We start from the raw sequence: 123,220 nt of genomic DNA on the forward strand, positions 1-123,220 counted from the left end.
GGTCTATGACCTTCTCCCTATAGACTGTCTCATCGTTGTCGGTGATCAGGCCTACCACTGTTGTGTCATCAGCAAACTTAATGATGGCGTTGGAGTCGTGCATGACCAAGTAGTCGTGGGTGAACAGGGAGTACAAGAGGGAACTAAGCACGCACCCCTGAGGGACCCCAGTGTTGAGGATCAGTGTGGCAGTATTGTTGCCTACATTTACCACCTGGGGGCGGCCCTTAAGGAAGTCCAGGATCCAGTTGCAGAGGGATGTGTTTAGTCCCAGGATCCCTAGCTTAGTGATGAGCTTTGAGGGCACTAAGGTGTTGAACGCTGGGCTGTAGTTAATGAACAGCATTCTCACATCGGTGTTCCTTTTGTCCAGGGGGGAAAGGGCAGTGGGGAGTGAGATTGAGATTGCATRATCTGTGGATCTGTTGGGGCGGTATGCGAATTGGAGTGGGTCTAGGGTTTCTGGCATGATGGTGTTGATGTGAGTCATGACCAGCCTTCTAAGCACTTCTTGGCTAGCGATGTGAGTGCCACGGGGCCGGTAATCATTTATGCAGGTTACCTTCACTATCTTGGGCACAGTGACTATGGTGGTCTGTTTGAAACATGTAGGTATTACAGACTCGGCCAGGGAGAGGTTGAAAATGTCACTGAAGACACTTGCCAGTTGGTCCGTGCATGCTTCAAGTACATGTCCTGGTAATCCATCTGGCCCCGCAGCTTTGTGAATGTTGACCTGATTAAAGGTCTTTCTCACATCGGCTACGGCTAGCGTGATCACACAGTCGTCCGGAACAGCTGGTGCTCTCATGCATGCTTCAGTGTTGCTTGCCTCAAAGCGAGCAAAAATGGCATTTCGCTCGTCTGGTAGGCTCGTGTCACTGGGCAGCTCGCGGCTGGGTTTCCCTTTGTAGTCCATAATTGTTTGCAAGCCCTGTCACATCCGACGAGCGTCAGAGCCGGTGTAGTAGGATTCAATCTAGTCCTGTATTGACGCTTTGCCTGTTTGATGGTTTGTCTGAGGGCGTAGCGGGATTTTTTTAGAAGCGTCTGGATTAGTGTCCCGCTCCATGAAAGCGGAAAATCTAGCGTTTAGCTCGGTGCGAATATTGCCTGTAATCCATGGCTTCTGGTTGGGAAATGTACGTACGGTCACTGTTGGAACGATGTTGTCGATGCACTTATTGATGAAGCCGGTGAATATGACTTATAAATGCCTCATGAGATTAGTTAAACTGTCACACTCCATGAGAACCCAAAATATAAGCTTGTTTTTCTTCAATTTTTGTAAACATTTATTTAACTAAGCAAGTCAGTTAAGAGCAAATTCTTATATACAATGACGGCCTACACCAGCCAAATCCGGATGCCGCTGGGCCAATTGTGCACCGCCCTATGGGACTCTCAATCACGGCCGGTTGTGATACAGCCTGGATTTGAACCAGGGTGTCTGTAGTGACGCCTCTAGTACTCCTGAGGTGCTGACTTGCTGCAACGTCGACAACTACTGTGATTATTATTATTTGACCATGCTGGTCATTTATGAACATTTGAACATCTTGGCCATGTTCTGTTATAATCTCCACCCGGCACAGCCAGAAGAGGACTGGCCACCCCTCATAGCCTGGTTCCTCTCTAGGTTTCTTCCTAGGTTTTGCCCTTCTAGGAGTTTTCCCTAGCCACCGTGCTTCTACACCTGCATTGCTTGCTGTTTGGGGTTTTAGGCTGGGTTTCTGTACAGCACTTTGAGATATCAGCTGATGTAAGAAGGGCTATATAAATACATTTGATTTGATTTGATTTAGTACTGAGATGCAGTGCCTTAGACCGCTGTGCCACTTGGGAGGCAATATATGCTGTATACAATAAATGCACTGATCTACCAGGCACTGTTGTACAGTAACCACTGCCATTATCATTCATTACAAATCAGTCTCAGCAAAGTCAACTCCGTGCTATTGGAATTCCACTTGAAAAAGACATTCCATATCTCCCTAGGGTCCCCAACAAACACAGTGAGGCAACAGCCAGCAATAGCCTCGAAATTCCCTTGAACAAACTTGGCTAAACTGCTCTGTTTTACCCCCCCGCAGTTATTTTCTAAAGTAAAAACAAAACTGCTCCCCGATGGCGCTCTCCTAACAGCATTGTTAACTCTAATAACAGATTACAGAGTTATTTGCCTGGATCATTATAGAATTAGAGTCAGATTTATATGGATAAAGTGTTTGGCGCGTAAATTAACATTTGTTTGTGTTGGGCAGCCTTGGAAACGAAACATGCATACATTGTGTGGTACAATTGTATTCTCATGGAGGAGAGACCACATACACTCATGCATTTTACCACTTTCACATAAACAAGGCTACTGGTATTTCACTGGTGATTGTAGTCCATGTCAATGGATAAAAGTTGTTCACTGACAGTGCAGAGAGATTCTCTCATTTGTCTCCATGCCATTTGAAACAGGCCACTGTACTGTATATCTAAAGTACCCGTCAAAAGTTTGGACACACCTACTCATTCAAGGGTTTTTCTTTATTTTTACTATTTTCTACATTGTATAATAATAGTGAAGACATAAAAACTATGAAATAACACATATGGAACCACGCAGTAAGAAAAAGTGTTAAACAAACAAAAAATTTATATTTGAGATTCTTCGAAGTAGCCACCCTTTGCCTTGATGACAGCTTTGCACACTCTTGGCATTCTCTCAACCAGTTTCATGAGGTAGTCAAGTGCAGCTGCAAAAACCATCAAGCACTATGATGAAACTGGCTCTCGTGAGGACCGCCACAGGAAAGGAAGACTCAAAGTTACCTTTGCTGCAGAGGATAAGTTCATTAGAGTTAAAGTAACAGGCACATCTCAACATCAACTGTTCAGAGGAGACTGTGTGAATCAGGCCTTCGTGGTCTAATTGCTGCAAAGAAACCACTACTAAAGGACACCAGTAATAAGAAGAGACTTGCTTGGGCCAAGAAACATGGACATTAGACCGMTGTCCTTTTTTAGATTTTTGGTTCCAACCGTCGTGTCTTTGTGAGACGCAGAGTAGGTGATCTCCGCATGTGTGGTTCCCACCGTGAAGCATGGAGGAGGAGGTGTGATGGTGTGGGGTGCTTTGCTGGTGACACTGTCTGTGATTTATTTAGAATTCAAGGCACACTTAACCAGCATGGCTACCACAGCATTCTGCAGCGATACACCATCCCATCTGGTTTGAGCTTAGTGGAAGTATCATTTGTTTTTCAACAGGACAATGACCCAACACACCTCCAGGCTGTGTAAGGGCTATTCGACCAAAAAGGAGGGTGATGGAGCGTTGCATCAGATGACCTGGCCTCCACAATCACCTGACCAATTGAGATGGTTTGGGATGAGTTTTACTGCAGAGTGAAGGAAAAGCAGCCAACGAGTGCTCATCATATGTGGGAACTCCTTCAAGACTGTTGGAAAAGCCTTCAAGGTGAAGCTGGTTGAGAGAATGCCAAAGGTGTGCAAAGCCGTCATCAAGGCAAAGGGTGGCTACTTTGAAGAATCTAAAATATACATTTGTTTAACACTTTTTTGGTTGCTACATGATTCCATATGTGTAATTACATAGTTTTGATGTCTTCACTATTATTCTACAATGTAGAAAATAGCAAAAATAATGAAAAACCCTTGAATGAGTAGGTGTGTCCAAACTTTTGACTGGTACTGTATGTTGATAGGCATGGTTTTGTTGGTAGCAGCCAGGGGAATAAATTCAGTGACTGTTTGTTGTTTGTTTCTAGACTTCAATACACTCCCCAACCTGTTTCACCTGACCTTGGGGGGGGGGGGGGGGGGACCAGGACGCAAGAGATGGAGAAAGACAGAAGTCAAACCATTTCAAGCTGCTGAAGGTAAAGATGTGTAGCTACTACATTTTAAATGTAAGTCATTTAGCAGACACTGTTATTCAGAGCCACTTACTATTAGTGCATTCATCTTAAAGATAGCTGGGGTTGGTCGTCGGAGGCGCCGTAACAGTTCTTTCTTACGCAATTTAGACGCTTACAAATGAGCCTTCTTGTTTTTCTTCAATGTATGATCTCAAATAAGAATAAGAAGAAAATAGGTATTTTCTGTCACATGGCTTTACTAACAGCTTTACTAACAGCCAACCTTAGTGTTGCTATGACTCTTACCACCACCGGGCCCACCTTAAAAGTGAAAACATTKGTTTTCAAAGTCTCCTCCATGGAGAACAATACTCTGGAAAGGTAATGGCGCCACTGGAACAGGTTGCGGTACACAGTATTTCCCATATTTTGTCCGTGCGAGTGGTGGAAATTTATGGTGAGTTAAGACACTGAAGGAGAGAGAGGTTCTTGCACAGAGAGAGTAGGGCTTCAAAGCTTTGCCCACTGGCTGTGTCTTGTGATATTTATTTATTGAGATGATTTTGCCAGAAACCCACTGGCCTCCCCATGCCCTTCCACTCTTTGATATGCTGCTTCATTCTTAGCTCAGTGTCCTCCGAGAAAGAGGGGTCAGGGGTCGCCAAAGAGATCTCCTGAGTAAAACATGGCTCACACACTTACACACAGGGATACACACACACACAGCCCAGACGATGCACCGGGAGAGAGCAGGACGAGGGGAAATCAGGAATTGATTGATGTTTAAGGGCCAATGATATGTTTCCTCTACCATGTTGAGGCCTGCACCTCACACCTAAATAACAGATTAGCGCCTTGAAACCATTACCATACATACTCAATTAGGTCAGGACTGTGTGTGTCATACTGGAACTAACTCAGTGCTAAAACCCCTAGTCTCTGGATGGGGTCTATTCCATAGTGAAGCTCAGTTTAACTTTGTGTGGAGAGGGGGACTCTCTGGATGGGGTCTATCCCATAGTGAAGCTCAGTTTAACTTTGTGTGGCGAGGGGGACTCTCTGGATGGGGTCTATCCCATAGTGAAGCTCAGTTTAACTTTGTGTGGAGAGGGGGACTCTCTGGATGGGGTCTATCCCCATAGTGAAGCTCAGTTTAACTTTGTGTGGCGAGGGGGACTCTCTGGATGGGGCCTATCCCATAGTGAAGCTCAGTTTAACTTTGTGTGGCGAGGGGGGCTCTCTGGATGGGGCCTATCCCATAGTGAAGCTCAGTTTAACTTTGTGTGGCGAGGGGGGCTCTCTGGACGGGGCCTATCCCATAGTGAAGCTCAGTTTAACTTTGTGTGGTGAGGGGGACAAAAACACCCACAGGCCTGATTCGTCACATTAAAACCTCCAAACATAAAAACGTTTGACACCTAAATATCGAGGTGTCATGACACACACGCACACGCACACTCACATGCAAACACACACACAAGTCCTAATCAAAGACAATGGCCAGTGAGTTGATGATATCACCCAGCTCGGGCCCACCCGGCACCTGGCTGATCGTCACAAAGTGCTGAACATGACACAATCAAATCAAAGTTCATTGGTCGCGGACACTGTTTTGCAGATGTTATAGGGGGTTTAGCCTCAATTCGTTGGGGCATGGACTCTACAAGATGTCGAAAGCATTCCACAGGGATCCTGGCCCATGTTGACTCCAAAGCTTCCCACAGTTGTGTCAAGTTGGCTAGATGTCCTTTAGGTGGTGGACCATTCCTGATACACACGGGAAACTGTTGAGAGTGAAAAACCCAGCAGCGTTGCAGTTCTTGACACACAAACTGGTGCGCCTGGCACCAACTACCATACCCCGTTCAAATACACTTAAATATTTTGTCTTGCCCATTCACCCTCTGAATGGCACACATACACAATCCATGRCTCAGTTGTTTCAAGGCTTAAAAATCCTTCTTTAACCTGTCTCCTCGCCTCCATCTACACTGACATCCATAAGGGATTATAGCTTTTACCTGCATTCACCTGGTCAGTTTATTTCATGGAAAGAGCGGGTGTTCCTAATGTTTTGTACACTCAGTGTACATATGAAGTGGGTAAAACAGTATGTAAACATTATTCAAGTGACCAGTGTTCAATGACTATATACATAGGGCAGCAGTCTCTAAGGTGCACGGTAGAGTACCTGATGGTAACATGCTAATGACAGTGGCTGAGGTTCTGGCTTGGAGATAGAAGCTGATGAGTTCACTATGAATATATTCCCACATCCCATCCCAAATCGACCCCAAATCAACCCCAGGGGCTGGGGCCTTCTGGTTCCCATTAGGTAACATCATGACTTTATTAGGGGGTTCAGTGTAACACAGCCAGTCTAGGGCCAGGGATGGACCAGGTGTGTTGTGTTTATAGGCACTATAACTTCCTAGTGTACTGACCTTTTCATAGAAACCACAATATGTAGAGTGGGGTATTTTAAACCATGTCTTCCCTTGGCAACTATTTAAGTAGCCTATACTACACTAAACAACAATATAAACACAACATGTAAAGTGTTGGTCCCATGTTTCATGAGCTGAAGTAAAAGATCCCAGAAATGTTCCATATGAACAAAAAGCGTATTTCTCAGAAATGTTTGTTAGTGAGCATTTCTCGTTTGCCAAGATAATCTTTGGAATTGTTACATGTTGCGTTTATATTTTTGTTAAGTATATATTATGCACGTGGTATATTGTACGGGATCAGGTAAGATCGAACCCTGTCACATATTTTATTCAGACAAAGCATCCCCTTCTAGTTATAAAGTAAATTTTTATGCATCATTTTCATTATTTACCTCACATCCCTATGGGCACAGACGTCAATTTAACGTTTATTCCACATTGATTCAACGCAATTTAATTGAAATGATGTGGAAACAACGTTGATTCAACCAGTGGGATATTTGATGTTTTCTTCTCATAAAAAGTAATTTTACAATAAAATGTCAAGGCTGAATGGAGACTTTCATAACTACATTTGACATTTCCAGGCAATTTGAGTTGTTCTGTATTGGAGCTCTGTGCAAATTGGGGACCACTTCAGTTCATGCTCATTAATGAGAGCTAATATAAGTGGCCTCATATCCTCAAACAAACCTCTACAGTCTAGACTCTGTGGTAAAAAAAATAAAAAATACATRGAAGTCCATGCATGCTGATTAAATGTCCTTTTTGGCAGTTGCTAACTCTGAGAAAGTGGTCTCCACCAATGGGACCCATGTCGGAATAGTCCACAGAGGATTGGATGGGGGGAGGGTCGGGTCGGGAAAGGGGTGTTACTCACTGCACCACAAACCATCATTTGAACCACACGGGACCCCTCGCTCATCATTTTTTTGCGTGACAGATCTCCAACATAATGCATTGTCAAATCCTTCTTTATATGGCGAGTGTGACACAACGGACACACACTCTCCATATTCAGATTTTCTCTGCCTCATAAACCAACACGGCGCTACATTCTGCTCGCCCATCAATCAACTCGTCGCCCCCTCCTCACCTGTCAATCCATTTGAATATAAGGTGGCGCTCGGGTGGCTTCTGCAAATAAGCCGGGGGGAGAATGAGGTCTCACCAACCATTTACATGTGTTAGGGGCTTTAATTTTGATTGAGGAATATGCATACCTCCTGCACCAAAGTATGGGACAGCTTTTTTTCTCCCCTCACCCGGAACTCGTTCAGAGTGACCACAGAAAATAGGAAGTGAGATGAATTTGAGACATTTCCTTGAAAATTGWTTTTTTCCTAAGCTTCGAAGCCATCTGTTCCATTTGCAGTGTGTGTCCTTGTAAAAATGTCTGTGAAGAAAAGTTTGAGAACCTTCAGAGAAATTTCCAAAGAAATGTCTAATGACACCACCATACACACCCCATAAGCAATTCATTTATCTGTGCTTCTGTATTAAATTAGCTCTCTTAGTAAAATCTATAATCTATACCGCAAACTCAAGARATAGAACCAATTTAACAGACACCTAACGGCCTGCCACTTTGTCTGTCATGGCCAGCGCCCCCCAGATAATGATGAATAGTGAGGACGGGGGGAGGATGGCCAGAAGAGAGCCGTGCCGTGTGGTCTACCATATGCATTAAATTCAAAAGGAGACTGGTGCACCAAAAACAAACTCCCACTGATCAATTGTAAGCAAAAAGGAGGGAGGGAGGGAAGAACGTCAGGGTCTGTTTGGCATATGTGATCAGCACATTGGCCAAATGATGTCATCCATCAGAACGGACATCGCAATTTGCCCGCTATTTCCTCATCAATCAAACTTGAGGGTTTGTACGGAGGGTAGGGAGGTGTGTGTGTGTGAGAGAGAGGGAACGGGAGAGAGACAAATGGACGGAGAGACACCAATAAGCTCCAAACTTCGGGAACATCAGCGTGGCCTAAGAAGCATAGCGCAGCAATGCGCTCAGTTAAAGGAGGCCTGTATACCTTGGGCTTTGGAGTCAGTTTGGTACCTAGTATCCTCACTTACCAGGTCTATAGTTTTCAGCGTTGGTACTGTCGATTGGTGTGTGTTTGGTACATATTTTGATTTTTTTGTTGAATTCTGTTTTACTATGTTTGACATGGAATTTTGGAAAAAATCTGTTGCAAAGTATACATAATCTTTGACATTAGCATGTGGTTTTGACTTTTGCCAGGTCATACTGTCAAATAGAATGGGTTCTTGATAACTTAACTAATGTGAAATTCATTGGAGTTGGTTAAAAGGGTTTATTAGTGTATAGAGCAACTAAGTACAGGCTATACTCATTTTATAGTCCGAGTGTGACGTGCATTTGTCTGTTTGCAGAGTGGTTGATGTAAAACCCATTTAGACTCATCTAGGCTGAGTGAGTGGCTGGGTGGTCATATCCATAAGAACGATTTATCTGTATATTGGATAAGGATTTTAGGGGGCTGTGGGTTAACAAACAACTCTCTTGTTTTGTGCAAAGATGTCCCACTGAGCATTTACACACCTTAAATGCACAGTCAATCATCTCTATACAAAAAAAGACGTACAAATGTAATGCATTGATAAAGGACAGTCATAAAGAAATGCTTTTCATTTAGTGTACTACAGTACTTTACTCATGATGCTTGTTTTGGCAGTATTTAAAGGGATACATTTGGACATACTACAGTTAGATTTACTTCAAGGTTTTTTTTTGGGCCTGATTTTCATATAGGAAGGTGTTTGACATTTATGAAGAATAAAAGGAGAGATAGCTGAAGTGAGGAGAGTCAAACAGGATGGGAGGATGAGAGCGAGGATAAGGGAAGCAAGTGAAATGTAAAAGGAATTGTGAAATGAAAGGTTAAGGGAGTAACAAGCAGACACACACACACACACATTGTCATTCAACCTCAGCTATAGTGAGTCCTGGCATCCACTCGGGCTGGGAGCGGTTCTAAGAAGGGTTCTGTGTGCCAGTTCTACCACAACACCCCAGTGGGTCTGCGTTCCATCTCCCATCTGCTTCCCTGCTCATAATCTAGCTCCGAGGCAGCCACCTTCCCCAACATGACTCACACACAGAAACACAGTTTCATCTATGTGCTGATGACGCAGTTCTAGACTTGTGTGAAGCCCACACACACAGTGGGGTTTATAGCTTTACCTTCCTTTTTTTGACTGATAGAGAGGAGGTAAGAGAAGCGCTGTCCTCTGGAGAGAGAGGCGCCTTAAATCAGTGGTACAACTTTGCACTTTTGTGTATGTGCTTCTGTTTTTCAACGCCAAACCCACCACTGGTGTGCGTGGCCAAAGAGCTCTATTTTCATGTCATCTGACCGTAGCATCGGTTCCAATCCAAGTGCCAACGGCGTTTATCAAACTCCAGGGAGTGCTATGGTCAGATGACATGAAAATAGAGCTCTTTGGCCACGCACACCAGTGCTGGGTTTGGCGTTGAAAAACAGAAAAGTACCTCAATACCTACGGTAAATTATAGTGGTGGATCTTTGATGTTATGGAGCTATTTTGCTTCCACTGGTGCTGGGGCTCTTACTAAGGTCAACAGCATCATGAACTTTACCCAGAACCAGGACATTTTAGCCAAAAACCGGGTTGCCTCTGCCAGGAGGCTGACACTTGGCCGCAAGTGGATCCTCCAGCAAGACAATAACCCCAAGCACACATCAAAATCCACAATCCATCTCAGTCTCCGGACATGAACCCCATTGAAAACCTGTGGTTTGAATTGAAGAGGGCAGTTCATAAGAGCAGACGAAGGATATCAAGGATCTGGAAGGATTCTGTATGGAGGAATGGTCTCAGATCCCTCCCAACGTGTTCTCCAATCTCATAAAACATGTTAGAAAAATGCTCAGTGTCGTTATCCTTGCAAGGGGAGGGRCCTAGAGTACTGAAAATAATAATTCACCCCTATCTTTGAGAGTTTTTTTTATTACTTGTTAAATGAAATCTCTTTCTCTGACCAATTGTGTTATTATTTTGAGCATACAACATAGCTCAGTATTTTTATTGTTAATTTTATACAGTCTTTTTTGCTCATCTTTATCAAAGGTGCCAATACTTATGGACCAGTCTGTAGATCCTTCTCAAGGAACATCAGAGGAACGTCAACACTTAAAAGGCATACAAACAGGGGGGAGTGAAGAGTGAAGAAAAAGAAGAGGCAGATAGATATACGTCTCTCCTGTCAAAGAGCAGACGTGGTGATGAAAATGCTGCTATGCTTGCTGCCACAGCCTCCCGGTGACACAAAAAGAGACAATTGAGTTGTCTGCTCCATGAGGTCAGAGGTCAAACTCATCCTGTCAGGATGACATAGGCGGCGAGCGGCGGGGTGGAGTCAGGGGGTGAGACCTGTTGTTTCGCCGAGCTATGATGGAGTGTGACGCTCGCCGTTGAGCTATGAGGGAAATCAGTGGTGACACGAGGAGACTCGGGGTGGCCGCGTAATTCTGTCACCAGCTGACAACCCGACAGACGCACAGCCCTGAGCGAAAGAGGGAAAGAGAGTGAAGACGGGGAAGGGATAGTGAGAGTTTAAGATGGTGGAAGTAGGTACAAGACAATAGAGCAAGCTGGTGGGAGGATGAGTGTGTGAATAGCTGAGTGGCGTGTGGTCAAAAAGAGTCTCGCTGTATCCAAGGATTCAAGACGCTGAGAATGTTTGTAAATTCAAATCAAATCAAATGTTATTAGTCACATGTGTCCCAATACAACAGGTGTAAACCTTACAGTAAAATGCTTACTTACAAACCCCTAACCAACAATGCAATACAAATGAGAATAAGAAACAAAAGTAACAAGTAATTAAAGAGCAGCAGTAAAATAACAATAGCGAGACTATATACAGGGGGGTACCGGTACAGAGTCAATGTGCGGGGACACCGGTTAGTTGAGGTAATATGTACATGAGTTATTAAAGTGACTATGCATAGTTGATAGCAATAGAGAGTACCAGCGGTGTAAAAAAGGTTGGGAATGCAAATAGTCTGGGTAGCCATTTGATTAGAAGTTCAGTCTAATGGCTTGGGGGTAGAAGCTGTTTAGAAGCCTCTTGGACCTAGACTTGGTGCTGCGGTACCGCTTGCCGTGCGATAGCAGAGAGAACAGTCTATTACTAGGGTGGCTGGAGTCTTTGACAATTTATAGGGCCTTCCTCTGGCACCGCCTAGATTAGAGGTCCTGGATGGCAGGAAGCTTTGCCCCAGTGATGTACTGGGCCGTACGCACTCCCATCGTTTTGTGTTTATACGAGTGTATCGGAGGACTTCTTGGCCTTGAGAATTACATCTGGAAACCTTCATGGAAGCTTTCATGATGAATCAATACAATATTGTTGACATGTAGGCAGTATCACTATGATATTGCATCATTTTTTTCTGATTTAACTAGGCAAGTCAGTTAAGAACAAATTCTTATTTTCAATGACAGCCTAGGAACAGTGGGTTAACTGCCTTGTTCAGGGGCAGAACGACAGACTTTTACCTTGTCAGCTCAGGGATTTGATCTTGACAACCTTTCGATTACTAGTCCAACACTCTAACCACTAGGCTACCTGCCGCCCCAATGGCTGTGGATCAGCCATTTGCAATTCTGCTTGTACATATTTTTCCATTCCTACAAATCTTAAATACTAGTAGTAGTAAATATATATTTTTCATATCAGGTACACTGTTACTGTCCCTGAGACTTTCATTTATACTACAACACAGTTACAGATAATTGCTTTATTCATCCACGCCCAAGCACCGAACCATCACAGCTAAGCAATACAGTCAAACAATTATTTTGATTTATGAAGAGAAATGACCTTACACTGTTTTCATGTGTTTTCTTTCTATAGTTTATCCGTACAAACCTCACCCAAGCCCATTTTCATGGCCAACAAACATGGTGTGTGTGTGTGTGTCTGTCTGCCTCCTCTCCCTAGTCACTTTATGTTTGCTTATTCATATCTTTGTTTTGGGCGCTCTTTTTGCCTTTTGATATTTGTCAATATGGGCTTGACCTCAACAGACAAACCCTCCTCTCTGATGTTCAACCGGCAATAGCCTTGAAAACAGACCTTTAAATTAAACGAGGGAGAACACAGATTGTTGTATAATTCATCCGGCCCCCCGCAGAGAATTCTCTGTGCCGTCGTGTTACTGTCTAGATTAGAATTTCCTTTTGTTGCCAGTGCTTGTATGATACACAATGTGGATCCTGCCAGGGCCCAGTAAATTACCTCTTTAAACATTAATTTGCCTTAACCAAGAAGAGAGGAGGGAGAGAGGAAAAAACTTGATTTTATATACACTGAATAAGTTAATAAAAAGGGGTTTTCCCCATGCACATGTTTTCCCCCTTCTTCTCTACATACTTTCATCATTCAGATGAAAATCCCCCCACAAAATAGAGAGGGGGAAAAAAACTACAGAAAGAGACTGAGAATGTGTGCGTGTGCAGAAGTACAACAACAACAAAAAAGAGAGGGAGAGGAGTGGAACGAATTGGAGGTAGGGGGATGAGAGAGGGAGAGCGAGAGAAAGAGAGAGAAACAGCGAGATGAGCTCTTGGAATGATGCGCCTCATAGGCCTCGCTCGTGCCTCCCAAAATATCCAGCCCTGAAAATGTAAAAGCCAGGCAGCGACGGACGCCATTCCCCAGAGAGGCTCCACTGGTATCATTAGCGAGGGAAACGGCGGGCTCAAGTGGCGTACAAACTTCAGCAAAACGTCAAGAGAGAGAAACGCACATGCAGAGCAGCTCTTTTTCTCCCCTTCTCCCTTTTTTTTCGCTCTCCATCTCTCTTTTTCGACTTCTTTTTGGTGTGTTCAGACTCACACTCTCAACCAAATTAATATTTCTGAAAATAAAAGCCAGGACAACTTTAAACCAGTGAAAAGAGAGGAGAGAAGAAAGGAAAAGAGAGAGGGAAGGAAAGAGCGATTGGGTTGGGTTTGTGTCTTTGCTGTGAAGTCGAATCCCTCTCTTCCTGCTCCTTTTGAGATCTGCGGTTTCCGTCGTCTATACCTCTCTGACTCATCTCCACACGATGGATAGGCCTAATAATGAAAGCAAAGCAGATTGGCCAACTCATTAGGGTGTCAGGACAGCTCATGAAAATGAAGAAATTAGGAAACGTATACCGCAGCAGTTGTATCCGAGATTTACATACAGTTTGTCTCTTAAGCAACATTCTGAGCCGACCTTCATCTATGTGGTATGGATTGATTGTATGATGAGTTACAAAACATTACACACGCACGCACGCACGCAAACACGCACGCACACACACACACACACACACGCACACGCACACGCACACGCACACACACATCAAGTTTAAACACTATACAATTATAATATCTCATAAAAATGAAAGTTTAGACATTCTACAATCCATCAATAAAGTCTCACAAAAACCAGCTGTGTCAGAACATGACCCTGTTACAAGGCAGGGATGGGTTAAACGCACAACGTGACCCTGTTACAAGGCAGGGATGGGTTAAACGCACAACGTGACCCTGTTACAAGNAACGCACAACGTGACCCTGTTACAAGGCAGGGATGGGTTAAACGCACAACGTGACCCTGTTACAAGGCAGGGATGGGTTAAACGCACAACGTGACTCTGTTACAAGGCAGGGATGGGTTAGACGCACAACGTGACTCTGTTACAAGGCATGAATGGGTTAAATGCACAACGTGACCCTGTTACAAGGCAGGGATAGGTTAAACGCACAACTTGACCCTGTTACAAGGCAGGGATAGGTTAAACGCACAACTTGACCCTGTTACATGACAATGATGGGTTAAATGCACAATTTGACCCTGTTACAAGGCAGGGATGGGTTAAACACATAAATTGACCCTGTTACAAGGCAGGGATTGTCACGGATCCCTCCGGAACTTTCATTACGCACACCTGGACCCTATTTCCAGTAATTAGTGATTGTATAAGTGTGCCCTTGGTTTACCAGTGTTCTGTCGATTATTGTTCCCATGTCCGTTGGTGGTGTGAGTACCTATGCGTTGGTGCAGCTGTTATGCTGCGTGCTATTTATTTTGTGTATTACGGGTATCGTCCCATGTCGTTCAGCGAGGTTTACCCTCGCTCTTTTGTTTGGGTACAGCCCAGTGTTTTTGTATACGTGTTTGTTTTGGGTGTATTAAAAAAACCTATTTTGTATTCCTGCGCCTGTCTCCAAAATCCTTTATACCAGCGTGACAGCGATGGGTTAAACAATGCAGTGCAATCAAGAGCAATCCAGCACAGCCTCAGATGATTGGTTTCAAACTGGAGCCAAATATGGTCTTTCTCCATGGTACAGTCTGTCAGAGCCATAATTACAAGTTAGAGTTAAATAAACAAACAGCTGTAGTCCGGCCGCCCCTTCAGAAGCTATTTGGTTTGTGCTGTCTGAAGATTCTGCTGCCCGCTGGCACAGTTCTGGAAGGCATAGGAGAACAAACACACTGTAAACACACTGACTCAGCTCACATCCATTCATTCATACATGTATAGTATAGCTACTACTATGCAAGCAGTCATCATATGTACTAATGATATATCTCATAAATAGATCAACATAGATATACAAACACAGACTCAGACATATTACGACTGTACATACCATTTCAGTTGTATATAGACACATTCTATAGACCTGAAAGACATGGCTATAATTGGTTGGGCCCGGTTTCTAAAAAAGGGCGGAAATGCTGAAATAAATACACAATCTCTCGACCAAACTAACAATTTACCCTTCTTTTTTTATAGGGCACTTCAAAAGATTCGGTGAGCCTCTGGGCTAACCAATGGTACTGAGTGGTGCTAAACTTGGATTGTGTCAGGTTTTTTTCCCCACTCCCATTTTAGAACAGAGGGAACAAGAGAAGGAAGGAAGAGAAAAAAGAGAGGGAGAAAGGAGTGCTCTGTGATCAGGGAATTCAGTCCAATAGAATAGAGCATTGTTGCCACCTCAACAAAAAAACATGTTTGTGGCCTTCCACTACAAGCCCAGACAAGATATTGAACACTGTCTTCCTCTCTGAAAAGAATGCAGTTCATATGTTTAAATGAAATCAAAGTTTATTGGTCGGTTATATTTACACTGTTTGGGGTCCAATCTCAGCCCTACAACCATAGGAAATACTGTTAGACCCAATGGGCATCACTCAAAAGGTCAAAGGTCACAACTCACTATTTGATTGGTGTCATTCAACRGGCTTTATTAGCTATAGTTAATAATGCACTGATCACGTTAACTTTGTCATGTTATTGGTTTGTGCTAGAATATAGTGTGGGAAGCCAATCCATTAGATAAGCCCAACAGTAATAGGTATCGGTATCAAAGGGAAGAGTTAAACTGTGGCTGCTTGGATATGCTCTCCGCTGTTTATTGTTTAAAGTGGAGCTTTATGCACAGGAGGTGATACCAACACACTAACACTCCCTTTCAACACAAGTGGGGCCGCATGACATCAAATGTGTATATTAACTAACCTCTCCACAAACCAAGGTGATTCATCTTCAGTGCTGTGTGTTTGGGTGTGTGCGCATGTGGGTTTCAGAAAGTGATTTTATGTAGCCTAAGAACAAAACCGAAGTGAATAAGTCCACACTATTTTTAACTCAGTGCTCCTTAGATGTGATATTTTCCTAGTGACTTTTCTCCCTTACCTGAATTTGCATTCAAATGTCATTTTCTCACCCATTTTTGTAGTCTAGAACTACAGACTTACAGAAGATAAAGACAATGATATTCTTAAATAAAATACCACACACATCAAAGAGTCATGTTCGAAAAACAAAGAATTCCGTGCCTCCTCAAGAACTGAACAGATAAGTAGGCTAGGCCTCCACGACTCAAAGTGATTTCCTGATGTGGCTAAAAACTTTCCAATTACACGATGACAGCTAACCATAGATTCGTGAAGACTAGCAGCCGAACCTTTTGGCTTCTAAAAACAGAAAGACCCAAATCAAAGTCCCCCTTCAACTCAATCACTCTCGCTGCGCCTCAAAAACACTAATATTCACTTTCCTCCCTCCTTTCCTCCCTCCTTTTTTTTATCCTTGTGTGAAACATTCTATTTCCTTTGAATGTGCTGTTTAAATGATTAGCACGCCACCTCCGCGGAGACGGCGAGCGATGGTGCGAGGGGGGAGGAGGGAGGAGAGAAGGGAGAGCGCGTCTCCCGCTGCGCGCGCCGGAATGCATGAGCTCAGGCCGGTCACTGAGATGGAGCGCGATTACCACACATCAATGCATCCTCCCTCCCCGCTCTCAACTTTATTGTACACCTGTCTTTACCTCTGTCCCCTTCCCTTAATTACGGCAACTTTGGGTCATTTTTTCGTTAACCTGGGTAGGCCTAGAAGCAGTACAGTCTCCATGGAGACTATTTCCCATGCAGCGTACGTACATGGGGACATTAGGGGTTGCAGATACTGAAGAATTAGGTTTTTCTTAGTGGTTTCTTCGTGGTTACTAAGAAACCGGACACAGTAAGGGACTATGACAACATTTGAACAATTCTGAATAAACAGGCTACTTGAAGGACAGCATTGGATGTTGATCAAATCCTACCAGATCCTAGCAAAGGATGAAATAGCCACACTTCCCCAATCGAAATAAGTAAACTTCAGAATGCTTCAATGTTAATACCTGGAATGGTTCACTTTCGATATTTACCTTAAACTGCATAGCCCGACTTCCGTGTGACCTTCATTCCATTCAGCAACATCCAATGCATCCAAGGAATGGAAGTTATTATGGAAAAAAGGTTTTATGTCTTTTGAGATATTGCATGATCACAAAACAAGATGTGTATAATGATGTAGTGCTATATATTGTGCGTTGCTCTGTCTTGGGCACAGTCCCATATCAACTCATTGCATTGCATTAAACGAGCTTAAATTCTCTCTCCATCATTCAATGAATTAGGCTCTGATGCAGTCATCTCCCCCCAATTGATCAGACCGTATGCTTGCCTTTGCTGCAAACATCGGCCTACACTCCCATAGTCTATTGAATTCTATAAGAGCTAAGTTATTTCACATAGCCTATAGCGAGCATCAATAATAGCTCAAAATGATATTCTATAGGGAGAAAGACCATGAAGAGGCGCAGAAGGCGCACAACAAAGTACATTATCTAAATAACGTTAGGAATTGCAACAGAAAATACTATATAACACATATAGGCTAGCGCTAAAACAATATAATAAGTATTCATTGAGGAAATAGCCTACAGAAAGCAGTTTGAGGTGTTTCGGGATTGGGCAAATTCCGTGAAAAATAACACACAGTCAATCTGGCTATCCTATTTCCTATGCTCTCAAAATGCACAAAATAAATTACCATTTTGATAATAAAACCAATATATGGGCTACTGAAAACCACAATAGCCTAATAACAATTGCCTAATAACAATAGGCTAGCCTATTAACGATAATAATATTAACATGCCATTAGAGAGCATTAAACATTGTATTATGTTAGTAAGAGTATGGAAACCTTCTTGATGAGAAGCTATTTAAAAAGCTATTTTTAGGCCATGAAGTCATAAAATCCATGCAGGCCCCACTAAAGGCAAACCTAAATCCATCCTCTCTAAACTCTACCATGTGCTGCAATGATTTGCGAATGCATCATTAATAAATCATCTTAATAAACATATTTACTGCACGGAAAGTATTGGTCAAATGTCTAGGCCTACACTATCATATTTCTTACTGTTAGCCAGGATATTCGATTTCACAAACATGTAGTCCCTAATAATAAACCTTTAAAAAGTGCTTTAAGATTAAACACATATTTTTTTTAATGCGCCTTTCCTTAGCGTCAATAGTCTAATAACGTGCAGGCCTAAATTGTATAGCCTACGTTCAAAAGTTAACAATGAATCACCATGCCTATTGGCATAGTTTTTGTAGATGTCTTGAGACACAGGCAAACAAAGTAATCAATCGTCTCTTGTGATAGAGCTCTGGTGCTGATGCGGGTTCYACGTGTGCATGTCCCTTGTACTCTACCGCCACCCGGTGGTCACAAGGGAGAAACCACTTATTCTCCAAGGAAGCTCCGTTGTCTGTTGTTACACATGAGAGGATGCCTCAGTTCTTATCCTATATCAAATGTGATGATTGTATTTTATAGATTCATCCCATCGGCCCAGAAGGCAAAAATGTGTCTCTTCACATCATTCTCTGTCTCCTCTTCTCCCTTTGTCCAACCTTGACTCAGGGGTAGACGTAACATAGTAGATGTAAATCCAGGACACTCCAATTAGTATGATAAGTTACTTTACGTATGGTATGTATTKATTTGTGGATGTCCACCATCCATTTTGTATGATGTTATGAATTACAATTTGTATGATACATTACAAATTGCAATTAGTACCATATGTTGCGAATTTGAAACACGTAGGATATGTCACTACTGTGATTATTATTATTTGACCATGCTGGTCATTTATGAACATTTGAACATCTTGGCCATGTTCTGTTATAATCTCCACCCGGCACAGCCATAAGAGGACTGGCCACCCCTCATAGCCTGGTTCCTCTCTAGGTTTCTTCCTAGGTTTTGGCCTTTCTAGGGAGTTTTTCCTAGCCACCGTGCTTCTACACCTGCATTGCTTGCTGTTTGGGGTTTTAGGCTGGGTTTCTGTACAGCACTTTGAGATATCAGCTGATGTAAGAAGGGCTATATGAATACATTTGATTTGATTTTGATTTGATGTTATGGATCCCAATTTGTTGTGGCTAATGTTAACTAGGTGGCTAAGTGGCTAACGCTAATGTTAGCTAGGCTAGGGGTTAAGGATTAAGGTTAGGGTTAAGGTAAGGAGTTAGGCTAAAGGGTTAAGGTTAGGGTTAGAGTTAGGGGAAAGGTTAGCTAACATGCTAAGTAGTTGCAAAGTAGCTACAAAGTAGTAAGTAGTGCAAAGTTTCTAATTAGCTAAAATGCTAGTTGTCCGTGATGAGATTCTAACACCCCAAACCTTTGGGTTGCTAGACATTCGTGTTATACGCCCACGCATCCACCCTCCTACTTCAGTTTTTGCCTTAAATTACCTTCTGTATTTTGAACCATACCAAACGTAAGATATCATATTACAGTAATTTGAGTGTCTCCGATTTACATTTACTATGTTACATCTAGTCTATGAGACCAGGCTGCTTTGTCAGTTGCCTGACAGTGAAACCTCTTAATAATGACTCAAATAATTAACTTTCTTACAAGTAGGACATAATACAATGGAGTAAAAGAAAAATGAACTCCATGTCTGTTTATGCACCACTTCATCATTAAAGTAAAGGCAATGGGAGCCCAATGGGATAATCTACATAATTGAATAGAGCAACTGAGTTATGCTGAGGTAAAGCTGCGGTTTTTCTGTCTGGCGACTCCTGAGAGTCCATTCTTCTCTCTGTACTAACGTCATCATTAGACCCCATTTCACCTGCACTATACATAGAGTAAGCTCATTACTGACAGAAATCTCTTTATTAATGTCCCCCCATTTTCCCGGTTCCCTTCTAATCTTGGTTGGCACAAATTATTCCATTTCAATTTCACAGAAAGAAAATCTGGAGGTAAAATGAAGAACACAGCTAAGGGACATGGCCACAGTGTGTACAGCGATAGGCATGCCAAAAGAAAGAATGAAAGAAATAAAAGGGCTTTCTTCCTGGTGATATTTATGCCAACAGCTGTCACAGGCAATGCTCTGTGTGAGCATGCATCGTCTGTGTGCGTTACGACATGTGTGTGTGTGAATATATATTCATGTTGTACGTGTGTGCGTTTTCATCATGTGTACTGCCCAGCCTCCTCATTTCCTGCTATTTATTCCACGCCATTGTGATTAGTGATGACAGGTGTAGCCTCTTCACCCCACATCGCTCATATCAGTGTATAAACCTGTATCCTGTCTGTCAGAGTGCTTTTTGGTCCCTCACCACCACCATGAATCACGCCGTGCAGTGCATGTTGGAGACATAGGCAGAAACATATATATCTGTGCAGTTGGATGGTCTTTTCTGTTGTTCAGTTGACTCTCCCTGGGTATACCCTGAGGACTAAGCGCATTGTTTCATGAGGAGAGAGAGAGAGAGAGAGAACATCTCACCTCCCTCATCTCTGGCAAAGTACAGGTAGAGCACAGTGGAAATAAGCAAACCTGGAGAGAGAGAAAGTAGAAGGAGGAATAACACAATAGAAACCCAGAGAGGAGGAGGAGATTGGAAAATGTGTTTTTATCACCCTCCGTACAGTGTTCATTTGATTTATCACACTTCGTCAAGCCCAGGTGCCGATTTACAGTGTGGACCTTGAAAAGGACAAGGTCAGTTGAAAAAAATTGGGACTACTCAAACATCCGAAAAAGTAATTACCCGGAAATGAAAAAGAAAATAGTAAAGATTCCTTCATCCAAAGGAAATGTGGAAATGACAATTACAGAGAAAGAGAGGACAGAGGGATAACATCATACATTTGACGTCTGTAAATTTTGAGCCTTATACGTAATCCAAATTCTACCAAAAACCGAGAAGCAAAATGTCCTCCTTGAAAGTAATATCAGAATACCAGAACACTGAGACTCTTATGGTGCAAGCTCCCCAAAGGCATAGACTGGATAAGACATAGACTGGATAAGACATAGACTGGATAAGACATAGACTGGATAAGGCAGAGACTGGATAAGACATAGACTGGATAAGACATAGACTGGATAAGGCAGAGACTGGATAAGGCAGAGACTGGATAAGGCAGAGACTGGATAAGACATAGACTGGATAAGACATACACTGGATTGGGTGTATTAGTGCTTATAAATTGAAAGTCACATCTTGCTGAACAGCCTATTCTCATTTCAATATGCTTATCATTTTGATCCACGGTGCCCCCTCACCAAACAGCTACAACCTAGGCTATAGCCCGTGGGCCTCTACCTGCTCTTATCAACTTCTAGTTACTATGTACTGTATACCTCCCACCTGCTAACACTCTTCAGTCCACATTAGATCTCAATGCTCTCTGAAGCCATGTAAAACCTAGCTGGGGAACGCCTCCATACAAGAGTACGGAGTTGAGCGTTCTTCAGCCATCTAAAACCGGACTAGGGTCTACAGTACTATCCCCAGTCTAGACCCTCTCAAAACAAGGTTCGGTCTATGTGCTGTCCAAATCGTCTAAAAACCAGACRTGGTCTAGCCCCTCAGTCTCCAAAAAGCCAGAGAAGGTCCACTTTCCCTCCAAAACCATCCCAAAGACAGATTTGGTTTGCTGGCTCTGTCTCCCTCTCTATACATCTCCCTGGTAGAAAGTCTCTGTGTTGCTGGTCTGATTGGCTGACTGGCTCAGCTCAGTGCACAGAGATATGATCTTTCTATTTGGCCAGCGGCAGGGCTGCTCTCTATCCCCGGTTACCTCTGGAGGGGTTTTATCTGGCCTGCTGATAGGAATGTTTTCCTTGCCCGACTCCCTCAGTTACTATTAATAATGGGAGTCAAGGCTGCGTGCCCCTTCACCGGCAGTCTGGCGAGACCAACGCTACTCTCGTAAACAAGATTGGGTCGTTTACTTTTACGTTTCCTCTGTGTGTGTGTGTGTGTGTGTGTGTGTGTGTGTGTGTTGTGTGTGTGTGTGTTGTTGTTTGTGTGTGTGTGTGTGGTGTGTGTGTTGTGTATGTGTGTGTGTGGGTGTGTGTGTGTGTGTGGCTGTTACTTACACAGTACCTTCTATCTCCAATATCACGGACAAAAAAGCTAAATATTCTCAAGCTATTCTATATTCCTTGTTGTGTAAACACAAGAAAAGTCAAAGTGTTTTATGATAAGTGTCTCCATAACTCCACTTGGCCCTCAAGAGTTTAGCAGCCATGTTGCTAGTGACTGACGTCTTCAGATCCATCTAACCCTGCAGGACAGCGGGTGCATACCTAGCATTTCCCAAAGCATACAATGGCCAAGACGTCATTGTCATCTGCGTCTAGCATGATTCTGTTACTGGGCCTTGTGGTGTAAGCTTTCTCCCCCCCCTGTTGCATCGCTGCCGACACATCTGCTGTTGGATAGCTGCCAGGTAAACTTAATACTTGAAAACTTTGTGGCATAAAAATATGCGCTGGGGTCTATAAAAGCGGCACTAAATACTGTATCTGACAGACAAAACTCTTTGCCGATGCTGGGGGTAGTACGGCAAAGAGTACGCAGCTATAAGTCATAGATCACTGTCAGAATTTGGCCAGGCGAGAACACTCTACATGGTTCTTCATTCATAGCGTGGTGGGAAAGGCTTGAGCTCTCTGCATGGCTGAAACATCTGTAAGCAGTTGCAGAGAGGGGAGCCCAGAGGAAAACATTTACCTAACAGAATACTAATTCTTTCAGGCACTCGTGTCAGCACTTTGTAAATAAACAGGCACATATGTTATGTTTTTTTTCAAGGCAGGTCTGGGAGAGCCATTTTGCTATGGCAATCTGCTGTATCGACACATGGTCTTTTTGAGTGACATTACAACACTCTATCTCCCTTTTTCTGCCTCCCTCTCTAACCTCGCCAACTCCTCTTAATCACTCACTCTCTCTCCCTCTAGTGCCCCCATCTCCTCTCTTCTCCCTCATGTCTTTGTATCAGGTCTTCGGTCTTCCCCATTCCAGCCCTCTGCCCTCCTTCAAGCATCTGTTCCTGTGTCTTTCCCTCAGTATCGTACCCCTTTTCCATTTCGTTTTTTGGCACTGTTTCCAGACACGGTGTTTAACCTGTGCTAAATGGCCACACTTGTTACAAAACTGCTAGCATTATCAAAAAAACAAGCCTGATTTGAACATGTTAACCATTTACCACAGTGGGCTAAATCAGGGTCACACAGAGTGATTCTTGGTAGTCTTCCACAAATCTAATTTGAAACAAAAGTATACACCTCACACACACATGGATATGAGCTTTAAAAAAAGAAGACACCTGTTCCATGTCAGATATAGAGTTGAAATGTATTTCATTTTGAGTTTGCATCCCGATATTACACTTCATATACATCACAGAAGACTGAAATATAAATTTAAAAAAACTTTGACATAAAAACACCAGAATTTTGGCATTTAAAAAATGAACAATGTTAATTAATGATGAAATTATGAATAATATTAACATACCACCCATGAGTCCAGTAGAGGGCGATATGGTCATTTGACTGCAGGAAAGGGGTCTACACAATAATATGATCAGCCTAGATGCTGGTACAGTTTGACATATATACTGCCAGACATTTTATCTGAATTCAACCAGATGTGAAATACAGCCCTATCCCTCCCAACGCTTTCCTGTCACCTAACAACAATTTTTTTTTTTTTACAATGAATAAACATGTATGTTCACTTGCCTATAAAGTCAACAACTTCCCTCTGAGCTACACTTTACAAGCGTAAAGGAGCACAAGAAGTCTTCAGTGGCTAAGAACCTCGGCCCTCTAGCACCTCCCTCTTTAACTCACGACAAAGGGCTTTTTTCTGCAATGAGTATCTGTGCACCCGTCTTCAGGATAGCTGTACTAGATTTATAAGCTTGTCAGACACCACTACCCCTCTATTTTTCCAAAAACCCATGCTTCTTATTTTGCATCTTGCTTTGGGGAATTATTCTRGCTGGAATGCTGCAGTGTATAATACAATAATGGGAGTTGGTACAGGAATGTGCCTTCATCCCACCCTTGTTGTAGCACATTTTATGGTGCCTGATGGAGTCCAAAGGGCATTACAATAAACTGAAATGAACCAAAGAGGATTTCCCTTAAATCACAGGTAACTAGAGCAATTGTCTTAATTCATCTACATGTAATTCATGCCAAAAGAAAAATGACATACAGTAGACCCTGGTTGATATTCCTTGAAATAAAGTGATAATACTGAACATATGTAACACTGGACATACACAGTGGAATCTACTGTGAGGCACAAACCCAACACCCAAGCTGTTTACTTATAGTATGCCACGACAGGGGCCCAGTGAGGTCATACGTTTATTAAGACTGAAAATTGACATATGCAGTGATATTTGTACTTTGACAGACAAAGGATGCATAATTCAGTGGGTTTTAACTGGACCCGTCTTTCAGAAGGGAGAGTAACTCTGTCTCCACGTCACTTCTGGAGGCTGACATCTCTTTCACAGTGGTGTGATGGGGAGGAAGAGAAAGCAGTGCCATGCATACAGGTGAACCCACCAATAGGAAGGCAGCCCTCTCATGAATAAACGATTGCGACATGCGGCAATAATTTGCATCTGTGTAAAAAGTGACACATCAGCGCTTTTGTCTACAGTCTATCTAGGGGTGTTTTTTTTTTTACATTGTTATTTTATTATTTAATAAAATAAAATGGCTTTCATTAACAGTGGCATTACAAAAGGTGTCGACTGCGCTGCTCTGACTTGTCAAGCCGATCACAGTCTGTTATCTGCAAATTTTTTTATTACTGTAAATCTCTGCAGCGTACATCATAACAAATGCTGAAACAGGTTTGTCCTTGCCTTATCTGGGGTACTAATTTTTGAGGTTATTATGCAAATCAATACTGTTTTCAAACATGAAAGCTGACARGCTGTTTTTGATCTGCATCGGTTATCAATAGCTAAAGCCTGGCTCGGCAGGTGTCATGTCAATAACGACCCGATCGATATGCGCTAGTCTGAGGGGGATTGAAACAGCAGGACTTGTGTAGGGGACTTTTTTGTATGAAGATTCTGAGGTGCCCTGCATTCAAAGCCAAATCTCATCATTAACTGGGCTTTGRAAATGCACCACGCCACTGAAATGCCACTCACATTACACAGGCTGATGTCATGTCTCAGCAAGGCAAATTCTTTTAGCTTTTTTATTGTTTTATTGTCATTATGTTCCTAGGAAAGTTCTAGTTAGGGCCTTTCCCAAGAGTGATGAACAGAAACAGACACAGAAGAAATGAAGCGCAGGCTTTCTCTCTGCTTTCTCACTTCAACAATTGCATGTCATCAACTTGAAAACAGTATGTTTCTAATGCCTGGGGCATGTTAATGAGAGAATCAAAGTATCTAAACATTTCATGAAAACACCGGAAAAGGCATTTTACATATCCCATTTAAATGTGTAATTTATTCCTTTTTCCTTTACTACGACGCAATCTCTGGTTTTCTCTGATGATTTATTTATTCATCCATTTATTTGAAAATTCTTTCTCCGGCTCTCTGGCACCTGACCCTTGCTCCATCAGCCTTCTCTTCTTGCAGAGATAGAGGATGAACGCTCCCTTAAGAGTGAAGGATTGTGGGTCAGAGACAGAGTTTGCAGAGGGCACTGTGAAAACGCTGCGGGGCGATTTGAACAATGCAGAAGTGTTCACCAGGCAATCACACTGCGATAGCGCTCGTTTCTTGGGGTGATGAATGCTTATCAATGTTAAGGAGGGTTGTTACAAAGGGCTCCAAAATTACKCTGGAATCAAACATTGACCTTGTTGTGGTACTGGACCTTATTCAGAAGATGAGCATTATCTGCTTGACTTTTTCCTTTTGCTCTCCTTTGAGAGGCCTTAATACCAATGCTGTTACTAGGGGCATAGGCACGGGTGGGGATGGGTGGGCCCAGGCCCACTCAATCATATTGAGCAATTATTATCATTTTATATATTTATTTAATGCTCTACTTGTCAGTGTTCCAAACTGAACATTTTGGCTCGTGGGGTGGAGGAGATATTAGTGGGCTATACTCAGCCCTGTCTCAGGGTAGTAAGTTGATGGTTGAAGATATCCCTCTAGTGGTTTGGAGGCTGTGCTTTGGCAAATTGGGTGGGGTTATATACTGCCTGGTTGGCCCTGTCCGGGGGTATCGTTGGACAGGGCCACAGTGTCCCCCGACCCCCCCTGTCTCAGCCTCCAGTATCTATGCTGCAATAGTCTATGTGTCCCGGGGGGCTAGGGTCAGTCTGTTATATCTGGAGTATTTCTCCTGTCTTATCTGGTGTCCTGTGTGAATTTAAGTATGCTCCATCTAATTCTCTCTTTCTCCTTCTCTCCCTCCCCTCCCGGAGGACCTGAGCCCTAGGACCGTGCTTCAGGATTACCTGGCACGATGACCCCTACTGCTCCAGTTTCAACTGTTCTGCCTGCGGCTATGGAACCCTGACCTGTTCACCGGACATACTACCTTGTCCCGGACCTGCTGTTTCCGACTCTCTCTCTCTCTCTCTCTCTCTCTCTCTCTCTCTCTCTCTCTCTCTCTCTCACACACCTGCTGTCTCAACCTCTGAATGCTCAGCTATGAAAATCCAACTGACATTTACTCCTGAGGTACTGACCTGTTGCACCCTCTACAACCACCGTGATTATTATTTGACCCTGCTGGTCGTCTATGAACGTTTGGACATCTTGAATAACAATCTGGCCTTAATGGCCATGTACTCTTATAATCTACACCAGGCACAGCCAGAAGAGGACTGTTCGCCCCTCAGAGCCTGGTAACTCTCTAGGTTTCTTCCTAGGCTCCTGCCTTTCTAAGGAGTTTTTCCTAGCCATCGTGGTTCTACATCTGCATTGCTTGCTGTTTGCGGTTTTAGGCTGGGTTTCTGTATAAGCACTTTGTGACATCTGCTGATGTAAAAAGGGCTTTATGAATAAATTAGATTTGAACATTATTTGTCTTTTTACCTAAACACAGTACTTGACTTGAGTACCGGTGCTGAAATGTTATTCTGCTTGAGTTCCTGCACCTCCTATAGAATATTATCTCAAAAGTATTGAGGAGTTCCTGCACATAAATATTTTACCTTAATTTAACTATGCAAGTCAGTTAAGAACAAATTCTTATTTTCAATGACAGCCTAGGAACAGTGGGTTAACTGTCTGRTCAGGAGCAGAATGACAGATTTGTATCTTGTCAGCTCAGGGATTTGAACTTGCAACSKTTTTGGTTACTAGTCCAACGCTCTAACCACTAGGCTACCCTTCCACCCCAAATATAAACAGTACCGGCACCCAAAATGAGTACTGGCACATATTTCAGTCCAAGTCAAGCACTGGCCTAAACATGCATACACCATCAGATAGAAGTCATAGCGAGCAGTAGGGAGGGGGTGGGAAAGGCATATATATATATATATATATATATATATATATATTGATAATAATAATAGTAATAATAGTAATACATTATTCTCAAGGACATCTTACATTAAAATTATGCCTAAAATCTAGTGCTGAACCTATGTAATGAAGTTGAATTATGCTTGATTATTTACCAGGAAAAACAATAAAAACAAATTGTAAAAAAAGAACAATCAGCTTCTCAATTTAATGGGCTTATCAAAATAATGGGCGGGTTCTGGCACGTGTCACTCCGCACTTATACCATGTGCAGTAAACAGTAGCTATTGTTGRGTAGGCTAGGCTACACTGTGTAGGCTATTCACCATTAGCTAGCTAGCTAGCTATGACTCACTAGCCAACTTGGCTAACAAAAACAAGTAAAAGGGCCAAACAAAGCTCACTGTTAKAWWTTTTTATTCGTTATTTGATATCACTGATTCCACGATGAAGGGCCTCCAGTCCCCACTATATCAATCACTGATTGCATAGATCTAATCAAGGGRCTTAAAGGGATACTTCAGGATTTTGGCAACAAAGCCCTTTATCTACTTCCCCAGAGTCAAATTAACTRGTGTATACCATTTTTATGTCTCTGCGTGCAGTTTGAAGGAAGACCGTTTTTTTTACATTCAAAGACAATTCTAAAGATGATTCCGATAAAATCATTAAGCTTACAGATGATTTGCTGTCCAAATAAAGGACGCAGAACTAACTATTTTTGTACAGCAGCTTAAACAAAAGGTACAAGAGGGTTGGTCGCTCAGTCAATCAAGGTGGCAACTTGTATTATTAGCCCATTCGCTAATAATGCGATAGGTGAACTAGATTCAACTGCCCTGCATGTCGGGTAGGCGAAGTGTTTTAAACCTTTTTATTTGTCCGAAGATACAAACTCCGCCCAGAGAGCTAGATCAAGTGTACCTGTAGGCATAGCGCTGGCCAATCGGATAGCTTAGATCACCATGTCTACAGCAGCTTCTGCTACACAGCAAAGTTCATAGTGACAGTAGAGCAGGCTACTGTAAGATTTCAAAACCATGCTTYGAGAGAGATTGTCAAAGAATACAGCCTAAGGGGACAATGTTTTTATTTGACACCTTTAGAAATCCTGAAACACGCTTCTCCACTTCGAGTCGCACTCTCTCCCTCCCTCCTTCCGCTGACACTGACCATCAGTAAAAAAAAAAAAAAGAAGATATATTTACATTTATGCTCTGATGTGCKTCACAAGTAGTCGGCTACAATGACTGACCTATTACCAGTGTTATCATACAGCCTAGCTTCTTATTATATATGAAAATAGGCAAATGCATGAAACAATATTTCCAGTCAATGTAAATAGCCTATCATTTTTAGGAAGTACATTTMATTGGAAATAGAACTTTGCCCGGTGCTTCTCCACCCATGTACTACAGTTAGGCCCTATAGGGTATTGGTCATTTAACTGAAATCACATAAAACATTGCAGGCACACTTGATCTCCTGCGCCCAGCAGAGAATAGCACTCGGCTTGCAATTTGACTCAGACAGTGATCTGGACTAAGAAAAGGTCGGTGACCACTGTTCTAGTCTATGTAGACTATGACCTATTACCATATGTATTAGCATACCATTAGGTCTCCTTTGATGATGTTTAATAWGCAGCGTGTATCCTAATGCAAACCTGATCTACTTTGATTGGCCTCCATGCCAGTGATCAACACTAGAAAAGCCTTATTGGACCCCCCCTTCAGGCCAATGATGTTTCTTTTGAAAGTCAACATTCTACATTAWTTCTGCCAAAAAGTTATACTTTGAAAAAACACTCAAGGGGTACTTTTTGAGAGTTTGGCAAGGATAGGTGTTTTGGAAACTGCAGAATCTGCTCTTTCTGATACTACACAGACATCAAAAGTCTAACCTGCTTGTGACTGTAGGAGGATTTGCAAAAGTCTCTTTTTGGCACTCTGATTAGTTTCCCTGCTTCTGTGTCAATTCCAAACTGCGCTGTTCATCAYATTCTTCACACACTTTTACCATTGATAATATTGTTACCCATCAGACTATTTTCAATTTTGTCTTTAGGCTAAATCTATTATTATATGTGTGAAATGTCTTTTTTAAATGTACTTTAGTTGTAGTTTTGATGGGCCATTATCAGCTGCACAGGCCTACGCTCTTAAAATAGCTTATAACACACATTCTGTTCCTGACATTAAGATTCTAACAACCACAGTGTGGTTGATAGACATATTTACGAAAAGTCAAGGAGAAGCGGGGAGGGGGACATGACTTTAAAATTGCAGAGTAAATAAACAAATTAATTTGTTTTGAGTCAATATGAGCCTCTCTTGTGATTATTACTGTCATTTCAGGGCATTATGTTCTAATCCCATAGTCTATTAACTAAGCTATAGACCTATAGTTTATTATGTGTAGGTCTATGTGAGTCGCATGTTAAATGCAAGAGTCATGTATTTATGTAGGCCTACACGACTGTTTGGTCTGTAATGTGAATTTTTTGTTAAACAAATACTGTAAAATCACCAGGAATTCAGCTAAACATTTATTTCATTTTGCAAATCTGTTCCCATTCCCACAAATAAAAAAAGAGATGTGATCATGTCTCAATGTAATCAAGGTATGAAATTATTTTGATTTTCAAATATAATCTCAAATATAATACGCCATACAGTGGTTGGTTTTATATGGCAGAAGACTATCACACTAAGTCTACAGTGCATTCAGAAAGTATTCAGACCTTTACCCTTTTTCCATATTTTGTTACGTTACAGCCTTATTAAAAAATGGATCAAATAAAACAATTCTCCATCTATCTACGCGCAACACCCCATAATGACAAAGCAAAAACAGGTTTTTATTTGCACGTTTATTAAAAATAAAAAACAGAAATACCTTATTTACATAATTATTCAGACCCTTGAGACCATGAGACTCGAAATTGAGCTCAGGTGCATCCTGTTTCCATTGATCATCCTTGAGATGGTTCTACAACTTGATTGGAGTCCACCTGTGGTAAATTAAATTGATTGGACATAAAATCAAATCAAATCAAATGTATTTATATAGCCCTTCTTACATCAGCTGATATCTCAAAGTGCTGTACAGAAACCCAGCATAAAACCCTAAACAGCAAGCAATGCAGGTGTAGAAGCACGGTGGCTAGGAAAAAAGAGAGAATTAGAGAGAGCATACTTAAATTCACACAGGACACCGGATAAGACAGGAAAAGTACTCCAGACTGACCCTAGCCCCCCGACACATAAACTACTGTAGCAATAAATACTGGAGGCTGAGACAGGAGGGGTCAGGAGAAACTGTGGTCCCATAACCCACCCACTTTGCCAAAGCCCCACACCACTAGAGGGATATCTTCAACCACCAACTTACCATCCTGAGACAAGGCCGAGTATAGCCCACAAAGATCTCCGCCACGGCACAACCCAAGGGGGGGCGCCAACCCAGACAGGAAGATCACGTCAGTGACTCAACCCACTCAAGTGACGCACCCCTCCTAGGGACGGCATGGACATGATTTGGAAAGGCACACACCTGTCTTTATAAGGTCCCACAGTTGACAGTGCATGTCAAATCAAATCAAAGTTTATTTGTCACATGCGCKGAATACAACAGGTGTAGTAGACCTTACAGTGAAATGCTTACTTACAGGCCCTAACCAACAGTGCAATTTTTAAGTAAAAAATAGGTATTACGTGAACAATAGATAAGTAAAGAAATAAAAACCACAGTAAAAAGACTGTGAAAATAACAGTAGCGAGGCTATATACAGTCGCGAGGCTATATACAGGCACCGGTTAGTTGCGCTAATTGACACAATATGTACATGAATGTATAGTTAAAGTGACTATGCATAGATGATTAACAGAGAGTAGCAGCAGCGTAAAAGAGGGGTTGAGGGGACACACAATGCCAATAGTCCGGGTAGCCATTTGATGACCTATTCWGGAGTCCTATGTCTTGGGGGCAAAAGCTGTTGAGAATCCTTTTGGTCCTAGACTTGGCGCTCCGGTACCGCTTGCCATACGATAGCAGAGAGAACAGTCTATGACTGGGGTGGCTGGGGTCTTTGACAATTTTTAGGGCCTTCCTCTGACACCGCCTGGTGTAGAGGTCCTGGATGGCAGGCAGCATAGCCCCGGTGATGTACTGGGCCGTACGGACTACCCTCTGTAGTGCCTTGCAGTCGGAGGCCGAGCAGTTGCCGTAACAGCCAGTGATGCAACCAGTCAGGATGCTCTCGATGTTACAGCTGTAGAACCTTTTGAGGATCTGAGGACCCGTGCCAAATCTTTTTAGTTTCCTGAGGGGGAATAGGCTTTGTCGTGCCCTCTTCACGACTGTCTTGGTGTGTTTGGACCATTCTAGTTTGTTGGTGATGTGGACACCAAGGAACTTCAAGCTCTCAACTTGCTTCACTACAGCCCCGTCGATGAGAATGGGGGTGTGCTCGGTCCTCCTTTTCCTGTAGTCCACAATCATCTCCTTTGTCTTGATTACGTTGAGGGACAGGTTGTTATTCTGGCACCACCCGGCCAGGTCTCTGACCTCCTCCCTATAGGCTGTCTCGTCGTTGTCAGTTATCAGACCTACCACTGTTGTGTCGTCTGCCAACTTAATGATGGTGTGGAGTTGTGCCTGGCCACGCAGTCGTGGGTGAACAGGGAGTACAGGAGGGGACTGAGCACTCACCCCTGAGGGGCTCCAGTGTTGAGGATCAGCGTGGCGGATGTTTTGCTACCTATGCTCACCACCTGTGGGCGGCCCTTAAGGAAGTCCTGGATCCAGTTGCAGAGGGAGGTGTTTATTCCTAGGATCCTTAGCTTKGTGATGAGCTTTGAGGGCACTATGGTGTTGAACGCTGAGCTGTAGTCAATGAATAGCATTCTCACGTAGGTGTTCCTTTTGTCCAGGTGGGAAAAGGCAGGGGTGGGGTGGGGTGCAATAGAGATTGCATCATCTGTGCATCTGTTTGGGCGGTATGCAAACTGGAGTGGGGCCAGGGTTTTTGGGATAATGGTGTTAATGTGAGCCATTACCAGACTTTCAAAGCACTTCATGGCTACAGACGTGAGTGCTACGGGTCTGTAGTCATTTAGGCAGGTTACCTTAGTGTTCTTGGGCACAGGGACTATGGTGGTCTGCTTGAAACATGTTGGTATTACAGACTCAATCAGGGACAGGTTGAAAATATCAGTGAAGATACTTGCCAGTTGGTCAGCACATGCCCGGAGCACACGTCCTGATAATCTGTCTGTGAATGTTGACCTGTTTAAAGGTCTTACTCACGTCGGAACAACTGACGCTCTCATGCGTGCCTCAGTGTTGCTTGCCTCGAAGCGAGCATAGATGTGATTTAGCTCGTCTGGTAGGCTCGTGTCACTGGGCAGCTTGTGGCTGTGCTTCCCTTTGTAGTCTGTAATAGTTTGCAGGCCCTGCCACATAAGTCGGAGCTCGTCTTATGTGCAAAAACCAAGCCATGGGGTCAAAGGAATTGTCCATAGAGCTCCGAGACAGGATTGTGTCGAGGCACAGAACAGGGGAAGGGTACCAAAACATTTCTGCAGCATTGAAGGTCCCCAAGAACACAATGACCTCCATCATTCTTAAATGGAAGAAGTTTGGAACCACCAAGACTCTTTCTAGAGCTGGCCACCTGGCCAAAATGAGCAATCGGGGGAGAAGGGCCTTGGTCAGGGAGGTAATCAAGAACCCAATGGTCACTCTGACAAAGCTCCAGAGTTCCTCTGTGGAGATGGGAMAACCTCCAAAATGACAACCGTCTCTGCAGCACTCCACCAATCAGGCCTTTATGGGTGGAGTGGCCAGACGGAAGCCATTCCTTAGTAAAATGCACAACATCCCGCTTGGAGTTTGCCAAAAGGCATCTAAAGGACTCTCAGACCATGAGAAACAAGATTCTCTGGTCTGATGAAACCAAGATTGAACTCTTTGGCCTGACGACAAAGCGCCACGTCTGGAGGAAGCCTGGCACCATCCCTACGGTGAAGCTTGGTGGTGGCAGCATCATGCTGTGGAGATGTTTTTCCTGCGGCAGGCCCTGGGAGACTAGTCAGGATCAAGGGAAAGATGAACGAAGCAAGTACAGAGGGATCCATGATGAAAACCTGCTCCAGAGTGCTCAGGAACTCAGACTGGGTCAAAGGTTTCCCTTCTAACAGGACAACAACCCTAAGCACACAGCCAAAACAACGTAGGAGTGTCTTTGGAACAAGTCTCTGAATGTCCTTGAGTTGCTCAGCCAGGGCCCGGACAGCAAACAAAGATTGAAATGCAGGAATGCACCAAAGACCTTGGTGCTGGTCATCATTAGAAAGGGATTTAGTGACATAGAACTAACAGCAGACCGCTGGGTGAGTTCACACTCATCTAGTCCACATGCCCTGTCTACTATAAGTCCAATGTGCTTAATAACACTATGTGTGCCTTACCAAGTGGCTGAAATAATCAAAATAACGGAGTTGGCCCATCTTTAAAATCTACTTGAGCAGGTCAGCTTCTTTTCCAACAATATCAGCATCCCTTCAGATACTGTTCTACTACTGAGGTTTGAAAGTTGGGAAAACACAAGACTACGGCAAGAAGAAGACAAAAACTTTTCTGTGAACTCAACCAAACACAGATCCAAGGAGTTCAGCTCTTTCTCAAAGTGTGGAATAACTGTTGAAACAGGTGTAACTGTGGAAGTGTTGGCGTGCTTCCTCCGTGTTCTGGTCCCTAAAATCAACCTCCGCCTCTGTCTCCATCTCACAAGTCTTTCCATGTGCGCAACTTTGGTTTTAGAAGTGGGGGGGATATAATTATATATATTTTTAATCCAGTCGGATAAACACTCCAAACAGCCTACCCGACCGCTCAGAAGCGTCCGCATGGTCCTATGGCACACCGTTGCCTCATTTTGTATAACATTACAATCATAAAACTGGGGGCGACAAAAAATGCAATTTCAGTATGTGGGAGGGACATGTCCCGTCCCCCGTCCCCCTGTCCCCCTGTCCCCGTCCCCCGTCCCCATTCCCCCCTCCCCCATCCCCAATAAAAGTTACCGCCCCTGAGTCTTTCAGACAACCTTGGTGGGATTTTTTGACAAAGCACGCCGCCCGCCTCTCAAAGGTGCACTCGAGAGCCAGTGAAAGATGGAGAGAAAAACAGCTCTAATTATGCAAGAACAAGCGACTTTGTGGAAGATAAAGTTGGTGACACATGGGACATCGAGGACACCCGTCACTTTAGGGGGGTTTTCAACGTGGGAAAGCACAAATGGATGTTTGTGCTAAGTTATCGCCGCTAATTGGTACAAACTTATAAAGCAGGGTTGTTGTGTGGCGACAGATGGCTGTTGTGCAATGTGGCAGATTTCAGTGGCTGTGCGTCTCTCTCCTTCCTCGGCACATCAAGAAGGAGAAACAATTTCGCAAGGTCACGGAATTTATGTGAGGAGAAGGGGGAAGGCGAAAGAGTATAAAAAATGAAAACAGTTGTGTGTTTATTAGTGTGTTAATTTATGTGTGAGTGAGTGAGTGTGCATAAATGGTGTTAATATGTGTGTGTGTGATGTGTTAGCTCTGAGCACTTGTCTGTTTGTTTGGCCAAATTCTGCTTTTTGTTTGGGTTTCTTGCCTCGCCAAGCTCTCGGCTCCGCAAATTAGCTGGCGCCCTCAGGGACCTAATTACCAGTATCAATGATCCAAGGATTTTCATAAATCCCATTACAGTCCACCTGCACTATGTCAAGCCAGTTCAGAGTGGGGTGGGGTGTGTGTGTGTTGTGTGTCTGTGTGTGGTGTGTGTGATGTGTTGGTGTGTGTGTGTGTGTGTGTGTGTGTGTGTGTGGGTGGTGGTGTGTCGGTGACGGTGGTGTGTGTGTGTGTGTGAGTGTTGTGCGTGGTTGTGTAGTGTGTGTGTTGTGTGTGTGTGTGGTTGTGTGGTAATGTGTGTGTGTGGTGTGTGGGTTTGTGTGTGTGTGCAAGAGAGAGCTGATTAGCTTGTTTGCTTATCCCCAGGTGGCTGAGCAATGGGCAGGGATGGGGCGGGGGGGGACAAACGTGCAGTTGTGTGTGTGGTGTTGTGTGTTGTGTGTGTGTGTGTGTGTGCTGTGTGTTGTGTTAGTGTGTGTGTGTGTGTGTTGTGTGTGTGTGTAGTGGTGTGTGTGTGTGTGTGTGTGTGTGGTGTGTGTGTGTGTGGTGTAGGAGCGTCTAGAAGAAGAGGAAGAGAGGGCTTATCCCAGGCTGGACGCACAGCAGAGGAGGCTACCGTGGACCTTTTATGAGCGGCCGATCGAATAACCGTGTGAAGCGGGTCAGCCCTTTCGAGTTGCAGCGCTATACCCCGACAGAAGTAAACAGGGGGGCTGGAGGGGCAAAGGGTCCTTGGGGGCAGGAGAGGTGTTATTAACTGTGCTTAGGTCATTGACTCATTATGATGTCTTCCTTTAGTTTAAGGGGGCGGCTGTGGGGAAGCATTTGTTGCCCCCCCCCCCCATTGGCTACCACAGAACGAGACCTTTCTTTTGTCTGTCTGTGCAAGCATCTTTGGTTTGTCATCACACTCGATGATGAAGGAGCTAAACACCCTGGCTATTTTCACATTAGAATCTCATTTAGTAAAGACATATTGAATCTTTCTGGTCCTACGCTGAATGGGGGATGTATTTTTTTCTATGGCTGGCTGTAACATATATTCCCTTGTGGGCATGATGGGACAGAAGCACTTGTTTAATTTGTAGCATAATCTCCAAATGGTGACATTACAGGATCTTCTTGTCACCGCAAAGTGCCACATTGATGGATCTGACTGTGTACCAGTGTTCATTAAACACACACCAAACAGCCTCCATTACAGCCTGCTCTCTGTTCTACAGTAGAGAAGGCTCGCCATTCCCTACTATCAAATGCTCTTTAAGCATATGTGTGGGGCTTGAAAAGTGTTTTCTTTCTGAAATGCCAGTTAGAAGTCAATCACTGGATATCAAAGCGCCCGGGTAGAGTACAAGAAAAGCTAACAATACAACATCATGGCTGTGAATTCAGACTGCTTTTCATATTGGCCACCGTGGGCTGATTCTACACTGTGCTTTAAGCGGGTCACTATCTGTCTGTACATATTACATTAAGGAATATGATTATAGTTGGGGTCAAATTAGGATGAATTTGCTGTCATAAATGTGTAGCAAAAGCCCAGAGATGAAGATTTGAAAGACTTGGCTGACCCCAGCAGCCCACAGTGCTTGTATGTCTGGCTTCGTCATACTTGACTGGGAGATAAGAAGTGATCATATTTACCCGTTTCATTTCGACACACTGATCTTCGGAGAAAAGCCCATGCGGGTCGATTCTTTCTCTAATGCAGCATAATGCATGTTGATGGACAAAATGTTTAAATTGTGTTTGCAAATAGCCCAACGTACAATTTCAAGATTGCGTGAGTTAAAATATGTAACGCTAGGTTCGATCTATTTCTCAATAGACATGGTCCAAAGATACCCCAGTGGAACGATGATATGAGGTATGGAAAGAGGGAACAACTCAAAGACTGATTCAAAGACGGACAGATGGATGGAGAAGGAGAGAAATAAGAAGTKCCATGTTTGTTGTTCCCAGTCAGGTTTGACTGAGGCCTGGCCTTTTCTAGGGTGACTCTGCACTACACACACTACACGCACTACAAGCCCCCCTGAGAAAACTCAGAAAAACCCAACTGCCTCTGCTTTGAAGCAAAAGGGGTTATTGTGTAAATATTCTGCGCAAGTGTTTGTGCGTCTTAATCTTCCGTTGGGTGATCTTTGGAAAGGAGGAACGCCCAGGTGCCAATGTTCAGAAGAGCCCCCGGTTGGAGAAAGACAGAGAGAGAGAAAGAGGGAGAGAGAGAGAGAGGGTCTCTGTACTTGCGAGAGCGCTGGGAGCTAAAGTTCACTACGGGGGCGTAAGTGTGTCAAGAAGAACGCTTTTCCCCACCATCCGCAAGCCCGGGGCCCTCTCGAAAACATTAAAAAGCATAAACAGTCAATACTGAATGTAACTCGGAGTGAGAGAGAGTGTGAAAAAGAGCGAGAAGTACGAGGAACGCAAATGTTTTTCATGTGTTACACAACAGAGTGAGATCAGACAGAGAGGTAGAAGCTTGGCTGTAGTGTATGGTTGGTTGTGATCCTTTCTGATGGGGGGGGGGGGGGCTTCCAAGTGAATCATTCATTTCGGGTGGCGGGGTGGGTACAGGGAGGAGGAAAGGGATCAAGGAAATCCCCACCTGGTGCAAGACAGGGGTCAGAGTAGTCAGACAAAAGGACAGGAGAGTTGTTCAGAATCCTTCTGTTAAGAAAGAGGCAATATCTCTATCACCCAGTGCACTCATCCAAACAAGAGCACATGAAATATGGAAGCACATATAGTGATAGAGGAAGCGCACTGAAAGCCGCCTCTTCATGCCGATAAGAGCAAAAAACACTGCCGGATGATAAATATCAAAACGTACACATTTGAGATTCTCGTTTGAGATGTGAAGGTTTGTTGATCTTAGCGCATTGTTCTTACTCATAACCGGTCTGTCTGGGAGGGATAAGGGCTTTCACTCCACTCCAGTCTCCTTTTCCACTCCCTCTCACTCTCTCTCACAAGATTTTCAAATGATTTCTCCAAACACTCGACACCTGGCTGACTTTAGAGTCTGTGATAAGTGGAAGTTGGCATGTCTCTCTCTTGCTGTCTTTTTTAATCAAATCTTCAGTCGCACCTCACATGATGTACAAGCCCGCATTCAGACGAACTCTCTCTATTGACAGGGTAGATAGAAAGAGTTACAGGCAGAGTGATAGTGGGAAATTGGCTGTGTGTGTGTGTGTGTGTGTGTGTGTGTGTGTGTGTGTGTGTGGGTGTGTGTGTGTGGTGTGTGTGTGTGTGTGTGTTGTGTGTGTGGTGTGTGTGTGTGTGTGTTGTGTGTGTGTGTGTGTGTGTGTGTGTGTGTGTGTGTGTGTGTGTGTGTGTGTGTGTGTGTGCGTGCGTGCGTGCGTGTGGTACATGTATATTGTGCGTGTACATGTATAATGAGAATTTGTTATTTCAAATACTTTTTTTCTGTGTATTTGAGCACAAAACAAGTACTTATATTTGAGTATTTATTTGTATAAAACAAATAGTTCACCAAATTCTATTTGAGTATTTATTTGTATAAAACAAATAGTTCACCAAATTCTATTTGAAAGTATTTTAAAATACCTACTTCAAATAATATTCTTGAATACCTGGGTTAAATGCATGGGAGTTTCAAATACTTTCCAAGTGTATTTCGAAATACATTACAATATTCAACTACTTGTTTTTTCAAATAAAGGTTATCTGAATAATTGTTTTGAAATGTATTGAAATGTAATTGAAATACAGTACCTGAAATAATATTTCAACCCAGGTCTGGTGTGTGTGTTTGTGTTGAGTACAAAAAACTGCATACCAAAAAAACTGTTGATTCAGTTCGCTTCTATTAGGTTACATACAAATGTGGCTTAAAAAACAACAGTCAGTCTATATTGCTACAGCCTAATATTGCTCATATTGAGGGTGCACTTGAGTATCTTTTTCTCAATATTTCTCTCCACAATCCTTGAAACATATCGAATCAGAGCAACCTTTTCTCAAATAATTGCGCCGGTTGTATACAATACTAGGCAACAACATATCATATTTATACAGCACATTTTAGACATGGAATGTAATGCAATGTGCTTCACAGGAGAAAAAACAAAAACAAAAAAAACAATGAAAATAAAACTGAAATATTTACTAAACCCTGCATTTATAAATAAGCACATCCTGTAACCTCCCGATTCAAGGTTCCCAATCCTTTATACAGTTTTAAAAGCAATCAGTATCTCATGTTTTCTTCAACAAATAATGCCTTCTAAGACCAAGGACGCTGAGAGAATATCTTCCTCTCTTTCTGGGCAAACAAAAGTTGCTTCCATACAGTGTATTTGCACAATTTTTCTGCCAGCACAGGTCCCAGACTCCATCGTTTGGAGGAGGGAACTATATCAGTGAGAATTTGACTTCCACTCCCCGGAATAGGCCGTTTCCTTTTGTTGTCAAACAGAATGACTAAACATGCTCATTCACATGATCCCATGGTAGAGCGTTATTAATTTATTATTTTGGAGTTATCTGTGCTTTCACACACACGCCTGCCTAGATGAATGACAATTGTTAAATTTTGTTTGAATATGGCAGATATGAATAATGTAAGAGAGACTGGCGGCTTTGTTGCGTCCCCGTAGCTCTCGCTCTCCTCCAAGATAATATACAGTAAATAATGTCCAGTAGGTCTAATTGTACGACTATATAGAAAGGATATGGGGGAAATGACCCTCTGAGAATATAAGCATTAAGCTCCAATACGGAATAGTTGAGTTGAATCGTCAGGCCTCTGGTGAAAACTACGTCACTTCAATGTTCTTGCAACACTGGGACACGGTTAGGACGGAGAGAGTCACCTGCCACCCTTTGACACTGGAAAGTGGGTCACTTCATTCCGTCAGGATTCAGCTCTGATGTTAGCGATGAGGTCTCAGAAGACTGGTTTAAGAGAAAAAATATGAAATAAATAAAAAATAAAAGAAGTAAATAAAACAGGGATGGCAGCGCAGTATCTGATGTTGATCGGTGTGGTGAAGAGCTGCCTTTGATAGGCTTGAGGAGAGTGACAGGATGTTTTTCCCCAAGTGCTACTCCTCGAGACGGGTAGCATTAAAAAAAAAACAGTCAGCGCTGACTGATTGGTCTGAAAAGACTGTCAAATGTCAAGGAGTTATCAAACGGCAGACATGTTTTCTTTAGGAAAGATGCCGGGAGAAGGAAAAGCATTACCTTTCAGTGGGGGAGTGGAAGTCACTCTTCCTCCATCAAGTGCAGTCCTCTAGAATAGATTAGTAAAAACATTCCTTTTTTACCAGGCTTACACTTTCACCTCAAAAATTGAAATCTACGGCTGTTGACGTAAGCTGTTGAGATGATTCAGTTAAGATGATTAAAGCCATGTGGGCAAAAATTCCCCACAAGGCATGCTTCTAAATTATAAAAGAAACTTGACTGCTTGGACTTGCTGCCTGGCAAAAACAATTATTTGTTTGGGGAGTAAATCATGAATTTCACCACAAAAAAAAAAGAAATGTTTTTTTGGAAGGAATACCAAAAACAGACATTTTACTTAAATTGCCAAGTAAGAGTAAGTTCTCAGGAAGTTGTCAGACTATTCAAAAACAGCCGTCTACATATTGTACGTTGTACCACTGGCAATGAGGGGTCTTACTGTAGTTATGCTGTCCCTGGATTGAGCCCAGACAGCCCCTCCTCTCCTCACAGAGTCCTCCTCAGCACTGATGGGGCTCAAGGCCCCCCCTGTCATCTCTGACACCTCAAAGTAGCTCCCACATTATGTTTACATGTACATCCATTCCCCATGATGTCTGTAAAGAGGCTCTGTGTCTTCATCTGCCTGGACCGGCTGACAGGGACAACTTGTTCACCACTAAATCCCCAGCAAACGCCTGATTTAATTCTCAGGGCTGATGTTGGTTGGACTCCCCTCACAGTACAGAACACGTGTAAAGCGTGGGGAGATGGGATGACGTGGCTCAGCTTGACAAGATCAGCAGCACTGGCAAGACTTGATGCAGAAGCAATCATCCAGTCCTTAGCTAGCATTATTCATGCCATACAACCTACCCACTCCACTATTTAATTCAAACATCTCCCCAACCAATAAACATTTATGTGTCTACGCCCACTCGTCACAAACGCATACACTATCTAATCTGCCACAATAGCGCGTTCTATTTATGGCTAATGTCCAATTCGCTATGAAATGTTCATTAGAAAAGGTATTTTAAAGTGTACATGGAAGTGATCACGTCTGGTTTAAATTGAATATTATGTCATGTTTTTATTATGAGAATGCCAGTTACATTTGTATAATTTGCCAGTTTTGGTTGCTACACGTGGCCACCCTTGTTGGTATGTTCCAGGGAGTGTCCTCTGGTATGAGCCTGATTTAGGTGAGCAATGTAAATAGATATGAACACTTCTGCACCTGAACCTTCTGCCTCCTGCTGAATCTCTGCCCTTACAAAATTACAATGCATGGCTGTCTTTTGTTGACTTTCTCTATCTTTTTGAAGACAAGTATATATTGAGCAATCAAGTTATGCTTGTTGTTGTGGCTCTCAATTCAATTGTCCAATAATACGAAAATAAAGACCATTGATTGATTATTTCTTGGCATGGGTAAAGTGTCCATCATCATGTTCCTTGAAACTAGCCTTTTATTTCTGTTTCCTAGTAACAGCTTTACATCCACAGCCCTTATCAAAGTATTCAGCAGTCGCTCATTCAGAACAAGGCCATCGAGGCTTTAGCTCATATCTACAAAACGAGGTGACTCACTGGGCACGGATGTCATTTCAACGTCTAGTTCTGATTTACATTTTGTTGAGTTGTCAACTAACATGAAATTAACTGAAATCCAAAATAATTTCACCATGTCATTGGATTTAGGTAAACATTTGGGTGAAAAAAATATGAAACTCCCTTAACATTGAATATTTTTTTGCAAATCCAATCCGTTTTCCACTTAAATATCTCCCATTCCTATAAGCAACTCTTGCTGAGATCCGTTTGTGTCCTGGTGAGAGAGCTTCTGAGCAGTATACCATCAAACCAATACTAGATGAACAAAGGGGGAAAATATCAAATGTATTCCTTAGTCTGCCTGCCTGCCTGCCTTAAGTTTAATCTAATTTGGTCTTTATTGAGCAATGTGTAAGAGCTGTTTTGTTTTATTCAGGCCTATGTGTGTTTTTTCCACCTCTGCTTTTTCCTTTGTTGCTTTTCCCTCAGCTGCCTCTGACAAAGACAGCTAGCCTGCCAAGCCTGGTGCTGCTCTGGGACAAACCTGTCAATCACTCCTGACAACATGTATGTTAAAAATTCAAATGTGACTCAAAGCCGGTGCGTGACAGCCGAGCCTTTGAAAGTGGCTGCAGCGCTCGGGCGACAGCCAGAGGAGTAGGAGTAGAAAACAAACTAAGAAAACAACACTGCGGTGAGTTAAAGAGAGAGAGAGAGAGAGAGAGAGTTATAAGCATAAGAGGAGGAATGTGGGTCTTGATGGGAATTGGCATTGGATTCTCTCTCGTTGTCGCGTTGCTTTTCTAATTTAGTTGAATGTCCCTAGTGAGTGAGTGGAGTGGTGGGTCTTCCAGGGATTGTGTTGAGGACCTCTATCCGCTGTCGGGATGGGAAGCGCTACTCTAAACTCCTCTGAGACCTCTCTCTCGCATGATATAGTCAGGCTTCTCACGCATCACACTACCATATCCACCGACACAAAACAACTGCACACACAAATGTTAATAGCAAACTGCTTGATTCRATCTAGCCGTCTTAAGGCACAACAATTGATTCCCACCTGAAAACACATGCAAATATCAATTTAATGTGCCTCCTTTTTAGGGGGATGTACAGAAAACGCTATACAAGAGAACAGAGATGTGCATTTTCAATACATCATAAGGGAACATGGAAGACTTCATTCAGATTCATCATGCGGTCCTAAATGTCTATCGCCCTGTAGCACTCACTTCTGTTGTCACGTTCTGACCTTAGTTCCTTTTTTATGTCTTTATTTTAGTTTGGTCAGAGCGTGAGTTGGGGTGGGCATTCTATGTTGTTTTTCTATGTTTTGTTCTYTMGTTKTATTTCTATGTGTTTGGCRTAGTATGGTTCRCAATCAGAGGCAGGTGTCAGTCGTTGTCTCTGATTGGGAGCCATATTTAGGTAGCCTGTTTTCCTTTGTGTTTTGTGGGTGGTTGTTTTCCTGTGTCTGTGGTTTCACCATACGGGACTGTTTCGTTTTCGTTTTGTATATTTCACGTTGTTATTTTTGTATTCTTAGTGTCCAGTTATTAAATTGAATATGGACACTTACCACGCTGCGCATTGGTCCTCTTCTTCCACCCACGACAAGCGTTACATCAGTCATCACGGAGTGCTTTGAGAGGCTAGTTAATGATCATATCACCTCCACCTTACCCAACACCCTAGACCCACTACAATTTGCATACTGCCCCAACAGATCCACGGATTACGCAATCGCCATATCCCATCTGGACAAGAGGAATAGCTTTGATCTGATCTTCATCTAAGTCACAACAAGAGACAAACATAGTGTGCTTAAACTAATAACACACACATTATTGTATTTTTCTTGTCTATATTGAATACATAATTTAAACATTCACAGTGTAGGTTGGAAAAAGTATGTGAACCCCTAGGCTAATGACTTCTCCAAAAGCTTATTGGAGTCAGGAGTCAGCTAACCTGGAGTCCAATCAATGAGACAAGATTGGAGATGTTGGTTAGAGCTGCCTTGCCCTTTAAAAAACACTCTCAAAATTTGAGTTTGCTATTCACAAGAAGCATTGCCTGATGTGAACCATGCCTCGAACAAAAGAGATCTCAGATTAAGAATGGTTGACTAGCATAAAGCTGGAAAGGTTTACAAAAGTATCTCTAAAAGCCTTGATGTTCATCAGTCAACAGTAAGACAAATTGTCTATAAATGGAGAAAGTTCAGCACTGTTGCTACTCTCCCTAGGAGTGGCCGTCCTGCAAAGATGACTGCAAGAGCACAGTGCAGAATGCTCAGTGAGGTTAAGAAGAATCCTAGAGTGTCAGCTAAAGACTTACAGAAATCTCTGGAACATGCTAACATCTCTGATGACGAGTCTACGATCCGTAAAACACTAAACAAGAATGGTGTTCATGGGAGGACACCACGGAAGAAGCCACTGCTGTCCATAAAAAACATTGCTGCACGTCTGAAGTTTGCAAAAGTGCACCTGGATGTTCCACAGCGCTACTGGCAAAATATTCTGTGGACAGATGAAACTACAGTTGAGTTGTTTGGAAGGAACACACACAGCACACCAACATCAAAACCTCATCCTAACTGTAAAGCATGGTGGAGGGAGCATCATTGTTTGGGACTGCTTTGCTGCCTCAGGGCCTGGACAGCTTGCTATCATCGACGGAAAAAATTAATTTGCAATTTTATCAAGACATTTTTCAGGAGAGTGTTAGGCTATCTGTCCGCCAATTGAAGCTKAACAGAAGTTGGGTGATGCAACAGGACAATGACCCAAAACACAAAAGTAAATAAACAACAGAATGGCTTCAACAGAATATAATACACCTTCTGGAGTGGCCCAGTCAGAGTCCTGACCTCAACTCGATTGAGATGCTGTGGCATGACCTCAAGAGAGCAGTTCACACCAGACATCCCAAGAATATTGCTGAACTTAAACAGTTTTGTGAAGAGGAATGGTCAAAAATTCCTCCTGGCCACTGTGCAGGTCTGATCCGCAACTACAGAAAACATTTGATTGAGGTTATTGCTGCCAAAGGAGGGTCAACCAGTTATTAAATCCAAGGGTTCYCATACTTTCCCCACACTGCACTGTGAATGTTTACACGTTGTGTTTAGTAAAGACATGAAGACGTATAATTGTTTGTGTGTTATTAGTTTAAGCAGACTGTGATTGTCTATTGTTGTGACCTAGATGAAGATCAAATCAAATTTTATGACCAATTTATGCAGAAATCCAGGTATTTCCAAAGGGTTCACATACTTTTTCTTGCCACTGTATGTGTACGCAACCAATAACATTTTATTTCATTTGAGTGAGGTAGTAGAGTATACTAGCTACCCAGCTATTCCACATTTTAAAAAATGACTGAAAGCATATGGCACACAGTTTATATGGCATGCTATGAGGACAGATAGACTGGTTTGAGGACATACTTTTGAATGATCAATTGGTCACACTTGTGCTTTTGAGAGAACAAAGCTAAATGAATGGAGTGAATGGTCAACAGAACAAAAGGCCTGGACAGAGCCCCTCCCAATGGGAGAACTGGCATCTCTGCAGTCCTGCAGGTATTCCACTCATCTCTCAGTCAGCATCCACATCCACTGAGCTACAAACTGGTACAAAGCCAACTGCCCATTGTTGTAGGTGTGTGTGTGTGTGTGTGTGTGTGTGTGTGTGTGTGTGTGTGTGTGTGTGTGTGTGTGTGTGTGTGTGTGTGTGTGTGTGTGTGTGTGTGTGTGTGTGTGTGTGTGTGTGTGTGTGTGTGTGTGTGTGTGTGTGTGTGTGTGTGTGTGTGTGTGTGTGTGTGTGTGTGTGTCACAATGGTATGTCAATGTATGTCATATACCATAGATAAACTCACTCTCGTGGCAGCCTGTTTGACATCAGCAGTACATGTATGTTTGTTATATTCTGGGTGACCGGTCACCTCTCTCTCAGTGGCTGCTTAAAACGACTTGGTGCCACCTCCACTGAGCAAAACCCTGTGTATGCACACACTGATAGGATTCAGTGCAGAGAGAGGGACCACAGATCCAATAAACACAGATCTGTGCTGTGTGCCCCTGCATCTCCCCCTCAGCAAATATACTTCTGTGACTGTGTACCAAAGTCTCACTCTCTCTCAATAAACCGCCTCAGAGATACAGCATAAAGGCAGGAGACAGATTATCTGAGAAAGGCCTATGTTTTGGGTTCTAGTGCCCTCTTGTGGTAAAGAGTCACCGTTCTAACACGTTGGATCCACAGACATACAACAAAGCATTAGTCTTGATAACACATAGATCCCAAATGGATAATGTCATTGAATTCTATCTACAAGGAGCAATAAAAAGTTGACCAAAGGACTTCATTGTTTTCAACTCATAAAAGAGCAGGTTGCATACAGATGCYGTCGGTAGTGTTTTTACTTAGTGCTGAGTACTGATTGAAACACGTGGTCTCGCTCATCCTTCATGTTCACAAAAAAAGATAAATCCCTAAAAGCAATGTTATTACAGTATTCACTCGTCCATATAAACGGTTTCTGCTCGACAAATGATAGGAAAAAAAGCAATGAGAGAAAGTGATGCCACATCACATGGACTTTGAATTAATTAATTGGAGTCTATTCAAATTCAAGAGATTGAATAAATCTCATTAGTGGGAGGGCAGTAGGGTCATGGCAAGAAGCGATCCAGCTTGTCAAATTAACGTCAAAAGTTTTTTTTATACATTTTAGGTAACCCTAACCTTTTTCCTAATCTTAATCTAATTATCCTAACCTGCTACYTTAATTATCCTAATCTGCTACGTTACTTCTCCTAACCTGCTACGAAAAGTCCCATCTGACAAAAACTGTATCCGTCTAGTAAAAAAAAACGGTCATCAGCAATGTAAGAGAACCATCATTATGAAATCCACCTCTATTAAAATGTATTGTAGCCTATCCTACATATTCAATTTTCCTCTTAATATAAGACAACAAAAACATTCGAAATGTTTATGGTGCTTTAAGAGAAAAAGTCTTCATCCAAAAGTGCCATAACCTGTGCAATCAGACAACATTAGGCTACATTATCGAAACATAAATATCATATTTTGACAGGGCCTATGAAACATATTACTAAATAAATGATAGTAAATTAGCCTATTTGTCTAAAATAATAGAGTTAATTAAAAAGAAACATGTTTATAATAATAAAACCAAAAATTAAGTCTGTTTGCAACGTTTTTAAATTGACCTCTTATCAAAGCATGACACCTATAGGCCTATAATTATGCTACTATTAGGCTATGCCTATAACGTAGCCAGACTACATTTACTATACTAATATTAGATATAATACAATACAACACAATTCAGTACAATAGTTTATCTGTTCAGATCACTATGCTACCTGAACTCAAACCTGTGTTCGCAAAAGTAAAAAAAAAAGGCATCTCTCTTGGGTTCTGACTATTAAAAACGCTTCTGAAATGATAGCCTCGCTGTAATTAGAACATTTTGAGATAAAAGATTCGTCAGACGAGTAAATCTGGTGTAGTATTTCAGGCTTTTGTTTTTGACGGTTTCTATGAGGAAGAGATCTGAGACTGTTGTTTATAGCACATCCTCGTAAGCACCCGAGTGAGTCTGGACGCAGAATATGCGCACTGTTAATATGCTCTCTATCGTGTATTATTAATGCGGTACACGGGACGGGATTTCAAACACACTTTCTAAAATAATGTATCAAGGTGGCATGCAGATGTAGCCTACTAAAAAGACAACCCTATGCTCTTGCGAAAATTTAACTTGTTTTCCACTCCCGGATGCACCAATATTATTTATTTCTCGCACATGTTAAAATGTGTTTACCTCCATTCAATTCTAGTAACCTATTACTAGAATTCCGTTGTGAGTAACTTTTATATAATGGAAAGCATTTTCCTTAAATTTCTAATATCCTAGAATCGTTTTCTTGTGACACTGCACGTTATTTCCCTCCTCTCTTTGTCTAGCTGCTGGTTATGCTACTCAACTTCTTTGTAACGGATAGCCTAATTTATTAGGCCTGGGCTACTGTATTCAAAGTAAACAATTAATAATTATTCAAATGAAAATTTAAACTAAATTGAAAGAAGAATTGTCACGTGGTATTTTCCGCACATATGGGTCTGTTGGAAATCAGGACATGGGTCCGAAATTAACTATAAATAAAGTCCAAGCTATAGGCCTAAATGACAAACACTAACGCTTGGTTGGCCTATGGATTTTTATCAAGGTAATGTGGATATTCCTTTGAGGCTTTTCAGAATTTGAGCCCAAAATACACCCTTGCGTATTACCAATGTGATCTAAATCAGTCTAATATGGATGTTTCCTCTTAACCGTGCGTGTGTGTGTGCATGTGTGGCCTATGGGGGAGGGGGAGACACCTCAAAGCTATGATTATCTTGAGTGGCTTGGCCCAGTATTGTTACCTGCTGGGACAGCGGCACATCCCCTCTAAATAAATTGCAAGTGGCCTTGGGCAATAAGGGCCCTCCTTTGATCAGCCACACTAGCAAACGACAAAAATGTGCAGTCAGTCAATCAAACTCACAAGCCTTCACACAACAATGGGGCCGACCTTGGTTTCTTTTTTTAATTTTAAATTCATGTATTTCATTAGCCTATCACAATACGTCTGCTGGTTGGTCGGGCGCGACGCGATCAATAATTGATAGCAAGCGCAACGGCTGATTTCCCGCCTCTCCTTTGGCGCGCTTGTCACTTACTGTTGTCAGAACACATTTGCTTTGATGACACATTTGAGGAAGTAAGAAATGGCATCACATGTGATTATAAATTTACGGATTGGTGAAAGTTAGAGCTCCTTCAAACTGAATTTCCCGTTTGTTCAGGGGCCTCAATTGAAGTCATTTACCGGGCTCTAAATGCACAAGCACGGCTGAGGTGAGGTGTAGCCTATCCTTGTAAGAGGAGATATGAAGAGGATTTGAACTTTTTTTTGTCATGTGTCAGTAAACAGAATACATTGTTTAAAAGGTGCGTGGATCACAGGGTGAAAAGTTGCTCTTTATACTGAAAGCTTTGGGGCATGGGAGACATAGAGTTTAAAGATGGTGAAACACTTTGAGACCAAGATCCATTTCGGATCTAGGCTACTCCCACATGTGAAATTGATGTGAATGTTTGGATAAGAAGAAGTGGGTTTACTATTTAGTAAGTTTAGTTTATGGTGCAAGGTTCAGGCTATGTGTTTAGATTGTGGACTATGGTCTTTTCAAGTAGGCTAAATAGCAGGGTTATTTAATGAAAAATGAAAAATGCCTATAGGCTGAATGAAGCATAGGCCTAAACTTAACCCCTGAAAAAGCATATTGGCTAAAATGTCCACCTGTGTGTTGTCTGCTGCATTCCTTGTGGGAGGGTGAGGGATTTGTACAAAATTCTCAGGTGAGAAAAGTTTTAAGCAAAGTCACAAATGAGGGATAAACAACATGTATGAACGGCTTAAAATAAATGACAGCTGCATCCATTTGCCCCCCCCCCCCCCCTCCATCTCCTCCTCCGTTCTGTTCTTCCAGTACCATTTCCTCTTTTAATTATCCCCAAGCAAAAAGATGGAGCACATCAGACGCATCGCGGTAAATCCCAGCCCTGGCACGAGCTCATAGCAGTTCCCGCGTCTGCGTCTGGCAAACCCGATATAGAGCGCGCGCTGGCAGCGACAGAGAGAGAGGCCGCCTGGAGATTTTTAATGGAAGAATGGGGAGGATGATCTCTGTGCAAAACAGGTATTCACTCTATTCACGTGAGAGGCTTTGGCGAGCACAGAGCGATCACGTCGCGTTTTCAACACCAGATTAGCCAATTCTGAAGAGAAGCCTCCATCGAATGAATATATATATATATAAACCCCTTGTTTACACCCCAGAAGAGTCAGCAAGATAGTGTTCTTTAAATGACTGCTTATAATGGGCGACATTGGAGGCCTACTTGGTCCTATCTCTGCCTGCAATATTTTGGGGATATATTGTGATGGTTTTTGACAGTGAGTTTAAAGACATGGTTTGGAATTTGAAGCCATTTTCAGTTTTAGTGCAATTCAATGTCTCTTTGTTTTGACTGAAATCTGTTTTCAGGATGTTATAGGCTCAGTTTAATTAGGTAGCCTATCAAATATGTGGTATGGCTCTTTCTTTCCCAAGTGTGTAAAATAAAAAAAAAGGTTGAGAGTTTCATCATTTCCTATGTGATTAGCCTACACATATTGCAGGATTGGGTAGGTTACTTTCTAAATGTAATAAGTTACCTATTCGAAATTGTAATCAGTACTGTAACTTTTGGATTACAGAAACGTAATCTGATTACTCTCAGTTACTATGACACAGAAAGGTAGAAGAGTATCCAAGAAGCATTTTTTTTCTGGCAAACATCCTTTCTAAATTTAAAAGTGATCCAAGAAGTAATCATTTAGTTTTTCCAAAGTATATGTAATCTGATTACAATATTTTGTCTGGTAACTGTACGTAACTGATTATAGTTAGTTTTTTGTAAACAGATTACATGTAACTCCCCTGCACTATGTGTTCCTTGGACGACACAGAGATGGCTGCAATGTACCCCCCTTTACATTCTCTCTCCCTCGCTCCATCTTTCTCGTTCTAAGATGAAGAGTGGAATGCTCCACAGTGGCTGCTTTATTTCTCCTCTGGGGGGGACCAGAGATAACAGGCAGGGGCGTCTGTGATGTTGCTTTCCCTACAGGATGGGAAGGAGATGTCTTGTAACACTGCTAAAGATGATCATTTGAGAGTTCTGAAATAAGGTTCTCCTTTGCAAAACACAGGGGCACACAGATGCTGCGATCAGATTTAATGAGTGGAAAGGTTGGAAACCATCCCAGAGGGTTAAAATGATGACAACAAAGATGGAGGTTGACTATGCTGTTATGATGAGTTTGATAATAAAGATTCAGAACTAGGGTTTCAGCAAAGAACCTGAGATAATGATGAGAATTATGAGGATGATGATGAGAATTATGATGAGGAGGATGATGATGATGAGGAGGATGATTATGGTGATGATGAGGAGGAGGAGGATTATGGTGATGATGATGATAATATTGGTGTTAATGACAACGATGAATATGCAGTCCAAAAGCTTTAGCAAAAAAAATAAGATGAGTGCAACTAGAATGATGAAGAGTCTAACGAAGAGTCTGATGAAGACAGTCCTATTATACATTCAAGACCTCAATTTGGTCACATTTTCTACCCCCCAAAAATTCTCACAAGAACCTTTACAGAAGCAGACATCTGATAAATCAGATACAATTACACTGCACAATGTGATAAAAGGATATCAATTATCTACTTATGTCACAGAAAAAGAGAGCTGCTTAAAACATGAAACCTAAAGAAGCCTAGGGGAATTTCAAGGCAACCATTATCAAAAAATGAAAGCTTATCAACTGTTCTTTAACTCTGATAATGAGTCACATTTGGTTAAAAATGTTGCCAGAGTAGCAGGTTTTTGCCCAGGAACAGAATGGCTATTGTGTTTCAGAAAATATAGTCTTTCTACAGACTTGAAGCAGCAAAATGCAGAAGTAGAGAGAGGGCATGGGCTCTTATCCTCATGAAAGGCTAAAGGATGAGACTGAACTTTCTGGCATCAGCTGGGCTTTGGGAACAGAACACACAAGGGCAACTCTTTCTGGCTTTTTCCCTTCCGCTCTGGGGTATGTTTTACAAGCCAAAGCACTATTACTTTTCACATAGACTCAGACACAACTATGCCCTCCCTTTGACACACACACACACACACACACACACACACACACAAACACACAACACAACACACACACACACACACACACACACACACACACACACACACACACACACACACACACACACACACACACACACACACACACACACACACACACACACACACACACACACACACACACACACAACAGTTGTCTGTACATGACATCAAGAGTAGGTCTGCAGGCTATGGAAGCAAGAAGAGACCAGATCACTCTAGATTACATCAACACAAGGGCTTGATTCAATCAATAACATCAGAATCACTTACACACACACACAGGTCTACGAACGGAACACAACCACGATTCTGTGACCTGAGATCAGAGAGAGGGAAAATATGAACCCACACTGAAATAAACTATGATAATCCGTTTAACATTTTCATAACTTTTTCATATCAACGTTCAATCATTTTTTTTCACATCAACCCCAAGTATTTGTAGAATATATGGCTTTGTTTCGTTTACTAGAGAGTGCACGAACAGTCTAACCTCCTGCAAARGTTAAAAGCTTGGTTGTTCACACTACATACAGTACCTAAAGGCCTTTTGTGTGATGTTTCAATGGGCGCATCACCATGTCATGGCTGAACAAGGGTCGGTGTAAAGAAAACAGAATGAGGTAGGCATATGGGGTGGAGGGGGAGGTTTTGTATTTGTATAGGTAAACTCCAGCACTTGCGCGTAAAGAGTAGCCTATGGTTTAAGAGACAATTGGAATGGTCACTGATGTCTGAAAAGGTKACTTCTAGTCACTACAATGTAGACACAGGTCTATTTTACTGTCAGTAGAAGAGTATAAAAAAGGGCCTGAGAGTCTGCTGAGGGCTACGGTGCAGACATCAAGCCCTCCAACCATGGGAAAGGTATGAGCTAACAGGTTTAGCTTACTTGTTCGACGATTGCTGATGTAATTAGGGAGATCACCAAATGCTGTTAGGCTTAAGCTATAGGGAAGGTATTTGGCAAAGTAAGCTAGGCATACAATTTATGAAGCTATGTCAAAGACTTAAGTTGTAAATCTACACTGAGCAAAAATATGAACGCAACATGCAACAATTTCTAAAATTGTAATGAGTTACAGCTCATATAAGGAAAATCTGTCAATTGAAATAAATAAATTAGGCCCTAATCTATTGATTTCACATGACTGGGAATACAGATATGCATCTGTGTTGGTCACAGATACCCAAAAAATAAAAAGTAGGGGCGTGGATGAGAAAATCAGTCAGTATCTGGGGTGACCACCATTTGTCCCATGCAGCGTTACACATCTCATTAGAGTTGATCAGGCTGTTGATTGTGGGAGATATCTGTGTTGTGCAACGACCCTTTACAGACCAAATCAAGCATACATAGGCTTAGGCACAATGCTTCTTAAGCTTGCCATAGTTTCAAATCAAATAGCATTTGTCGAGYGAGCTAGCTTGTCGYGGGACCTAGCTTGAGGGAGCTAGCTTSTCGAGGGAGCTAGCTTGRCGAGGGAGCTAGCTTGCWGAGGGAGCTAGCTTGTCGAGGGACCWAGCTTGAGGGAGCTAGCTTGTCGAGGGAGCTAGCTTGCTGAGGGAGCTAGCTTCGCAAGGGAGCTAGCTTGTTGAGGATCAACACTACGTCCATGAGTACGGCTTTCAGTCAAAAGTCATTTTACTATCATCATCGCCGACTCAGTATAAATAACTTTCCACATAACCTATTTTATACATTTCTGTTCTTTGTAGATAATCTTTTACGAAGGCCACAACTTCCAGGGTCGACACTATGAGTGCAACAGTGACTGTGCTGACACGTTCAGACACTTTAACTGCTGTAACTCTATCAGGGTGACCGGRGGTCACTGGGTGGCCTACGAGAAGTCCAACTTCAACGGCTACCAGTACATCCTGAACAAGGGAGAGTACCCTGACTGCCACCACTGGATGGGCTTCAACAACTGCATCCGTTCCTGCCAGATGTTTCCACCCGTAAGTCAGTCAAACTGATGGATAGGGTTACTCCTGCCACACATCAAACGGCACTTTAGAAATCAGCGTCAATCACCAGCCTTTTGATGTCATTTATAGATACAGAGAGGAGTCAAAGCATCAAAGTCCACAAGGAGATCCAGTCATTTTTTAAAGGAATAGGAACGCACCCCAAAGACTTACCTTCTTCATTTTCATTCTATTCATCATCACTCAGTGTTTTTGGCAGTATTATACTTCTGCTTTGAGAGGTTTCTCCTCATTTGACTGAATATCTATTTCTAAAGGAAGCAAGTCTCTGGTATTAATCGACGTGTAGAAATTCTTAGATCGCCCAGTGTATAAAACTCTACTGTGACCTCTGTGATCATTTCGCCCCTAATCACTTCTTGTCCTCCCTATTCCCTCCTTTCTGTCTCTTCTACCAACAGTACAGAGGAGCCTACAGAATGAGAATCTACAACAGGCCTGAGATGTCTGGTCACATGATGGAGTTCATGGACGACTGCCCCAACGTGTARGAGCGTTTCCGCCACCGTGACATCTTTTCCTCCAACGTCATGGAAGGCTACTGGGTGTTCTACGAGCACCCCAACTACAGGGGTCGTCAGTACTTCCTCCGCCCCGGGGAGTACAGGGCCTGCAGCGACTGGGCCTGCAACAACCCCATGGTAGGCTCCTTCAGGAGAATGAGGAGTGGCCTGTAAGCTTCTCACATCTGGACTGTAACAAAGTGATTAAACGTGCTGGTTTTTAAATGTGGCTTCTCTGTGTGATTTTCTTTCCATCTGAAATCAATGGCAAAACAATAGTAAAGCTTTTGTGTAAATAATTAAGTTCCAGCAATTAAGGGAAAGGGAAAGGGGGATACCTAGTCAGTCGTACAACTGAATGCCTTCYACTGAAATGTGTCTTCCGCATTTAAGCCAACCCCTCTGAATTAGAGAGGTGRGGGGGGCTGCCTTAATCGACATCCATGTCTTCGGAGCCCGGGGGCATTAGTGTATGGTTGTTAGACAGGAGAATTGCTGTGTACAGTATGTATACTATACCATAATCAACCCTAAAAGTTGTCTGCACCCTCATTAACGATTTATCCAGCTGTATTTCTGTATTTTGAAAGTTATATATCTTGAAAACTTAATTGCTGACATGCACATTTTTTGGGAGTATATCAACAATGGACTAATGAAAACATGCAAAAAGATAGTTTTTGGGTGGAGTTTTCCTTTAAGTTGGGCAGGGATGATACCAGTATCGCCATACTCGTTAGTTTCGTGGCAAGGAAAACAGTAAAACAGCCCTAATGTTGGAAACAAACATCATTATGTTGTCATCTAGAGTCACATGTATCTATTTCCCAAGCTATAGCACACAATATTTTACATACAGCAGGTTTTTAAAGGACCAAAGAGTTTGGTCTGCTTCCTGTTTTCATTTTTGCCAAGGAAAAAATATTGCTATACTGGTATGTCACAGCCTTAACATTAAGTATATTATTGATTAACTAACTGATTGAATGAATGAACTGCAAATCACAAACTCATTGCAACAAGTTCAATTCATTATAAAGCTGTTAAGGATGGCTTAGTATTTTTCTCTCTCTCTGGCAGTCTGTCTATACATTGTTAGCCTCAATGCCAATAAAGGCAGAGGTTGCAACTCTTATTGTGTGACTTTGGAAAGTGCCGTTGTACAGTATTTTCCATAGAGATAGAGAGCTTTTGACAGAGACAAAGAGCTGCTGCTGTGGGCCAGCCCTATAGTTTTCTGTAGCCTGTAGAGCACATTGTGCTGACACGACAAAGCTTTGTGTCACATTTACAAAGGCCTGATCCCTGCAGGGTCTATAAAGAGGTCCAGTACCGCTCACTACCCGGTCCGGTCCGAACTAAACACAGTCACAATGAGCAAGGTAAGCATGAACACACTATGCGTTTCATGGGGAAATACAGGAAAYAGGCTCATTTAACAATTGTCTATGATAAACCGTGATACATCTTTCATATTTGGATTCACTGGATAGTATTATAAATAACTAAATAGCTTGCAATTTACCTAGACATGATTGGCCATTAYTGATATTGGAGGGGGATTTTAGGAGATGGTGAATAGAATGTGTTAAAGGCTCAAAGCTAATGTGCAAGTATGAATGGATGGACTGAGAGGAGGGCAGCACAAATGCATCATCTCAAAGGTAGGTTCTTTTATCAACACGGGTCTATTTGTTATCTAAAGCAGGGGCATTGGAGCCTGCTGGTTTTCTATTCTACCTGATAATTAATTGGACACACCTGGTGTCCCAGGTCTAAATCAGTCCCTGATTAGAGGAGAACAATTAAAAAATGCAGTGGAACTGGCTTCGAGCTCGAGTTGAGTTTGAGGGATCTAAAGGATTGTATTATTAAACAGACTAAATAAAAGTCCCCCACAAGTTTTTCCTTTTTTGTCKACATATGGCGCATGTGCAGGACTTTTATTTTAACATGAGGTAAGCAGAGAGGAAGTAGGTCTACAACAGACTCATGTTTGAAAAGTCTGTTTAATAATACGATCCTTTAGATATTTTGTCTCAAATTCACTCTGTATTGGCCTAGGCCTACTACTCATCCATGACCCATCATCCTCTTCACTGCCTCAGCATACGACACCTTCTGTTCTACTCTCACCCTGGCAACCTCAACCTGTCTCTCTCGTACCGGGCACTTCTGATCCCCAGCAACATGGGCACACTCACAATTGACACAACACAGTTTTTCCCAACGATACAACACATTCCTTTGTCCCATGCCCTAAAGCAGGTATTCCCAAACTGGGGTATGCGCAATGCCGTCGGGGGTACGCCAAATATAAATGTGATTCACATTCTTCACATTTTCAAACAGTACGTTTATATTTTCCAACGGGGCTATACTTTGGGTGAGTTTTTTTTCTCGCCTGAGTATCCTCGTTTCACTGCCAAAAATAAAATTAAACCATCTAGTGTTCAGCAAAATAACAACACAATGTCAAATAKAGGMAGCCTAGTCAAATAATTAACATCCAATCACATTAACCGTTACTCTCTCACGGGAATTCCATTAACGGTTCTGTATGTAGCCAAATGTAGCTGCTGCTCATTCCYTTTGCTCGAAAATTGATAAATGGTTTTAAAATGTAAGGCCCGCGTCCATAGAGACAATACTACCAGCAGTACTACACTTGCACCTGTCGACGACACAAGTTGTTCTGCTTCCACGAGTACATCCAATGTTAGCATCAGTAATTCTACATTTGTTTTTAGCCCAGCTAGCATGGACACTGACAGATGTGAATCTGATGCATCCAAAGAGCTACTGCCCCGTTACCCGGGAAAGCACCGAACAACAGACAGGGACGTTGGACCATCGAAGAGGCGCAAATATGATGAGAACTACATTGATTTGGGGTTCACTTATATTGGGAGCAGTGCCTTTCCTCAGCCACAGTGTGTTATATGTGCAAAAGTACTATCTCACAACTCGATGAAACCTTTACTCTTGCGCAGACATTTAGAAACAAAACATGCCAATTWGAAAAATAAGCCACAGGAGTTTTTTGAGCGAGAATTAAGACGACTTTCGAGTAGTGAGCAACAGACACCATTAATAAGAAGGGGCTAGATCGTCTTATATGGTGAGCTACCGAGTGGCTAGGACAGACAAGCCCCATACTATTGTGGAGGACTTAATTCTTCCTGTTGCCGCGGATATGGCTGGGACAATGCTGGGGGAAAAGGCCCAAAAAACTTTACAGAAAATGCCTTCATCAAACAACACTTGACGCATCAGTGACATGGCAGGAGATGTTTTGAAACAATTACTGATTCGCATGCAAGCCAGTGAATTATATGCGTTACAGCTGGATGAGTCAACAGACGTGGCGGGCCTGGCACAGCTACTGGTATATGTCCATTACGTTTGTGGGGGGTCTGTGAAGGAAGACATCCTCTTCTGCAAACCACTGGAAACCAGGACAGCAGGAGAGGATATTTTTAAAGTACTGGACAATTTTTGTGACATCAAATGGACTTTGGTGGTCAAGATGTGTTGGTATCTGTACTGATGGCGCAAAAGRCATGACAGGGAGACATAGTGGAGTGGTAACACGCGTGCAAGCAGTTGCTCCAGACGCCACTTGGGTACACTGCAGCATCCACTGAGAGGCTCTTGCTGCCAAGGGAATGCCTGACAGCTAGAAAGACGTTTTGGACACTACAGTCACTTTAACTTTGTTAAAGCAAGGCCCCTGAACTCTCGTGTATTTTCTGCACTATGCAATGATATGGGCAGCGACCATGTAACTCTTTTACAACGTACAGAAGTGTGCTGGTTATCATGGGGCAAAGTATTGACACATTTTTTTAAATTGAGAGACAAGCTTAAAGTTTTCTTTACTGACCATCATTTTCACTTGTCTGACCTCTTGCACGATGATGAGTTTCTCACACGACTGGCCTATCTGGGTGATGTTTTTTCTCGCCTGAGTGATCTGAATCTAGGATTACAGGGACTCTCTGCAACTATATTCAATGTGCGGGACACAATTGAGGCTATGATTAAGAAGTTGGAGCTCTTCTCTGTATGCATTAACAAGGACAACACACAGGTCTTTCCATTATTGTATGATTTTTTGTGTGCAAATGAACTCAAGCTTACGGACAATGTAAAATGTGATATAGCGAAGCACTTGAGTGAGTTGGGTGCGCAATTATGCAGGTACTTTCCCGAATCAGATGACACAAATAACTGGATTCGTTATTCCTTTCATGCCCTGCCTCCAGTCCACTTACCGATATCTGAACAAGAGAGCCTCATCAAAATTGCAACAAGCGGTTATGTGAAAATGTAATTTAATCAGAAGCCACTGCCAGGTTTCTGGATTAGGCTGCGCTCAGAGTATCCTGCCTTGGCAAATCGCGTTGTTAAGACACTGATGCCCTTTGCAACCACGTACCTATGTGAGAGTGGATTCTCGGCCCTCACTAGCATGAAAACTAAATACAGGCACACACTGTGTGTGGGAAATGATTTAAGACTGAGACTCTCTCCAATACAACCCAACATTGCAGAGTTATGTGCATCCTTTCAAGCACACCCTTCTCATTAACCTGTGGTGAGTTATTCACKATTTTCCATCAACAAATAAAGTGTTATATGTAAGATGGCTAAATAAAGAGCAAAAGGATTGATTATTATTAATATTTGTGCCCTGGTCCTACAAGAGCTCTTTGTCACTTCCCATGAGCTGGGTTGTGACAAAAACTCACACTCATTCTTATGTTTAATAATTGTATCGTATAGTGTGTGTGTGGCCGGCTTACAATGATGGCAAAAAACAACATTTGAGAGTGCGCTGACCCAGGTGCTAGAGGGGGTACGCAGCTGGAGGTTGAATATTTGAAGGGGTACGGGACTATAAAAGGTTTAAGAACCACTGCCCTAACGGATGTGCATGTACCTCAGTGTGGTTTTTGGGATGTGAAAATGAGCAGTGGATCATTTCTTATTGGTCTGATAACACTCTCTTCTTCGACACATGTACTAAAAGTATATACTATAGGTAGGCTTGGCCTATTTCAATTCCACATCATACATGGTGTACGTTGGATTGCAGTTCCTGATAATGAAAATGTAATTCTGTTTTTTCTGGTTATTTACATTTTTCAGAAGACAGCCAAAACATTTCCCCAATATCTGTGTTATCATGTGTGCACCCACCCTTAGCGGTGTTGCCAACAACAGGATGCATCTGGCTTTCAGGGATACAGTTAATTCAACCTAGCTTCCTTTTCCGCTGGAAACCGGGTGTGGAAACTCTGCTCGGGTGTTTCTTTTACGTCTGCTACGTTAGCTTATCGTGTGTATCATTTTGATTGGATCGTTCCATCTCTCTTTTCTAGATTATATTCTACGAGGACAAGAACTTCCAGGGCCGCCACTATGAGTGCAGCAGCGACTGTGCTGAGATGCACAACCACTTCAGCCGCTGTAACTCCATAAAGGTGGACAGTGGCTGTTGGGTGGCCTATGAGAAACCCAACTACACTGGCTACCAGTACATGCTGAACAAGGGCGAGTACCCCGACTACCAGCGCTGGGCTGGCTTCAACGACTGCATCCGCTCCTGCCGTATGGTGCCCCCTGTGAGTGTACCACATCGTGTGTCCTCGGTCCCACATTGTTTTCAGTCCCTTGAGCTGAGGGCCACAGTGTCTACTGTTTTTTTTCTTTCTTAGCATTTATTGTAATTACTTGGCTAGACTCTTACTGACATTTGGCTGAGGCTATGACAAATAGATTCACAAATGCCACCCAACACCTTTTTTTAACACTGCCAATTTCTTCTTCACAAATGTCATGGTTCAAGTTATATTTCATTCTCATTATAGTACACTTACATTAACGTCTATATACTGTCTGTGTATCATTTAATATATCCATTGTCCATTTTGTCTGTCTTCTTCTTTCCCAGTATCGAGGAAACTACAGGATGAAGATCTARGAGCGCTCTGACTTCAGGGGTCAGAACATGGAGATGATGGAGGACTGCCCCGACCTGCACGAGAGCTTCCACAGCCGCGACATCTCCTCCGCCAACGTCATGGAGGGTTACTGGATRCTCCACGAGCACCCCCACTACAGGGGTCGTCAGTACTTCCTTCGCCCRGGCGAGTACAGGAGGCACAGCGAGTGGGGAAGCTCCAGCCCCACCATCGGCTCCCTGAGACGTGTCACCGAGACCCCCTGAAGGTCAACCGAGACCCCCCRCTTCCTCCCCTAATGCAGCCCAATTCTAAATTCTGTATTGAAGCCCTACCCTCTATTGCTAGCACTGTTTGACTGTTGTGTATCTACTGTGGTCATCTGACCCTGAAATCACATGAATGTGATTGGGGGTTTTGTTCCATTTGGTGTTGGGTCTTCGCTGCTTTGCTTAGACTGGGAAAGTAGACCTCGGTGCTCAGGCGATGCTCGTATGGTAACGGTGATGGTCTCTCTAGCTTTGGTTGTTACAGAGCAAAATGATGTGCTTTGCCAGTCCCCAACCCCCTGTCCTATAGGAACCAAAATAAATYAAAAGTTGATAAAAGTCAACCAAGGAGCCTTTTGTTTTTATTAACTACTGTCATTATCAAAATAGGTTACACAGTCTTGTTTTGCKTACTTTTATTAAAGTTCATTATTTGGCATTTTAAACATAAGCCATGGAGTTGGATAGCCATAGAGGCATACACATCAAGGTCCAACTCTGCAGACTGTTGTGACATCATCATCATCATCCCCCGATACACAAAGCAAAATGAACACGGAAACATTATTATTTGAAGCCGGTAATTAAAGAACAAAAAAAGGGTATCTGAGGATGGGCATGTAGGAGTCTTTATGAGATCACATGGTGCAGAGCAGGGGCTTTGGGTCCATGAAAGAAGCCCGTATTAGACCCACATCACAGGGCTAGCGCCAACTCAAAGGGGAAGAGTCAAAGTGTCCTGGTACTAGCCCCGAGCATCAAGCTCTCTCAGAACAAAAAAACTAAACCAAGTCTGCTTCCCTGCTCATGCATTTTTCAGCAGCCAGTGTGATAAGGAACCCTTTCAGAAATAAACATCAATTATTGAAATTGTTAATTAGACGCCCATAATTGGTGAAGATACACATGAATAAATAACTTTGACAATTAATTATTGATAAAAAAAATTGAAGCCCAGCTGGGAACACTTTTGAGTCTCTTTAGATCAAACAAAACAAGAAATATAAGTTTTGGCCTTGAGTAATGTTCAATTAAAGAACTGTCGACTTTGCTGTAAAGGTCCAGTGACATGCCCTGCGTCCTCTGATATATGTGGACTCCAATCCCCACGGTCGTCAGTGCGTCAACAGGGTGAAACATGGGATCTGGCTATGCCTAAACGGGGAAACGTTCGACAAAAGATTCACAGGGTGCTTGGCGTCTGTCGTAAATGGAAGGTAATGCAGGGAGTCCTGACATGATTCAAATCTAGATTCAAATCTAGTATCAACCATGTACGTTATGTTTGTGTGTCTCGGTATGTTTACCTCTACTACTAGGCCGGCCAAAGCTGCATGATCCCTCATCAATAGACTATTCTAGAACTGCAAAATATCCATGTATCAGACTCTCTACCTCTGCAAGTCATTAATACAATACTTTCCATTACAAATATCAAGCTCCTTCCATAGAAGTACCAAAACAGTGAGATCTGACAAGATCCTGTCTTTTCTTCATTTATTCTTCATCAACGAACCCTTTGGACTTGTGATGGAGGGCTGATTGAAGGGTAAGTAGTGCGTTTTGGACCATGAATTCTCTAGCTGAGAGTAGTAGAACCACAGGAGAGCATACTCTGTGATTCCATTATTAGTCTCAGTTCTCTCCCTCTTTCTTTTCATTTCTGATAGCTGGATAATTAAACCTCTGTAGTATTGTTTTCCATCTTCCATGCCCCACTTACGGAAAAGTCTTATTCCCAGATGAGAACCATTAAAAAGTCCCTTTTTTGACGTCTGTTTTCAGATCAGTATTCCTTCTTTGGTGCTAATTTGTTATTTGTGTTAGTAGAAAGAGTGGTGGTAGGACAGAGACGAACATACATGTAAAGTCATTGGCATTCTTGAGTTATTTATCTCCTAATCAAAAGGACCAAAGAAAATGAAAATCCCATTGTTATTCAACAAAAACTTTTATTCTACAATATGGTCTAAAAATTACCAAAAAAACCAGAACTGATCTGTAGTGTTGACATCAGATATAAAGCTCATAAGCTGGAATGTAACAGCAGCACTGTATCTTAAGGCAGTAGTCCCCTGAAGGAGACGGAAAGCAGCTCTTGTATCTGACAGAGGCTCTGGGCACTGTAAAGTCGACATAAATAGACAGTGTAAAAAAAAGCAAAAGCAGGAGAATAAAGCATTTGCATTCAAAAGGACATAAAAAGTTGAGGAAAAGAGGGAAATACAAAAAAATGATGTGCTTTCTTATATAATCAAATCTAACTTGAATGCTTATGAATAAGATTGGGTCAATAAATGTTTTATTCATCCATATCTATGATAAAACACATTTAAGGTTATTAAATATTGTTTATCCAATGGTTCATCACTGCTCATTTAACTGCATATAAATAAGGATTGTGTTGGTAGAACTGCAAACGATGCAGTATAAATGTTAATAGCAATTCATACAATTTGTGGCCTTGAGGCCCTACAATTCAAGCCCAATTTAAATGACACATCAGTAACTTTCCTAACTTAGGTTGCGCTTTAAACCTAGCATCAACACTGTTTGGTTGTGCATTCATATCACTTCTGATATCCCTAAATGTAACATGAGTATCCTGTACAAGACCAAACCAATACTTTGAAGGTAAGGGTCTCATCTGATAGAGCACAGCACAACAGACCAATCAACAGGAACTAAAACCAAGAGGGGAGCCTCTTGATAGAGATAATAACACGGATGTAAACTAGCTTAAGCAAAAATTCCCTTTAAGTGTGGGTCCTAGAGAGCATATTTACCAAACTCATCACTACTGCGCATAAGATCTAGACCAATTAATGTCTAAACCAATGGTGTGAGACCTTCTACAGTCTAACAGGGTCAATGTAACRAATCATGAGTTGATTCACTGAATACTGAGTGAGGTAATCACTGCAATAAAACTTTTGAGAGCTGATGTAGAATTAATGTAAACTCTGATCCAATGAACGTAAACTCTGATCCAGACCGAATGAATAAGACAATGGGATTGTTTCTTTGGTACCATGGGAAATCTTTTCTCTCGTGAAGTGGTTAAGTGTGTTTAGGTGTGTCTCTAGTTGGAGGTCCTCTGTCATTCCTCACTCTGGGCAGCTATCTGTCTGGGCTGTGGCTGTGTGACTGGCATATTCTCGTGGAGGTACTTCATGGTGCCCTGTTCAGAGAAGTCTGCAGCAGTGTGGCCGTCTCCTCTCAGGACCCACTTAGTGGTGAGGAGACCCTCCAGGCCCACGGGGCCCCGGGCATGGATACGAGCTGTACTGATGCCCACCTCAGCACCTAGAGGAAGGAGGGAGACAGAATAAGTGAGTGAGTAGGGTAGTTGAACAGTAAGTGAGGTGATAAAAAAGTAAATAATGAATGCATACCCAGTCCGAAGCGGTATCCATCTGCGAATCGCGAACTGGCGTTCCAGAACACACAAGCACTGTCCAGCTGCTGCAGGAACCGCTCCGCTGTGTCCTCTGTAAGAATCATCATCATCATCATCATCACAACAACTACCATCATTGTCACCATCAACATCTCTCTTCAGCTATATACAGTATATTTCTTCTATTACACAAAAAGGATAATTCAATGTAGTTCTACGTGTTGTACAATCTGTGGCCACTAGATYGTAGAGCTGAGGCAGAAATGCTCTGTCTGCAGGGAACCTACTAAAAAAACATCTATAACTCAACGTTTGTCCTCTGCAGGGAACCAACTAAGAAAAAAACATCTATAACCCAACCTTTATTGGATATTGTCAGTAAAGTACTCAATCAAAATGAATTATCAAACTTGAGGGGACATTAACATTTAAGATGACMATAAATCATATCACTAAAAATAAATTAATAACACTCTTCCCTTAGCAAAACCTGTTCTACATTCAAATCAGTTCTGTTCCCTTCAAAGTAGTCTCATAGGGAGGTTGTACACTGAGCCAAAAAGTGCTGTCATCACTTTGAGAAAGAAGTGGCAGGGAGATTGAAGGACAGGTCTCTCTTGAAAGAGAGATTTGGTCTCTCTCACCCAGACTAATCTGGGTGAATCAACGGGATAAAACATTTTTAAAAAGAAGAGGAAAAACAGAAACTTCTCACAACAATTACATAGACAGACAGCCCTACCGTTTTCAGTAACAATGACGTCGGTGTGTGAGCTGCCATATCTGTGGATATGGTCTATAGCTTCCTGCATACTGTCCACCACCTCGATGCAGCACTCCAGATCCCCGTACTCTGTTCTCAGAGACTTGACCTCTGATGGGCTGAAGGTCAGGTAGGAGGCAAACCTGGGGCCAGCGTGAATCTTCACCTAGAGGGGTCACACATGGGAGGGGGGTCATCATTACATAAAACGAACGGTCAATTAATCAATCAAATCGGGGAGTTAAGATTGACTGATTGCTAAACTGGCTAAACTGGCTGAGTCAGACAACTTGCTTGGATCTAGGGTTACAAAGGGAGGGTATATTACCGGTAACTTTCAAAGTTTACCAGTAAACTACTGGAATTTTTGAAACATTCAAGGATTTGATGGAATTTTCCTAACATGTAAAATATATCAACTAATAAAATAAGATGATTACATTTTTTTTTTTTTTTTWAATAGAATAACATAGCTGTTAAACATTATCCTAAATATAACCCATCAACTTAGTGAATACCGTTTGTGTTTAATATGAGGGTTTCAGCATGGAAAGTTCTTTATATTTTAACACACATGTATTTATTTTACTATGTCAATATGTCTTTGTTGGTAATGTTTTTACGCCAAACTGGTGGCAGTTGTGAAAAAAAGACAGTAGTTGGAAGAGTTGCAGAAATAATTCCAAATGATGTCATTGTTGATTAGATATACATTTTTTTACAGGAACATTTTTTTTATTTGAAAGTTGAAGTATAAATGACCAAAGTTTCCATAGAGTGCCATAGATTGATCTGCTATTGTGAAACACAACCTAACTTTTAGTGATACTTGGTAGTCTGTCTTCTTATTATGATTATCATCAACTGCATAGTAAGCTGTTAATGTTCATTTTTGTGAATTTGGTTTTAGGAGCATAAATCAACAATAATGAGACATGATTCATGTGGTTAATCAACACGTGTAAACCCATCCACCCCAACCCCAGGGAAAGAAAAGGAATATTTGATAATAAGTTGTAGTAAAATGTAACAAACCAAACAACCAGTCAGTTAGTCATTATCTTATTTAACCAAGCCTTTGAGTGTTTTCAACCTGTATTTTAGTTGTAGAAAAGGAGGATAATATCACTTTATGTCAGTGTGTCTATACCTGTGTATTTGTTTGTGTGTGTGTGGTCTTACCTGTTCGGTGCGGAGCATGTCTATGATCTGGTCAAACAGAGGAGTCCTGAGTATGTCCCTGTGAACCAACAGTGTTTCCATAGCATTGCAGGCCGCAGGATAGTCACATTTAGAGTCTCTGACTGGAGAGAGAAAATGTCAATCAATCACTTCCTTCTCCTTCATTGGTAGTAAAACAACCATTCAATTATGTGGGCGTGTCTGTGTCAGACCTGGATTCAAATACCAGTTAAAAGGTATTTCAATTACATTACATTAAGTATTTAGATATTTTTTCTTAGAAAATACATCAGGTAGTTGAATATTTGGAAAAGTATTGMCATCTATTTGAAAATACAGACAAGTATATTTTCAAATACAAATATTTAAATACTCCCATACATTTGAACCAGGTCTGTTTAGTCATAGGGATATTTGAAATACTTCAAAGAGGTAGCTGATTTGGCTACTTTATTTGAAAATACTGAAATACACAGAAAATAAGTTTTTAAAATACAAATAATTAAATAAGCACTTATTCGAACCCAGGTCTGGCCTATGTGCGCCGGTGTGTGTTGTCCAACTGACCGATCTTGATGACCTTGTCGATGGCGGCCTCCGAGTCGATGTAGACGTGGCAGATGCCTTCACTGTGGCCCAGAACTGGGATGCCCTTGGCTGCGTTCTGAATGTTCCTGACCAGCTGGGATGAGCCTCGCGGGATGATCAGGTCTATCATCTCATCTAGTCTACACAGGTCCTCCACCTCCTCACGGGTACTCACCTGGAACACACATAGAATATGTACACACAGTTACACACACAAAATGTGTATACATTCCAATTACTATCAACAGATTGTCATATCCGGACTCAAAATAAACCCCTACAGTATTCTAGGATTTATTTTGTATTTTTCTATGAGGGAAATTCCCTGTGCTACATTGTAATCACTCACCTTAGTAAATGAGGAATGAAAGGATGCTTTTGCATGGTGTCTGACTGCATTTACTACCGGCAGAGTAACACAGAATTACTCCGATTTCAGCATTAAAATTATGTTATTTAAATAACTTCCATGCTGTTTTTCTTAAATGGGATGTTTTTCCAGCTGAGACTTACCAGCTGTACAGCCTCTCTGACCCAGTGGATATCCAGTGCTTCCTGGGTCAACTCATGTAAGATGCGGTTGGTGTTGGCTGCTTCCTTGCCCCCCTTCGCCAGCAGAGCATTGCCGCTGGCTATGGCTAGAGCTGATACCTACACGCAAATGAGAGCAATAGCCTTTTAGCCACAGAATTACAGTCACAGTCAAAAGTTTGGACATACCTACTCATTCAAGGGTTTTTCTTTATTTGTACTATTTTCTACATTGTAGAATAACAGCGAAGACATCAAAACTATGAAATAACACATATGGAATCATGTAGTAACCCAAAAAGTGTTAAATATATCAAAATGTATTTTATATTTGAGATTCTTCAAAGTAGCCACCCGTTGCCTTGTTGACAGCTTTGCACACACTTGGCATTCTCTCAACCAGCTTCATGAGGTAGTCACCTGGAATACAATTCAATTATCAGGTGTGCATTGTTAAAAGTTCATTTGTGGAATTTCTTTCCTTCTTAATGCGTTTGAGCCAATCAGTTGTTTTGTGACAAGGTAGGGGTGGTATACAGAAGATAGCCCTATTTGGTAAAAGACCAAGTCCATATTATGGCAAGAACAGCTCAAATAAGCAAAGTGAAACAACAGTCCAACATTACTTTAAGACATGAAGGTCAGTCAATCTGAAAAATGTAAAGAACTATAAACGTTTCTTCAAGTGCAGTCGCAAAAACCATCAAGCGCTATGATGAAACTGTCTCTCATGAGGACCGCCACAGGACAGGAAGACTCAGAGTTACCTCTGCTGCAGACGATAAATTCATTAGAGTTACCAGCCTCAGACCTTGCAGGCCAAATAAATGCTTCAAGGAGTTCAAGTAACAGACATCTCAACATCAACTGTTCAGAGGAGACTGCGTGAATCAGGCCTTCGTGGTCAAATTGCTGCAAAGAAAACATTACTAAAGGACACCATTAAGAAGAAGAGACTTGCTTGGGCCAAGAAACACGAGCAATGGACATTAGACCGGTGGAAATCTGTCCTTTGGTCTGATGAGTCCAAATTTGAGATTTTTGGATCCAACCGCCATGTCTTTATGAGACGCAGAGTAGGTGAACGGATGATCTCTGCATGTGTGGTTCCCACCGTGAAACATGGAGAAGGTGTGATGGTGACCAGCATGACTACCACAGCATTCTGCAGCGATATGCCACCCCATCTGGTTTGCGCTTAATGGGACTATCATTTGTTTTTCAACAGGACAATGACCCAACACACCTCCAGGCTGTGTAAGAACTATTTGACCAAAAAGGAGAGTGATGGAGTGGTGCATCAGATGACCTGGCCTCCACAATCACATGACCTCAACCCAATTGAGATGGTTTGGGATGAGTTGGACCGCAGAGTGAAGAAAAAGCAGCCAACACGTGCTCAGCATATTTAGGAACTCCTTCAAGACTGTTGGAAAAGCATTTCAGGTGAACCTGGTTGAGAGAATGCCAAGTGTGCAAAGCTGTCAATAAGGCAAAGGGTGGCTACTTTGAAGAATTTAAAATCTATTTTGATTTGTTTAACACTTTTTTTGCTCACTACATGATTCCATGTGTTATTTCATAGTTTTGATATCTTCACTATTATTCTACAATGTAGAAAATAGCAAAAATAAAGAAAAACCCTTGAATGAGTAGGTGTGTCCAAACTTTGACTGGTACTGTACATATAGCATGACCCCCAGGACAAACACCCATCTTACCAAAAAAATATCAGCAGTGCACAAATAGAACCCCAAACTCTCACACACACAGACGAGCCCAAACACACAGAAACACACACAAATGACCTGTGGCAAGCAGTCAGGGCGGGCCTCGAAGATGACTAGCAGTACTCCTATGGGCACAGTGATCTGCTCCAGCTCTAAGTTGTGAGCTACTCTGGTCCTACGCAGCACTCTGCCCACGCTGTCCTGAGAGGCCAGGGCTATCTGTCTCAGGCCTATAGCTAGGCTATTCAGCTTGGCCGGGGACAGGCTCAGACGGTTCAACAAGGCTGACGACAACTGACCTGATAGGGGACGGAGAACACAAAAGAATCCAATACAGTAGAAAACACCGGACGATCACTTTGACTACTCAGTTAGCGCAGCTCGTATATACAGAACGTTTAAATGCAACCACACCCTCAAATGATCCACATCCTCACATAGTCACACAATGGGATGTTGTTAAGTACATGTCCCTACAAGTATGAGCTGGTTTGACAAATACCATGAACCAATTCAGAGAGATAGACAAGATAGGAATAGTTACCTGCATTGACTGCTAGGTCCATGTCCATCTTGTTAGCAGCAAGGATCTCCTCCTTCTTCTCAACCAGCAGGTCTGCCAGGTGACAGATGATCTCACCTCTCTGGGGTGGAGACAATTCAATAAGATTAAACAAACCGCAGTAAGAATAGTGCTACTGACACGCCTGGGATCAGGTATACTGTATACTGTAGAACTGTGTATGAGGGTCTGACTGTATACTGTAGAACTGTGTATTGGAGCGGTCTGACTGTATACTCGTAGAACTGTGTATGAGGTCTGACTGTATACTGTAGAACTGTGTATGAGGGTCTGACTGTATACTGTAGAACCTGTGTATTGAGGGTCTGACTGTGATACGGTAGAACTGTGTATGAGGGTCTGACTGTATACTGTAGAACTGTGTATGAGGGTCTGACTGTATACTGTAGAACTGTGTATGAGGGTCTGACCTGGTCTGGGTGAAGGGCTGCCAGGGTCCTGCCAGAGTTCCGGGCCATCTCAGTCTGCTGCTCCACGGTGGGGCCTGGAGATAGACACTACAGTGATGAGCACAGGCAACACAAACCAACAACAAAAGGGACCATCGGACAACATCGGCATGCATCATCGTAACCATAGTCACGTGTAGCCATAGTCTGGATAATGTCGTGCTAGCCGAAACGACTAGAACGGTCGGCTGGATTCCAGAGGAGCGGCTACATTTTGATTGGATGTTACATTTCAAGAACCCTCCCAGCACATGCCCATAGAAGGGCAGCACGTGTGTTATGTTCGTCACTGTTTTCCGAGTCGATGAAAGCAATGCAACTCTTCTGCTTGATCCCTCAACAGACATTATCCCATGTCTACTTACAGGATATGGTAAATGTTTAGAGTATCAAGTGTGGCCGACTGTCTGCCATTTATTGAAATTAAAAGCCGTCACAAACCCGGCATAAATCAACATATTTCGATGGGGTTTTCATCTGCGATTTCCCAGCCATCTTCACACACTTTTGAGCTCCACTCAAGCAAGGCATTTGATTGGTTTGACGTGTTGCGAGGCGTCACTGGTTTCCACCCCTTTGTAGCTACTTTCTGCCATAGACTTCACCAGGCTTTACCGATGACCATAATTATCATCATCATTTAGAATTACAAACGTCTTCTTCATCATAAGAACCACTCATCATATACTCATAAGAAATACTCATCATTGTGATCCCCACCATAATTATCACCATTATCATTATGCTCATTGTTGTCATGGTGATCATCATCAATCTAATAACCTTCATCATCAGCGTCTGTCACACAGAGAAGACCCGGGGTGAACTCACCGGCAGGTTTGACCTCGGAGAAGAAGGTGCCCACTTTCTTGCCCTCCACGATGTCAGTGATGACGTGGCCTGTCACCTTGGGGTGGGTGCCGTTGGCAATGACTACCGACGTGCCCCCCTGTAGGGCCCACAGGGCAGCCTTTACCTGGAGGTAGAGGGGGGGGACACTTAGACAATTTTCTATTCCCCACTTGTTTCTCAAGTAAAGATTTGGCCCCTAATGTAAAGACTTGCTTAACAGTGGGTTGAAGCTAAAGCTCAGTCTGACACACATTGAGTTCAGAAGACTTTCTTAAAACCTTATTACAGACATGTAGACCTAGACACTCTGTAGTCCTCCACTCTTACATGTTTTGATCGACACACTTTCCTATTCTAATCTTCACGTAACTGCAAAATAATGGTAAAACTTTAGTAAATGATGGATACAAAGTATATTGAACAGGTGCTTCCATAAAGGTGTGATTCCTGGGTTAATTAAGCAATTGACATCCCATCATGCTTAGGGTCATGTATTAAAATGCTGGGCAAGCCACTATTTTGGCTACCAGGGCTATGCCCCCATAGGATGACAATGCCCCCATCCACAGGCCATGAGTGGTCGCTGAATGGTTGATGAGCATGAAAACGATGTAAACCATACATCATGACCGTCTAAGTCACCAGATCTCAACCCAATTGAACACTTGTGGGAGATTCAGGAGCAGCGCCTGAGGCAGTCATCAACAAAACAGCCATCAACAAAATATAAAATTATGGAATTATTATGGAACTTGTAGAATCTATGCTAAGGTGCTTGAAGCTGTTCTGGCGGCTCGTGGTGGCCCAACGCCCTACTAAGACACTTTATGTTGGTGTTTCCTTTATTTATAAGGCTACGTATGTTTGCGCACATGGAATTCAGTGATTTATGTTTACTATAGGTTAATGAGGKAATACAAATATGATGTGACTAAAATGAAAGGGTATTTAGTTGACTAAAATCGCCCAATATTTTCGTCATTTTGAGAATAACTAGACTAAATCTAAACACTGACATCTGTGTACATACCTTGGCCTCCATGCCTCCTATCCCCACCCTGGATTTTGTGCCGTAGGTGATCGACAGCTGGTCACCAGGGTAGAAGATGTCAATGAGTTTGGCGTCATCCGTTCCAGGAGGGCTGTCGTACAGTCCTACGAGAGATGGGAGGTAACTATGGTTACGTGATTGTTTACTTGCACAAAGATTACCTTCCAGTCCAATCCATCAGTGATATTTCCAAATACAACCAGGGTTGTGTTTAATTAGGGCAAGCAACGGAAAACGTTTTAAAACGTTTTGCAATGGAAAATGTGTGTTTCTTATTGTACAAGTCCAGGTGGTCACTTCCTGTTTCAGTCTGTTTTCTTCCATTCGGTGTCTGATAAACACAACCCAAAAGACCTGTAGTTCTCCCTCTTACATGAATGCTCCCATATGAGCGTGTGTGGTTTTGACCCAGAGTGCTGGCAGATGGTGTGCTGCCTAARGGCAGGTAGCCTAGTGGTTAGAGCGTTGGGCCAGTAACCAAAAGGTTGCTAGATCGAATCCCCAAGCTGATAAGGTAAAAATCTGTTGTTCTGCCTCTGAACACGGCAGTTAACCCACTGTTCCTAGGCCGTCATTGTAAATAAGAATTTGTTCTTAACTGACTTGCCTAGTTAAATAAAATGTTAAAAAAACAAAATATGTGTTGCTGTGTTAGCAGCGTACCTTCTACGTCAGAGAGAGCGATGAGCAGGTCTGCCTTCATCTCCACGGCCAGACGTGCCGCCAGGCTGTCATTGTCCTTTATACTGATGACCTGCAGGGGCGGAYAAAAAGGAGTTAGTCTCACAGCAAGAATTTATTGGGTCAAGGGTCAATGACCAGACTGTTTCTGATGTTTGTTATCAGTTGAAATTGAGGTCAGTGTATAAGAAAATACATAATTGAAATCGAAGCATTTCATGATACGTTATCGTTGATATTAGCTTGTCTACTGTGTGGGTTAGCAAAGCCACTGATACTACAATGTTTAGTCGTTTATTACTAGTAGTAGTGCGTTTTCAGCAGCAGAAGAACTTGTTAGTTCCACCTGGGCTTGAGAAAGGAGTATAGAAGCGTGCTTCTACCTCCATTAGTCACCCCCAGACAGCCACACTTCTAGGCCCAGTCCGCCACCAACCAGAAAGGAACTAAAGCAATGCATGCACCCCTCCCATCTCCTCTAGCCTTCCCTGCATGCACATCCTTTGGGGGGAAAAGAGGGGTAGCGGGAAGGTAGAGCGAGGCGAGGTGGTGAAACATAATAACTGTATGCTAGTATGCTAGCAGCTAACACTACTCCGCTATACACACCTCTCGCCCCTGTCCTTCCCCCTCCAGTCCCCCCTGTGCCCTTTACCCACATTTACCCCCTGGAGGTCGCTGTTGGGCTCGGGCGGGGGCACCACGGCATCGTTGGTGTTGATAATGGGTACGATGTTCATGCGGAGCAGCTCCTGCAGCGTGCTGTTCAGGTTCCGCCGCTTCTGGTCATCATGGAAGTCCAGGTTGGTGACCAGGACCTGGGATTACATCAGAGCAAATCCTGTTTCGATAAAACTTTATTGAGAGGTAATTGTGCTGGGTAACACAGTGTGAATTCAAATACATAGAGATAGCGTAGGTACCTGTGCAGTGCATGTGCTGTACTGGGTGAACATGGCCTCATACAGGGCCATCAGACCACTCTGTCCGGCTGCCGCACAGGCCCGCGCCTCCAGAACTGGCACTGACTGAAACCGACAGAGAAAGATTGAGAGAGGGAGGAATGTTTTGAGTTGATTTTATAATAAGTGATTTGACCATATTTTTTTTGCAGGTTGTATAAGACCTGGACTCATCATGTCTTTGAGCTGGTAAGGTTCTATAAGAACTGGACTGTTGTCTCACCATGTCTTTGATCTGGTTCTGTCCAGAGTGAAGAGCCTGTCTAACACTCTGGGACAGCAGGATCTCATGCCTCAGTCTCTGCTTGCCGAAGGCCACCGCTCCGCTGGTGACGATCATCATCTCTCTCCCCTGGTTCTGTAGCATGGCCACCTGCAACACAACACAAAAAACMTTCTACCTCAGTGAGCCACATCTAAAGCCTTTTAAGTATTCTTGCAACAATGAATYAACTACAATAAGCAGACAGTTGTTAAAACACAAGCTTCAAGACATCTTGTGTGGAGGTCTTGTTATCCCGTCAGCCTTAAGACCTTCCTCACCTGCTCTACTACAGAGGCCAGCCTGCCCAGCGCCAGGCCGCACTCATCCCCCCGGGTGACCACGGCGCTGCCCAGCTTGACCACAATCCTCTTGGCCTTGCGGAGCTCCCCGCGGTGGGAAAAGGAGTTACTGTTGGCACGCGCCAGGGACACTGTGAGAAAGAATACACGGTTTGGTGCTTTATAGTGTCAGTCTGAAGTGGAGCCGGGCGATATGGACAAAAATCTATATCGCGCTAAATTACCTTAATTGATGCGCTAACGATAAATAGAACGATGCATTTATAACATGAATGTGCACCACAGTTGTTTTTCATTATCCTTAAAACCACTACTACTAGTTTGATAGTTGTAGCCATCAATTATCCCATCAACAATCACACAGCAAACGTATTACATTTTCAAACTTCACATTTCTCTAGTATAGGCTACTTATCGCAAAGGACGACATCAGCAAAATGCCTACGATAAATGATTGGTATGGTCGTTGTTGATCATTTCTGGTTTATCGTCCCGGCTCTAGTCGGAAGCCCTGTTCAAATGCTTTATACATGTATATTCCTCCCTCCCTTACTTGGATGAAATACTAAATAAAGCAGGGCCTAAATGGAGGAAGGAAGATATAAGATAACAGATCAGCTTTATGAACATTTCACGTATGCATACATTGTGCTAACACTACATTGTGCTAACACATACCATGTTAGCTTGAGACAATGTTCATAAACACTGTGCCTAACCAGCACACAACAGTACATCTCCTACCAGTAAGTGTGTGTGCTGGGTTCTGTTTTGGTCCATCACTGATTATATAAAGTGTTAGGCTAAGAGCAGCCAGGAACCCCCTTCACCCCCTTCCTAAATTCCCTGGTATCCATGGAGATGGAAAATGACAGGGTGCAAACTGCCACATCAGCATGGCAACCGCCAAAGCCAGCGCTGACTGCACACATCTCTCCACTAAAGAGCAGCCAACCGCATGAGAGAGATAGGGAGAGAGGGAGATAGAAACAGAGTTAGGGAGAGAGGGAGATAGAAACAGAGATAGGGAGAGAGGGAGATAGAAACAGAGATAGGGAGAGAGGGAGATAGAAACAGAGATAGGGAGAGAGGGAGATAGAAACAGAGATAGGGAGAGAGGGAGAGAGAGAGAGTGTGCGGGTATGTGAATGTATGCATATGTTTGCCACTCCCACTTGCCTTGTGTCAGTGCTTTGGCTAGACGAGGGAAGATGGTGGTGCGTTGAGTCCTGGGGCTCAGGGGGAGCCCGGCACAAAGAGACAGCCTCTGTAGCAGCATAGTCAACTTTCAGCCGCTACAACAGCTAGAGAGGAGAGAGAGAGATACATTAAATCACTGTCAAATCGTCAATGTTCTATCTCTCTTTTCATTTCTTGAACTTGCAGAATTCACATCACAGCTAAACACTTCAAAAAAGTCACAGAAGTTAGTATTCCACGTTTTATTGAATGACATAGTCTTTCTGCATTTGGATAAAGGAAAGAAAAACTAACGGTGATACCTGCTTAGCATCCAAGTCCTGTTTATGTCTGTTATCCAGCCACGTCTATCAAGCCCATCTCCTTTGAAATGAGCTACTGTCCAACCTTTTTATTCAACATTCCAGACAGTATACACAACACCTGCCCTCAACCAATGGCAGAGTCGAAGCCGGCCTAAATCACAGAAACTCCTCCCCCTCATGTGCTTATATGGGGTAGCTGATGAAACTGTCGCTGCTCCTTGCAGGATCACTTATTACGTGCCCTTTCTTGATAAAAAAAAAGTTTCTAATGTGATCACACAGGCACAGTTTAACCTCTGAAAGTTTAAGCAGTGAGGGGGTTCTACTACACTCTAAAACGTTAAGGTTCCTGGAGGTATCCTTTAAGGGTTCTTCAAATTGAAACTGTGGGGGAACCCCTAAAAGTTATTAGAAGAACTCTTGAAAAAGGTTATTGAAGAACCTTTTGTGGGAAACCCTATAAGTTCTTTGAAGAACCCCTTACAATGGTTCCTCGAATAACCTTTTGGGGTTCATTTTTTAAAACTCCCTGTCCACCCTCCCTCCATTATGAAAAAATATTGTAATAGTAATAACAATATTGACAATATTGATTTAAATAATTCATTGTTTATTTAGTGGCACCACAAATGTGAATTAATATTTACAAAACAAGCAAAACACATTACAAAATTGCAACATTTCTGCAGACATGTCAGACCATAATAAATAATACATTTACTTTGTATAGTGCTTTTCATTACATTTTATTTTCAATAAAATAATGTACAATAAAAACAACATACATGAAAAATGAATCATAGGTAAACTAACAATATTGTAGACTTGATGCTAAATACAGATTTTTTAGCTTTAATGTGTGTGTCCAACAACCACTTAGTTATATGTTAGGAAGTTTGCCATCTTTATGACTGGCCCTGGTAACTTCACCCCAACTTCTCTTATCCCCAGAACACAGTAACTTAAGAACATAAGTATTTTTCTGACATTTTMGGGAAATTTAACGGAAAATAAAAAAATACAGCCATAACAGAGCCCCAAGTCCCATGGGGAAGTCCTCTAGGGCGTGGAAGTTCTCCCCAGCAAAGGCCAGAGTGATTTCACTCTCATGGTGAAATGGATTTCCGCCGATGTGCAGTAAGTGGGAAGTGGTGAAATCTGTGTCAACAACAGTAAGAAAAGATTAATACACATACAATCAACAAAGAACATAACAAATGTTCAGCTGTTGTTTTATATAAGCATGAACACCTATTGTTTATGAAGAAACAGATKATTTGTGCATAAGCATACCTTGTCACAGACAATAAAGGCCACTCGGGTCCTCATTGAAGAGGTAGGGCAAGAGCAGGATTGCTGCTGTGGTCCCGAGTCCTTGTAAAGTAAAGCAATGATCTTACTACACTTGCTAATTTTATTACAAAATACATTAGAGAAATGGAAGGAATAAGAGCAAATACCTCTTCTGTATTGTACTTCAGGGACTGTCAAAATAGCAGGATGATGTCCTCACCCCTGCCTCGCCTCTCTACCTCCGCTAGTCCTTGAATTATCTTTTTGTCTATATCCATTCCATGGACTTGATTCATTTCTGAGAAGATCTGAAAAGATCATTTGCACACATTTGTATGCTAATAGATTTCAGTTTGTATTGACTGCTATGTAGGTTAAATGTACACTTCAAATGCTGCATTTAACCTTCCAGAGTGATGGCTTTAACGGTGACCTTTCTATTGAATTTCAAAGATGGTGGTAAAAAACACTGGTTGGTTTCTTCATTGTATTTTCTTCTACCAGATCTATTGTGTTATATTCTCCTACATTCAATTCACATTTCCACAAACTTCAAAGCGTTTCCTTTCAAATGGTACTAAGAATATGCATATTCATGCTTCAGGGCCTGAGCTACAGGCAGTTAGATTTGGGTATGTAATTTAGGTGAACATTTAAAAAAAGGGGGCTATCCCTAATAAAGAATTTTTTTTAGAAAAAGTTTGTAATGTTTAAGAAAATAATGATAATATACAAATATTATCACACAATAACAGAAAAACATCACATAAAGTTAAGTTTGTTAACAAACATTAAATAAGAAATACAAATTCAGATCTTTGCATAATAAGATATACAATTACAATAAATCAAATAAAAAAAGACAATAAATAACATAAACAAATATTGGAAAGCTGCAACAGCTCGACTGAACATTTAGTCCACTTTTTATGGAAAGTTTTCCAGGTGATACCGTCGCCTGGAACTCAAGCCTAACCTAGTACTGACAGGCCACGCAGATATAATTGTCACGCCCTGATCTGTTTCACCCGTCCCTGTGATTGTCTTAACCCCCTCCAGGTGTCGCTGATTGTCTTAACCCCCTCCAGGTGTCGCTTATTTTCTCCAGCGTATTTATCCCTGTGTTTCCTGTCTCTCTGTGCCAGTTCGTCATGTATGTTTAGTCAAGTCAACCAGCGTGGTTTCCCCCATACTCTTTTTCTATTCTCTTTTGCTAGTCCTCCCGGTTTTGACCCCTGCCTGACTCTGGACTACTTTCCCYCCTGCCTGATCATCCTGCCTGCCCTGACCTTGATTCTGCCTACCCTTCAGTCCCTATTGGACTCTGAACTGGTTTTGACCTTTTGCCTGTARACGACCATTCTCTTGCCTACCCCTTTGGATTAATAAACATTGTAAGACTTCAACCATCTGCCTCCTGTGTCTGCGTCTCACCTTGTGTCATGATAATAATCCTCTATTGATGGGATGGTTTTCATACAGGACTGGTGGAACCATCATGGGCAGCGGTCACAACCAACCTGAAATGTATGATGAAAATTGTTAATATATTTAAAACATTAAATACATTTTCTTGAATTACAATTATTTCATTATCAGACAGGGCGGATGATACTACCTCTACAAATATTACTGCTTATACAAATTCGTACTCCTAAAAATTCCTTTAGAAGTGAACAAGCAATTACCCTCATTACTGTCCACCTCCCCACAGAAGTGGCACAGTTGGCTCAGGTCATCCCGCAAAACATAATGTCACGTAGTCTATATCTTTACATATATTTTTCTGAGCTAACAGGGAACCAGGGAATAGTATAGGTGTCTTGTAACATAATTATTTAAATACATGTGTTTTAGTGGCCATCTAGTCAGAAGTTGGATCAAAGATAACCTTGAAAGATCCATATAAATGTTTGTTTTTTTCTACAATTATATTAAATTAGAAGTTGAATATACCAGTGTTTTGGAGGAGAGTGACTGCTATTTCTTCTCTCATGATGTTAACATCTTTGTCCGTATTTGAAAAGACTATCGACGACTCCTTCAGAACACATTCAGCAAACTGGGGAAAAAATTTGATGGGCATTTCAGTTTTCCCCAACAAAATGATGTTACACTTAAGATTCTAATTCGCAGGTATACAACGACACAGCTATAATATAATTTGACAGTTCTGTTTTGCCTTTTAGTCAGTATACTTTCAGTAGGTTAATTGTACATTACTTATACTCTCATACTTTCTTTCAAGGCAAAGACCCCACAAGAAGTAGCATCTTGTTGGCATGGGTGAGGAAGGGTACCACATGCCCATCTGGAGATATTACACCCCTTCTCTCTCAGGAATGATCTGAACATAAACTAAGGGAAAAAAAGAAACGTCCTCTCACTGTCAACTGCGTTTATTTTCATCAAACTTAACATGTGTAAATATTTGTATGAACACAATATTCAACAATTTGTTGAATGTGACTAACAGAAATTGAATAATGTGTCCCTGAACAAAGGGGGGGGAGGGTCAATATCAAAAGTAACAGTCAGTATCTGGTGTGGCCACCAGCTGCATTAAGTACTGCAGTGCATCTCCTCCTCATGGACTGCATCAGATTTGCCAGTTATTGCTGTCAGATGTTAGCCCACTCTTCCACCAAGGCACCTGCAAGTTCCCGGACATTTCTGGGGGAAATGGCCCAAGCCCTCACCCTCCGATCCAACAGGTCCCAGATGTGCTCAATGGAATTGAGATCCGGGCTCTTCACTGTCCATGGCAGAACACTGACATTCCTGCCTTGCAGGAAATTTACGCACCAAACGAGCAGTATGGCTGGTGGCATTGTCATGGTGGAGGGACATGTCAGGATGAGCCTGCAGGAAGGGTACCACATGAGGGAGGAGGATGTCTTCCCTGTAACGCACAGCGTTGAGATTGCCTGCAATGACAACAAGGTCAGTCCGATGAGACACACCGCCCCAGACCATGACGGACCCTCCACCTCCAAATCGATCCCGCTCCAGAGTACAGGCCTCGGTGTAACGCTCATTCCTTCGACAATAAACGCGAATCCGACCATCACCCCTGCTGAGACAAAACTGCGACTCGTCAGTGAAGAGCACTTTTTGCCAGTCCTGTCTGGTCCAGCGACGGTGGGTTGTTGCCGGTGATGTCTGGTGAGGACCTGCCTTACAACAGGCCTACAAGCCTCAGTGCAGCCTCTCTCAGCCTATTGCGGACAGTCTAAGCACTGATGGAGGGATTGTGCGTTCCTGGTGTAACTCGGGCAGTTGTTGTTGCCATCCTGTACCTGTTCCGCAGGTGTGATGTTCAGATGTACCGATCCTGTGCAGGTGTTGTTACACATGGTCTGCCCCTGTGAGGATGATCAGCTGTCCGTCCTGTCTCCCTGTAGCCCTGTCTTAGGCGTCTCACAGTACAAAAATGGCAATTTATTGCCTTGGCCACATCTGCAGTCCTCAAGCCTCCTTGCAGCATGCCTAAGGCACGTTCACACAGATGAGCAGGGACCCTGGGCATCTTTCTTTTGGTGTTTTTCACAGTCAGTAGAAAGGCTTCTTTAGTGTCCTAAGTTTTCATAACTGTGACCTTAATTGTCTACCGTCTGTAAGCTGTTAGTGTTTAAACAACCATTCCACAGGTGCATGTTGATTAATTGTTTATGGTTCATTGAACAAGCATGGGAAACCGTGTTTAAACCCTTTACAATGAAGATCTGTGAAGTTATTAGGATTTTAACGAATTATCTTTGAAAGACAGGGTCATGAAAAAGGGGCGTTTCTTTTTTTGCTGAGTTTATATGTTATTAATAAAAGTACCGCATTTTGAAACACTTTATTGATTACAATATAGAGATTAATAACTGAGGGGAATCTGAGAATGCAGGGATTCCAGCAGGGTGTGAGTTGAAGTCAAATCTGGAGCTGACAAGGGCTGGAATGTAAATGACATGTGATCATCTGGGATTATCTAACATCTGAGAATGGGCAGGCATTCCCTCGGATGAAGAGCATCTCCGTGTTGCTGATTATGTGCTGTCATCCAGGTGGAAATGTCACCTGCATATCTGATGTAGGAAAAGAGATAAGAGATAAATTGAGTGTCCTGRGAATATGTTTATGTATGTGTACTGTACATGTGTGTGTATGTGTATGTGTATCTTGGTATATATATATTTTATTTAAATTTCTATTATTATTATCATTATTGTGTTTTGTGGTTGAGGGGTGGGGAGAGGTTGATGGGGATGGTAGTGCTGGGGGTGTCCTATTGAGTGCGAAGGGACCTATTGGGGAGGGGATTCTTCATGGAGGCACATTCAGTCATAGTTTTGTTTGTTATATTATTATGCATTTATAAAAAAAKATCTTATTTGGTTTCTAATATTATAACAGTTTACTGTGATTATGGATATGCACTCATGTTGACTTATATATTTGAACTTTCTTTTTCGCCCAGAGTACACATTTTTGATTTATTACTGTTAATATTATTGTTATTATTACTAATGTACCTACATTCTTAAAAACGAAATCAGAAAAAGTCTAAAAGAATGTAGGAAAAGCCATAAGAGGGAAAAGCACAATGGGATGGGGGATTGAGGAATGGGTAGAGAGAACAGTAGAGGGCTCTGAAAACTATTATTGCTGAAATAACTACTTCCTTTTGTGATTAGAGTCTAATACCTCCTGTGGCACACAATCAGAGGACATGATAGGTCACCAAAAATGATTCTGAAGTATGCCAGGCCTTGCAATTCCAAGATAGAAAATTGCGTTTTACGAAATCCCCCCCCCCCTTCTAATTTCCTTAATTTTGTGGCTAGAGTCAAAAACTTTATGTGGCACACACTACTGGTCAACGTGGAATATCAAAATTATTCAGAAGTGTGCCAGCCTTGCAGTCCCAAGATAGAAGTGGGGGAATTTCAGCAGGCAAAAAAATAGCCTTGCCTAAACCCCCCTCCTTCTAATTTCCTTAATTTTGTGGCTAGAGTCAAATACTTTCTGTGGCACATACTACTGGTCAACATGAGCTACCAAAATTATTCTGAAGTGTGCCAGGCCTTCAATTCCAAGATAGAAGGGGGGGGGGGGGGGGGGTTCGGCGGCAATAAAATGGCCTTGCCGAAAATTCCCCCCCCTTCTAATTTCCTTATTGTGTGGTCATATACTTTCTGTGGCAGACATCAGAGTCAAATACTTTCTTATGAACAAAATGCACGTCAGGATAGGCAACCGAAATTAATAATTAATGTATGTGTGTTATATTAAACATAGAGAAGGGAGTAAAATGTAGGCAAGCTATAAACATTTCAGAACAACTACTAGTCGAATAAGACATGGGCGAGATGACGAATTCTGGCAAAGAGATTTATTTATAGACTAATACACTTGAAACAAATAACCAAACCGAAAACTGCAGACATTACTAGCGATCAAACCAAAATAAAAAATCTAATGAAACGCAGCCTAACTTGATCAGAAATCTCAACTAGCAAGCAAGTCGCAGCAATGAAGATTTGAGTGCGTGCGTGTTCAAGCAAGTCGCAGCAATGACAAATTGAGTGAGTGCGCGTTAACGCGGGGGGGGGGGGGATTCTGGCAGGGGGGAGCTTTTCGGCACAACACCGGCTTTCGAATATTTACGCAAATTCTTCTGAACTATAGCTATAGTAACGTTATGGAAGCTATTCACAGAAGACCATAATTATCTTTGTTATTCATTAGTATTTAATATTATTATATCAATTATTTCAATACATATTCAGAGCCAAACATCAACCCAACTTTCCTTTTTAACTGTTGTCACATTCAAACTTGGCACGAGCGTTTTCAGGTGCAATTGTGAATTTCGAGGAAGAACTCCATTAACAATGGGGGTTCCTCGATTAACCCCAACTCCTAAGAAGCTCTTTGAAGAACCTTTTGGGGCTGTTTTTCATTGCCAAGAACCCTAAAGTTCTTCGGGGATCTTTGAGGATCTTAGAAGAAGTCCAGTTGAACCCCTAATTTTTAGAGTGTAAGCTAACATATTTAATTATTTTAAGATGGTTATACCATGGATCATTTAGCTATTTGATTTTGAATTGTAGGACTCCTTTAGGTATATACATTTTTTGGGATAATTTTTWWATTTWGCCCATAGAAACGCATTGAATAACACATTCATAAATGGCAACAAAAAAAAGACAGTCAAAATGAAAAAGGTTTTGAAGTGTCTGTCTTATATCTAGGACATATAAGAACACTCATGGTCTAAACATATAGATTSAATGGTTGTAAAGATGGGTAGAGGTCTGTCTGTAATAAAGAGATGCTCTGATTCTTTCACCCCACAATCCAAAAAGCAAGTTCTGAGAGGCTCTAGTTTTGTCTTATCTTGATTATTATCCAGTCGTGTGGTCGAGTGCTGCAAGGAAAGACCTAGTTAAGCTGCAGCTGGCCCAGAACAGAGCMGCATGTCTTGRTCTTCATTGTAATCAGAGGMCTGATATAKATACTATGCATGCCAGTCTCTCTTGGCTAAGAGTTGAGGAGAGACTAACTGCATCACTTCTTCTTTTTATAAGAAACATTCATGTGTTGAAAATCCCAAATTGTTTGCAATCAATTTACACACAGCTCGGACACACACACTTACCCCACCAGACATGCCACCAGGGGTCTTTTCACAGTCCACAAATTCAAGAAAGCCTACAGTATTATATAGAGCCATTGTTGCATGGAACTCCGCTCCATCTCATATTGCTAAAATAAACAGCAAACCAATTTTCAAAAAACAGATAAAGCAACACCTCACGGCACAACACCTCTCCCCTAATTGACCTAGATAGTTTGTGTGCAGTGGTATAAAGTACTACTTAAGTAGTTTTTTGGGGTATCTGTACTTTAACTATTTATATTTTTCACAACGTTTACTTTAACTTCACTACATTGCACCTTGCACTCCTTGTAAACAACGTCACTTTTAGAAARTTTGGCAAAGGGTCACGTCTCTGTGCCGGCAGTTAGCTACTGTACCRAGCCAGCTAGCTATTGGCTAGACAGGTGGCTACAGGTGCGTTCACTCACCACCTGAATTCGTAACAAATTCTTGCAAACTCCGCCTGCCTCAACACACACACGTTACGCTCAGTGGTTTATTTTATTGAAATGCGAGCTGTTAGAAGCTTTTTAAAACTATTTTGGGTGTTCTCGATTCTCTTTCTGCCAGTAAGGGGGGAGGGCTTCGATAGCGGAGCGGAAACGGAAGTAACGAACCATACACCTAACCAGTGATTGGTCAGAAATCAGCTGRAGGCAAAGACTGGGCGCGTTCCAGGTCATTTTTTAATATGCAGATGACACAGCTGTTGTGGATTTGCTCCACCCAGACCAAGTCTCTCTTCAAGGTTTTGACAGAGAAATTGCAAAATTCGTCCAGTGGCGCGTAGATAACTTTCTTGAAATAAACGCCCAAGTCTCTCTTCAAGGTTTTGACAGAGAAATTGCAAAATTCGTCCAGTGGCGCGTAGATAACTTTCTTGAAATAACCGCTGACATAACAAAAGAGATGGAAATGGATTTCAGAAGGAACAACACCACTAACCCCTACGAAGATCAATAGGGAATCAGTCATTAGAGTGACCACATATAAGTAGCTGGGAATCTAAATAGACAATAAACTGAAATTCAATGACTGTGTCTTTGCAAAYATAAAGAAATTGCAACAGAGAATGTTTTTTTAATGTCGACCGCCACATCTTACAAATGTTCTATAAATCTGTCCTGTAGAGTGTGCTGTCCTTTGGTCTGATTTGCGTGTTTGGAAACATGCGAGTGCAAGACCTAGTCAAGCTTCAGCACTTGATTAAGACGACTGGAAGGATAATTGGCATAGATCAAGAATCAGCCACCAACCTGTACACAAAACTCATCCTCCTAAAACTTAAAAGCATTTTACAGGACAGTACTCATCCCCTGCACTCAAAATTCAGTCACAGCAGCAGCCGGACAAGGGGAAAGAGACTTTTTCWAAAGAAAATTAAAACAGATAGATATGGGGACTCTTTTATTTCAACAGCCATTAGGCTGTATAATACATCGTCTGTRGGTCCCTCGAGTATACACCARAATGCACGTTCACTTTAAGRGTATAGCTGTGGCACTTTGATTGGATTCTGTTGTGTAGTTTCTGTGTTTTCATGTTTTATGTGCTGTCTTTTTGAGCACATAACCCAATGAATTTCCCCCTGGTGGAATAATAAAATTGATCTGAATCTGTGGTTGCTGGCACGTATAGGGTTGAATCAACCAGCATTCCTTTACACACAGGCTTTGTTTAATGCCAGTGGCAGGTCATTGGTAAATAGAAAAGAGTAGAGGGCCAAGAGAGCTGTCCTGCAATACACCACATTTGACATGTTTAACATTAGAGAAGCTTCCATGAAATAAAACCTTCTGTTTTCTATTATATAGATAGCTCTGAATCCACGATATGACAGAGGTTAAAAAGTCATAACACATTAAATCTGTAGAATGTCGGCCCAGTTCCATCTCGCTRCAAACTCTCCCACTGCCAGTCACTGGGCTTCCTCTCCTCACTATATTTGGTGGGGAATGGACATCCCAAACTGATGCTTCAGATTTATACATGTGGTGAAACGTGTCTCTTTGTTCTATCTGTGTTATTCCTGTACCAATCTGGTACGGTTTAATCAACGCTTGGTTAGTTACAGTATTGACAAATATATTTAACAATCATGTATTATATTGATTTAGTTCCTTACTGAGAAGTCAGTTCTACAGGTTCTCCAACTGAGAGAAAAATATGACAGTTAATGGGCGGTTCCGATGCTTAGACGTTGCTGACGCCTAACAGATCTTACAACGCCTGGATAGGTATTTTAACTATCAGCTAACCACATCATATGTTGTAGCCATTTGTCAGTTGGTTGTTGCGTCGCCTCGCTCCCCAGTAGGGCGACTGATAACGATTTGGAACCAGGCCCATGGTCACACGGTGCGCGTATCTTGTTTTCAGAAAAAAGCCGAAGTCACCCCAGACCGCATAATACTCCAACGTCGCTTCGAATGAATGATAATTTAACAAGTTTGAACTTGTACATCGCACACGAAGGTAGATGACACATTTCATACATTTTGTCGGGCGTCACGCCTGACCAATTTAATTTTCTTAACTTGCTAGCTAATATGCTACTAGCCACTGCCAGCTATCTAACGTTCGCWAGCGACAACTGTCAGCTCTGRCATTCATTGTTGTTGTGATCGTCTGATAATGGCGTACTGTTACTCTTGTTTRCTTTCATCTTTAGAAGGCTAACTTATATGACGATATTCCCTCATAAGCCCTCTTCTCAGACTCTCTGGCAATGGTAAGAGATTCCCCTCCAACACTGTTGAGACTAAATTAAAAGCATTGTAGTAGTAGTATTAAAATCAAGTGTTTTATTAGTCACATGCGCTGAATACAACTGGTGTAGACCTTAAAGTGAAATGCTTACTTACGAGCCCCTAACCAACAATTAAGRTTAAATGAAAAATAAATAAATAAGAAGAAATAAAATTAACAAGTAATTAAATAGCAGCAGTAAAATAACCATAGCGAGACTATATACAGGGGGGGTACCGTGCGGGGGGCACCGGTTAGTCGAGGTAATATGTCATATGTGTGATTGCTTGGTTAAATGAGGTTACTGCAGGACATATTGGCGGTCCAGCAGACCCCGCTTTGAACACCATAGTATTAAATAAGCATTATAGCTTAGTTKGTTAGCAAGCTACAGTACTTATTTGGAATGAGTTGGATGTGCTAAAAGTCCATTCTGATAACATTTTAGCAATCTTGTTTCTCGAAATGGCTGACTAGGCTACAGTGAGTGAGTGAGTGAAGTAGTCCATTTCAGGTTCATAAGTCCCCAGATGACATACTAGCTATTGCGGTTTTGTGTAGATAAAGACTTAAAGATTGTAGTTTAAATGTTCTAGTGTGATCCAGCACACACAAATATTTGCCTGGAAAGGACATGAACCTCAGAGCAAATGTATGGAGTTAAGCACAGACTTCTGCATTCCTAATGTGGGTGAACCCAGTAGGRTTACAGCTGAAACATTGATCAACCTGTGCACAACGTTATTCACCACCACCCACCTATTGACATAGCATCATCAAACAAATGAAGAAATATGTCTCAAGCACACAGTCTTAGGTTTTCTTAATCTCTCCTCAGACTGTGCAGATAGGGGTGGCGTGTCTGGCTCTGCTAGGCCTGACCTCAGCCCTGATTTGTCCCGATGGTGGGATGTGTGCAGAGGGGAACACCTGCTGCAAGACGCCCAGCGGMGGATATGGCTGCTGTCCACTACCGAATGTAAGTGACTAGTCTCTGGTCTAAAGTTTGTGWATGTGATTGCTTGATTAAATGAGGTTACTGCAGGACATATTGATGGTCCAGCAGACCCCGCTTTGAATCGTACCCATAGTGTGAAACATGACGCTGTTTTGAATCCCGTCTCCAGGCTGAGTGCTGCTTGGACCACCTGCATTGCTGTTATGAGGGGACAGTGTGTGATTTAGTGCACTCCAAGTGCCTTAATAAAACCGTCTCTCTGCCGTGGGTCAGAAGAGTTCCTGCCAAACGCCTAATCGGCCCTCTGGTAAAGGGAATACAACGATATCCATATATCTGTGTATTTCTGTCTATTATCTATTGTGTCTGTTTTGTTTAATATAGATTAGATGTCTTCATTTTATCAAGCCTATTCATTCATGGTAATTAACTTTGTTGCCTGAATAAATGTAACGCATGTTTCAAACTCACTCATTGATATGCGTTGCCTGCCACTCCTTTAGATGCTGGAGGGAGTGAAGGCAGTCATTTGTCCCGACGGCGAGGCCGAGTGTCCAGACGACACTACCTGCTGTGAACTCCCAGGCGGTTCCTGGGGCTGCTGTCCCCTGGCCAAGGTACGTTACATACTTTTCCATAAGGCCTATTCCATATTTGGAAGTCCTCATTGGGTGACATTCCGAGAGTATAAAATTGCATTGATCAAAAATCTGTAGGTTAATAATACCATAGTGTTTTGCATATTTTAGTGCTGTCAAAATGAGGCCCCTTGCATTTAACTGCTGCCTCAGGACCATTCTTTCTTCCTGTGGTCGTACAATATTCACCTGGAACAACCACTGTAATGTGTTGAAACAATGTTTCAGTTGATTCTGCAACRGTCAACACTGCGCACTAAAATACCCGAGGGACCTTTATTGAAATAATTGATTCATCTGCACATTCTAAGTTCCTCTGGTCTTCTTGAGCATGATAATAAAATGGTAAGCTTGGCTTCAGCTATTAACAGAGTAAGCCTTTGTTTAGAAAGTGACTTGACCTGACTACTAGGCAGCAGGCTAGACATAGTTAATGAAGCTAGTCCCAGTGACGGCTGGAGGGGTTTTTCACTAAGCAGAATGAAGGACCTGGCTAGAATACGCGGAAATTGAATATGTTTTTWAAAAAGTTTTTCTATAGTATTTGCAAAAGCGGGCACACTGACCCTTGCCTTGTGAAATAATCCCTTGGTCTCTGAATTTTGATGGTAAATATTTGATTGTAATGGTTAACACTCCAGAACGGGGGAAAAATGCTACTTCGGCCTAGGATATTAATACTTTGAAAACGTGCTTGTGCCAGTTGGCAAGTGTATTTGAGTTGACTTGGGTGTGCATATACACAGAGATGGGCAGTCGGCCTATTTCTTTTAGCTACATGTATTTGAAATATTTATTTTAATTAATTTTGAGTYTTTAGTCATATGTATTTGAAAGTCTTGAAAAACAAATCACCATGGTATCTGGAACAAGATGCTTCAGAGAATGGTATTTTGTATTTCAAAATACTTTTCTACCATTTTATTTAGAATTTTTATATAGRGGTTCACAGTTTTGTGACCCTATGTCAACTCGCCCCCACGTTTCTGAGGCAGGGCGCCCTGGAATGGGTTCGCTCAGAGAGAGGGGCCCAAGCCCTGGATCACTTTTTGAGGATGTTCCAGTGTTTCAATACAATGGGTTTGATGTGACCGGCACATGGTCTGTACTCCATACCCAAATGTGGGGCTATTTTGTTCTTGTTTCAATTAGTGCCAGTGAACGGGCTTTGACTTTCAGTCTCTCTAGCACMGGTATTTGTCTGTTCAATGACACTCTTATCATACACGCGCTGCAGGAACCTGGTGCGCATATCATTAGCTTTGMGCTCGAAATCTATGTCTTTACTACAGTTATGTAGGKYTCTTAGGAATTGACCCACCGTTATGTTCCGCTTAAGGAGTACCGGATGGTTACTGGTTGCGTGGTAAAGTGTATTCCTACTCTACCATCTCCCGCAAGCCGCAAACTCCAACTTGTTTTCTTTATTTTTGTGAATTGTAAGATCCAAGAAGTCTATTTTCTACCGACTTCTCTCTGCTGTAAATTTGAGATTGAGGTCAGACAAGTTAATATAAGAAATMAAGGAGAGCATCAGTACCGCTCCATACCAGTAGGATGTCGTCTATGTATTTTTTCTGAAGGGCGACGTTCTGAAAATATGGGTTAAATTAAGGCCTCCTTCCAGTGTACCATAATACATTCGCATAGTGAYTGCAGCTCACATTGTTGTACCCCGAATCTGTTGGTGGAAACTGCTTGCATATTGGAAGTAATTTGATGTGAGGGCAAGCTCTTCTTTTTGTCATTGATAAGCTCCTTTCCTTTGTTTGCTGAAGCGTGAATGCCCARCTGAACGCATTCTAAACCTTGTCTTCTCTCTCAAGGCGGTGTGCTGTGAGGACAAGATGCACTGCTGTCCAGAGGGCACCAAATGTGACCTAGCCCACTCCAAGTGTGTGTCGCCCACKCTGGACACGTTCCCTATGAGGGAGAAAGTGCCTGCAAGGAAGAGGCAGACAGGTACTACCTAGGATAGGATAAAGTAATACTCCTACCCCCCCCCTCCCCCTTAAAATAGTTAGATGCACTATTGTAAAGTGGTTGTTCCACTGGATATCATAAGGTGAATGCACCAATTTGTAAGTCGCTCTGGATAAGAGCGTCTGCTAAATGACTTAAATGTAAATGTAAATGTAGGTACTGAAGGGACAGACAGAAATAAACTGCAAGATTATCAGGAAGTTGTTGTTGAATTATGTTCCAGGGTTGTGTTCATTAGGGCACACAAAGGAAAACTTAAAAAATAAATTCCCTTTTTTGTTTCTTAATTGGAAAAGTCCACAGTCCCTTCCTTTTTCAGTCTGTTTTCTTCAATTTGGTGCCTAATGAACACAACACAGTTCTCTTCCTGGTGTCTCAGTAGCTGTGGTTGGACAAGCAGTGACCTGCCCAGGTGGTAAGAGCCAGTGCCCAGACGGAACCACATGTTGCCTACTGGCCAGTGGAGACTTTGGCTGCTGCCCCTACCCTGAGGTGAGTGGAGCTGGGGCTGGTGCTGGGTCATTTAAGCAATAAGGCACGAGGAGGTGTGGTATATGGCTAATACAACCATAAGGGTTGTTCTTAGCACGACGCAACGCTGAGTGTCTGGATTACAGCCCTTAGCCGTGGTATATTGGCCAAATACCACAAACCCCCAAAGTGCTGTAATGCTAGTATAAACTGGTTACCAATGTAATCAGAGCAGTAAAAATAAATGTTTTGTCATACCCGTTGTATATGGTCTGATATACCACGGCTGTCAGCCAATCGATTTCAGGGCTCAAACCACCTAGTTTTTAATACAGAGTAGATCCTGGGTCACACAATCTTAAGCCATTTTGTTCAGCTGTGTGTTGCACAATGTGTGTTACACACAGGCGGATGTGTAGTAACTGTCAGTCACATATGTCTTAGCCTAAGAAAAAGTGTTTCAATGTGAGGAAAGTGTAGCTAAAGGGAGATGTAGAGATTGAACATTTCAAAACTGATATACTGTCTTAAATCATGTGTTCTGTACAGGGTGTGTGCTGTACTGACAAACTCCACTGTTGCCCTGGCAACACAACCTGTGACCTGGAGCATGAGATGTGCACTTCCCCCAATACACGGACTCCATTGGCCAAGAAGATCCCTGCAATCCCCAACGATGGTGAGGCACCAACCACTTCTCACCCTAATCCCTGGCTACTGGGATGTTACTAATTGAGTTTGTAGTGTAAGCGTGTAACTTTCCAGTGGAATGAGGGGTTACAGTGGATTCTGAAAATATTCAGACCCCTTCACTTTTTCCACATTTTGTTACGTTACAGCATTCTAAAATTGATTAAATATAATAAAAAAATCCTCGTCAATCTACACACAATACCCCATAATGAAAAGGCGAAAACAGGTTTAAATTTTTTGGGCAAATTTAATACAAATTACAAAAAGAAATACGTTATTTACATAATTATTCAGACCCTTTGTTATGAGACTCMAAATTGAGCTCAGGMGCATCCTGTTTCCATTGATCATCCTTGATGTTTCTACAACTTGATTGYAGTCCACCTGTGCTAAATTCAATTGATTGGACATGATTTTGAAAGGCACACACCTGTCTGTATAAGGTCTCACAGTTGACAGTGCATGTCAGAGCAAAAACAAGGCCATGAGGGCGAAGGAATTGTCCGTAAAGCTCCGAGACAGGATTGTGTCGAGGCACAGATCTGGGGAAGGGTACCAAAACATTTATGCAGCGTTGATGGTCCCCAAGAACACCGTGGCATCATTTTTAAAAGGAAGAAGTTTGGAACCACCAAGACTCTTCCTAGAGCTGGCCGCCCGGCCAAACTGAGCAATCGGGAGAACGGCCTTGGTGTGGGAGGTGACCAAGAACCCGATAGTCACTCTGACAGAGCTCCAGAGTTCCTCTGTGGAGATGGGAGAACCTTCCAAAAGGACAGCCATCTCCGCAGCACTCCACCAATCAGCCTTTATGGTAAAGTGGCCGGACGGAAGCCACTCCTAAGTAAAAGGCACATGACAGCCCGGTTGGAGTTTGCCAAAAGACATCTAAAGGACGCAGACCATGAGAAACAAGATTCTCTGGACTGATGAAACCAAAATTGAACTCTTTGGCCTGAAAGCCAAGCGTCACGTCTGGAGGAAACCTGGCACCATCCCTACGGTGAAGCATGGTGGTGGCAGCATCATGATGTGGGGATGTTTTTCAGCGCCAGGGACTGGGAGACTAGTCAGGATCGAGGGAAAGATGAACGGAGCAAAGTACAGCGATATCCTCGCTGAAAACCTGCTCCAGAGCTCTCATGACCTCAGACTGGGGCGAAGGTTCACCTTCCAACAGGACAACGATTTCTACAGGCTGTAACGTAACACAATGTGGAAAAGTGAAGGGGTCTGAATACTTTCTCGAATGCACTGTATGTGGTCCTTTTTGAATTCTGTGCTCTTGTAAGAAAATATCACAATTATTTTGAGTTTCTGTTGTTATACAATATTTTTTTAAATGTGCATCTTTCTTTTAGTGGATTGCCCAGACAAGTTGTCATTGTGTCCTGACGACACCACTTGTTGCCTGAAGGGGAATGGGAGCTATGGCTGCTGCCCTATGCCCAGTGTGAGTACTATGCTCTGAGCCCAGTGACTCACCACCATAATCAGCTGCAAGGAAATGCGTCAGCTGTCGTAGAATTTAGCTGGAAGAAGTAGGATTATTTTAGTTTAGCCAGATTGCTCTTTCTCTTTCTCCGCAGGCTGTGTGCTGTTCAGATCACCTCCACTGCTGTCCAGAGGGCACTACCTGTGACCTGGGACAGGGCACCTGTGTGTCTAAACACGACCAAACCCCCATGGCTGTCAAAATCCCCGCCACATTGACCACTTCATCCCTACAGAGCAGAGGCCCGAGACAAAGTTAGACATCAAACATTAGCACATGATGTTAACATCAATTTGCAACCGACTATCCAAGTCGGGCTATTCAAGATAGACGACTGCATAGTGACCAATGGAATGAAAGTTTATATTTGGGCAGATCTGTTGCTATTCTGCATCTCGCCAGAGGTGTCAAATCCATACGTTAACATGTGAAGGTCTGTGTCCTCCAGTCAATGCTGTGCCCTGCAARGACTCTGTGGCCTGTGCTGATGGGAGTACGTGCTGTAAATCACTAGATGGAGAATGGGTCTGCTGCCCCCTGCCCAAGGTACTGTGTGTGTGTGTGAGAGAGTCAGTCAGTCAAAATTCCTATCACACTTGACAGTACAGCTCAGCCCTTGAGACTCACGTGATTATGAAATCTTGCGTAATTCCCTTTATTCATGTTGCCAAGTGTTGCCTTTTCTTTTACGGTCGGTGGGGTTAAATTTGTCTTGCAGCGTTAAAGATATGCAAACAGAAACGCTATATAAACTGTGGACTCTTCTGCACCAGCGAACCCCACACTGATTCCTTTGAGCTCCCCCATAGGCTGTGTGTTGTGATGACCATCTCCACTGCTGCCCCCACGGGACCATCTGTAACCTGGCAGAGAGTACGTGTGATGACCCCTCCTCGGGCTCTGCCCTGGTTCCCATGCTGGACAAGGTGCCTGCCTTCAGCTATGTGTCGGAGGAGGAGCCGCTGCCCAACAGCAAATGTGACGAGTCCACATCGTGCCCGGGCCAATCCACGTGCTGCAAGACCACCACGGGAAACTGGGCCTGCTGCCCCCTGCCCAATGTACGGCCATTTCCACATATACCCCCATTGACTTGTTCCTTGCTAAGTTAAGGGTCTAACCTTTAGGCAACTTTACCTAAGGTTGAATCTGATTTGAATGATGTCGATGTTAAATTCTACTCTGGAAGTAACTAGACATGAAATATAATTTTTCTCGACTAATTGAAAACCACAACTGTCCCTGTACATGAGTAGTCTTTTATTCCAGTCATCTCAGTAAGTAATTTAATTAAATTTGAGGCAAATAAGCATCACGTTTTAGCCTAACTTATCTCAGTAATAACAAGCCTGTGCGTTCTGTGTCCTTCAGGCGATGTGTTGCAACGACCACCTCCACTGCTGCCCCCACGGCACCGTGTGTAACCTGGAGGCCAGTACCTGTGATGATCCCTCAGGCTTCACCATGCCGTGGGTCGCCAAGGGGCCAGCCCTCCCCACCCAGACACCACTGGCCACTGAGAAGTGTGACGAACAGACCATGTGCCCCAGGGGCACCACCTGCTGCAGGCAGAACTCGGGACAGTCGGCATGCTGTCCTCTACCTCATGTGAGTTTAACTTTCTCCCATTCAATGACTCCCTTCATAGAGACTGAGATGAATTGAAGAGTTGTGTATAATTCTGGAGAAACATTGTTTTTCGACTTCAGGCCCAGGGTGTGTGTTACAGAAGCGTCCTAAGCTGACATATCTTATGTTTTCTCACTTTAAGACACTAGATACTGTAGATCAGGGCCAATATTCATAGTGTCTCAACATGCCTACTCTTTATGAATACCGGCGCAGATTTGTTGTGGTTACAAAACAAGGTGCTCTTAACTAGAAGTTCCGCATTGAAARAATGTTATTGTTGCCCCTTAGGCGGTGTGCTGTGACGACCACGAGCACTGCTGCCCTAAAGGCTACACGTGTAACGTGGCCGAACAGACCTGTGACAAGCCCGGGCTCCTCAGCCGGCCCTGGGTCCCCAAGCTGCCAGGCCTGCCACTGCACAGAGGGCTTCCCCAGGCCAGTGCCCCCTCCGTCCACCCAGCCAAGAACATGTGTGACCCTCACACCAGCTGCCCCAAAGATACCACCTGCTGCTTCGTGAAAAAGACTGGCAAGTGGGGGTGCTGCCCCTTACCCAAGGTAAGGAGTTTACTATGGATCCTTTACCTGTGGCAACCTCAGCAACATTTCAAAATATGATTATTTATGATGAACAAGGCAATTGGAAGTTGTCGCTATTTTACATAACAGAAAATTACCACATGTTGAAATTATGAAAATAGTATTTCGGGTTACTCACTCATCTTTACTCCTTGTGGAGCGTACGGCCCAATTCAAAAAATTCTCAGACTCCAGTCACCCAAGTCATGACCTGTTTTCTCTGCTTCCGCACGGCAAGTGGTACCGGAGCGCCAGGTCTAGGACCAAAATGCTCCTTAACAGCTTTTACCCCCAAGCCATAAGACTGCTGAACAATTAATCAAATGGTCACTGGACTATTTACATTGCCCCCCCACATTTGTTTTTACACTMCTGCTACTCACTGTTTATTATCTATGCATAGTCACTTCAGCCCTACCTACACGTACAAATTACCTCGACTAACCTGTACCCCCGCACATTGACTCGGTACCGCTACCCCCTATAAATAGCCTCGTTGTTATTTTGTTACTTTAAAAAAAWWWTTACTTTAGTTTATTTGGTAAATATTTTCTTAACTCTTTCTTGAACTGCACTGTTGGTTACGGGCTTGTAAGTAAGCATTTCATGGTAAGGTCTACACTTGTATTCGGCACACGTGACAAAGTTTGATTTGAAATGGTGATTATACAGTAGTAATCTCTGTATGACCTCAGTGTAAGGTTCTTCTCCTCCCCAGGCGGTGTGCTGTACCGACGGAGACCACTGCTGCCCCAGCGGCTACAGCTGTGACGACCAAAAGACCTGCTGCACTAAGGGCCGCCTGACCATCCCCTGGTACCGCAAGGAGAAGGCCCTGACTGTGGGCGCCATGTTGAAAGATGTCAAGTGTGACAACAATAGCAGCTGTGCCTCTGGGACCACCTGCTGCAAGCTGCCCACAGGAGAATGGGGCTGCTGTCCTCTGGTCAAGGTGCGTCTCCATTGACTTTCTGTGATAATGGGTTGGATTTATATAGTACACACACTTTGTCTAATTGGGACACTTTCCTTCTCTCTTTCTCTTTATTGCCCTCTATCCGCAGGCTGTTTGCTGTACAGACCACGAGCACTGCTGCCCACAGGGCTACAGCTGCAACATGCAGACTGGGACCTGTGAGAAACCGGTAGAGGGTGTTCTCCCCCATATGATTCCCCAGACAAAGGTGGCAGAGTCCCAGCAGAGAGCAGCGGAGACGGGGCTAGATGTGAAGTGTGACGGTGCTGGAGAGTACAGCTGTCCCAAACTGCAGACATGCTGCAAGACCTCCCCCACAGAATGGGCCTGCTGCCCCGAATCAAAGGTAGCGACACGGCGTCTTTGAAAATTAACTTGACATATGTAACTTTGGATTTTGACCGTAAGTGCCATTCAACTTTTTATACAACGTTCTGCCCATTTAGGCGGTAACATGCCCGTCAATTCTAGTGAATAGGCCGCGCATACGTTCCAATATGTGGGCGGTAAATGCATAAAAAAACAACATGCTTACATGGCCCTGTCACTTCCATTGATTGTTAGCTTGTTGTGGCTAAAGTTTGCTGACGTTTGTGGAGGTTGTTTAAAGAGAACCTAACCATGGATTACAGTTTCTCCTGACCCATAGACTACTTTCAGGGTGAGGAACCATCTAACATCAAGTTGAAAAATCTACTCCTTTAAACTTGCTTTCTCTTCACAGGCAGTATGCTGCGCAGACTCCAAGCACTGCTGCCCCATGGGATACACATGTCACCTAGGGCAGGGAGGCTGCTCCCAGCAGGCTGAGTTGACCTGGGATATTTTCTTCACTCACAACAAAAAGAGAGACTTTGTTCCTTTTGGACTCTGAGCCAATCAGAATGCATTGATCTGGTCTCTGTGCCAATCAGGAGCAGCACTGATCTGATGTTCCTCCCTCCAGCACACTTACTAACCTACAGAACATGCCATAAGAGGAACACGACCTTATGGACAAGGGACTGAAGATTTAGTATTTTTCTATCTATTTTTTTTCCCTTTTTTCCCCGTGATTTTATTTGGTTTTCAATTGGGGTAGAACCAGGAAGTAGAAATGTTTGAAAATTCAGCATCTCTACCCAACGTCCATCCAGAAGTGTTTTAAGATTTTTATGCAGCTAGCTTCTCCGTTTATCCTTAATGTCTTTTAGATTTACGTTTAGTTACTACTGCCCCATATCATGCCATTTTCTCTATTCAAATGAGAAACATGAATGTATTATAGCCTCTTGTTGGAACTATCACTCTAAGCCTGCTTTGAGACGTATCAAAAATTAATTTGTATACCAAACTCTTAAGAACACAGCTACATAGTATAAGAAAGCTGATTTTCATGTTTTGTTGATGCAGGGCACAACCTAGCATTAGTAAGTGACTGTCAGTTTATCGCCTGGAAGTACTTATATAGCCATTGATCAGCCGACAGTGTTAATGTAATTGAAAATTTTTCTTGATTTTATGTATGTTTTGGCTGCTGGTTCTTTACTTTCTGTGAAGTGAGGATCGAGATGGATGGTCCAACCTCTGACAGTTTTCTGAATGCTGTCACTCAAACCCGTCAAGTCATAGACATTTTCTTAAATGTGTAATTTCTATTTATCTATATACATCTTTATAATCATATAGTTGGAATACATTACAATCATATGCATACAATGTATTTAAAGCAAAATGTTTTTAATCAGTCATTTTATCTTGATGTGATCAATACAAATGATCATAAATAACCTTATTTAAACAGGATTGTGCCCATAGAGATCTTATTAAACGATTCTAATTCCTAATTCTATGGTTGGGCCTTTTTTGATTTTCAGTATAGGAATTACTGGTAAACCCCAGTTAAATTATTTCCTCATGAAATTTGTGGTGCTTTTACAAAAGTGACAGACTTCCCTATTTCATAGTACGTCTAGTTCATAGGAAGTATGTATGATTGTTTTGCACAATGTTAGTTCATATCAAAATGTACACAAATCTACACCAAACACTCTTATTTCTTTTAATAAAAAAAATGTATTCCTTTTAAAAGATTTTATCTCATTGAAGAGAGGGTGAATTTGTGTCCCTGATAAGTGTATGCAAACTGAGGTGAAATATATTTTTAAAATATATATRGTTTACGTTTGAAAAACAACCATTTTGGGTGTATTTGTGGCATTGTAGGGCGGCGCACATTTGGCACAGCGTCGTCCGGGTTTGGCTGTCATTATAAATAAAAATGTGTTCTTAACTGACATGCCTAGTTTTATTTTTTTATTATTGTGATTTTGTACTATATATAACTCCATTGGGGACTAGTCCTTTTCCAGTCATTCATGTGTGAATGGATTATCTGACATACTTTACATTTGTGTGCTTGAATTTAGACATAAGTCATATTTCCTGAGCTGTACTGTAGGACAATTGCATTTTAGTCCTTTAGCAGATGCTTTTATCCAGAGCGACTTACAGGAGCAATTAGGGTTAAGTGCCTTGCTCAAGGGCACATCAAACGATTTTTCACCTAGTCAGCTCAGGGATTTTAAACATCGACCTTTCGCTACTGGCCCAACGCATTTAACCGCTAGGCTACCTGACGCCCCAATAATAAGCAATGTGTGAGTCATATTTTTGCCTGAACGTTGGAGTGTATGGTTCATAGAGATTCCCAAGGAAAGGACACCTCACTTCCTATGCACTTCTCCCCTCTCCCTTTACACAGAGGTCTGTATATAATGACAAGATGCTCATGTCTCCGCTATAACAATGGGAATCGTCCCGAAGGCGGAAAGGCAGGTGACAAGCTTAGGTCCAAAATAAGCCCATAGAAACGCATTATGTTTATTTGCTTTCCCCCTTATCCTTTTCCCCCTTAGAAGTTGTTATGACGACCAATGAAAACAAGAGGTGTGAGTAGCAAGCAGAGGCATGAAGAGAGTAACAGAAGCCTTGACCCTGCCCTGGCACATCACAGCTGGTGAGATGTGTCCCAGTTACCAGTGGACACAGCCAGGCTTGGCTCTGGTGCTCTCTGCTGGCAGCTAAGAGCCATGGACTAATCAGCCTCAGTGGAGGGCACGGGTAGAGAGAACGAGGTTTAACTCCAATGAGGCACGTCCGCACTATAATGCTCTGGCCCATGGCCCCTTTGGCTTTTTACAACCCTTTGTTGTATTTGCCCAATGGACACGATTGTAAAAGGGCCACAAGTCCAAGGTTTCCAGTCATTTCAATTCATGATTGAAGAATACGGTTCATACATTTTGTACCGTAATTAGATAAAGTACAACTGTACCACTTTGTCATGAATGGTTAGAAACAGAATTGAATTTGAGCACCACTCTGAGACGGAGTTCTGATAATGGAACTTTTCCAAGTCTATGTATAGATAGATCCCAGGGCACTCGACCAGTACACGGATGAAACTCGCTGACCTGCCTATGTGTACTCCTGCTGAGTGCCTCACCATTGGTTTGTCCCTTTGCCATTCAGATGTTTCCAGGGAAAATGTCTCATGGGTAGTATGTGTTTTTTGCTGACACCCCCTCCTCTGGCATGTTGCTAATTCCCATGGGAATGTTCAAATTCTGCCGATCTGAATTTGGGACAGGGCAGCACACAGGTGTTGAATGGGAAGTATTACTGAACCGGTGCCAACTACCAGACTTGTATGAAAAATTTGACTTGACTTTAACCAGTGTCACTTTGATTAAATATGTTACTAAATTGCACTTTTCTTTGTCAATCTGTCTCAATACTGATTTTCTACCTTCATTGAGTTACACTTCTTTGCACTTGTGGTTCTTCCCTTTATTTTGTTGCTTATTTATCGACGTTATATCCATGTTATACCTATGTATTTGATTCTCTAGGACTGCCATAGCTATTAATACAAACTTGAACGTATGTTTGAAGGTGATTGTACAAAAGAATGAGATGAGGACAGAGACTGGGAGCACAGTTTCATGAGGGGAGGCGGATGTATGTGTTTGTTTATTTAATTAACAATGACTACATCGTTAGTCAAAAGACACATTGAAAGGGAAAAAAATGGATAGACTCAAGACAGTACCCGAGTCTAGATACAGTAACAGTAATGTGTGCCGGGGGTCGGGGGTGAAAGTTGTCTCATAACTCTCACATATGGCCCACCAATCAGCACGGCCTGTCAGCAGAAAGCCGGTGGGTTACACTTGGAGACAGCACATACAGACATACACAGACACCCACACACATTGACAACAGAAGCAAGTAGCTTAGTCCAACTGGCTGAAGTACTCTGTCTGTCTCTACTACTACTAATACAAAGATAACTTCTCACAGAAAAGGAGCAACTGTTTCACCTTTACGGTATGTTGGATTACTACCTATTGATGTTTTATTGTCATTCAAACCAATGTATTATCTTGGTATTAATGTTTTATTTCTACTAGGGCTAGGAAGGGGATGTGAGTGTAGGTGAAGGCAGACAAGGAAGTAATGGGAAAGATGGGCCATTATTTTCCCTTAGGTGAACAAAAAACGTAGATATAAAGGTCCTCATACAGTAAGATTTGAGGGCTGAGGGTGTTAGTTGAATGCCAACTTAACGGGGAATGGGAAATTTACAGTGGTGCATGTTCAAGAATCAGGATTGCGATCTAAAATTCCTACAACTTTGCAGTGGAACCACACACACACATAACAATGAACAAAGATGTAATGAAGAACTTTTAGAAATACTACTTATTATTGTTTCCCAAAACATGGACTAAGAAACATAGGAATCACTTGAACTAAGTTAAGTTAGTGGATAAGTTAGTGCAAGTTGCAAATGCAGTTATGAGAGGACAAGGACACATAACCTGTGTAGCGTTGTCTGTGTGTAAGTTGACAAAGGATTGTTTTGATCCCCGGCCTTCCCTGTCAATATGGTGGGCGCTAAGAAAGAGAGACTTTGACAGCTGAGCAGCCCAGTGGAAGGCATGCAACTAGTTCAGAGCATGCTGAAACTCTGCGTGCTATTTATACATGTTCGCCTGGATCACTAGCCATCTCAGTTCATTCACACCGACCATAACAAATGCCATCACATTAAAATACCTGCCAAATGCATAGCTAACGTCAGCATATCCGCACAGTGAATAAGCCTTTTGAGTTATGTACATTTCCCCTCCCTTAGGGGTCAAGAACTATCTTATGACATGTTGAGAATTATTTTGCCGTCTATTAATAGACTATTTGGTTAATTTACATAATGCTTCTTGTTCGGTGTTTGGTATCCCTTTGCATTTCCTAGAGCTCTTCAAATAAAATTCTACTACTAACTACCACATAGCCTTAGCTCTTGAGCATCAGTGCTTATTGCCACAAAGATCTCCTTGAAGAAGACCTTGAGGAGAGGGTTTGTCACCATTCTCACTATTCCCGAAAGTAAACTTACCCCATTTCTCTCCAGTAGCATGTTAGCACTCATTTGACTTTTTATTTATCATGTCTTTGATTTGATCTCAGTTTCTCTAAGGGTGCCAAGTGCAAGAGGAATGGCCATACCCAGGATGTTCAACTCAAACACGCCATTCATTGATGTGAAGGGGGCGTCACTGCTGTTCTCTTTGGGGAAGGAAAACATCATGGAGGGTGAAGAGAACAAGGACCCGTTGGTGCCGACCGTCCTTCCTACCCTGAGCCTGGTGATGGAGCAGGGCACTGCCAAGCAGGTGGGCACAGGGGGGCATGATGACAGGAACCAAGTCCCATGTGTCTCCATCATCGCCCAGGCAGAGGGTAAGCCAGTAACTAATGGAGAACTCTTCTTTTACAAAGTGCATAGTAGTTACACAGTGACACTTTTTTCATAAACATTTTGGATGAATGAGCCAATTGTAAGCTGGGGATGATTTGGTCACCATGATGGTATGAAGGCCATATTTTGAATTTAGCCAGGACACTGGGGTTAACACCCCTACTCTTACAATAAGTGCCATGGGATATGTTAGTGACCACAGAGAGTCAGCACCCGTTTAACGTCGCATCCTAAAGAGGGCACCCTACACAGGGCAAAGTCCCCAATCACTGCCCTGGGGTATTGGGATATTATTTTTAGACCAGCGGAAAGAGTGCCTCCTACTGGCCCTCCAACACCACTTCCATCTGCATCTGGTCTCCACTCCAGGGACCAACCCTGCTTAGCTCCTGAGGCATGCCAGCAGTGGGATGTAGGGTTGTATGCTGCTAAATGGCTAAGTAGCACTGAAATAGTTTTGCATCTGCATGCAGCCAGGAGGAGGGATAGGGGTTACATTCTAGAAAATTGTTTCTTCTCTTCTGGCCTTATTTGCCCTATTTTTTTAGGGCAGAAAGGAGGGAATAACAAGCCCATGTCATTTAGTGAGACATCTTTGATCCAGAGTAAATCTGTGTGTCCCAGGTGAAGGCTCCCAAGAGTTCAGCCCTACGAGCACAGAATGTGTCTACTCCAGATCTCATCTGCTCAAAAGCCACAGGTACTTACCAGAGCATGACCATCTTTAATCTCAAATTTTAAATTGAATTGGGACTAGAAAACTGTACTGCAGTTAGATGGAGTTTGCACTGTATCCTTAACAAGGCACAATAAATTGTTCGTAATAAAGTTAGTACATTTTAGGCTCATTACAATTAGCTGTTCATTTCCCCAAAAAATTTATTCAGGGGTTACATGCCCCCAGACGCCCCTAGCAGTCTCGTCAACTCACTCGATGTCACTTAATTTGCAGGTCCATAGCCAAGAAAGCTACAACCGAGAGTGATACTGACGAAGAGAACTATGTGGGTACTACCCGCACAGTCCCACACCACCACATTCGAAGGAAGCTTCGGCAAAAGCCTCAGGAAGGAAGACAGAGGGAGGAAGGACAAGAGCCACCAGTCATCCAAGGTTTATGGGTGCAGGAGATCGACTGGTCTAAATCAACCAACAAGGACATGAGCTGGGCCTCAGAGGTAAACCAACTTCCTGTGGACCTCCCCAAACACACAGACTCTATCTGGGTACCTCATAGCCGCGGAGGCTGCATTTTGGAGGGTTTGTTTGAACTTGTATCCCACTGCAGCTTGGAAGGTGTGTCAAAATGTGCAGATGGCCTGTCAGACACATACGAACTCATAGGTGTGTCCGACTTTTCTAGTGAAATAGGAGTGTCTGAGTCTCTATCCAGTCTGAAGAGTATATCTGATTCTGAATCTATTCGTACTCGTGAGAGCGAGTCAGACGCCTCTTCTAGTTTTGGGGATGGGGGTCTGTCGGACTCAGTCTGCAGCCTGGTGGACGTGTCGGACTGTCTRTCCAGTGTGATGTGCGTGTCGGACAACGTCCTGGCGCCAGAGAGTGTGTCCGACTCTAACTCGTCTTGCAGTCTGATGGGCGTGTCTGACTCGGACTCCACCTGTAGCCGAGGATGGGAATCCGGATCCTCCTCCAGTGTGGAGAGTACGTCCAACTCCTTTTGCAGTCTGGTGGGTGTGTCTAACATCCCAGGGGATGTGTCTGGATTGTTGTGTAGCGTCGGGGGAGTGTCTAGCTCTGAGACAATGTTGGAGGAACTACGCAGCAGAGTTACCCAGAAGCATCAGCGATTCGTCTCACCTTTTTTCAAAGCACTGGTCAAAGATGTCTCGGATGAGATGAAAGAGGCCACCGCACAGATCAACGAAGGCCTCATATTCCACAAGGTAGGAATCCTGTTAATTTATTTCCTCATCAATATTCAGTATCCTTGTTTTATAAAGAATGCTTGAATAACCAGAATGTGCATGTATGTGTACTGTGTATCTTTCAGCAACTCCAGCCCAATAAGTTTGAATACAGGGAGGGAAAGGAATACCACATTCTATACCACATTCAGAATGGATCGTATGGTGATGTGTTCAGTGTTCAGGACAGAAGTACCGGGTTCGAGTGTGCTGCCAAAAAAGTATGTCCCAAATACAACAGAGTTGTCTTATGATCCTATACATTATAAGCAGCAGTTTCAAAGTTGAATTCCCTCTGTAGAACAATAGGCCCAAACATTTCACTTCATGCAAGCGCCTAGTAAACCTGGTCCATAATAAAATAATTTGTTTTACTCATTCCAGATCCCACTGAGTCATTTCAACTGTGAGGAGGTGAGCACGTGGAGTGCTTTGAACTCCCCTGGCGTTGTGAAGCTCTTTGGGGCTGTGAGGGAGGGTCCATACGTCACACTCTTCATGGACCTGAAGACAAGTTGTTTGGCCCAGCTACTGAGGGAGAGGGGAAGTTTACCAGAGGAACTGGCCTTGCGCTACCTCTGTCAGCTCCTGGGAGCATTGGAACACCTGCATCACAGACACGTCCTGCATCTGGATGTTAAAGGCATGTTAACAACCCCTTTTGCCCTAGACACGTGTAAGATCTGAAAGAATAGCATAGGTACATTTGAGTGTAGTTTACTAGAGTGATACTTTGTAAAGCAAAGTTATTTGTGGTTGTTGCACTCCCTCTAGTGTCAGAAGATAAGAAAGCACATCCTGTAGTTTCAGGATGCACAGTACTGTTATGTCTGGCAGAAAGCAGTTCCCTATACGTCTCTAACTCCTTATTCCTCAGATAGCCTTCTAATTGTACATTTTGTTTACCCTTTTCTTATTTTCTTGTTGCAGCTGACAATGTGTTGCTGTCTGAGGATGGGAGGGACACGTTCCTCTGTGACTTTGGTCTCTCTGAGACGCTGGACCCAAATGGACAGAGCACCAAAGCCTTTAGACGTCAGTGTACATGTGTGAATACAATGAAAACTATTTGAGTTAGTATTCAATGGGATAAACAAAAACAAAACGATGCCCACACAACTATTTCCTAACATTTCAGAATCTGGGTGGCCCGCTGGCACAGAGACCCACATGGCGCCCGAGGTGGCACGAGGGGACCTCCGCTGTGCCAAGGCAGACGTGTGGAGTAGCTGCTGCATGCTACTGCACATGCTCAACGGATGCCACCCCTGGATCCGCTACTACAACCACCCGCTGTGCTTCAAGGTAAAAAACAACCTGTGTTATCCAGCATCAGTCCTTGCTGCAAAAAAAACCAACCCATGTTATCCAGGATCAGAGAAAAGTCCTTGCTGCAAACATATAATTTAAAATATTTCCTTTCACTGGTCAGATTGTCAATGAGCCACCACCTCTGAGGGAGGTGCCCCCCAGCTGTAACCCCTACACTGCCGAGGTCTTGAGAGCTGGACTACAGAAGGACCCCGCCAGTAGAGCCTCGGCCACAGCGCTAAGGCAGATGACCACCAAGGCCCTGAGAGCAGGTAATCTATCTATGATTTGACAAACTTGAATTAGCTATTTACAAGTGTGTATCTATGGCCGGAATTCAATCATTGTGATTGTTGTGAAGATGTTCCCTCAGTACATGGGTGTTTGTGTGTGAGATGGAGCTAGTGTATGTTTTAGAATAATGAGAGCGCCCCTTTTTTCTCTTCAGTGGGAGGACTTTGTCACAGTTCTGGTCAAGGTGATTGTCAGAAACTGGTGAACAGCAAGGCTGGGAATCATAACAGACCCTACATTCCCTCTGCCCCTGCAAAGCCAGCAGCCACACAGTCAGCACCCAAAATGCATTGGGTGAGCTCCTGGAGAGCGTTGGCCGCTGGCGCGGACAGTAGTGATTCTGAGGAGGGCGGATCGAAATTGGAGAGAGATTCTGAATCAGTGACATATTCTCTGGAGGATAGGGACTGGGAATCTTATCAAAATTCCTTGGAGGAGAGCCATGTGCTGGAAGATTGGGAATCTGAGACAGATTCCGAGGTGGATATTTACTTGGGGGAGGATGGAGATCTGGAGAGGAAAAGTGACTGGGAATATGAAGGCGATTGGGAGGAAGAGGAGTCTTCCACAGAACTTTACCAAGCTCTCCACACCCACTTCCCCGTKCTGCGGAAAGGCCAGCCGGAGATTGACCAATCCTGGGGGTCAGAGCCTGAATTGGAATACTTAAGAGATGGTGAGTTAAGCGACTACTGCTGCACAGACAGTCAGGCTTTATGCACATCTAAAAAGATGCAGTGCGGTGTATATTCTTGAGACAGGAAAGTAAGGCGATCTGTCTTTCTCCAGGTGTTACCGAGGGCATTTTGGCACAGACCCCCTCCCCTGAGCCAAGGGACCACCCTCCCTCCTGTATGAGCAGCACTGGTTCATCCCAGAAGGATGATACAGACAAAGATTCTGATTGCTCGTCTGATGACCTCAGCTCTGGAGTCTTCTCCTACAACAGCCAGACAGATGGACAGAGCTTCAACTTGGAATGGTTGGTGGTATCCACCAACCAGCCACCATCTTACTGCTTTGAAGGTGAGAAAATGCTCTGGGTAGACTTGCCTGTAAGCATTAGGGAAGGGTATAATTGTTGATGAACTCACTGTTCTCTGTGCATTGTTGGTCTAGGCGTTGAGATATGGATTGAAAACATTGGCGGTGAGTGTTTGAGGATCCGTGAACGGCATCAGGTCAAAGTGGGTCATGTTGCCATAGGGATAAGCGAGCAGGTAAGAGATCACTGTAGATCTGAGTAAGGTTGAACATATCATTAGCCTGTCTAATTGATGTACAGATAACATGAGAGTGTGCTGTGTCTCATTTAGATCACAGTGAAGGCCTTCAGTCTGGAGACTCTGGACAGGAAGCCCGTGTCCTTCCAACAGGAAATCCAGGAGTCAGGCTTGTGGCTTTGCTGTATTCCTTCCCCAGACTGTTGTCCACGATGGAGCTGGAGGATCAAAGAGGGAAAGCTTGAGATTCGGGAATGAGACAACTTTGAAGGTGTATACATGCAGCTATTTTCTAAATTGAGACTCAGGCACAACATTTTCACATTGTGATGATTTTTCTCTCTCTGTAATTATTAGCCTATAATAGTAGGTTTCTAGCTACTCATTAGAATAGATGGGTGTGTCTCTCAACAATTCTACCTTTTATCAGTGTGATGATGCATAGGCCTACAATTTATGTTTTTTTTTTAAACAATCCACCATGTTGAGAATAAATGAATCACGTGAACAAGTCGACCAACATCTGGTTTATTGAGTTGGAGTAGCTCTGAAAAGCTTGTGTTAAAACAAAATTCAATCAACAAGCTCTGTGGGCTTGGGAAAGAAGACACCCTGATCACCTCACTGAAGAGTCAGTGCACAATGAGTTGAATCACAGAATATTCTGCTACTGACTGCATTGATCCGAATCTATTATCTGCCAATTGCATTGATAACTTGCGTTGCATTAATAATGTGATTCAAAAGTAATTGGCTAAAATGTGTACGTTCACTTCCTCGTTGTCTAAAATCATATCGGCCACGTGATTGGATGAAATTGTATTACAGGCGGGGTCTTTAAATACAATAGGTGATATGATTGGATAAGATTAACAGTGGGAAGTGCCTGTCCACACACCGGTGTCTACTGAGTTGCGTAAACGCCATTTTGGAGTGACTGAAAGAGAAGCAAGATCGAGAAGCAGTCTTTCTAAGGTGAATATATCATACATCACGTATGTTTAACATATTATAATGTATGTTCGAGTGAACTAGAATCTGACAAAAACGCTCAGTTTTCCCGTTGTCTGTTCTTCAAATGACGTCACAATTTCCTCTACATCTGACGTTGCGGCATATATATGGCTAGCTAGTGATGCTAAGTTAGCGAACACAGTCTCTTCCTACAGGCTGACTAGTTTTGTCATAAGATGAGTAGCAAATGCGTGTAAAACGATATGTTCGGTAAACGTTTTAAATGCCTGAGATCCCCAGTTTGTTCCTTAACTTAACTAGRTAGTTAATAAGATAGCATGATGCTAAGCATCCGCCCAAGCTAGTTAGCTAACTAGTTAGAGCGTTTTCTTTTAGCTTTTAATGTTATATAATTACCTAGTTAACGTTAGTTTAAAGAATGTTGTCGGCCCTCAAGTTCACTATCCACCGGGTACGCCTGTTGCCAATTAAATTCGGATATTTATTTTGTTCGTGAAACTGTATGATAGTTTCTAGATCCTGATGGGAAATATTCAGGCTTGCTTAGTTAGCCTTGCCTCGGTTAAGAAAGGCCTAGCTAACTGGAACGTAGATTCATTCACAATTGCACAGTGTTTAGAAGCTAGAAACTAGGACTTAGGAGCAAGCACCAAATTGGCTAAATAAATACTATATTATGTTGATGATTTTTGTCACAGAACACCAGCTACCGAAATCATAAACATGACAGGCTAAAAGCAGCTAGCTGTGGCGAGTCAGCTGACGTCAGGATCGCTTCGTTGTCATTTAAGTCGTTTCTGACGTGTTAAAGGAACGGAATGCATTCACAGCCATACAACTAGCTAACTATAGCAGTATGCTGACGTAGGCTGTTGGGTTTGGGGAATACATTTGTGGCTTGGAGTTAATTCCTGCAAACGTATGTCCCCTTGAATGTACATACTAACAGGGTTCGTACGGCCCGGAAAAGTTTTGGATGATTAAATCCGGAAGTTCAGGAAAAGTCATGGAAATTCATTTGAATTTCTGTTAACGTAATTTATTTAGGCACAGTTAAACGTCAACATATCAGCCAGGATCGGAATGACAGTTTTAGCACGTCTGTGTTTGCGTAACCTGCAATTGTGCGAGACGAGTGGGCCATTACTCAAAGGAGAGAGACAGTCGGACATTCCAGCAGCAGGTAGGCCCATATATAGCCTATAAAATATGATAGAGAACAGACTAACTAGGTAGTCCGTTCAAAATGTATATATTGTACCCTGTAGTTAACTGTGTTGCTTTTATTAGCATGTGGTGTGGCGCAGCGGTCTTAAGGCATTGCATCTCAGTGCTAGAGGTGTCACTACAGACCCTGGTTCGATTACAGGCCGTATCACAACCGGTCGTGATTGGGAGTCCCATAGGGCGGCGCAAAATTGACCCAGCGTCGTACAGGTTAGCGTTCGGCGAGGTAGTCCGTCATTGTAAATAATAATTTGTTAACTCGTTTACCTAGTTGAATAAATAAAAAGGTTTGTTTTCATTATGTCATGTCCCCCAAAACACCGACACTCGCTAAACTTTGCCATTTTATTAGTTGAGATTCGGTTCAATCGTGATGAATCGAATATGAATCAAAATAATTATTTGAWTCGTGGATTGCAAAATAGACTGTAAGATAAATGACTAAACTAAAATGTACATTTCCTGAAGAAAGTTTGTGGGCATGCTTCAGCTGAATAAAAATATTTGTAGCTTACAATAGCCATTTGATCTTTGATATATTAAATTAATGAATTATTTACAAAGGCATTTGGTTGTAATGTTGCAATATATTTTACGTCGAGGGTGGGCAACCATCCTCCAGGAGAGCGAATGGGTGCGCAGGCTTTTATTCCAGTCCCCCTCTAACAAACCACATTTTTAGGAATTAGCTGCTCAACCGGACCTTGATTAACTGTCTGTTTTGAGCAGAGCTGTAATCAAAAGCCTGCACACCCAGTAGGTCTCCAGACTGAAGGTTGACCATGTGATTTATACAGTTGCCTAACAGGTATTCTACTTGGTGGGGTTTAAGTGTCTTGCACAAAGACAGGAGATGATACGTGGTATCAGAGAGCAGCCTCCCAGTGTCAATACCACAAACACTTTTTTATACTTACGTAGARGCCACTTACGTTTGTTTGGTCGTGGAAATTTGGTGAAAAGTCATGAAATTCAATTTGTCAAAATGTGTATGAACCCCATAGAAATCTAAATGTGTACCGTTACTGATTTTTCTTCACCTTGCATTCCTCTTTCTCTCAGATAAGTGACCATGGGGAATATGTTTGGAAGCCTGTTCAAGGGCCTATTTGGCAAGAAGGAGATGAGGATTCTCATGGTTGGACTCGATGCGGCTGGGAAAACGACTATCCTGTACAAACTCAAACTAGGAGAGATTGTTACCACCATTCCAACAATTGGTAAGGACACTTTTCCTTGAATGCATTAGCCTATCACAATTTTCTTCTTCCAAATTAGGCTATATGGAATATGTGCCTATCATTCTGTGTCCTTTGTCCAGGTTTTAATGTAGAAACGGTAGAATACAAGAACATCAGCTTCACGGTGTGGGACGTTGGCGGTCAAGACAAAATCAGGCCGCTGTGGCGCCACTACTTCCAGAACACTCAAGGTAAGATTCAAAGGAGTTTTGAGGATCGTTGGCAATGGTGGTCCATAGATGGTGCCATCGTTACAAGAATCAGAGTTGCTTATCGGAGAACCAGTGTCATATTGTCATCTATGTACTTCTTTGCAGGGCTTATCTTTGTGGTGGACAGCAACGACCGGGAGCGAGTGAACGAGGCGAGGGAGGAGTTGCAGAGAATGCTCGCGGAGGACGAGCTGAGAGATGCTGTGCTGCTTGTTTTTGCAAACAAACAGGTGCGCATGGGTACTCAAATCTGAATTCTGACTGCCTTGACTCCTTGTAGTGCTCTTTTATCCTGCTAAAAATTGTGAGTGGACCATACTCATTGACCATGCATACTTAATAATTTTTTGAATTGCCAACTCCTTGCACTATCACTGGGCTTGAGTAAGATATTGCACAGTGTGATAGACAGAGGATGAATAATTTGAACATGGTTGTTTCTTAGGACCTTCCCAATGCAATGAATGCTGCAGAGATCACAGACAAGCTGGGGCTCCACGCCCTCCGCCAGCGCAGCTGGTACATCCAGGCCACTTGTGCTACCAGCGGGGACGGCCTCTACGAGGGCCTTGACTGGCTCTCCAACCAGCTCAAGAACCAGAAATGATCCATTCCACCATTTTAGTTTTCCCTCTGTCTAACACGATGGCAGCACCGGTTCCAAGCCCCTTGCCCCCTGAAACTCCTCCCTCCCAGTCTTTCTCCAAAAACCTCATCCTCCACCTCTCTTTTTCTGTATCGAACCTTACTCCTGGGGCTGTAACCTGTGCTGCTTGTGTGTGTACTGTGTGTTTAGTCAGGTGAGCGCGTGCGTTGTGTGGGTGTGAAGTGTCTAGCTGGGATTAGGAGTAACCCCGGCGTGCCTTTAACACACCTGCTGTGGAAATAGTGGTCTGGCTCCTCGAGCGCCATCCCACCCTGCCCCACTGTCATGCACGATCCCCTCCTCCCCACGCCACGCATGGTTTTCACAAGGCAAATAAAGAGCAATGGTGTAAACGGTCCTCCTCTCTCCTTGGTAGATATATAACTTTATTTGTACTACCAGTGTTGAGATTGTAAAATAGGATGTGCATTTTGAAACCTTACCTAGCCCCACCTGTGATAAAACTGCATTGTAACCTGTATCAGGTTGAAGTAAATGGAAAAAGATCTCGTTCCACCGTTGGACATTCTTTGCGTTATTTGAAAACCATGCTTTTTCTTTTTGTAAAATTATATTACCCACACCTTTAATGGTTTTCCAGCGAACACTACCTTTTCCCTGCGAGAAAGAGATAAACCATGAAAGACAACCTAATAACATAAGGAAATATTCAAATGTTAAAATGAGCTTTTGAATTTAAAAACTAATGTTACATGAATTCCTCTTGGTCATTTTTCAAATTGTGAAAACTTTACATTTTGACTGAATGAATTGAAAGCAAATGTTGTCCTAATGGTAAAAGTTGTTCCTTCGTTTTCATCTTATGTCACCTATTTATTCAACTGGGCATTTCAATACATGGTTGATTTGATGTGCCTCATTGGGCTGGTCTATGGTGGACATTCAGAAGCGTCAAACTTTATTCCTAGAAATGTTACATGTCTGTTTTCTCTAGTTCTAGCATTTATCTTTGTACAACTGCTAAACCAAATGCAATTGAGCAGTATGACAAATCTTGTATATTAAATGTAGTGTCCCCTCAAGGGTGCCAACACTCTACATTTTTGTTTTCTACCTGGAAATGTTCACAATATTATTCTTGTCTCAGAGGTTGGCAGGACCTCAGCATGCTGTACCCCAGCTGCTTGCTAATTTCCTGGATGTGATGAAGGAAAAGCACCAAATAATACGAATGCTCTTAACTGTAACGCTATGGCTAATGAAGGAAATAAGCCTAGGTCAAGGGTATGAGCGCCAACATTGGCTACATTTAGCAACTTTGTACTACATGAGTTACCAACACAAGCTATTGGTACTAGTATCTTTATTGTCAGATCTGTAAGGACTACAGGGGGCATGGGCTGGAGGGGGCTACCTGGTCATAGGGATGTTATGCTGACACGTCTGTTAAGAATGATTGAATATCTGTACGTTTTTCCCGCTACTTTTTCTGTGGGGTTTTCCTGAACATATTAAACGATTTGATCCTAAAATCTGGTGTGGCCACTGAGATCTATGTGAACAAACAAGGGTATAATTTAGCCGCTCAGGAACATTTATGGATAGCTTCTCATGCACAAACTGTCATGCTATTGTCGTGCCATTCCATTTAGAGTAAGGTATCATACTACACTGAACAAAAATATAAATGCAACAATTGCAACGATTCTACGGAGTTATAGTTCATATAAGGAAATCAGTCAATTGAAATACATTCATTAGGCCCTCTATGAATTTTGCATGACTGGGAATACAGATATGCATCTCTTGGTCACAGATACCTTTTTAAAAAAGGTAGGAGCGTGGATCAGAAACCAGTTAGTATCTGGTGTGACCATGACACATCTCAGAGTTGATCAGGCTGTTGATTGTAGCCTGTTGTACACCTCGATCCAGAGCATCCCAAGCGTGCGCCATGGGTAACATGTCTAGTGAGTATGCGGGCCATGGAAGAACTGGGACATTTACATCTTACAGGAATTTTGTACAAATCCTTGCGACATGGGGCCATGTATTATCATGCTGAAACATGAGGTGATGGCGGCAGATGAATGATGCGATAATGGGCCTCACGATCTCGTCACGGTATCTCTGCATTCAAATTGCGATAGATAAATTGCAATTGTGTTCGTTGTCCTTAGCTTATGTCTGCCCATCCCATAACCCCACCGCCACCATGGGGCATTCTTTTCACAACGTTGACATCAGCAAACCGCTCGCTCACACAACGCCATGTACACTGCCATCTGCCCGGTACAGCTGAAACCCGGAGCTTGCCTGAGACGGTTTCTGACAGTTTGTGTAGAATTTCCTTAGCTGTCCGAGTGGCTGGTCTCAGACGATCCTGCAGGTGAAGAAGCTAGATGTTGAGGTCTTGGGCTGGCGTGGTTACACGTGGTCTGCGGTTGTGAGCCCGGTTGAAGGTACTGGCGAACTCTCTAAAATGACGTTGGAGGCGGCTTATGGTAGAGAAATGAACATTAAATTATCTGGCAACAGCTCTGGTGGACATTCCTGCAGTCAGCATGACAAATGCATGCTCCCTCAACACGTGAGACGTGGCATTGTGTTGTGTGACAAAACGGCACATTTTTGTGGCCTTTTATTGTCCCCAGAACAAGGTGCACCTGTGAAATGATCATGCTGTTTAATCAGCTTCTTGATATGCCACACCTGTTAGGTGGGTGGATTATCTTGACAAAGGAGAAATGATCACTAATGGGGATGTCAACAAATTTGTGCACTGGGTCTTCGGAGTGCACAACTTAAGAATCATTGTGGCATTTCAAAATACACCAGAAAGCATGATGGAGTATTTACTACGTGCACATGATAAAAGAAAGGAACGAGGTGGGTAGCTAACTGTGTCATTGTATCAAAGTATTTCTAAACTAAAAATCAGGTTTGGTTTCAATACTTAAAGAATGGCAGGTCCAGGTAGTCAGAAAAACAGATGGGTGTTGATTAAATTGTGATTGCAGTTTTTTTAATCCTTTAAGCGCTGAGTGGTTTTTAGCGGAGTGGTTGGAAAGGATGTGGAGCCGCTCCATGAGCAATGATAGCTCAGCTCCGCTCACATACTCTGCTACTGACCTTCAAAACTAATACATCTATATTAATACAGACAGTGATGGATGGTGTCACAATGTTATGGAGTTTGTCTGTGCTACTGTACCCCAAGTAAAGATACTGTAGATATTGGAGAAAAAATACGTGTTTTTATGTGTATCAAAATGTGTGTTGCACTCTTATATGTTGTGAGTGAGTGTTGTCATGCCACGGAGCATATATGGCATTGTGACAGTCTGTTGCCTAGCATTAAATGCACACAAGCATACTCATGGGCCTCTGCCAATCAAATTAACCCCTGCCAGTCACACAGTCAATAACATTATTAATCCATAATATCCCCCCTGGAGAAACCACGTTTCCCATCCAGTTTTTATGCGAGTCAAGTCATTCCACCTATACAAATAAAAAAATCAGGACAAGTGTGTTGGTAACACGAAAGTGTCGGCACAATTTTATAAAAGTCGACAGACAATCTGTTCGTTCGACATGGTGGAGTACTTTTTGTGTCGGTAAAATTAATTATGCGACAAATTGAGGTGGAAAAGATTACTTGCGCAATTGTTGATATATAACCATCATTTCGAGGTCAATTTGCAGTCACACAATGCTATGTTGTGTGGTCCTCCCACTGCGACTTGGAAAAGCATGCACGGTTTAGGCTACGCAATCTCGAAAGTGCACAGTGATGAGCTTGATGCGCCTTTCCAATAAAATCGAGGGTCTTAATTTGTATGCTTGGGACATGATGATCCGTGTTTAGCTGCCAATTAACAAATAAAAAATGATATTGCGCCTATCCATCTAATTTTATAACCACAATTGTCRAGTGTCCACTTTATCAGATAAATGTTGTCTAGAGACCATACGCGAAAATCTGATTGGACAAATTTGCCATTTATCGCAAAAGTTTTTTTTATTCGATACATGAAAACAAAACCACAAAATTGTTTGTGCCAAACGTAATCACGCACAGCCTTTTATCAGCAACAAAGTCAGTCTGATGGAAACACAATTCCAATTATTTAGCACATTTTATAACATTTGCATGAAAGTCTTTCCAAATTGGATGGTAATTTAGCTATTGTTATCAATATGACACCCAATCAAGTGAATTCAGAACAATATCCCTGAAGACTGCACAGCCAATCACATTATAATAACAATATCATGGAGGCTTGACTGAATAGATCCCTCGAATTTAAACGTGTGTCACTTTTTAGAGGTGAAAGAGAGCCGATTGGGGATTGAGAGGAGCTGCATATCTCTGGAAAGGGATTGGGCATAGAGGAACAAAGGAGGACAGTTCCAAGCTTTTCATTCTGGAAATTTTGCTAAACAAAATAACAGAAAATGGAACAAGTGAGTCGCAAATGAGGCCTGGATACAATGTATAAAAATATCAAAGGAAAACGTTATTTTTTTTCTCACACAATATAACCAATAAATTACACAATACATTTCCATTAAAATAGTTTCTCTTTTTAGGATAAAGTCTATTTATGAAGGCTACAAAAACATGTGACATGACTCAATATCAGAACATGACTCAGTGACTGCTGAGCCAGTGGCAAGTGTAAAACGTGTGTCAATTGCTATTGAGTCATGGCCTTTGTGTAAATCATGTCAGCTACCTGCTTCTGTGGATGATGAGGGGCTGGGAGCGGCGAACGGGGGGTGCTGGCCACAAGAGGTGCCAAGGTGAGCGTGGAGCTACCCAGCAGATCATCCTCCCCACCAGAGTTCTCTTGTCTGTCGAAGACCTCCGTCCTTTGCCCTTGGTCCTCCATTAAATGACCTGGCTCAGTAAAATAATGAAGGAAAGAAATAGTCTTAGTAATCACATGCAGTATTTTAAATACATAAGGAGTTCAGTCAGATTTGTGACTAAAAATAGAATTTTACGTCAGCGTTACAGCCAATGGGCCATGTGCCTAAAAAACAAGGAAACAAGTATTTCCATAGTACATGGCACATTTCACAACGTGTATTATTGATGTCCTAACACTTTCTTGTTTGGTTTCGGTGTCATGACACAGTACCGGTCACAGAACCAACCGCTGGGAATGGAAACATCACACCTGCTACCAACTCCATGGAATCCTCAACCACAATGCTGGTACAACAAGCACCCCCAGAAATGTGCAATCATTCATAAAAGGGCTCTCTCAGTCATAGTACTCTATTGTGTTCCAACCAATTGACAAGCTATATCCTTTGCTTAGTGTTGCTATGCAGGATATATGGCTTGCAATGATCAGAAGAATGCTGGCAGGCTGCAAGCATTTCGAAAGGGACAAATTGCCTGGATCAGGCAGGCAGACTAGACAAGGAGGCAGAGTTATGGGGTTCCCATTAAGTGGATACAAAGAGCCATTGTATGGACAATATTTCCCATGTGTATCTGTTGGAAAAGCATTCCCGTGTGAAGCAGGTTGAGATAATGCTAAGAGTGTGCAAAGCTGAAGAATTTAAAATATAAAATGCATTTTGATTTGTTTAGCACTTTTTGGGTTACTACATGATTTCATGTGTGTTATTTCATAGTTTGTCTTCACTATTATTCTACAATGTAGAAAATAGTAAAAATAWAGTGAATGAGTAGGTGTGTCCAAACTTTGACTTGTACTGCACATATATATATATTTTATTCAACATTTTCAGGGGGTGCTGCAGCACCCTCAGCACCCCTACTTCCTGCAGCTATGCACCTCGCCCCACTCCGCTCCAGCAAGTTTTTGAAAACAGCACAGAAATGACCTTTGATCTCCATAGATATTGTCTGTTTAGATTGCCCTTTGCCTACTGCAAACATCAGGGAATTTATTTTCAACCTTTCACTGAACTATTTTTGCTGACCGGGTGAATTTAGCGGATATTGATATATTGCTCTGAAAGAATTTGCAAACTTCCCCCACGAGGCTCCAAGCATTTATCCATTACCTGGCCTGTTGTTGTCCCTTACGGAACGAGTCTGTGTTTTTTTGTGCTGATTAACAGGTTAAGTTTTCAATCAGGTTTTGGAGTAGGCTGAGGAGATAGGCTGAGACAGTGTGTCGGGGGTGTCACAATTCATCAATCGGCCTCAATTTAGCCTGTACCTGGATCTCCTCTTCGGCCTTGGGAGCCCAGGCTAGGCCGTGTTCCAGTCCCATCAGACCTGTCTGGAAGGAGGTAGATGGAGGGACAGAGGAAGGTAGAGAGATTGGGAATAAGAGGGGGAAAGAGAGAGTGAACCAGATCAGATCAAGGGGAGGGTAAAGTGTCAAGGGAGATAAATAAAGTATTATTTTGTCTGTCACTATAAAATCTGTTAACTGACTCTTGGCAGCAGATACCCAGGCTCTCACCCTGGCAGTATCTTCTCTCGTCAACTGTTGACCTTGTCTCGAGTTGAGTTCTACATCCCTCATGGTCCTTGTTCCGCACCAACTGGCCTGCCTTATTAAAAACTGAAATTAGACTGTTGCCCTTTGCCTTCCTCCTCAGGAACATTCATATTCAACAATAATATATTTGAACAGAATGTCAACTTTCTGCACTTCCCCTTTTCTCACTCAGTAACTTCTCATATCACTCAGTAACTTTACACACACCAAGTTTCTCTTGACCCTTCCTTGACCCCTAACATATACATTCCTTATGCATAAAAAGTAATCAATAATCTCTAGTATGGTAACAATAAGTATATTTCAAGCTAGTAATATACTCTGCTACTCAATGTAGTAATTTACTCTGCTACTCAATGTAGTAAGGTACTCTGCTACTCAATGTACTAATGCACTCTGCTACTCAATGTAGTAAGGTACTCTGCTACTCAATGTAGTAAGGTACTCTGCTACTCAATGTACTAATGCACTCTGCTACTCAATGTAGTAAGGTACTCTGCTACTCAATGTATAAATGTACTCTGCTACTCAATGTATAATCGCACTCTGCTACTCAATGTACTAATGCACTCTGCTACTCAATGTAGTAAGGTACTCTGCTACTCATGTAGTAAGGTACTCTGGCACTCATGTAGTAAGGTATCTGCCTATCAATGTAGTAAGGTACTCTGCTACTCAATGTAGTAATTGTACTGGCTAACTCAAATGTAGTAATGTACTCTGTTTATAATGTAGTAACTGATACTGTTGCTACTCAATGTAGTAATGGTAATCTCGTGCTACTCAATTGTAGTAATAGTTAAATGTTAGTGTCACCTCACAACTGTGAGTAATGTACTGAGTGTTACTCAATTGTAGTAATGTACTGTGCTACTCAATGTCAGTAATGTATGTACTGTGTACTCACTCAATTGTAGTAATGTACTTGCTACTTTTACTGACAAATGTAAGTATGTACTGTGTTACTCAATGTAGTGAATTGTACTGTGCTACTCAATGGTAGTAAGGTAGAGCTTGTGTTACTCAAGTGTAGTATGGTACTGTGTTACTCAATGTAGTATGGTACTGTGCTACTCAATGTAGTAAGATACTCTGCTACTGCAATGGTAGTAAGTACTGCTGCTACTCATGAATGGGATGAATGGTCTCTGCTACCAATGTAGTAAAGGTACGTCACTATGTGCTGCATTATACCGATGTCTTCTCCCGCCTTACAAGTAGTGCCAACGAGCAAAAAAAAAACTACGTGCTACTCGGCTCACTGCGAGTTGTCCGTGAGAGAGATTCTACTGTCTGCTTACTTTGTCCAATGTCTATGGTACTTCTCTGCTACTCAGTGCCAATAATGTAAGTAGGTGGTGACCTGGCGACCTGCGCCAATATCAATGGTAGTAACGGTTCCGGTCCGTTGAGGCTGCTCTATCGCCTGTGGCAATGTAGTAAAAAAAGCTCTTGCCTGACTTACTGTATCTCTGCCTAAACTTGACTTGATCTGTTGATTCATGTGTAATAGTGAGGTCTCTTGGCTAACTCACTGTAGTATGGTAAACTTACTGTGCTGCTGACTCTCACGAGGTCCAATTAAGTAGGCCAGTTACGTATTATGCTGCAGTTAGACTCAATGTAGTAAGGACACTTGGGGCTATTACACTGCCATGTAGTAAGTCGTAAACTCAGTGGTTACTGTGTCATGGAGTAATGGTACTGTGTTACTCAATGAGTAATGTAATGGTGTTTTACTCATGTAGTAATGAATTGCTCCTCATGTAGTAATGTACTTGCTGTACTCAATGTAGATATGCACTGTCTACTCAATGTAGCTATGGTACAGCCTCTTAGAGGCTGTCGAACGGGTCCAGTGGAACCTTCTAGGTTCTCCGCGTACTTACGTCTATCACACACACACACACACACACACACACACACACCACACACACACACACACCAGCACACTAGTGTCACACTCATAGGCGATAAGGTGAAGATGCACGGTTTGCATGAGAAGTCTTATTTGCAAATGCTTAGCCGTCAGCTGGAAAAATACATCGTTGTAGCCAAAATACACAGGTTAAACTTACATATTACAAGCAAGGTACGAGTAGTCACCAATAACAACAGCACCTTGTAGGTTAATACATGTAAGTTACAAAACTTTGAGTATTAGGGCGGCAATGGATTTCACCTTTGTACGAGACTTGAATTGAGCAGTATCACGGAGTTAGTTTAAATAGCCTAACCTGGCAAGGCATGACGGCCATACGCTTTTTGTAAGTTAAAGAACCTGAAGCCAGCAGCAATGTAGACGTGTCTTGAAAACGAGCTCCTATTCCATTCACACTTCTCTACCACTTGGCTCAGATCGCATCATTTTAACGGTCAGGATGTGATGATCATCACATGCCAAGTCATAGTGCATTGGGCAATGACATTGCAGTCACGCATCTGTAGTCGTTTGTGACTCCTACGTCATCTTACAATGACACTTGGCATAGGGTGTGGCTGCTACCTTGGGGTTCTTAGGCCCAAATAGCACTGTGGAAAAAGTTGTTTGTTTACCTTTATGATCTAATCCTCCATAACGTGGTCCTGTTTTAACTTTCGCACAAAACATCAATTACATACTGGGCCATGTGCCCTTAATCATGTGTCCTCATGGGAATACATCCCGTCAAGTTCCCTATGGGAACAATATGAACTTAAGTTAACATTACTATGTAATGTCATCAAGACGGATAATGGCCAGTGAACGGAAAGGGCCAGTGGTGAGTGACCCTCCTCTCAACGCCACTGTAGACTTATGCGTAGAGGAACCATCTATGTCGCTTGAACTCGTAGTGCACGTCAGAAAGTTCATGAGCATGTTCTCATGCAAAATGTAACCACGGTATACTGCCATTCGCACCCAAATATCCGCAACTAAACAGCCCTGAGACCATCACTATACAAAAAATAACCCATATACCACTAGACTAGCATCCCATTCCTTACACTAATAAAAGGGATCCAAGGTGTCACTGGTGGGCTCAAAGCTTAGAAGTCTGTTCCTTGTTGTATCCTAGTGCACCAACTTGAAGCAAGAACTATGGGTCAATGGCTTACGACAATGATTTATCTGTAACCATGATGTAGTGATGTAGCAGGTGGTGAAGAAGTTAGTGGCTTTTGAAAGACAGAAGTTGTATGGGCAACCTTATCTGTGAAACTAGAACTAGGATGAAGGCAACCTTTAGTTATATCCCACCCCAGTATTTATTTTATGACAGTATCGTATTGGAACCAGTAGGATCAATGTAACAGAATAAAGCATCAAGGATCTCAGAAGCACTGTACTAAAGTTGATACATTCTTCAGGATTTAGCCTAAAGCTATGAGAGCAGAAAAATTCAAACCATGTTTAGTGCCAGCATCGCTCGTCGAACTAGCCCTGGCTTGGGTCTTTAGGGCTCTACAAGCAAGTTAGTGGAAAAATTGGGATATTCGTCCTCTGTCGTTTGCATATCTAGAGATCCTCTCTGACAGATCCGTCCCTGAATGCTCTATGCAGCAAGCGCTAGCTGGTCAATGTTAGAACGTCGAGACACTGTGGGGAGGCCACAAGGACATCGTCCCACAAACTGTACCCTCACCTGGCACACCATTAAGTGCCCAACGCACTTAATACACTCTGAGACCATTCCCCTTCAACACATGAAATTAGACCCTCGATGTAAGAGCTACTGTAAGGCACTTAGTAGTGTTCACATGTCAACTCGGAACAGAAATCAAGACATATAAAGCTGATTGACACAATACAGACACTGGAGAATCGAGATGCATGTAACACGGCACATGCTATACAAAGGTATTAGAAAAGGGTAAGTAGTGCAGTGAGCAGAACATTATGGCAAAATCAGTTGTAAATAGTTGTGAAACATACAAATCAACAGAGCAAATGTTAAAACCTCTCACAATATATGGAACATCTGAGTGGAGGACAGCTATTGAAGATCGATAAAAAACAAGATGACAATTGTAAATACACGTATCTACTATGTCGACACACAGAAGCAGCTCTCTCAGAATATGTGATACTATGATGGAAATAATATGGGAACCTGACAACATGAAATAGTTATTCCCTGTGGTTTTAACTATATACTACCTTGCCCCACTCAGGGCAGGAGGTGAGATAGACACTGGATGGGCGGATACAGCAATACTAAACTCCTAGGGACCCTTTCTCCTCTCCTCGTGCCCATCAGAAGCCACCCATCCCAACATCACCTTCTTACATCAGCGAAAAAAGTTGTTGCTCACAAAGCCGCATAGACAGTCTGTTCGATGTATGAGTACAGCGCAAGCTAACTATCAAGGAAAGGCACCCCCTCTGGTAGAAGTATCGGCACACAGATTATTTCCCCATCAAAAAGTCACTATACTCATGTGCATCTTTCAAATACGAAAGAGAGTCACATCAAGTTTGTCAGATAAAGCGTTAGCCGAGGCACACACTACGCAAGCATCAAGAAGATTGCCTGCTCCAAAGGGTCTGACTGTTGCAAACAACTTAATCCACCACAGTAAGTCCTAGTTCAACACACACAGGGCGTCAGTTGAAATCATACATTAGTGAATGGACACTCAATCGGTACAACGCCTATTAAAATATATGGTCGTAATACATGAAGTAGTGTATGTGTGCTTTGGGCGGAAATGGATTAGAGAGTAGTGTTTGTGGGGGTACTTTATTAACCAATGGGTTTTCCGAGACTCGGAATGAAAAAGTCGGGTCCAGAGGGAGGTTTTGAGAGAGTGGATGCATATCAGCACCATTGTAGTTTGAGTGTAATGTGATAAGACCGAAGCACCTAGGGAAGAGCGGTAAACACTAAACATATTGATGTGTTTGCCAAGGTTGTTGTTTAGAAACAGTGGACGCGATTCAATAATGGCCCGATGCACTTGAATCGCATACAGAAGGGGTAATAAACATATGGAGAAAAGGATGTGAAGATGATGGTAGTTAGTAGCTCGCCTCTCAGATTAATGACTGAAACCACAGGCTGGTGAGAAAATAGAGAAGACAGAGAGACCAGAGAGAGAAAGAGAGAGAGAACCAAATGAGAGGGGGAGAGACGTGTGTGCTGATTGCAAAATGTGTGTATGCGAGAAAAGAGACGAGAGAGAGACAGAGCATGAGAGAGAGATCACGAGAGAAGAGAGACAGACCAAGACAAGAACTAGATCATTGTACATTTGCAACTAGAACCAGACAGACTTAGACAGACAGACACAGAACAGACAAGACCCAGTAGCAGACAGACGAAGAACAGACAGAGCAGACAAGACAGCAGACAGACAGACAGACAGACAGACAGACAGACAGACAGACAGACAGACAGACAGACAGACAGACAGACAGACAGCACAGACAGAAGGAGAGAGAGAGAGAGAGAGAGAGAGAGAGAGAGAGAGAAGAAAGAAGAGACCAGACCAGACAGACAGACAGACAGATCTAGACAGACATTTGACAGTAAGACAGACAGATCAAAAGTATGACAATCCAAGGCCTACGCAGCATGAACTGTAAGAGCTATGGGAGACTCGACAGCATCAACAAGAGCTTCTTGTGTTTGTGGCCGTCAGCCGTGTGATCCTGCTGACGTGTTCCATTTGATTTACTCAAAAACATGGGAATGATTTTATGTGATGTATGGTCGTTAGCAGGTGAGCAGCATCAATCTATCCCGGTCGAGTAGATTGTCAGATTTTCTAAAGACTACAGCAGAGATTGTATCCACAGTATATCTGCTCCCGTGGAGGAGTCCATCGACCCCCTGGCTAACCATGTATTCCGCTGGTAATATTCATAGAAAGGTGTTGACTATCTTCTGCTGGAGAGACATCGGTAGGACTGGGAACTGTCTTAGAGAAACTGTGGGTCGGGCACAGCCATGCCTGTATGGATTACAGAATGATGTTTAAGATTATGCCGGTCAAAACACGTAAGGGCGACATTAGCGAGGTTTGAGGACAATTGCATGACAGGAGGAGCATATTGCTGTTGAAAAATTTGTCCTCTATCAGAAGCTCAGATCTCATTAATAGTGCAGATAGGCTCCCGCAATCTATGAGGAACATTAGTCGCGTCAGGAATTCGAAGTAGCCTTTCTTGAGAGATAAGTCACAATTGCTATATTTCGTACTTGTGGCGAGGCACCAGATCTAGCTTTGAAGAATGTTCTATTAATTTTAATTTTTTAATTCCTCCCATGTGGATTTTTGCATACTTTTTTCATTTAACATTGGTGTCTGAGCCAGTGAATATCAATATACATATGTCATCGGCAGGCAATGTAAATTGTGAATCTTCTCTAGTAAGACGACGAATAGAACCGACTCGATTCTTAAACCTAATCCGGGAAACATACAGTCATTCTGTACTTAGACCAGTGAGG

The 123,220-nt window shown here is 42.6% G+C and overlaps 4 protein-coding genes, 1 long non-coding RNA gene and 2 pseudogenes across 11 annotated transcripts; 5 read left to right on the plus strand and 2 right to left on the minus strand.

The window, feature by feature from the left end:
* Positions 1-52,527: 52,527 nt before the first annotated feature.
* On the plus strand, positions 52,528-54,487 carry LOC111977419 (gamma-crystallin M2-like; annotated as a pseudogene).
* A 1,049-nt stretch (positions 54,488-55,536) lies between these two features.
* LOC111978099 (gamma-crystallin M2-like) lies at positions 55,537-60,844 on the plus strand (annotated as a pseudogene).
* Positions 60,845-62,432: 1,588 nt separating this feature from the next.
* LOC111978098 (delta-1-pyrroline-5-carboxylate synthase) lies at positions 62,433-75,446 on the minus strand. Of its 3 annotated transcripts, none has more exons than XM_024007905.2 (18): positions 75,339-75,446; positions 75,016-75,140; positions 73,816-73,967; positions 73,496-73,645; positions 73,234-73,338; positions 72,970-73,128; positions 72,293-72,383; positions 71,609-71,733; positions 70,558-70,702; positions 69,688-69,761; positions 69,239-69,338; positions 68,773-68,993; positions 66,947-67,084; positions 66,413-66,608; positions 65,846-65,967; positions 64,643-64,829; positions 63,896-63,991; positions 62,433-63,806 (listed from the first exon to the last, which is right to left on the minus strand). In XM_024007905.2, exons 2-18 carry the CDS (start codon positions 75,113-75,115, stop codon positions 63,601-63,603), a joined length of 2,367 nt encoding a protein of 788 aa, XP_023863673.1. In that variant the 5' UTR covers positions 75,116-75,140; positions 75,339-75,446; the 3' UTR covers positions 62,433-63,600. The 3 variants fall into 3 exon arrangements, with proteins under 3 accessions (XP_023863673.1, XP_023863674.1, XP_023863672.1); XM_024007906.2 differs by having other exon boundaries at positions 72,976-73,128; positions 75,331-75,440; XM_024007904.2 differs by having other exon boundaries at positions 75,331-75,440.
* Positions 75,447-75,977: 531 nt separating this feature from the next.
* Positions 75,978-83,872, minus strand: LOC111978336 (uncharacterized). Of its 3 annotated transcripts, none has more exons than XR_002896438.2 (5): positions 83,287-83,872; positions 78,069-78,154; positions 76,802-76,942; positions 76,635-76,715; positions 75,978-76,499 (listed from the first exon to the last, which is right to left on the minus strand). It is a non-coding gene; the product is annotated as an uncharacterized lncRNA (long non-coding RNA). The 3 variants fall into 3 exon arrangements; XR_002879151.3 differs by lacking the exon at positions 83,287-83,872 and adding an exon at positions 78,591-81,721; XR_011481401.1 differs by lacking the exon at positions 76,802-76,942.
* A 1,725-nt stretch (positions 83,873-85,597) lies between these two features.
* LOC111978337 (progranulin) lies at positions 85,598-97,738 on the plus strand. 3 transcript variants are annotated; one of them, XM_024008345.2, is made up of 17 exons: positions 85,598-85,764; positions 85,995-86,020; positions 86,876-87,016; positions 87,165-87,302; positions 87,499-87,612; positions 89,460-89,595; positions 89,996-90,108; positions 90,637-90,766; positions 92,142-92,233; positions 92,370-92,529; positions 92,724-92,821; positions 93,085-93,336; positions 93,647-93,883; positions 94,196-94,465; positions 95,205-95,438; positions 95,551-95,808; positions 96,187-97,738. In XM_024008345.2, the coding sequence occupies exons 1-17, from the start codon at positions 85,719-85,721 to the stop codon at positions 96,334-96,336; spliced, it is 2,595 nt and encodes an 864-aa protein (XP_023864113.1). In that variant the 5' UTR covers positions 85,598-85,718; the 3' UTR covers positions 96,337-97,738. The 3 variants fall into 3 exon arrangements, with proteins under 3 accessions (XP_023864113.1, XP_023864114.1, XP_023864115.1); XM_024008346.2 differs by having other exon boundaries at positions 89,999-90,108; XM_024008347.2 differs by having other exon boundaries at positions 85,599-85,764; positions 85,961-86,020.
* A 1,947-nt stretch (positions 97,739-99,685) lies between these two features.
* On the plus strand, positions 99,686-106,538 carry LOC111978338 (mitogen-activated protein kinase kinase kinase 14). Its single transcript, XM_024008348.2, has 13 exons — positions 99,686-99,833; positions 100,977-101,249; positions 101,893-101,968; positions 102,221-103,175; positions 103,283-103,417; positions 103,581-103,839; positions 104,127-104,231; positions 104,335-104,501; positions 104,629-104,779; positions 104,956-105,477; positions 105,591-105,827; positions 105,921-106,021; positions 106,118-106,538. The coding sequence occupies exons 2-13, from the start codon at positions 101,006-101,008 to the stop codon at positions 106,280-106,282; spliced, it is 3,117 nt and encodes a 1,038-aa protein (XP_023864116.1). The 5' UTR covers positions 99,686-99,833; positions 100,977-101,005; the 3' UTR covers positions 106,283-106,538.
* Positions 106,539-106,891: 353 nt separating this feature from the next.
* LOC111978339 (ADP-ribosylation factor 1) lies at positions 106,892-111,384 on the plus strand. The gene is made up of 5 exons (XM_024008349.2): positions 106,892-106,999; positions 109,289-109,446; positions 109,548-109,658; positions 109,785-109,909; positions 110,125-111,384. The coding sequence occupies exons 2-5, from the start codon at positions 109,299-109,301 to the stop codon at positions 110,284-110,286; spliced, it is 546 nt and encodes a 181-aa protein (XP_023864117.1). The 5' UTR covers positions 106,892-106,999; positions 109,289-109,298; the 3' UTR covers positions 110,287-111,384.
* The last annotated feature ends 11,836 nt before the right edge of the window (positions 111,385-123,220 follow it).

The sequence above is a fragment of the Salvelinus sp. IW2-2015 genome, linkage group LG18 (assembly GCF_002910315.2).
Source record: "Salvelinus sp. IW2-2015 linkage group LG18, ASM291031v2, whole genome shotgun sequence".
Taxonomy (NCBI): Eukaryota; Metazoa; Chordata; class Actinopteri; order Salmoniformes; family Salmonidae; genus Salvelinus; species Salvelinus sp. IW2-2015.

What these genes read in the sequence shown, in the direction of transcription:
- LOC111978098 (XM_024007905.2), bottom strand. Translation starts at nt 75,115, where the DNA reads ATGCTGCTACAGAGGCTGTCTCTTTGTGCCGGGCTCCCCCTGAGCCCC. An exon ending in CTCCGAGGTCAAACCTGCCG is followed by an intron (nt 69,762 to 70,557) that starts GTGAGTTCACCC and finishes GTCTATCTCCAG; the next exon opens with GCCCCACCGTGGAGCAGCAG. An exon ending in TGGATACCGCTTCGGACTGG is followed by an intron (nt 63,807 to 63,895) that starts GTATGCATTCAT and finishes TCCTTCCTCTAG; the next exon opens with GTGCTGAGGTGGGCATCAGT.
- LOC111978339 (XM_024008349.2), top strand. Translation starts at nt 109,299, where the DNA reads ATGGGGAATATGTTTGGAAGCCTGTTCAAGGGCCTATTTGGCAAGAAG. An exon ending in TACCACCATTCCAACAATTG is followed by an intron (nt 109,447 to 109,547) that starts GTAAGGACACTT and finishes TCCTTTGTCCAG; the next exon opens with GTTTTAATGTAGAAACGGTA. An exon ending in CTACTTCCAGAACACTCAAG is followed by an intron (nt 109,659 to 109,784) that starts GTAAGATTCAAA and finishes ACTTCTTTGCAG; the next exon opens with GGCTTATCTTTGTGGTGGAC.